Genomic DNA, 139,253 nt, shown 5'->3' on the forward strand with positions numbered 1-139,253 from the left:
TTTTTTTACTAAAATGACAAAAAGTAAAAAAAAAAAAAAACAAGGACAAAGAGAAAGGCAGCGAGTCCCTGCCTCCGGAGGGCCGCGGCGGCAGGCGAGGTTGCATGCCCTGACCGCCACAAGTCCACCTCACGTCCGCCTGCCTGCTCGCCCGTCGTGGATACATTTTAACGCTTCTGTTCCATTGACCCCGCCCCAGGCTGGGATCTCAGTACATAACAAAAAACGGAACACCTATAACAGCAAAAGCCACGCGGTCCCCGTGGGAGGGGCTTCTCCAGAGACGAGGACCGGAAAGCAATACCTCTCCTTAGCCTTCCTCTTTTGCACTCGGACACACAGACGTCACGGAAGCGGACGCGCCCCACCCCGTGTACCCCCATCAAGTAACTGTGAGCAACTTAGTTCCAAACAATAAATTCCTTCCGTAAAGTCACCCACGCCAGTCTCCGTGCGGGCGGGCGGGATGTGGGACGGCCTGGGACCCAGGCAGCAGGCGTGAAGGCGCGACGTCTGCCTGGCCGCGGGGGCGGGGCCGGGCGGCACGCTGCTGGGCACGGGCACCGGGCGAGCGCGCCCCCGCCCGGCCACTGCGGCTCTGCTGCCCCCTCGAGACCAGCACCCCGAGGCCGCACCCGGGCCCTTCCAGGACGATGACCTTCCTTTCCAGCCCTCCTCCGGGAAGAGGCAGAGGGGCGTGTGGCCCAGCCCTGGAGTGACGGGCCGAGGCGGTTGGGCACCCCTGTGACAGCTGGCTGGCAGGGCAGCGTGGTCCCCGCCAGGGGTGGACCCGCCCCCGCCCCCGCCGCGTCGCTGCAACGCCAAGGACAGGCCAGACCCTAGGGCCGCGGGCCACCCAGCCCCATGTCTCGAGGGCAGCACCCGGGAGTCACCATGCGGCCTGAGGAGGGACGCAGAGCAGCCCCTGACCGGGGTTCCAGGGGGGAGCCCGAGGCCCGCGGAGCCGCCTCCCGGCGTGTGGAGGGGACTCTGCACCCGGCCATCCGCACCAACACAGTGCGACCGGCCTGGGGGCTGGGCGGCCCTCTCGCCCGTGGTGGGGGCGGCGCCATCCCTGGCCCGCAGCCGCCCGACCGGCTGTTCCGAGGTGCTGCCGTCTGGCCCTGGGGCGGGCAGATCCGGCCTAGGGTTCACGCGCTCCCCTCTCGGCCCACGTGCTGGAGGCGCCGGGCTTCCGGGGCCGTAGCTCTGAGCCTGGGGGCTTGGGGGCTCCGCTGCAGCGGCGCGCGCCCCGGACTCACGAGAGTCTGCGGCCGGGGGTCGACGCTGGAAACCGCCCAACCGCTGAGGAGGTCGGCGCCCAGAGGCCGCTCTGGGCCCAGGTTCTGCTGTGGCCCCTGCACTGCGTGGTGTCCCGTTCACTTCAGCTTAAGAACCAGGTGGAGGGAGGGGGTTGGCTTGCTACATCCTGGCAAGGCGCGTGGCCGTCTGGCTCTTCACCGGCCGCCAGAGAGGTTCACTTGACCCGACGGTTCTGCGAGTCTTCACTGAAAGCAGCTGACTCGCCACAGGCCGCCTCAGCTCTCCCCTTGGCCCTCTTAGAGTCTGCGCTCTGACGAGTCGGCCTCAGTGGGCGCGACTGGCATCCCCCGAAGAGGACACCGCAGTCAACACCAGCGACCCTCAGCCTCCCATGGGAGCCCACCAGCGCACTCCCTCAGGGGGAGCGCCCTTTCCCGCAGTCCCGCTTCTACACCAAGCTCTCTCTCGGTGGTAAATAAAAGAAACCGAAGCAAGCTAAGCCTAAAACTGCTGCTGCTACTGTTCACTCCTGTAACTACATCCGTGTGTGCCAGACAGGTGCCTTCGGAGCACTTTAAACTGAGCACTATGTCTGTGAAGTAGAGACTCTAATGCGCCCTTGCAGAAAACAAAAAGGATCAGAGGATGACGTCGCAGGCCTGGTGACCCACCAACCGGTGTGGGTGCTGCCCCCCAGGGAAACCCTGGGCGGGGGCGCTGCGCGCTGCTGGGGGCAGAGCCGGTGGGCGGCGCACCCAGCCGTGGCTGCAGCCGCCGCCCAGCCCTCCCTGAGCCCCGCCCGGCGCCCACCCCGACAGTGGCGCCCGCGCTGGGAGAGGCGCGTCCCGGCGCTGGCAGGCCCCCCGCTCTCCCCGGCCGGCCTCCGGGGGCGCTGCGGAGCAGAGAGCTGGCCGCGGGAGGGGCCTGGCCCGCCCCCCGCCGCCCGCGGATCCGCGCCCACTCCTGGCTCACCTCGGCCACCAGGTCCAGCCCACACCTCCCCCCTCCCGGGCCCGCCCCCACCCCACCCCCACCCCCAGCAGCCCAGTCTCCCGGTGTGGCTTGGCAAGGGTGGAGGTGGCAGGGCGCAGAGATGGTGGCCAGGGCGGGGAGGAGAGAGAAGTGGTGTGAACGTCAAAGCTGGGGTGTCTGCGTAGGCGGGGGCACCCCAGGGCGCAGGTGGGACTGCAGAGGCTATGCTGCGGGCAGGCCTGTCCGCGGGGTCCAGGCCCTGGGTGCAGTGCCTTCGTGGACCCTCTCAGGCTCTTGATGACCCTCTAAGAGTTCCATAGCCCGTCTTACACATGGTGCTGGTATAACGTGTTACCAAAAACCTAGGGGCTTAAACCATACAAGTACTGCATTTCAGACTCTTGTTGACCATGATGGCCACTCCATTTCTTCTAAGGGATTCCTGCCCACAGTAGTAGATATAATGATCATCTGAGTTAAATTCAACCATTCCAGTCCATTTTAATTCACTGATTTATAGAATGTCGACATTCACTCTTGCCATCTCCTGTTTGACCACTTCCAATTTGCCTTGATTCATGGACCTGACTTTCCAGGTTCCTATGCAATATTGCTCTTTATAGCATCGGACCTTGCTTCCATCACCAGTCACATCCACAACTGGGTATTGTTTTTGCTCTGGCTCCAACCCTTCATTCTTTCTGGAGTTATTTCTCCACTGATCTCCAGCAGCATATTGGGCACCTACTGACCTGGGGAGTTCCTCTTTCAGAATCCTATCATTTTGCCTTTTCATACTGTTCATGGGGTTCTCAAGGCAAGAATACTGAAGTGGTTTGCCATTCCCTTCTCCAGTGGACCACATTCCACTGAGTCTGAAATGCAGTACTTGGATGCAATCTCAAAAACGACGGAATGATCTCTGTTCATTTCCAAAGCAAACCATTCAATATCACGGTAATCCAAGCCTATGCCCCAACTAGTAACACTGAAGAAGCTGAAGTTGAACGGTTTTATGAAGACCTACAAGAGCTTTTAGAACACCCAAAAAAGATGTCCTTTTCATTATAGGGGACTGGAATGCAAAAGTAGGAAGTCAAGAAACACCTGGAGTAACAGGCAAATTTGGCCTTGGAGTATGGAATGAAGCAGGGCAAAGGCTAATAGAGTTTTGCCAAGAGAACGCACTGGTCATAGCAAACACCCTCTTCCAACAACACAAGAGAAGACTCTACACATGGACATTACCAGATGGTCAACACCAAAATCAGACTGATTATATTCTTTGCAGCCAAAGATGGAGAAGCTCTATACAGTCAGCAAAAACAAGACCGGGAGCTGACTGTGGCTCAGATCATGAACTCCTTATTGCCAAATTCAGACTTAAATTGAAGAAAGTAGGGAAAACCGCTACACCATTCAGGTATGACCTAAACCAAATCCCTTATGATTATACAGTGGAAGTGAGAAATAGATTTAAGGGCCTAGATCTGATAGATAGAGTGCCTGATGAACTATGGACTGAGGTTCATGACATTGTAAAGGAGACAGGGATCAAGACCATCCCCATGGAAAAGAAATGCAAAAAAGCAAAATGGCTGTCTGGGGAGGCCTTACAAATAGCTGTGAAAAGAAGAGAAGCGAAAGCAAAGGAGAAAAGGAAAGATATTCCCATCTGAATGCAGAGTTCCAAAGAACAGCAAGGAGAGATAAGAAAGCCTTTCTCAGCGATCAAAGCAAAGAAATAGAGGAAAACAACAGAATGGGAAAGACTTAAGATCTCTTCAAGAAAATAAGAGATACCAAGGGACATTTCATGCAAAGATGGGCTCGATAAAGGACAGAAATGGTATGGACCTAACAGAAGCAGAAGATATTAAGAAGAGGTGGTAAGAATACACAGAAGAACTGTACAAAAAAGATCTTCACGACCCAGATAATCACGATGGTGTGATCACTCATCTAGAGCCAGACATCCTGGAATGTGAAGTCAAGTGGGCCTTAGAAAGCATCACTACGAACAAAGCTAGTGGAGGTGATGGAATTCCAGTTGAGCTATTTCAAATTCTGAAAGATGATGCTGTCAAAGTGCTGCACTCAATATGCCAACAAATTTGGAAAACTCAGCAGTGGCCACAGGACTGGAAAAAGTCAGTTTTCATTCCAATACCAAAGAAAGGCAATGCCAAAGAATGCTCAAACTACCACACAATTGCACTCATCTCACGTGCTGGTAAAGTAATGCTCAAAACTCTCCAAGCCAGGCTTCAGCAATACGTGAACCGTGAACGTCCAGATGTTCAAGCTGGTTTTAGAAAAGGCAGAGGAACCAGAGATCAAATTGCCAACATCCGATGGATCATCGAAAAAGCAAGAGAGTTCTAGAAAAACATCTATTTCTGCTTTATTGACTATGCCAAAGCCTTTGTGTGGATCACAATAAACTGTAGAAAATTCTGAAAGAGATGGAAATACCAGACCACCTGACCTGCCTCTTGAGAAACCTGCATGCAGGTCAGGAAGCAACAGTTAGAACTGGACGAGGAAGAACAAACTTGTTCCAAATAGGAAAAGGAGTACGTCAAGGCTGTATATTGTCACCCTGCTTATTTAACATATATGCAGAGTACATCATGAGAAACGCTGGGCTGGAAGAAGCACAAGCTGGAATCAAGATTGCCGGGAGAAATATCAATAACCTCAGATATGCAGATGACACCACCCTTATGGCAGAAAGGGAAGAGGAACTAAAAAGCCTGTTGATGAAAGTGAAAGAGGAGAGTGAAAAAGTTGGCTTAAAGCTCAACATTCAGAAAACGAAGATCATGGCATCCAGTCCCATCACTTCTTGGAAAATAGATGGGGAAACAGTGGAAACAGTGCCAGACTATTTTTTTGGGCTCCAAAATCACTGCAGATGGTGATTGCAGCCATGAAATTAAAAGACGCTTACTCCTTGGAAGGAAAGTTATGACCAACCTAGATAGCATATTCAAAAGCAGGGACATTACTTTGCCAATGGAGATCCGTCCAGTCAAGGCTATGGTTTTTCCTGTGGTCATGTATGGATGTGAGAGTTGGACTGTGAAGAAGGCTGAGCACTGAACAATTGATGCTTTTGAACTGTGGTGTTGGAGAAGACTCTTGAGAGTCCCTTGGACTGCAGGGAGATCCAACCAGTCCATTCTGAAGATCAACCCTGGGATTTCTTTGGAAGGAATGATGCTAAAGCTGAAGCTCCAGTACTATGGCCACCTCATGCGAAGGGTTGACTCACTGGAAAAGACCCTGATGCTGGGAGGGATTTGGGGGCAGGAGGAGAAGGGGACGACAGAGGATGAGATGGCTGGATGGCATCACTGACTGGATGGATGTGAGTCTGAGTGAACTCTGGGAGTTGGTGATGGACAGGGAGGCCTGGCGTGCTGCGATTCATGGGGTCGCAGAGTTGGACATGACTGAGCGACTGAACTGAACTGAAATGAAACCATAGAAACGTGCCTTCTTAAGTTCTGAAGTTCAGGAATGGGGCCTCACTGAAATGGCCTCACTTCTGATGACCGTGGGGAGGGCCCATTTCCTTCTGCAGCTGTTTTTTTTTTAGCCTTTGTTGGTTTACCCTTGGGCGCCCTAGTCTCTGTCATCAGGGCGCGCAGGCTCTTTAGTCGAGGCCTGTGGGCGCCATCATCCTACAGCACGGGGGGCCAAGGACTGAACTACCCTGCAGTGAAAGCCGATTCTTAACCACTGGGCCACCAGGGACGTCTCCTCAGTCAGCTTCTGGAGGCCCCTGCATTCCTGGCGCCAGGAGCACAGGCCAGCCCTTCTTACGCTGCGTCGCCCTGGTTCTCCCTCCTCCGTCTGAAGGAGCCCCGTGACCACACTCAGCCCGGTCTCCCCCCTCAAGTCCAGCTGGTGAGCAAGCTTCACTCCCTCTGCAGCTGCCCCCCTCTGCTGGGGAAGGTAACAGGCTGACAGGTTCCAGGCACGTGGGGGTGGGCTCTTTTCTGGGGGAGGGTGTGTGACTCCGCCCACTGCAGACTGCTCCCTAGCAAGTTCCACATCCACCTCATGTGTAAAACACACCCCTTTCCTGAAGTCTCAACCCACTACAGGGTCAAGTCAAACCCCAAACCTCACCTAAACCACCTGAAGCAGCTAATAGCAGACATGGAATATGAACTGTCCCTTTCCCCACGGCTGTTTGAAACTAGAAGTCATCTACTTCCAAACGAGAACAGTAGAGATGGTACAAGAGGCCAGGCACGGGAGTTTCCATCCGAAAAGGGAGAAAATGAAGGAGGTGGATTTCAAAGTCCAGCGCGGCACAGCCCGTGAGGCCAGTGCGCAGCAAGGCCCGGCAGTTGCCCTCCGTGGTTGCGGGCTCCACCCGCAGGACCCTCTGCCCCCTTCAGCCCTTCATTTTAGAGAAAAGGAGCCAGCGTCCTCAGCCGAGGTTCCATCAGCCTGCATCTTGCCCAGAGAGCTGTGAGTCCAACAGCCTCCCACTCGACCCTCTGCCCCTTCGGTCCAAGCTGGCCGTGTTTCTGACGGGATGAAGTTCTCAGGAACCATGGCGCTATCGAGGTACGGCGCGGGGGTTCAGTCCCTAAGACAAGAGGCTCCTTCAGATCCTCCCGAGATCCTTCCCGTTTCTGGCTTCCGCTGGGCCGACTGACGTCTGTTCCAAGACTCTGACGGAATCTCTGCCCTGGTTCATGTCCTACATTTCCAGCAAAAGGAGGCCCAGTGACCCTTGGCTTTTTCTCTAGGCTGCGTTTCCCGACAGGCAATCTCCTCAGTCCAGTGTCTTTCTGCAGTCGGGCTTGGCTGAGACCTCAGACCATCAAGTGTTTTGATCCCTTTTCTTACTAGCTCTGTCTCAGGCTCTCAATGTGTATTTTACTATAAGCAGCAGAGAAAGCAGGCTGCACCTTTGACACTTTGGCTGGAGTCTCCTCAGCTAAACATCCAAGCTGCTTGCTCACGAGTCTGCTGCACGGACATTTGGGGACCCAGCAGGCCGGCTCCCTTCCGCCCCCTCCGGCTTCCCCCAGAGGGTCCTCCCTGGGCACCAGGTCAGCCATGGTCCAGTTCCCCTGCGTCCCCTACTTCAGAGATCCATACCTAGACGAGGAGGGGGACACCTCATGTGGCCTGCAGACCAAGGGCTCACAGCGAGCCGGAAGGCAGAGGGGTGGTGCGCGGGGTGGGTGGCCTGGGAGGGGCCGTGGCCTCCCAGAGGCGCAGGGCTCTTGGCAGTGTGTGTGTGGGTGCAGCGTGGTCAGCCAGGAGCCTGTCCTTCCGGGAGGCGGAGGGAGCAGGTGGCCCCGCTAGGCCTGGGGGCTGGTGGCATGCCAGGGCGGCAGAGGAAGGGTCTGCTGGCCACGACTGAGTTTGAGGTCAGCTGAGCGTCAGGAGGGCAGAAAATTCAGGACCGAGGAGGGCACAGGCTGGCGGGGAGAGTATAAGAGCCCCAGTAGCTGAGAGTCAGACCAGGGCCCAGGGTCCCATTACTGCCACTCAGGGTTGGCAGGGGATCGGGGTGGGGCACGTGACAACAATCAACACCCAGAGAAGGCACAGGGCCCTGCGGGAGCCCCGCGTCTCTGCCCACAGAGGGCTGGACCAGCTCCAAGGCTGTTCACACCACCCCCCAGCTATCCTACACCCAGCCAAGGGATGCTGCCCAGTCCAGAGGGGGCCCTGCAGCAGAGCCTCTGTGCCGGCTGGCCAGGACGCCCACCTCTGGCCGACTGTGGCCCCACTGCAGGGTCCCTGCTGCCAGTGTGGAGAGGGCACACCACAGGAAGACTGGGGGTCCAGAACCCCTGGGGACTTGACCCACAGAACACAGCCCTGCCCACAGCTCCTGGCAACTCGTGGACACGTGCAGCAGGGTAGTCCGGGGTGAGCCCCGGCAGAGACGCAGCACCTGCTCTCGGCCAGCACACCAGAACACGGGGCACCGAGACGCTGAGGACACACACAGGGGCTGACCTGAGAGAAGGCTCTTTATTACACCCGCCCAGGGAGGCCAGGCGCTCCTGCCCCCCGCCGCGGTCCGCACAGGCCGAGCCCCGGGGCACCGCAGCCCGGAGCCTGGCCAGCCCCGCTCCCCTCCTGGGCAGTGAGGGCAGTGGAGGGAGACGCTGCAGCTCGCGGAGCTCCGGCCTCCCGGCCTCCCCGCCCCTCCAGCCGGTCCCGGGCCAGAGTCCAGACCGCGCGGGGGGAGGAGAAAGGCGGGCCGGGGTCTCTAAAAGCCACTCCAGCCCGAGCCAAGACAAAGGGCGGCAGAAGCGAAGCCTGCGGGCCCCGCCCCGCTGCGTGTCTCCCCGGAGGTCAAGGCCGAGCCGGGGGCGGGGCGGGCGCGGAAGACCCGGAGGGGCAGACCCCAGAGGGAGACGCGGACGGGCGGCCCCGGAGGCGTCGGCCACGGACGAGCGGAGTCCAAGGTTCTCGGGGCCGACGGCAGAGAGTCCGGGCGCCCAGCGTCCGTGCGCGCACAGACACGGACGCGCGCGGCGCGCCGCCGCTCCCTCGGCGCGGGCGCCGCCGGGCTCACCTCTCCTTGACGTGGTTCTGTGCGCCCGCCGCCCCGCCCGGCCCGTCCCCGCCGCCCCCGCCGCACAGCGCCTCCGTCAGGTCGTCCATGACCGCCGTCTCTTTGGGGTCGAGCAGGTTGAACTCGCGGGCGAAGAGGATGAAGTGCACGTAGAGCGTGTTCAAGTGTCCGTGGAGCTCGAGCGCCAGCGTCTCCTTGAAGTGCGCCGAGTAGATGTGCGCCAGCACGTGGAACAGGTACCTGCAGATCTTCCGCACCAGCGCCTCGAAGGAGCTGGGGAACTCGCGGCCTGCGACCCCGGGGCGGCCGGGTCACCACCGCGGCCCGGCCCCGGGGCGGGCTCTGCCCCCCTCCCCCCGCCGCAGGCCTCCCTGCGCGCCCGCCTGCGGCGCCACCGACTGGGACCCGGGGCCCGCGAGGAGGGGCCGGGGCGATGGTACCGCCCGCGGGCCACGCGCTGCCCTGGCGGTCAGGGCGCAGAGCCTGGAGGGGGCGGGGCGGGGCGGGGACACGCACCGTATTTCGTGGGGAACACGTCCTCGTCGGTCACCAGCTTCTGCACGGAGCTCATGACGAAGTCCACGTACTGGGGGGCCGTGCACTTCACCTTCTTGCCCCGCTCGTCGTACCAGTAGTACTGTCTGTGGGGACAGGCGCGCGGTGACGGGCGGCCGGGACAGCTGGCCGCGCTCACCCTTTGCGCTTCACGGGACCTCCCCCTGCGTTAACGGCGACAGACAGCTTTCCCATCTTTCCCCGGAGGCCCTGCCTTGACTTGTCAGGATCCGGGGCTTCCCTGGTGGCTCAGAGAGTAAAGCATCTGCCTGCAGTGCGGGAGATCTGGGTTAGACCCCAGGGTCGGGAAGATCCCCCGGAGAAGAGACTGGCACCCCCGTCCTGTACTCGCCTGGAGAATCCCATGGACAGAGGAGCCTGGCGGGCTACAGTCCACCGGCAGCAGAGAGTCAGCCGTGACCGAGCGCGCAACACGCTCACTCGTCCCACAGGCGGCTTCCTGCTGACCCCAGTATGGGCCAAGCCTGCGCCCTGGGCCGCCTGGGGTGGGGGCCTCTGTCCCTGGTTACCTCAGGCTTCCCCGGCAGGTGGGGGTGGGTCAGGGCGGCAGGAGTTGCGGACACGCGGCCCAGCCCTGAGACCAGGCGCATCTCCCAGTTCACGAAACGCTGCTGTTCTGCCATCCTCCAGGCACGGGCCCCTGCAGCCACCACGTCCCTCTCTCCCCTCCCGCCCCAGGGTGGGCTCCAGTCTTCCCAGCAGGGGGCCCTGTGCCTGCAGGCGGGCTGGTGGAGCACGGCCCCGAGCCGCTGGCGGGGAGAGGGGAACTGCAGGCTGCCTGGGTCAGTGAGCGATGACCAGGGCGCCCCTTCTACGGCCTAGGCACCAACCCTGCCCCAGCAGACCTCCGCCAGCACCCCGCCCCCTCTCGCTGTCTTTACTGGGCTTCAGAACTGACAGCTCTCCCCAGCACCATCCCACTTTATCGCAGGCCAGGACCCCAGGCTGGCCCTGAGCACCCTGCCCTGACTTCCTGAGCTCACTAAGCACCCCTGGGTGACAGCCACAGGGCACCCCCGCACTCCCAACACCTGGTCAGACCTGCTGGCAAGACAGCAGGCTCTCCATTTCATGGCCGAAAGAAGACACAGCCCAGGGGACCTCAGAACAGCCCTGCTGCCCACCCCTACTCCTCTAGCAGGAACCAGGGCTCTTCTCACCCCCTTCGCCTGTGAGTTCATCTGTGCCCCCGGTCGGGCTGGGGTCAGGCTGCAAGACGGGAACACAGCCCACAACAAATGGGCAGGCCACCAGGAAAATGGCCGCCCCTCTCTGGACAAGGGAACACAGCCCTGACTGCCACTGGGTACCAGGCCCCGGCCTCCCCACTGCAGAAGGCAGATGACACCTGCCAGCCACTTCCACCTCGGCGAGGCCTCCCTGCCACGCCTGCGCCCAGGCTGCCCCAGCACTGCGGGCCCCGCAGAGCCCAGCACCCGCACGCCCCCCAAGGCCCCGGAGTGGGTCAGACAAAGCCCTGAGAAGCTGGCCGAGCTTCCTGAGGGGCCCCAGGAAGCAGACACCCAGCAAGGATCCAGAGCCCTCCCCAACACAGGGTGGCCCTGCTGACCGTCTGTCCCCTGCCCAGGCCCCTGCCCTGCCTGAGGACGCGCTGAGAGAGGACAGATGACGCCCCCCTCCCCTCACAGCGGCCCCTGGGGTCCTGGGGCTGGTGCAGGGAGGGGTGCAGCACCACCCCAGCGACTCCCCCGCCCTGCTTGGTGCTGATGCCCCTGGCCACCAGTGCCAGAGTCGGAAAAACCACTGCAGCTTGAAACCAGGAGGCCTTCCCACGAGGTCCAGACCCAGAGAGACCCACTCCTCGGGGCCTGCTGCGGCCCTGCCCATGCAGCCGGGACCCTCCGCGTTCAGCATTCTTCTCCGGCCTCGTTTTATTTCTGCACCGTCTCACAGTAAAGCTGACTCGCTTTGGCGTGCAGCCTGACGGGTTTTAACCCCAACAGCTCCCAGCCCGGCCCCTGGCCTGCTGTCAGCCCCCCGCACATTAGCGATGCGTCATCAGGCACCCCAGGTGGCGTCTGGAGCCTGGCTCTGCCGTCCGCCCTGCCTTTCTCGTCACTGAGACGGACTCCTGTGGGGATGCACTAGTCCATCACACATCTGGGTGGCCTGCAGTTTGGGCAATTATGGGTCAGGCTGCTAAAACCCTCCTGGGCAGGCGTCTCTATGAGCTCCAGTTCCCATTTCTCTCACGTGGATGCTCGGGAGCAGGACAGCCAGGTCCACAGCAGGAACACCACCGAGATGTCCCCGGAGTGGCCGCTCCACCGGCATCCCCTCCACCCGTGCGGGCATGTGGCGAGGAGGTGACAGACGCCCCCCAGCAGCGTCTGAATCCGTGCTCTCCGCCTGCTCCTGGTGTTCCTCTGCCCGTGGGTGCACGGGGTCCTCCCCGTGGCCGGTCTGCGTCCTCTGCCCAGTCATAACCAGGTTTCTCACTGTGAGCTGTGAGGGTTCTTCATCCCTTCCAGGCACTAGTCCTCCCTTGGATATGGGATTCGTCTGTGGTTTGTCTCTTTCTCTCAACAGTGTCTTTCTCAGAACAAAAGTTCTGAATTTCGGTGAAGTCCACCTTACTGACTCTCCATGGATGGACTGTCTCTCGCGCCATGACCAAGGACTCTCAGCCCAGTGCTACCTCACGAAGGCTGCTCCGGTGTTCTCTTCTGAAAGTGGTATGGTTCATATTTAGAGTTAGCATTTACTTCAAGTCAACTCTGGCAGAAGGAGACATTTGGATGACTGGTTTTTCTAACAGCATTAGTTGAAAAGACTGTCCTTTCTCCACTGAATTCTTCTCATTCCTGTCAAACATCAAGGGCCCACGTCTGTGCGGGTGCGTTTCTGGATCCTGCTCTGTCGCACGGACCTCTGTGTCTCTTCACCAACACCACAGTGTTGATTACCACAGTTTTATAGTAACTCAGCACAGCACTGTTGGACTCTACTGATTTGACTTTTTTTCAAAATCACTGTAGCTATTCTAGGGATTCTGCTGCTCCATGTACATTCTATAATCAGCTTATTTATGGGTGAAAGCTCTGCTGGGAGTCTGACTGAAGTTGCGTTGAGTGAATCTACACTTCTGGTGCGCTGTCTCCCGTCTCTCCATCTGCGCTGGTTCATTCATCAGCGTTTTGTAGCTTCGTGCATGCACATGTCTCCCCAAGTCTACATCTAAGTATTTCACTGTTTTTGGAGCTACTGTAAATGATGTAACTTTATCAACTCTGTGCTCCAGTTGCACACTGCTAGTGTACAGACTACGGTTGATTGTTTGTGTGTGCTGAGCTGGCTAGATTGATTGACTCAACTTTTTCCTGGAGCTCTCGGGCTTGTCTACAGACAATCATGCTGTATGCAAATGCAGGTTTATTTTCTTCTCCAATTTAAATGACTTTATCCCTTTTTCTTGCCTCACTGCATTACCTATCTTGGGTCAATTGTGGTATTTTGTGCTTTCCAAGGAACTAGTTCATTTAATCTAAATTGTTAAATTTACGTAAGCAGAGATTTTTCTGATGCTTCCTTATTACCCTCTTAATTTCTGCTGGGTTTACAGTTATTTCCTCTTTTATTCCTTATATTGATTATCTGTATCTTTTCTCTTTTTACCTTTGTTAGTTTTACTAGAGGTTTCTCAATTTTACTTCTCTTTTCAAGGAACTGGCTTCTGGTTTCATTTGTTTTCGGAAATCCACGTCAGTGAGCTCTGTGCCTATTTTATCATTTCCTTTCTTCTGCTCAATTTAGGGTTGTGTTTTTTGCTTTTTTTTCTGGGATTCCCCAGTGGCTCAGTGGTGAAGAATCTGCAATGCAGGAAGACACAGGAGATGCAGGTTCGATCTCTGGATCAGGAAGATCCCCTGGAGGAGGGCATGGCAACCCACTCCAGCATTCTTGCCTGGAAAATCCCATGGACAGAGCCTGGCAGGCTATAGCTGCAAAGAGCTGGACGAGACAACACAGACATGTATGCACGCACATGCTTTTTTTTCCAGTTTCTTAATATGGAAGCTTAGGTTGAATTAAGGTCTTTCTTCTTCTGAAACAAGCATTTAATCCTCTGAACATTCCTCTAAACCTTGCTTTAGCTGCATCTCAAATGCAGTTTAAATCTGCTGCATTCTCGTTTCAGTTTATAAGTTTCTCATTTCCCTGGAGACTCCCTCTCTGACCCATGGATTATTTGAAAGTGTGTTAATTTCTTGGGATGTCCCTGGCATTCCAGTGGTGAAGACTGTGTGCCCCACGTAGGGGACACATCCGACCTGCCTGGATCAGGGAACCAAGAGTCCCCATGCCACACAGCATGGGAAGAGAAAACAAGTACACTGATTTCTAAACGGCTGGAAGTTTTTCTGTTACTCGTTTCAAACGTAACTAATTTTGGTCGGATAACTTACCCTGCACCTCTGATTAGTTTGCTAAGGTCTGTTTTGTGAGCCAGGACGCGACCTCCTGTGGTGAGTCACCCCAGTGCACCTGAAAGGAATGTGGATTTTGCTACGGAGGGTGGAGTAAAGGTCAGTTCAGTCCAGCCGGCTGATGGTGCTATTTAGTTCCGGGTCCCTGCTGGCTCTCTACCCGCTAGCCCATATGTTACCAAGAGAGGGACGTTGAGACCCGAGACCACAGGATCTGTCCCTTCGGTTCTGTCCGTCTGCTCCGTGTGAAAGCTCTATTTGGCACAGATGCGCTCGAGGTCAGTACTTCTCGACTTGAAGTCTGCTTTGTCTGGTATGAGCGCAGCCACTTTAGTTTTCTTCTGACTTATGTTTTGTTGGCCTTTCTTTTTCCATTTTTTCATTTTCAACCTGCCAGTGTCACTGCATTTAAAGTGACTTTCTCATATTCCCTGTACAGCTGGTTCATTTTAAAACCCCAGACCTACAGCCTCTGTCTTGTCACCCGCACGATCACAGCACGACAGTAACCGCGATGGCGGGCCTGTCTGAATCTAAGTCCACAACCACTTCTTCCCCTCGTTTTCACTCCCTGTATTTCCCGCCTTCTTCCGCACTACCTCCTTTTAATTTGTCTAGCATGATCTATGTCCCTTATGCAACTTTTTTAGAGGTTGCTCAAAGGATTACAAAGCACATCCTGACCTTTCCACCCTCTACCTGGCGCCCAGGACCTCCTCTACGTCTGGAGTCAGAACGCTGACCGCACACAGGGCTCTCCACCCGCCCCCAGGGCACCACTGTCTCAGCGTGCAGACACACACTGGAGGCCCGTCAGACAGCTATGGCTTTTGCTCACCTACCAGACACGCTTCAAAGAGCTGAAGAGAAGGGGCGGTCATTGCGTCTGCCCGTGTCCTCTGGCCCGCGGCCCGCCTAGCCCTGCTCCCTTCACTGCACGGCAAGTGAGCTCTCTGAGTGTCCCCTCGCTGACAGCGGTCCCCATCTTACTTTCATGCTTGAAGGACATTATGTGGAACTCCCGGGAGACTGCTATTTCCATTCAGCACCTTAGCCGTGTTGTGGGGCCTCCTCCTGGCCCCCGATGGGTAAGGATGGCCACAGCCACCCCACCACATCCCTGCAGGGGCTCTGCTGCTGGCTCTGCTGGCTGTGACAGCGTTCTCTTCAGCAGTTTGATTACGTGCCTGTGGTGGATTCATCAGGTTTATCCTATTTCAAACTCATTAGGCTTCCTGAATCTGTAGGTTTGTGTCTTGGCCAAATTTGGAAGTTTTCAGCTGTTAGGTCTTCAAATGTGTTCTGGGCACAAGCCTCCTTCTCTTCTCTTGGGACTCCAAACTCCCCTTTGGTTCCAGTCCTTCAGGCATCAGCAGGGTGGAGAAGGGTGTCCGGCCTGGGCTGCAGCCCCACTCTGGGCCCTGGGTGGACCTGATGGCCCTGTGACAGACGGCACACGGCTCTGTGGACCTCTGACAAACCTCCCGTTTCCTTTTAAACTAACTCATGTGAGTTTCCATTCCTTGGTCTTGAACGATTCCTAGAAAGGCGTTTGCTCCTTGGAAGAGAAACTATGACAAACCTAGACAGCGTGTTAGCCTTGTGTGACTCAATGAAACTATGAGCCATACCATGTAGGGCCACCCAAGACACATGGGTCATGGTGGAGATTTCCGACAAAACGTGGTCCACTAGAGAAAGGACTGGCAAACCACTTCAGTGTTCTTGTCCTGAGAGCCCCATGAACAGCATGAAAAGACAGACAGATGCAGTGCAGAAAGGCGAGCTCCCCCAGCTGGTAGGGGCCCGTATGCCACTGGAGAAAAGCGGAGAGAGCGCTCCAGAAAGAACGAAGAGACGGAGCAAAAAGGAAAACACCACCCAGCTGTGGATGTGCCTGATGATGGAGGCAAGGTCCGATGCTGTAAAGAGCAGTACTGCACAGGAACCTGGAAAGTCAGGTCCATGAATCAAGGCAAATTGGAAGTGGTCCAACAGCAGATGGCAAGAGTGAACGTCGATATTTTACGAATCAGCGAACTAAGATGGACCGGAAAGGGAGAGTTTAATTCAGATGACCATTATTATATCTACTACTGTGGGCAGGAATCCCTTAGAAGAAATGGAGTAGCCCTCATAGTCCACAAAAGGGTCCAAGCTGAAGTACTTGAGTGCAGTCTCAGAAACGACAGAATGATCTCTGCTTGCTTCCAAGGCAAACCATTCAATGTCACAGTAACCTAAGTCTATGCCCCAACCAGCAATGGTGAAGAAGCTGAAGCTGAACAGTTCTCTGAAGACCTACAAGACCTTCTAGAACTAACACCAAAAAAAGATGTCCTTTTCATCATAGGGGGACTGGAATGCAAAAATAGGAAGTCAAAAGACACCTGGAGTAACAGGCAAATCTGGCCTTGGAGTACAAAATGAAGCAGGGCACAGGCTAACAGAGCTCTGCCGAGAGAACGCACTGGTCACAGCAAACACCCTCTCCCAACAGCACAAGAGACAAGTCTACACATGGACATCACCAGACAGTCAACGCCAAAATCAGACTGATTTGCAACCAAAGATGGAGAAGCTCTATACAGTCGGCAGAAACAGGACTGGGAGCTGACTGTGCCTCAGATCATGAACTCCTTATTGCAAACTTCAGACTTAAACTGAAGAAAGTAGGGAACACCACTGGGCCATTCAGGTACGACCTAAGTGGAGTCCCTTACAATTACACAGTGAACTGACAAATAGATTCAAGGGATTAGATCTGATCGACAGAGCGCCTGAAGAACTATGGACGGAGGTTTGTGACAGGAGGAGTGATCCAGACCATCCCCAAGAAGTGCAGTTCAGTCCCTCAGTCATGTCCGACTCCTTGCAACCCTGTGGACTGCAGCACACCAGGCCTCCCTGTCCTTCACCAACTCCTAGCACTTGCTCAAACTTATGTCCATCAAGTGGGTGATGCCATCCAACCATCTCATCCTCTGTCATCCCCTCTTCCTCCTGCCTTCAGTCTTTCCCAGCATCAGGGTTTTTTCCAATGAGTCAGTTCTTTGCATTGGGTGGCCAAAGTATTGGAGCTTTAGCTTCAGCATCAGTCCTTCCAATGAATATTCAGGACTGATTTCCTTTAGGATGGAATGGTTGGATCTCCTTGCAGTCCAAGACACTCTCAAGAGTCTTCTCCAACACCACAGTTCAAAAACATCAATTCTTCGGTGCTCAGCTTGCTTTATGGTTCAACTCTCACATCCATACTTGACTACTGGGAAAACCATAGCCTTGACTAAATGGACCTTTGTTGGCAAAGCAATGTCTCTGCTTTTTAATATGCTGTCTAGGTTGGTCATAGCTTTTCTTTCAAGGAGCAAGCGTCTTCTCATTTCACGGCTGCAGTCACCCTCTGCAGTGATTTTGGAGCCCAAGAAAATAGTCTGTCAGTGTTTCCACTGTTTCCCCATCTATTTGCCATGAAGTGATGGGACTGGATGCTATGATCTTAGTTTTTTGACTGCTGAATTTTAAGCCAGCTTTTTCACTCTCCTCTTTCACTTTCATCAAGAGGCTCTTCAGATCCTCTTCCCTTTCTGCCATAAGGGTGGTGTCATCTGCATATCTGAGGTTACTGATATTTCTCCCTGCAGTTGTGATTCCAGCTTGTGCTTCATCCAGCCTGGCATTTTGCATGATGTACTCGGCATATAAGTTAAATAAGCAGGCTGACAATATACAGCCTTGACGCACTCTTTTCCCAATTATGAAACAGTCCATTGTTCCATGTTCAGTTCTAAATGTTGCTTCTTGACCAGCATATAGGTTTCTCAGGAGGCAGGTCAGGTGGTCTGGTATTCCCATCTCTTTTAGAATTTTTCAGTTTGTTGTGATCCACACAGTCGAAGTCTTTGTTGTAGTCAATAAAGCAGAAGCAGATGTTTCTCTGGAACTCTCTTGCTTTTTCTATGATCCCCAAGAAAAAGAAACGCAAAAAGGCAAAACAGTTATCTGAGGAGGCCTTACAAATAGCTGAGAAAAGAAGAAAAGTGAAAGCAAAGGAGAAAAGGAAAGATATATCCAGAGCTCTAAAGAATAGCAAAGAGAGATAAGAAAGCCTTCTTCACTGATCAATGCAAAGAAATAGAAGAAAACAATAGAATGGGAAATACTAGAGATCTCTTCAAGAAAATTAGAGATACCAAGGAACATTTCATGCAAAGATGAGCACAATAAAGGACAGAAATGGTACGGACCTAATAGAAGCAGAAAATATTAAGAGGTGGTAAAAATACACAGAAGAACCATATAAAAGAGATCTTAATGACCCAGATAACCACGATGGTGTGACCACTCACCTAGAGCCAGACATCCTGGAATGCGAAGTCAAGTGGCCCTTAGGAAGCATCACTAAAAACAAAGCTAGTGGAGGTAGTGGAATTCCAGCTGAACTATCTCAAGTCCTTAAAATGACGCTATTAAAGTGCTGCACTCAATATGCCAGCAAATTTGGAAACTCAGCAGTGGCCACAGGACTGGAAAAGGTCAGTTTTCATTTCAATCCCAAAGAAAGGCAATGCCAAAGAGTGCTTGAACTACTGCACAATTGCACTCAGCTCAGGCTAGCAAAGTAATGCTCAAAATTCTCCAAGCCAGGATTCAACAGTACATGAACCAAGAACTTCCAGATGTTCAAACTGGATTTAGAAAAGGCAGCGGAACTAGAGATCAAACAGCCAACATCCACTGAATCATCGAAAAAGCAAGAGAATTTCAGAGAAACATCTATTTCTGCTTTATTGACTACTCCAAAGCCTTTGACTGTGTGCATCACAGCAAACTTTGGAAAATTCTGAGATGGGAATACCAGACCACCTGATCTGCCTCTTGAGAAATCTGTATGCAGGCCAAGAAGCAACAGTTAGAACTGGGCATGGAAAAATGGAGTGGTTCAAAACCGGCTGGGAAAGGAGTACGTCAAGGCTGTATATTGTCACCCTGCTTATTTAACTTATGTGCAGAGTACATCATGAGAAACGCTGGGCTGGATGAAGCACAAGCTGGAATCATGATTGCAGGAAGAAATATCAATTATCTCAGATATGCAGATGACACCACCCTTATGGCAGAAAGTGAAGAGGAACTAAAGAGCCTCTTGATGAAGCTGAAAAAGGAGAGTGAAAAAGCTGGCTTAAAACTCAACATCCAAAAGCTATTTTCTTGGGCTCCAAAATCACTGCAGATGGTGACTGCAGCCATGAAATGAAAAGATGCTTGCTCCTTGAAGGAAAAGCTATAACTAACCTAGACAGCATATTGAAAAGCAGAGACATCAGTTTGCCACCAATGGTCCACCTAGTCAAAGCTGTGGTTTTTCCAGTAGTCACGTATGGACGTGAGAGTTGGACCATAAAGCAAGCTGAGCACCGAAGAATCGATGCTTTTGAACTGTGGTGTTAGGAAAGACTCTTGAGAATCCCTTGGACTGCATGGAGATCCAACCATTCCATCCGAAAGGAAATCAGTCCTGAATATTCACTGGAAGGACTGATGCTGAAGCTGAAGCTCCAATACTTTGGCCACCTGATGCGAAGAACTGACTCACTGGAAAAGATGCTGATGCTGGGAAAGATTGAAGGCCGGAGGAGAAGAGGACGATAGAAGATGAGATGGTTGGATGGCGTCACCGAATCAATGGACCTGAGTCTGAGCAAGCTCCAGGAGATGGTGAAGGACAGGGAAGCCTGGTGTGCTGCAGTCCATGGGGTCACAGAGAGTCACGCATTACTGGATGAAGGGACAGTAACCACTGATATAACCCTACAAAAGCCTATAAAGCAGGGTACAGGTAGCAAGACTGACCAGCACAAGTCTGAAGATCTCCAGATCTCCAGATCTCCAAGTTTGACGTGGCAGAGCCAACATCTAGACACACGTCTGCCCGACACCAAATCCTGTGCCCCTTCAAGGAGCCTCTTCTCAAGCACTCTGGTGCCTAAAGGGTGACCGGCAGTGCATCAGAAGGGCCCTGGCTTCCGCATCTGCCAGCCCGCGGGCCCCCTGACATCTCCTGGTCAGGTACCTCCTGCGAGCGTGCTGTAGGCAGGTGATGCAGCACTGCCCTTGCCCCCTTCCGGCTGCCCAGCCACGTCTGCAGTAGAGGCTACCGCCTCACACTGAGGAGCCCAGGCTCACTTCGCGCATGCGCCCAGCACTGCCACACCCTCTGAGGGCCAGGCCGGGCTGCGGCTCTCTGGGGACACAGTGACACCCAAGCATGCCATCAGCAGCTCTCGCCGGGTGAGTAAGGAGTGGAGAGCAGCCGTCTTCTGCACTCACACCCTCTGTGGGGCTGGGCTTTCAGGGGTCTCAGCGAGAGCAGGGCCCCTTGTCCGGGTCTGAGTCGGGCTGCCTCGGCAGCACAGCACACCCACTAGCAGGCCGGCTGCTAGCACACGCTCGTGTCAGCCCGGCACGCAGGCCGTGACCCTGACGGGCTGTCAGAGAGGAGCTTCCGTGCCTCCCCCTTGGCCCACATTGCCCCCTGCCCACGGCCGCTTCCGTGGCTTCTGTCCCCTGGGCTAGGGGTGAGCCCAGGTCCACGTGGTGGCTCTCCTACCCACGCAGCTTCAAGAGCTGCCGCAGAGACGGGGTGTCCTGGAGTCCTCGGGGTGCCCATTTCCAGAAGACACAGCCCCGCCAGGCCCAAGGAAGGGCACCACGCAGCGGGCACCAAAGCACCCCAGCCCCATGGGCCAGCAGCGCCTTCTCCATGCAGAGTGTGAGCTCCGGGTTGGCCCTCAGCCGGCGGGACCAGCGCCGGGAAGCGTCTCTGGCTGCACACACCCCACAGTCTCAGGGTGCATGGCGGGCACGTCCTGTGGAAACGCCTCTGCCCCAGGACACAGCCCGTCAGGGCCCAGCTGGCTCCTGGCACCCGTGCCCAGGGGGACCCACGCTGCCCGGGTCCCCCCTCTGCTGGGCTCTGCTTCCTGTTTCCCCACCAGGCTGGGGCCTCTGGGGACAGGGAAGCAGCCCTGGTGAGCCTCCAACAAGGACGCCGTGGGAGCGGGGTGGCAGGGGCGGACGGGGTGCCGGGCAGGCCCAGCAGGCGAGCACTCACGTGTTGCACACGGCCATGGTCTGGCATGCCTCCCCCGTGCAGAACTCCGAGATGGTGCTGTACTGCAGGTTCACATGGTGAAAGAATGTCGTGGCTGCGAAGGGAAAGCGGGGCCGGAGCCTCTCCTCAGGCCCTGGGCACGGCAGCTGGCGCTGACCAGGCCAGAGGCCGCAGCCTCAGCACAGCACCACCTTCGGGGGTGGGCGGCACGGGCCACGGTGCTGAGCTGGGCAGAGTGCCCCGGCCAGTGTGACCCAGTGCCCTCCACAAAGGCCTGGGCAGAACACCTCCCACCCCGGCTCTTACCATCCCCAGCTGCTCGGAGACACCACTAACATGGCCGGCAGCACCGGCAGCACTCTCCTCTGAGGAGAGCCGGCACACGGCCCTGCGGAGGGTGTTCTGTGAGCCGAGTGCCGAGCCTGGCTGGCAGGTGTGGGCGAGCCGCCCCCCAGGCTGCGGCCCTCCCCACCCTGGCCCTGCCGCCACGCTCGCGTCCTGCAGCCTCCCCCGGCCCTGGTGTCCTGCACCGAGTCGCCCTCTCTGAGTTGGCCGTCCCGTGCCTCAGCTTCAGTCAGCTTGTGTGTGCGGACGCTGGGCACCAGCTCCAGGGGTCCCCGGGGCAACGAGAGGCCGCCCCGCCCGCCCGCCCCGCCCCGCCCCCACGCACTGTTGCTGGCCAGCCACTCATTGAGGTCGATCTCCCGGGGCAGCACCACCAGCTCCTTGAACCCGAAGTCCGTGATCCTCGACTTGGCATACTCTGGCTCCAGGTACACCTTCTTCTCCTCGGCGGCGGCGGGCTTCTTCCCATTGGGCTTGGCTTTGGACTTCCTGCGAAGAGAAGAGAGGCAGGGGTCACGGCGGAGGCAGGCGTGGAGGCCGCAGGCCCAGCTCCGGGGGGCACCTCGGGGGCTGCAGCTCCTGCGGCCCAGGTGTGGGCGGAAGCCGCCCTGTGCCTCTGCCCTCCCTGCCCTGTCAGGGCCCAAGCCTGGAACCAGAGGCAACAGGGGGCTTGCAGCCCACCCGAGGACGGGAGAGAGGCTATACGAGCCGGCTCCCCCCAACCCCTGTGACACCACGGCCCCGCAGCCCCACAGGGTCCTGCCTGACGTCCTCCCACACAGGGGGGCCAGCAGCCCGCCCTGCTGAGGCCCTGCCGTGCGCCGGCGCCCCGGGCCGCCCCGAGGCCTGCTGTCCCCACAGGCCCCCGCTCCCCGCCGCCAGCTAAGCGGCCCCGCGTGGTTCCAGGCACAGACAGACGTCGCCGCCAGCGCATGTCACAGAGATTTGACGAAACGGCCACTTCTCACTAACGTTTTTCTTATCCGTTAAGAGTCTGCTGCCGTGTAACAAGACACACGGCTTTGAGGTGTTCTCTGGACATTGAGCGCCAAGACCCAGCGCTCCTGGGACTGAGGGAGCCCCAGCCCCACCTCGGTGGGGACGGCAGTGGCCCCACAGCCGGCCTCCCCCCTGGCCCCGAGGCCCGAGACAGAGGGGATGGCACATCCCCCGGGGAGGAAACCGCCCGACGGAGCGGCCAAAGCCGCGGCCGGGACGCCAGCCCGGGCCGGGTTAGACCCGAGTCCCCGTGTCTTCTGCAGGTTGGGGCAGAGGGAGCCAGCATGTGCCGTGTGCAGAGCAGGGCCCCCGGGCCGACATGGGGTCACACTGCTCCCACCCACCACGTTTCAAGACCGGTCAGGCTCTCGCGGAGCGTAAGGGAGGTTCCTAAGAACAGGGACTCTTCTTCCTTCACTTGAATGCCTGGGATCTCCAGCGCAACATCCCGACTCTGAGCAAATACACGGCCGGTCCATCAGCCTGTCCTGAGTCCACCGACCAGAAAAGGCTGCCCTCAGCTGCGGACTCTTGAGGAAGGGCCATCTGGGATGGGGGTGGGGGGCATCCGAGGGCATAAATGCTCGGTGAGGCCCCCACCCGAGGGGCAGCCACAGGCCTGGGGGACGTAGCCTGGCTGGGGGGCGGGGCCGGTCTCAGGGCAGTGGGAAGACGGAGGACCCGGGTGCCTGGGGGAGACCCACTGTGGGCCCTGCACGGGGCGCCAACTAGACACTGTGTGTGGCCCCCCTCCAGCCCCACCGAGGCACAGGGGTCAGGGGGTCACACAGGATGGAAGGTCTGCAGCTCCTGGCCTTGCCCTTTTCGTTCTCCTGTTTTGGAAAGTTGCTAGTGGTTTATTTAAGAGAAACAGGAAGGAAAAATGCTCTCTGAATGCCAGGGAAATGTTTTCCCCTCAGCGTCGCACAGCAGATCTTTGCCTTAAAAGGCAGCGTGTGCTTGGCCTCTGGGTGCGGCGCAGCAGGGCCAGCACTGGGTTGGGGCCATGAGGTCCTGCGCTGGGCCCAGGCGCAGACACGGCACACATACGGGCACACGCGGGGGCACCTCAGGAGTTCTGGGGGGTGTGGGTCACAGGAGGCAAGTGTGGACATGGACCTCTGGGGGCCCCGCAGCTCCCCCGGGGGCACAGAAGGGACCAAGCCCCAGAGGGGCTGCGGACACCGGTGGGTGGAGCGAGTTCTGGAGCCTGGGTCTGAGCCCGGAGCTGCCGCCGCCCAGCGGGAAGCCTGCACTTGCCTGGACGGTGCTGTGCCCACAGCCCCGGTCTCCCAGGGCCAGCCTGCAGAGTGCACCTCCCACCCCGAGTGGCCCTCTGCTCTGCCCATCCCCGAGCGTCTGCCCATGGGCGACTGTCCGCTGTGCGCCCGGCCCCGCTGACCCCCTTGACCTGACCCCCTTGCCTCTGCTCCAGGTGGCGCACCTGGCTGGGGCCAGACACCCCGAGTCAGTGGCGGCGGGTGGAAGGTGCCGCCATCACCCGCGAGGGCTGAGGCGAGGGGGCCCAGGCCGGAAGCCCCCAATGGCCCCGCCCCCGTGCCCTGCGCTCCGTGCAGCAGCCTCCCCCTGGGGGTCTTCACATGGGCAGCTGGGCCAAGAGGCAGAGGAAGTGGGCCTGGAGTCGGCGGTGAGAGCCCTCAGGCACAGGCTTCCGGCGACACGCAGTGACCCTGGAGCCGGGTTCTCCCCACTGGCTCAGGCACTGGACGCCCCTCCAGCTGATGCCCCCCAGGTGCCAAGCGCCGCTGCCGCCAGCTCCGTTCATCAACTCCTTCCAAAGGCACCGTGGCCAGCTTGGCCCCAGGCAAGGCCGCCCCAGGCGCCACCACAAGGACCCCTGTGTCGAGGTCCTGACATCCGGGAGCGGCGGGCAGTCCAGGTCTTCCCACAAGCCACCCCTCCAGGCGCCGGTGCTGGGCGAGGGGCTGGGGCCTCCAGGCACAGAGCCGGCAAGATGGCCCTGGACTGGGGGTGCGGACACGGGGGACGGCACCCCTCTCCCCTCAGAGCCCAGCCGGCCCGCCGCCTTCCCCTGATACCAACGATACCAGAGCAGCCAGCGCCTTCCCCGGGGGGGTGGTCCAGGCGGCCTGGGCCGGGGGCCGCGGGAGCTGACATAGGCGGGCGGCCTGGCACGGCCTCACGGCTGGAGGGGAGCTGGGTTACGAGCCTCCTACAGACGCGAGGACGTGCACTCCAAGTAAAACCCGGGTGCTGCGTGGGCCCCACAGGGGAGCCCGGGGCGGTGCGAGGAAAGAGGCGCCCAGGGAGAGAGCTCACCTTCCCAAGACCCCACGTTCTGACGAGCGGGCCTGGGGCACCTGCACTCTTGACACCTGGAGACCAGACTGCCCCTGGCCATGTTCTCGCGGGTCCTCACGGGCCCTGGCGACCAGCCCCTTCCTAGAGCAGGGTCGTGGGGGCAGAAGACTGGGAAGACCCCCACGAGCTGCAGCGGCCAGACGCTGTGGGGAGACAGATGAAGTCGTTTCTCTTCTAGGTTAGAGGCCGGGCGGTCAGCACCCCAAACAGAGCAGGCTTTCACAAGCTGTGCGTCCCCACCAAACAAGAGACCAGCTGAGAGGAAAGGCACCGGGCAGGCCGAGGGCAGCGGAGACCCCCGAGACCAGTCCTCGCGCATCGGGTGCTCGTGGCGTGGCCCCACCCAGCACCGCAGCCTCCAGGGGCCACCACGCGCTGAGCCCGCATGCTTGGGACTTCTCTCCCGGGAGGTAAGCTGCTCTTCTGACTCCTGGCTGAATCACCACCTTTGTGTGAAGTCCTCCTGGTCCCTGGGGCAGGCCTTGGCCTCTCTCTCCCAGACGGCTCAGAGGGCTGGCCCTGCCCTTGTCCTCCTTGGCACCCACTCCGGGTCTGGGGCCCCCCGCCACGCTGGGCGCACACGGCAGCCCCTGACACTGTTGGGGGTGTCACCGCTCCTAATCAGAGCCAACAGCCCAGAGGGATGCCCACACCCTACCAGCGTGCCCACACCCCACACCTCTACACAGCAGCTCACTCTGGGCTTCTGCTTATGACCCCGCAGAGTCCTCCATGGTGGGGGGCGGCTGGGGGCGGCCCTGTGGGGAGGAGGGTGGCAACCACAGAACCCCGGGGACACGGGTCACGGAGCCCGCCGGTGGCCCCTCCCCCAGGGACCGCAGCAGCACAGCTGGGCCTCCCCCAGACGCCTGCGCAGCCTGGTTACCGTCAAAGAATCAGGGGAGCAAAAGGCAGTTTTCCTCGAGAGCTGTGATGCCCCCGAACCACAAGCAAACACGTGGCGCACACGCGGAGGCCGAGCTCGGCCGGGTCGCGTCTGAACTGCCAGCAGCGTGTCCGGGGGCCCCTCACCGCGGGGCTGAGCCGGGCTCCCAGAGCACGCAGCACGGGATGGGCGCCCCGCCTCGGAGGGCTGCTCCCCAGCACCGCCCCCCGCGCCTTCCCGAATGCCGACCGAGACGCTTCCACCCTGATGCAGAAGAGGCCCTGGAGAGGCTCCAGCCTCTCACGTGGGACACTGGAGGCTCTGTGGAGCAGCTGAGGGAGGTGAGGAAAGAGGCCCCACAGCAGACACAACCAGGGCAGGCTCTGGACAAGGTCGCTCGTCACAGACTCCGGTCACCCTGCCCAGGGACCGGGGGTGGCGAAGGTGTGGCCCAGGGGGGTCGGGAGGGCATGACACGGGTCTGCTGCAGGCACGGCTCACTGCAGGCAGACGCCAGTCTCAGGAGCCCCCTGTTCTCACCCAGACCCTCTGGGCTGGACACCCGCTTTGGGAGCTCCCTGCCTCCCACAGACAGCAGGAAGGGCTGAAGTCTAGGGAGAACCTCACTCCAAAGTTCTGAGCACGCCCAGCTGCTCCCGCCCCAGGCCCATCCGCTCCTCAGCCCAGGCGGGGTCTGCACAACACGGAGACCTGACCAGGGGGAGGGCCACGCCTCCCCAGACAGCCTGGGGCCGGACGAGGGACTCTCCGACGCCCGCGGCCCTGCCACGCTCACCTGAGCACTTTGCCAACTGCCTGAAGCACTGTCTTGCAGCTGAGCCCGGCCTTGGGGGGCGGGCTGAGCAGAGCTCGGTCTGTGGGGAGACCACTGTGGTCTCCGAGCATGGTGGGCAGCATAGAAGCGAGCCGGGAAAGCAGGCGCCCCGGCCCCGACGCTCCCTGCCTTCCTCGCAGCCCTGGCTGGGGGCCAGCCACACCGGCCAATGAGGCAAGCGGGCGGGAGGGCGGCCGGGCCCCGGCTGGGCAGGGACAGCAGCTGCTCCTTTTACAGGCAGGGCCGGCCAAGCCCAGTTACTTGAGGGGACGCCTCAGTCGCCTTTCAAAGTGGCGCCGCTCAGGCGCTGTGTGGGGCGAGGTCACTGCTGCGGGGTTGGTGTGGCCCCAGAGAGGACCTGTTGGAGGGCCCTTCTGACGCGGCCGGGGACGCTCTGGGCAGGCAGGGCTGCGGGGAGAGGCGGGCTGTGCACCTGCAGAGCATGGAGGCAGGCAGGCAGCGTCTCCATCCAAATGCTCTTGGGAAGACAAGCTGCCAAGTGGGCACCAGGCAGAGGGCGGCAGACCCCGTGGACACTGCCAGAGGCCTCCCGAGGGGGCACAAGAGGGGTGTGACCGAGGTCTTCGTCACGCGGGCCCCATACAGGACCGTCAAGGACTAGAAAAGCAACCGTCTGACAGGACGACCCCGGCTGGACTCCAGCCTCTGACTGGCCACAGGCCCAGCTCGATATCAGCGCGGCGCTGGCCTGCACTCAGCAGCAGCCCCATCCAGCAGGAGCGTGGCCCCGGAGCGGCCAGGCCCCCACACCGCGGCCTCAGCTGGACTCTGCCCCACGGCCGCATCCCACAGAGCCAACCACTCACCCAGGCTCAAGCTAGCTCTGCTCTGTGGCAAAGCCCCCAGGAGGACCACCCCACACGTGTGGAGCAGGCTGGCTGCCCGGCCACACGTGAGGACCAGGACAGGACCCAGGCACTGTACTCACCTGGGGAGCGTGAGCCTCCCTGAGTGGGGAGGACGCGGCCTGCCAGGCAGCTGGTGCAACTGAGCAGAGGGTGCCTCCAACTCCCCGCCACGGGATGAGAACTGGCACTTCCTCAAGGGGCCCTGGGCCCCCCTATCGGAGCAGATAGAAGGCCGAGACTGACCCAGCCACCCTGCCGCCGGGGAGTCCCCTTCCCGGGCGCTCTGGGCTGGCAGAGCAAGGGCACGGGTGTGTACACCCACCTCGACAGCTACGTCCCTGCCCAGCGGACACGGCATCCATGTGGAGCTGGGCGTGCGTGCACCCTGATGCCTCCGCCTCTGGTCCGCCCCTGGGGACCATGCCCACCTCCTCCCCGCCTGTCTGGAACCCTCCCACTCACGGCGCCCCAGCTGTGAGGGCAGCAGAGCCCAGAACCCTGGTTGAAGGTGCAGGAACATGTGGTTCACGTAAAAGCAAGTGGGCAAAACTTCAAGGCTAAGTCCAACGAAAATGGAAAAGAACAAGGAAGAGTGATAATCACAACAGTCCAGGAAAACACACATAAGACAGATGAAACCCATGCCTCAAAAAATTAAATTTGGAAACGTCAGAAATAAAGCGAATTAAAGAAAGGACTGAAGTGGCAGACAAAAAGGCCAATAAGAGCGAGAAATGGGAGCTCCCAAATGAAGTCTAGATGAGGGGAGACACCACGGCAGGGGAGACACGAGGGGGAGGGCTTCTTGCTTTTAATGGAAAGGGAATGAAGACCTTTTTCCACTGGGAGTAACCGATGCTGGACTTGCCCTCCACCATCAACAACCTCACACTGGATACAACATAAGCAGCAACTGGTTTCAGACGCTGGAGGACGTGGGGGATGGTGCCCTGGACGGCAAAGGCCTGGGGAGGGCTGCGACGGCCCGCTGGAGGGCCCAGGGTCTCGGCCACGGCGGACACAAGAACAGAAGCTGGGGCTGCGGACACGCGGGGCAGAGAAGCAGAGGGGACGGGGCTTCCCAGGGCAGGGCCGCGTGGATGGACAGAGGGCCACGAAGCCTTCGGCCGACTCCCGGGCTGAGGAAGCTTTACTGCGGTGCTCACGGGGGGCACTGCGCCGAGCCCTGCCTTTCTGCTGGGGTCCTGTCTTGTCTCCTCCTTGAGGTGTCTCCTCCTCCGGGCTCCTTGGTGGGGAGGTGACCAGCGAGGGCCTGTGGTGGTGCCCGGCTCCTGCCTGCAAGGACCTGCTCGGCGGGGAGGGGACCCCTCTGAGGGGCCCCAGCAGCGAGTCTGGGAGGCCAGACGGGCAGAGGTCACGGGCAGCGCACCGGGGGGACGGGATGCTGAGCGCTGTGCTGCGGGCCCTCGGGTCCCTGGCTGAGCCCGTCTGGACACTCGCTCCAGCAGCAGCTATGGGAGGACACCCCACCCAGGAGGATGGGTGCGGCCCACCTCAAGGCTCGCATGGGCCTACAGCGAGTTCCTTCCCCCCAGCTGGAGGACAGGTGGAGAACTCCAGAGGTCAGTGGCGAGAAAAGCCGGCCAGATACGAGATCGCGCCACAACCCCAGCAACACAGAACACGAGGCTGAGAGCCAGTCGTTTCCAACCTGAGTCCAGGCAGCTCACAGACAGAGAGGCATCCAGGAGCAGACGGGCCAAAGACCCTGACGCCGGGAAGGGTCGGGGGCACCAGGGGAAGCGGGCGGCCGAGGGCCAGACGGCTGGGTGGCATCACTGACTCGGCGGACACGAGCTTCCGCAAACTCCGGGAGATGGTGCAGGACAGAGGAGTCTGGTGTGCTACGGTCCACGGGGTCACAGGGTCACAGAGTCAGACACGACTCGGCGAGTGAACAGCAAAGGCGAACACCGCCCGAGGCACAGCTCCCGAGGTTCGTGTCCAGCCGGAGCTCACCAACCTCAGGAAAGGGGAGCAGCGCATCAGTGAGAGGGACGTCGCTCAGTCGCGTCCGACTCTTTGCGACCCCGTGGACTGTAGCCCACCAGCTCCTCCATCCATGGGATTTTCCAGGCAAGAATGTCAGAGTGGGTTGCCATTTCCTTCTTCAGGAGATCTTCCCTGACCCAGGGATTCAACCTGGGTCTCCCGCATTGTAGGCAGATGCTTTACCGTCTGAGCCACAGTTCAGTTCAGTTCAGTTCAGTTCAGTTCAGTGGCTCAGTTGTGTCCGACTCTGGACCCCATGAATCACAGCTCGCCAGGCCTCCCTGTCCATCACCAACTCCCGGAGTTCACCCAAACTCAGGTCCATCGAGTTGGTGATGCCATCCAACCATCTCATCCTCTGTCGTCCCCTCCTCCTCCTGCCCCCGAATCCCTCCCAGCATTAGAGTCTTTTCCCAATGAGTCAACTCTTCGGCATGAGGTGGCCAAAGTATTGGAGTTTCAGCTTTAGCATCATTCCTTCCAAAGAACACCCAGGACTGATCTCCTTTAGGATGGACTGGTTGGATCTCCTTGCAGTCCAAGGGGCTCTCAAGAGTCTTCTGCAACACCACAGTTCAAAAGCATCAATTCTTTGGCGCTCAGCTTTCTTCACAGTCCAACTCTCACATCTATACATGACCACTGGGAAAACCACAGCCTTGAATAGATGGACCTTTGTTGGCAAAGTAATATCTCTACTTTTCAATATGCTATCTAGGTTGGTCATAACTTTCCTTCCAAGGAGTAGGTGTCTTTTAATTTCATGGCTGCAATCGCCATCTGCGGTGATTTTGGAGCCCCCCCCCAAAAGTCAGCCAGTGTTTCCACTGTTTCCCCACCTATTTCCCATGAAGTGATGGGACCGGATGCCATGATCTTCGTTTTCTCAATGTTGAGCTTTAAGCCCACTTTTTCGCTCTCCTCTCTCACTTCCATCTTAGCTCGTCTTCCCTTTCTGCCGTAAGGGTGGTGTCATGTGCATATCTGAGGTTACTGAGCAATCTTGACTCCAGCTTGTGCTTCCTCCAGCCCAGCGTTTCTCATGATGTACTCCGCATTGAAGTTAAATAAGCAGGGTGACAATATACAGCCTTGACGTACTCCTTTTCCTATTTGGAACCAGTCTGTTGTTCCATGTCCAGTTCTAACTGTTGCTTCCTGACCTGCATACAGGTTTCTCAAGAAGCAGGTCAGGTGGTCTGGTATTCCCATCTCTTTCGGAATTTTCCACGGTTTACTGAGATCCATACGGTCAAAGGCTTTGGCACAGCCACGCTAGGAATCGAATCAACTGATCAAAAAGGCCTGAGAGGGCTCAGGGCTCAGCGAGGAGACAGCGGCGTCAGGGTCACCGCGGCTGCGTCCCGCCTGCTCCAGAGACGAGAGAAACACTGGACACGTTCCAAGGAGATTTTAAAAAATGTGTTTTTTGAAGATCCCAGTTGAACTTGCAGAAACTGAAATATCTGAGACAGAAAGTTCCCTGGATGGAGGCCGAACGCCGCGACACAGCGGTGACGACAGAAGGCGGGCAGCAGGAGCTCGAGGGGAGGGCCACGTCCGCCTCCTGGGAAGACCCAGCTCCTCCTGCGTCTCAACAGCGAAGCCGCACAGGACACAGGGACAAGGGCTGAAGGTGCCTGCAGGCAGAGCAGAGGGGCCAGTGTGAGGGCCACGCGGCCGCCAGGCTGGGCACGAGCGGCACCCGCCCTCAGGCTGCAGCCAGCGAGCGAGCAAGGGCGGGCGGGCCCCGGGGGAAGGCGGCCAGCATCCTCAGACCCCAGCAAGCAATCCGCCAGGTCACAAACTGGAAACAACCCTAGCGGCCACCGGCAACAGGCGAACAGGCCTCCGAGGCACCAGCCAGCCGAGTGAAGCCCAGAATGCCCGGGGAAGAAACCCCGCCCCCTGCCAGATGGTGCTGCGGGTGGGCCTCTGCCTGGGCACTCGTGCCCTGGAGCACAAGCCGCCCTAGTCAGGTGCCACGCGTTCAGGACACTCGGGCGTCTGCACCCCCATACCCAGGCCCCCGCCAGGAGCCCAGAGCTCTGAGCCCAGCCCCGAGGGCAGCTGCTCCCAAGGAGAGGGCCTTTCAGGACACAAACAACACCCTGGGCCTTGCTCCCACGGGCCCCCGAGTCCTTCACCATCAACAACTAGGGGCTGGGCCCAGGCCCCACTGCCAGAAGGGCACCCGTGAGCACACAGAACGTGCGCACTTGGCCCAAGTGCCCTGGGGGCGGACAGACCCAGGCTGATGAAGGAGGGCCTCAGGGCCCCTGACGAATCACCCTGCCCGCTTCCTTGATAAGACTGCAGGCAAGACGCCACCATGACTTCAAGGTCCCCAGCCCCGCGGGCGGACTTTCAGGAGAACAGAGAGCAGCCTGCTGTGCTAGAAGGTGAGTCTGGAGAGCTCAGGCCTCCGCCGGGGCCAGGAGGCAGGGGGGTGGCAGAGCTGGACTGGAGGCGCCTCTGCGCCAGAATCCTGTGCAGTGAGGGCCCTGCACTCGGGGTCCAGACAGTGCTCCCAACTGCCGAGCTCCTCTCAGATCATCGCACACCAGGAAACAAACCCCTAACCACGCTGTGCAGGGCGAATGTCATGTGCGTCTACTTAAAGATACCTAAACATGCCTCCCGCTGAGTGGGCAAAGAAGTTCTCCAGGCCGGAAGCCACCCGCCTGATTACTTTCGAGACAACCATCTGCACGGCCCAGCCTCCGGGCTCCTCCACGGCTGCAGAGGTGGAGCACGTGTGTCTGCACGGGGAGGCGCTGTGCGTGCGTGGGGGTGTGATGCAGCTTCTGGGCAGCCATGCCCTCCCTCCCCACACCCGGCCCAGGCTTCCCCAGTGCGGCCCCGCCACCCTGCTGGCCCTCGAGGGCGCTGTGGACTGCACAGTGACGGAGCTGCCGCCCCCCGGGACCGCAGGCCCTCCTCCACAGGCCTGTGGCTGGTATCAGGGTGCGTCTCTCCTCGCCCGCCACCTCCCTGAGCTCCGGTAAGCTTAGCTCAGTCGCGTCCCACTCTTTGTGACCCTGTGGGCTGCAGCACGGCAGGCTTCCCTGTCCATCACCTCCCGGAGCTTGCTCACACTCATGTCCATCGAGTCAGTGAGCTCCAGTAAAGCACGCAGAGAGAGTCAGGTGCCTATGTCCACCCAGACACCCTGCCTGCCTGCCCTTGACCCCTTCAGGAGGCTGGCCCCAGGCGTGCAGAAAGGGGCATGCACCAAACTGGGCACCCTCTCCAGAAGCAGCAGGAACCGACGCTCAGTCCTCGCACATAACAGAGCAGCCGCCAGGGCCCGGTCCCTGGACAGTGATGAGGAGCTGGACACGAGCCACAGCAAGGGCTTTTCCACCTCAAGAGACCCCGTGAGAGAATGAAAACATAAGCATCGTGTGCTGACCCAGGACTTCCCTCCCAACAGACAGAGCGCTCTCAAAATGCAACGGAAAACAGGCAGGACACGGTGACAGACATTCCCCCAGAGAAGCTGCACCCACACCCACCAGGACGGTCAGAACCCGGCCACGGAGGCTGACAGGGCCAGAGAGCACACGCAGACACAGACCCGAGCCTCCACAGGCCACACGTGCCTCCCTGGGCACCCAGCCACCTGCTCCCCTCGGCGGGAGGACGAAGGCGCTGGGCACAAGGAGACAGTGTGGGCGCTCACGGCGGCGCGATCCTGGTCTGAACACGCAGGAAGGATGGAGCCAGCCGGGCCCTCTCTGTGGGAGGCTGCGCCTCATGAGAGGACAGAGGACAGCTCTCCACAGCGGCGGGCGAGCCTCCCCGCAGCAGGCTCCAAGGGCAGAACCCACACACCGGACACTCGAGGGTCCCCTCTAGGGTTGGAATCGGAGGCCTGCGGCAGCTCAGTGGGTGCTAAGCCCCGAGGGTGTGGCGAGGGCCGTCCAAGGTTCTGGATCAGCCTGGTGGGAGGTCAGAGACTACGCATACCTGTCAACATTCAACAAAGCTTACGCTTCAGACTCAGTGGAATGTAAATTACACCTCTGCAAGCTGACCAGAGGCAAACACCCACATGCCCACAGCGAAGCAGGGAGTCCCACAGGGCCCCTGCCGAGGACTCCAGGCACAGGGCGCCCAAGGGCAAGAGGCGCCAAAGGCCGGGGGGGGGGGGGGGGGGACCAGAGGGCCGGGCGCCAGCTCCTTTTCAGTTCCACGACTCGGGAGGGGCGCGGGGCTCTAACCCGAAACCCACACACCTGTGCGCTTGGAGCTGCCGTGCTTTCTCTTCGTGCGTTCTGTTGCAACAGAGCTATCCACGTATCGCAGGAAAGAGAGAGGGGACGATTGCGCCGGAGCCTCTTCTTTCTAGGCTGGATGTGGCTTCAAGCTCTGTCGCCACTTTCTCCAGTCCCTTCTCTCTGCCTGATCTATTTCACAATAACAAAGAGCTTCATCTAGGTTTCCAAAGACAGAAGGGAGTAGGCAAAGGTTTGGGGGCCTGGAGTGGCCACACAGAGGCTCTCTCCTCCCAGGCCCGCCCTGTTTGTCCTCAGAGCCCCGAGAGCACCTGCCCTCCCTCCCCACAGGCCCCCGGGCACCCCACACAGCAGCCACACCACTGGGGCCACATCCAGAGGCGCCAGCAGCCTGGTGAGCTTGAGGCTGGGCGGGTGGATCGAGTCCCTGTTCAAGGCCCTGTGAGTGAAACAGGGGCTTCTGCGGTTTCAATCAGAAGGGCTGGGACGCCTCGCTAAATGTCGCAGCCGATGCTACCAGTGGTGGCAGTGGTGGGGGGGCGGTGGTCACCACGCTGGCTCTCAGAGGGGAAAGCTAGAGATCCACTCAAAGAAACCAGCTTGGAGCCAAGGAGATGCGCACACCAGGAGAGGTGGAGGTGGAAGGCGGGCGGGTGGGGGTCCTCTGCAGTGACTGCCTCGCGGCCAGCACAGAAGCAGCCTCCTGAGACCAGAGGCCCCCAGGGGGCAGGAGGCAGGAGCAGAAGCTCCAGTGGCGTCTCCTCACTGCCCGGCCTGCTCTGGACCTGCTCCGCCCGAAGCCAGCTGGAACCTGGATGGCCGGGAGCCCCGGGGCACTAGCTCCCGGGCCTCCACTGCCCAGGGTGACACCCTCGTGCCAGCCCCAGGCCTGGGCCACCCCCTGCCCCATTCCAGCGCTCCCCTCTCCAGGCCCACTCACCTGACCCGACGCCCCATCTCATAGTGCAGGAGGCGGAGGCAGAGCCGAGACAAGGTCCACATGTGACCCCACCGCCGCTGGCTCCGGGGCACTCGCACCTCCAGGAGGGCAGGCCCGGGACCAAGGGACGTGAATTTCTACTCCTGGCAAGAGCGCGGCTGCCCTGGGCAGGGAGAGGTGGGCCTCACAAGCAGCCCTGCGGCTGCTCAGGCGGCAGGTGAGTCACTGGGAAGTGCAAGGGCCACACCCCGCCTCCCTCCCAGCCCTGCGCTGCTTCTCTAGAGGAAGAGGAAGCCCCAGGCCACCAGGGCTCCTGGGAAGCTGCCCAGCTCCTCACACTAACGGGGAGAAGGACAGCCCCCCACCTCATGCAGCCCGGGCAAACAGGAGCCCTGCTAGTCTCGCCCGCCCGAGGCTGAGTGCTGGGTTCCCTCCGCATCCATCCCGTGTCGGCCCACCACCCCCGGACCGCCCACCAAGGAGGGCAGAGAAGACATGCGGGTGGGGCGGAGTGGCCCCCTGGGCCTGGCTGCCAGGGGGAGCTCGGAAATGCCCGGGCACTTGAGCAGGGGGCAGCCAGGCAGGAAGAGCACCTGGACGGGTGCGGGAGGCAGGCTGCACCCCACAGGCTAGGGGATGGGAGCAGGCCGTCAGCTTCGTGTGAGGTTCCAGCCAAGCCAACTGCCCCCTCGCGAGAGGCTGGTGAAGCCCAGCGAGTGGCCCCTGGGTCGCCGCTGACTACGGGGCACCCAGGTCACGCAGCCGCCACTCCTGACCTCCCAAAGCGCTGGCCCGGACACAGGGACTGTCGCGTCCCCCCATGAGCCTTCCCAAGCCCAGCAGGCACAGAGCCCAGGCTGCCTAAGAAAAGGCTGAGGTGGGTCCTGCCAAGTCACCCCGCCCTCCCCGCTGGTATAAAAACATCGGAGGCAACATTTAGCCCAGGCGCTGAAGAAGGAAATGGCAACCCACTCCAGTTTCTTGCCTGGAGAATCCCAGGGACGGGAGAGCCTGGTGGGCTGCCGTCTATGGGGTCGCACAGTCGGCCACGACTGAAGCGGCTCAGCAGCAGCGCACCGGAAGGAGGCTGGGGGAGCCGCCTCCCTGCCCAGGGCCCGACCCCAACAGGCGCTCGAGCACAGCTACTGGGGCTCCTCTGAATCTGAAATGCTAGAATCCAATCAAGAAACAGACATCCCGGAGGAAAATGTCAGAGAGATGGACGAGGCGCACTGCTCACGCAGGGCTGTAGGGAAGCTTCCCAAGAGGAAGGGATCCCGAGAGAAGACAGGCTGGGAGCTCGGCGGGGACGGAGGGTGACACCCCTCCCACGGTGAGCGCCCCAGGCTGGCCCCCACCACCTCCAGGGACACCCCGTCGAGTGTCCAGGAGAGCCCCGTCACGTCCAGGGAGATGTCCCCGTGACCCAGGGGTGCCTGAAGCGCGCCAGGCTGGTGGAGCAGCTTCCTGTCGTGGACACAGGGCAAGCGGGTGGACCCGGCGGCACCTGCCTCCCTGCCGGGCTGCTGTCCCGCGTGGCCGTCAGGCCCAGGGCAGGCCTGTCCCTGGGGGCGTTCGCAGGGCTCTGTGTGCGACAGTCTGGCCCCCGTAGAGGCTGCTGTGCGAGTTCTGGGCATGTCTGAAGCAGGTGAGGTCAGAGGCACTGAATGCCTTTTCAGCTTTCCATATTTTCAGCTTACGACAGCTTTGGTGGGAGGGTGAGTTGAGGGAGATCTGAGTAAGGACGGGCCCCCAACAAGGGTCAGACTCCTCGGACAGAACCTGCAGCCGCCGCGATGCTCCCCGCACCGCGGGGAGCCCAGGAGGACAGTCTCGGCCCCTTTCGCCCCCAGCCGCCTGCTAGGCTGCGCCGCCTCCCAAGGACCCCCTTCCTCTCCCTTTGGCGCTGGGCCTCCTCAGCAGTTAGTTTCCCGAAAGAAGGTGGAGAAGAAGTGCTACTTTTTCCAGAATTTGCAAGTGGAAAAAGTTTTATTCTGTTTTTGCATTGGATTAATAGTTCGGCTGGCGTGAAATGACTTCCACTTTGGAAGTCCTTGTTTTTTAGTTTCCGGGTTGAATTTTGTTCAGATTCCTGGTTAGTTTTGCTCTGTTCCCCTCTGAAGGTTTCTGAAATCCTTCCCTTATCCCATGCTCTGAAGGTCCCACTCGTGTTTCCTGGTGGGAGCGGGGAAGCTTTCACTCTGTGGGGCACGGGGTGAGCCTACTCAGTCTCAACTCGCTTCCTGTGATTCTAGAAATTTTCTAAGTTGCTTTAAAGCCCCTCTTCTGGAACCCCGCCGTGGCTCAGAGGCCCCTGCACCGACGCGCCGACATCTTCACCACCGCCGACCTGGTGCCATACCTGACGTTGTGGCCCTGCTGGGAAATACCCCCAACCCACCGCCTCTTCTTTACCAGGACCTCACCCTGCCATCACACCTCCAGCCTCTGAGCGCTCCTGTCAATTCTCCGGGCATTCCTCTTCTCTACTGGTCGGTTCTCACTTGCCGGGGGCTCCTCTGGGCCCTGCAGGCCTCTCAGGAGACTGACGGCAGTACCAGCCCCTCTGTGTATTCCGTCGGCTCTCTCTTTTTCTACTGGTGTTGGTCTCTGCCTTCCTGTTCCCACAGTCCATGAGACACGGGGTGCTTCCTGGCCATCCCCTCATATTTAACGGTGGGCACTGAGGAGCTCACCGACAGTTTCATGTGGGGGGCTGAGGGGACAGGGCTGGTTCAGGCCGCACGCAGGGGGCACACCCACCCCCCCACTGTCCGGTGTCTGGAGGGCTCTTCTCCCGGGTGGGTCAGACGCCACCCTTCCGCCCGGGGAGTGGACGGCAGGCGCCGGCGCCCTGGACACAGGCTGGGCTGGGAGCTGTGTCCATGGCTCTGCACGGCGGAGGCCCTGGCGCGGTCCCGGGACGCGCGCTCTCGGGACAGCGACACTGGGGTTCAAGGCGAGCAGGAGGGAGCAGGCTGTCCAGCTGCTCCCACGCACCTCCAGACCGCCAACCAGCCCCTCGGAGGTCCCGAGGTCCCCGCCAGGCCCCTCAGACTTCCCCTTCCTCGCGCCTGCGTTCCACCTGATCGCCAGCTCCCCGACTGCTGACTGCTGTCTCCCCGCTTTGTTCCATCGGTCTCTGCCTTTCCAGAGCCCTCAGCTCTCACTCCAGCGGGGCTGGAGAGGGAGCAGACTCAACACACAAATGCAAAGTCCGCTCTCTTCAAGCGAAGGGGCCAACGCGACGGGACACTGGCGGGCGGCCCCTGCTCCCCTCCAATGGGGCCCCTGGGCTCTCCCCCTTCTGACAGCCCCCCCCCCCAAGCTGCCACTCACCTGAGGGGTGCTTCCAGACAGGGGGTGCTCACAAGCTGCCCACACCCCTCCTCCGCCCACCTGTGGGCAAGGCTTCCCACCCAGTTCAGGCAGATTCACGGACGTGGGCCTACCCTGCCTATGGACCCGGTGGGCTTCAGAGAAAACTCATCTTAACAGTGTCCCCGCACAGCTCAGCCTTGCCCGACTCCCCTCCTTCCATTCCTCATCCTCAAATACCAGTCAGAGAACCCTGGGACCCAGCCCTGAGGGTCAGTGGGCTACCCGCATCCTGTCCAAGGCCGTGGGCTAAACCCAAGGCTTCCAAATGGACGCCTGTGTCTTCACGGAGACGTGCCCAGAGGCCAGCACAGAGTACAGGTCCGCCACCCTCTGGACTCTCTGGCCGGAGCCAGGCCGGGGCTGGGAACCCAGGTTCCTGCCTGCACAGGAAAGGCAGACCATGTGGGCAGCAGGCGCGCCCACATCCGCCCAGAAAGAGGCCCTGGGGAGCCTCCTGCTCGCGGCCCCTCAGCCACCCTGCCTTCACAGGACCACACCGCCACCAGCCACCGCCCCCCTCGGAATTCCGAAACCACGTGGAGGAGGGTTCTGTGGCTCAGGGAGGTCCCCGCCCCCTCTGCTGAGGCCACAGGCGGAGTCCCTGACGCTGGATGACCTGCCCCAGGTCTCAGACCACCGTGGCAGAATGGGTACAGCGGACACTGCGCTCTGCCGGGGGTTGCTGCTTTCATGAGGATTCTAGGAAGTATTGACAAAAACTTCACTGAAGGTCAGCGAGTGGCGAAACGCAGACCCTGGCCTTGGCGGCCCTTAGCTGCTCAAACACGGGCAGTCACTGAAGCCAGCCCCCCGTGGTGGCCAGGGCTCCCTAGGGCACGGGGCACGGGATGGACACGTGCCCCTGAGGGCCATCACCTGAGGGGTGCTTCCAGGCAGGAGGTGCTCACGAGCTGCCAGCAAGGTACAGTGAAGGAGGCCAGCAGTAGGGCCATCGAAGGCAGAACAGCTGCTTCCCCGTTCAGACACTCACACTGAGACACTGATGCTGCCGGGAGCCCCCCTCCCCAGGCCCTGCCCCCGCCCCACGCAGGTGGGACCCGGAACCTGAGGCTCCCACCTTCCCACCAAACCCACCCGTGCCACGCCCACCCAGTAGAGCGGCAGCGCCGCGCAGCCCGCGTGGACGCGGGGCCCACTCCCCACTCCGCCGGCCCGCGCTGCGGTCGGAAGCCCGGCCCCGGGGCTCCGGGCTCCGGCATCCTGCGTGTCCGGCGCGCCCTCTGGTGGACGCAGGGGCCACAGGCGGCGCTTTCAGCCTGCAGAGCCTCCCGCCTCCCATCCCCGCCCCTGCCCGGAGAACCGCGAGGCGGGTCAGACCGCCTCCTGGGTGCCCCTAGACCAGCCCAGAGGCCTGCAGAGCGGGCTGGGTGGGCTGGGGCAGAGAGCGGCCAGCACTTCCCAGTGCGCCCCCTCCCCATGGGATAGCTGCGGGAAAGTCCAGCCAACTCCCGGCTGGCAGAGCTTCTGCACCGCCTGGGCCCCCAGGATACAAGACGTGGGGGAGCATTTTCCACAGGAGCTGAACGCAGGTGGCGAAGGCAAGGACAGTGATCCGGCAAGCGTGGCTGTGGGAAGGAAAGGAAATCTTCCCACTGTGCAAACAAGGCGCCGAGCACCAGCTGCTTCCAAGCTCTTGCTCCACCTGACTGGGACACGCGGCTTCTGCCTCCTGGAGGAGATCCCTCAGCATGATGAGTGTGGCTGAAGGAAGGGGCAAGCAAAACCCTTTCCCCACAGTGAGCACGTGGACCCCAAGAGCACCCCAAGACCCTGCCGAAGGCTCATGATAAAAGGTAATGAAGACGTCGAAGCAGGCTCAGCCCCACTGACAAGAAACACCGTGCCGGGAGAGATGCTCCCCTCAGCAGACAGGGCCGGAGAAGACGGTGGGGGGGCGGCAGCCAGGGCAGGGCCCGGCCGCCAGCCACCCGGCCGGGGAGGGAAGGCGCGGGAGCCCGTGTCCCAGCCGCGGGTCCCGAAGACAAGCAGCAAGGAGAACGGTGTTCGTGACAGCACCAGGGAGCAACCGCCCCAGACGGGGTGGCACGGCTGTCGGGGGTGCGGAGCCAGAACAGACCCACCCTCCTGAGCTCACCCGTCTCCTCCACGGCCTCCATGCCTCCGCGTCCTGGGCCGGGCCCCACAGCCCCTGCCATCGGCGTGGGGCCACCAGGACCCGCGGGCCGGACAGCCCCACACAGCAGCCCCCCGAGACCCCGCAGCTCTTGGCCGGCGCCACTGAGGCTCAGGGGAAGGCTCGGCCCGAGGAGGGACGCAGGACGGGACTTCTATTTGGGAAAAGCCTCCCCTCGCGCACTGACACGCCTCACCGCTGTGGGTTCCGGGAGTGGAGGATGTGAAAGGCAAGGGTCCCGAGCTCAGCGGTGAGCTCTGAGGGGCTTTGGGAAGCCACAGCCAGGCAGGGGTGGGGCTCGGAGAGAGGAAGGGGTGGAGAGGGGAGGAGAGGCCAGGGGGAGGGACTGCCCCAGAGCTGCAGGGGGCCCCGTGCCGCCCCCTTCACTGTGGACAGCGGCTGCCAGAGACTATGGAGGACCAGCCAGGGCCCGGCGCCTTGGGGGCCCAGCGCGCAGGGACCCCCAGGTGGAGCTGTGCTCGGCCCAGGCCCATCCCAACAGCAGTGGCCCCAAGGCCGGGTCAGGCTGCGGCTCAGCCCCGCCCGACACTGCACGCAGCGGGCACACAGACCACATGCGCGCACACGCAGCACGCCCTAGGCCACGTGACAGGATGCACTTACCAGCGGTCATGACCACAGCTGGACGGAGGCCTCCAGAACAGGCGGCTGCGGCCTCTGGCCCTCCGTCTGCGGTGGTCCGCACAGGGCCTGGGCCCCGCCGGCCAAGGGCATCCGCTGGGGGTCCTTTCTGTACACGCAGGGGGCACACGAGAGCCCAGTGCAGAAGCGCAGCGGGCACCGGGGCCTGCGACAGTGCTGAGGTGGCCGTCGTTAGAAAAGCCGAGCTGTGCCTGAAGACAGCCAAGGGGAAGCGCCCTCCAAGCGCGCGGCCCTCAAGTGTGTCCAATGGATCCGTGTTTCTACAGGCTGGCTGCGAACTTCAAATGAAGGCTGCTATTTTTAGAGCTGCTTTTCAAGTTCTACTCCAGACAATTATTCAAAGTGTCCACTTAATGAATAAATGCCCTTCCCAAACACGTCTTACAGAACTGTCACACCAACACCCCGCACCGCTGCCCAGCTCACCACCCCGGCCCCGTGGCTCCCTTCCTGTGTCCGTCCCAGGCTCCAGCATGGCACTGGGCCTGCACTTTCCAGGCCTGCAATTCTCCAGATCCAGTGGGTTTGGTGGTTTGAGTCAAGACAGGTCGATGAGAAAAACATCGAGCTGGAGAGCGGGCCCACCCGGGGCCTTTCTGCTGCACCTGGTTCCCTCCTGTCTTTCCCTCCAGCCTCGGCTCAGCTTCGAGCCCGGCGCTGGCCGCTCTGCACCCTGGCACCTAGACGTGGAGCTGGGGCAGCGGCTCCCTGCTCTGGGTCAGGCTCCCCACTCTGGGTCTCCCTGGAGCCCTTCAGAGGCCCGACCCCAGCCTCTCACCCAAGGAGACCCTGCCTGTCCCACACAGACGATCAAACTCCTGCTGCCCCGGACCCAGGGCCCGCAGCGGGTCAGGCAGCTTTGTGACCACGGCTGCCCCGGGCAGAGCAGGCAGGTGGGAAACGAGACTGCTGCCACGTGGAGAAAGAGGAGCTGAGAGATGAGGGGACAGCAGGGGGCACCTGTGTGGCTCTGGGGGCAGCAGCCCCCACGCGACTCCCTCCATGGGTAGAGAAGCTGCCCGGTGTCCCTGCTGACGTTCTCACAGAGGGCTCTCAACACGTGCGGTGGCAACCACAGGAAACATCTCGGCGCGTCAAGCACATGATGGGGCAGCACGGTGCGTGGAGAGAGCCAGGAGGGCAAGGGGCTTTGCGAACGCCAGGGAGCCCACCACCAAAGACACGTGCCCGGGAAGCAAGGAGGCGCCCAGCACAGGGGCGTCTGGGCTCAGGCGGGCCCCGCGTGGCGAGGTCTGCCGGTGTGGACAGGCCAGCCCGGGCCAACCCACACAGCTCCTTTCTGGGGGGAGCCTGGATGGGGAGGCAGCCCAGCCCAATTGTGACACTTCAGACAGCAGAAGTGGGACCTCTAGAGCGCAAAGCTGAAGAGGCCAGCGCTCCACCCAGCGCACACAGGCACACACACAAGACTCGCTCTGTTTAAAAAGAGATCGAAAGAAAGGGTGACGGGTGGAGTCTGATGCAAAGTTACTAAAAAACAGAGGATGGCACAGAGGATAAAGCCCCACCTGCCAACGCAGGGCACACAGGTCTGATTCCTGACTCAGGAAGACCTCAGATGCTGAGGGGCGACCACGCCCGTCTGTCAACTACTGAGCCTGCGCTCTGGAGCCTGGGGGCCACGGAGCCCAGGAGGCCCGCACGCCAACAGCCTGTGCTCTGCCACAGGAGACGCCACGGCGACGAGAGGCCTGCCCACAGCGACGAGAGGCCTGCCCAAGGCGATGAGAGCCCTGCCCACGGTGACGAGAGCCCTGCCCACGGCAACCAGAGCGGCCACACTCACCACAGCCAGACCAAGCCCGGACACAGCGACAAGGACCCAGCGCAGTCCGAGACGAGCTCAGAGGGGAGTAAATGATGTGTTTTTTAAAGCGGAGCTCTCTTTCAATAAGGACACACAGAGAATGAATACGTAAGAATCAGAATAGCCTCTATACCAGGACTGCATGCCAGAAAGATCTACTCCTGAAAATAAACACTACTACCTATAATTCCAAAATTGTTTTAAAAATTAGGAAAAATTAAAAAGCCAGGACAGAACCACCATAATCATGAATCAGAATTACAAAGACTCAGACCGACAGCAGAGAACCATTGTCTCTCGGCACATAATCGGTTAGCAGCACATCCTCCTGGAGAGAAGCCCACCTCAGAGACAACGGAAAGCCCAGACAGGACTGAGGGCCGCCGGGAAGCCCGCTGCTCCAGCCCCGCTGTTAGCAGCGCGTTGCGCTGGCAGGAGAGGCCCCTGTCCAGACAAGGGGGAGTCGCGGGCTCGGCCAGCAGGCGACAGCCCCTGGCCCCTCAGCACGGTGAGGCACAGCCACAGAACGGGCCAGGTCTCCCACGGAAGCCCTGGGCCCTGCAGTGGGATGGGGAGGGCCAGCGCGACTCCAGGCCACCTTCAGTCTTTCCACACGTTGTCTGTTCCCCCGGAAGTCCCAGAGACGATGACCATCCCAAAGCAGTGGGCGCCCCTGGCACCGGGAACGTGGTCTCCAAGAGCCATTCCCACCACAAGAAACCAGGGCTCCCCGGAGGAAAGGCAGGCTGCAGCCGGGGCTTCACAGTCACAGCAGAGAGCGGGGTCACTCTCCGAAGCCCCGAGAGTCACTGTCACAACGCTGGGAACCAGCTTGAATAAGCGCCCAGAGGCCACGGACGGGGCAGACTGACCATCAGGGAGGATCGGAACTGCAGCAGCCTCCAAGACGGAGACTGCTTCAGTCCATCAATTCTTCGTGAGACGCACACTTCACACCTTCTTGGTTACTTGGAGAAGGCGTTACAGAATCAACACTTAATTCCGAGAGCTGGTAAGTAGAGGCAAGGAATCAAGCCTTTATCCAGCCTCGTGTATAGTGATGTGGGGTCACTAAAGGGCTGACAGGACAAAGCGTCTCCTCAGAGGCGTCACGGCCAGAGCGCCTGTGCTCCAGGCTGGCCTGCGGCCTTCGTCACCGTGTCCACACCCCAGAAAGGTGAAGGCTCACGCCTGCTCTCTCCCCCTCAACGCATGAGGAGAGAACAAGACGACAGTGAACAGAAGTGTGCGCCCGAGGCCGACTTGGGCAGCGAGACCCTGAGTTCCAGAAGGGAGTGCCCCGGCCGGCTCTCAGCGAGGCCACGTCGGGCTCTGCAGAGCGCGCTCGTCCTGCGTGTGGCCGCTGCGGGAGGCCAGCACCACCTCTCGCTGGCTCCTCTGAGTGCGGAGGACAGGCCCCGGGCCACCACGGCCCAGGAGGACACTCCTCCGGGGCCTGGGGACACCCGGAACGAGAGGCGGCGCCTCGCTCAGCTGTCTGTCGGCTCCCAGGAGGCCGAAGGCGTGCTTCCCTCTCCCCAGGTCCCTGGTCACCCAGGGCGGCTGAGCGGGGGAGGCCGCAAGCTGCCCCATCTGAGCCGCCCTGGAGCCCAGCACTGGCTCTGTCCCCATCACAGAGGGGCCGCTGTCACACCTCAGACCCCAGCGGCTCACAGGGAGCTCTGCAGGGCGCAGTCCCTGCTCACATCACAGGGACCCACCAAAGGGACAGCTTCGGCTCCCCTCCAAGGCAGAGGGCCAGGCAGACCTGTCTCAGCAGAGGCCCTGACCGAGGGCAGGCTGCTGTGTGGGGATGCCGGCGTGGGGCCAGGGGTGGCAGAGGGGGGCGCAGTGCATGCTGCAGTGGGCACCGCACCAGGCCGGCCCCAGAGGCCGGCGCACAGACGTGAGCCCTCCCTGCCTGCCTCCAGAGGGACGGCTGGAGGGGCCCGATGCGGCAGGAGCGCGGGGACGGCGACGCCGGCGGGGCCTTTCTGGGCACGGCTGGCCACTGGGTGAAGCAACAGGGAAGAGCGAGAGGCTGAACGGGGTGGGAGGAGGAGCTACCCTGGGCCCAGCAGGCTCTGGGGACCTGTGAGGGGGGCGCCACGGGGACAGCCGGGCCCCCCAGCACACACGTCAGGTCTCTACTGGGAGGGTCGCCAGGGGGTCACGTGAGGCCTGCTGGGACAGGAAGCACGCTGGAGCAAAGCCTACCCAGAAACCCCAGTGGGCACTGGCCCCCTGACCTCACAATCAGATCCAGGGGCTCCAATGCCACCAGCCAGTGACCCAGAGCAGAGGCAGGGCCTGCAGACAGGAGCGCGGGGGCGGCCTTCACTCGCGAACAGCTTCAACCTAAACACTCCAGAATCAGCAGAGACAAGAAGGAAGGATCTTACCGATTTTCATCAACAGAGGCTGCTTTCAAAATCCTTCAGTAAGAAACAGGCTGAGTCGCTCACGCAGCCGATGTCTACATGGCGACCCATCTCGCTGGAGAAGGGCCAGGCTACCCACTCCGGTATTCCTGGGCTTCCCTGGTGGCTCAGTTGGTAAAGGACCTGCCCGCAAGGCAGGAGACCTGGGTTCCAACCCTGGGTTGGGAAGATCCCCTGGAGAAGGGAAAGGCTACCCACTCCAGTATTCTGGCCTGGAGAATTCCAGGGACGGTCCACGGGGTCGCAAAGAGTCAGACACGGCCGAGCGCCCTTCACCTCCCGGCAGCCTCTCGTCCCTGTTTCGTCCACACTGCCCTGCGCCTCAACCTGAGTAGGGCTTTGGCCCGCTTCTCGGGAAGGTGGTGCCTGCACACGTGCACGCTAAGGGTAAAGGGAGTTTGCCTTTACCCTCGGGGTATCTCCGTGCGTGTGCCTGCCCACTTACGTAAGGCCAGCAGAGATGGGCGGTCTTGCGTCGTGGACAGCCCCTCGACTACAGCCACCAGCAGCGCGGCCAGGCTCTCCCCAGGGGCCTGGGGCACATCCTCCCTGCCCCTTCCTCTATTCTCTGATGGGGTCTGGACGTGCCTTCTGCCAGGGCCGCGTGCACCACGCCTCCCCAGGCAGCTGGCCTTTCCCCTCCTTAGGGGTCTCTGCGCACATGCGTGGGCCACGTTTTCCCCATCCGTTCGCCCACCAATCGACACTGAAGACACTTCCGTATCTTGGCAACTGCGACTAGCGCTGCAGCGGACGTAGAGACGTCTACACGGACGTAGAGAACTCTCTTCAAGAAAGCGACTTCCTTCAGATACACTCCCAACAGCAGGCTGCTGCGCCAGGCGCCAGTTCCATTCTGTTCCCTGAGGCCCCTCCACGCTGTTCTCCATGGTGGCTGTGCCAGCTGACATTCCCAACCCTGCACAAAGCCTTCCCTTTCTCTACATCCGCACCAAGTCTCGAGACCTCTCGTCTTCTTTCTGATACCATTCTGACAGGAGTGAGGTGCTATCTCAGTGTGGTTTTGACGCGCGCTTTCCTGATTAGTGATGCTGAGCATCTTTTCGTGCGCCTGTCGGCCTCTGTGTGCTTGCTTTGGGAAGTGTCTGTCTAGGTCTTCTGTGCGCCTCAGCTCACGGTGTGTTTTGGGTCTGAAGCCCGTGTCAGACGGGCGGCTTGCTGCCCTTCTCTCCCACCCCCAGGCTGCCTCTGCCTCTGGTGGCGGCCCCCGCGGCTGCGCAGGCTCTCGTAACGTTGCTCCACCGATTTCTGCTGTTGTTGCCTTTCCTTCTGGAGTCAAATGCAAAAAAAAATCATCACCAAGACCAATGTCAACATACTGCCTGTTTTCTTCTGCAAGTTTTAAGATTTCACGTGTTAGGTTCAAACACTTAATCCACTTTAAGCTCATTTTTGTGTGCGGCGAAAGACAACGGCCCAGCTTCATTCTTCCGCACGTGCATTTACTAGGGAGACCACCCCCTGCCCGTTGTATAGTCTTGGCTCCTTTGTTGTAAATTTACCAGCCCCGCACACGGCTGTCCCCCCGCCCCCACCCCCGGGGCTGTGAACTCTGTTCAATTGATCTTCACCAGCGTTTAGGCCAGTGCCACACTGTTTTGATTAGCGCAGCTTTCTAACACGGTTTCAGATCACTGCATGTGATGCCTCCAACTCTGCTCTTTCTCACAATTGGTTTGGGGTCTTCTGTTTTTCCTTACAAATTCTACAATCATTTTTTATGTTTCTGTGAAAAGTGCCATTGGAATTTTGACAGTGATTACACTGAATCTCTAGGCTGCTTTGGATAGTGTGGACATTTTAACCGTTAGTAGTTTTTCCAATCCATGAACACAGAATATCTTTTATGCCTTCAATTTAATTAATTGGTGTCATAGTTTTCAATATACAAAATTTTCACCTCCTTAGTTTATTCATAAATATTTTATTCTTTTCAATGTCATTGGAAATGGGATCATTTTCTTAATTTTTTTTTCTGGCCATGCCACGTAGCATGCAGGCTCTTGGTTCCTCAGCCAGGGCCTGGCCCCACGCTCCTTCAGTGGAACCCCAGAGTCCAGGCACTGGACTGCCAGGCAAGGCCCCTTCATTTCTCTAACGGATAGGGCAAGCGCCTTTAAGAAGATGGCTGGGAAGCTCAATCCTTGCCCTCATTTGCGTCTGGGCCCTGAAGCTGGAGGTCAAATATTCTAAACGCTGTGACCAGAAAGCCTCACAGGAGTTGGGCGGGCAGGCGGGAGGTTCTCCAAGCCGAGGAGCACAGGCAGGGCTTTCGGCGTCAGAGGCTCAGTGCAGGGGCACCCACGGGTGCGGGTGGGGACGGAGGGAGATGAGGACCCCCAGCCCTCAGACAAGGGCGTCCAGAAGGCCTTCTGGGCAGGAGCACGACCCGGTCAATACTCTGCTAGTTTGCGGAAGATGCGGACCAAAGATAAAGACATGAGCTCCCCAATCCCACCCATGGGTGCCTGGGTCTAGGAGGGCCTGAGGCCCTGGAGCTGGATTAGCCCATGGAACCGTGGGCCCACCCGGAGGGAGCCCAGGAAGTCGTGGCCCTGGTGTCATCACACCGCCCACAGGTGACTCCTGGGTCAGGTCCCGCGGGCAGGGCCGTGGGCCGTGCAAGCAGTCAGGCCCTGCCTGCTCCAGCACAGGCTTGCAAAGGCCAGGGTGCAGCCTCTAGCCCAGGCCCTCCAAACCTCACTCGAGGGTCATGTTATTGTTTCCACTGGAAGCCAAGTGACCCGCACTTCTGAGAAAAACACTGAGAAAACCGCAGTCTGCCTGCGAGCCGCTCCCGGTGGGGGGCGGGGGCGGGGGCGGGGGCGCAGGCGGGCCCGTGATCGCCGCTGCTCTCCCATCTGCTGTGCTGCCGGAGGACCCTGTGGCCCTGACTGCAGCCCATCAGCAGAAGGCTGGGGACGCCCGCAGGCCCAGGGTCCTGATGGCACTGACGCCGTAAGGCCCATGGACGCCGGACAAACACAGCTGCGCACCCAGCCCCGCTCTCCCACCCCTGCTGGGCAGGCGCGGGGCAAGGGCACTGTGGAGACGTGCTCACCACACCCTCGCAGCAGAGCCTGCTCCTACAATGCAGCCACCACTGCAGGCATGACAGGAAGAGACGTGAGGACGTGGCCCCCTACCCGCGAGGAGCCGTGGCCCCCTACCCGCGAGGAGCCACGGCCCCCAGGGGGAGGCGGCAGGGCCAGACTAAGGCCTGGAGACCCGAGAGAGCAGCCGCGGCCACCCGGCTGGCAGCAGACAAAGGGCCTCTGAGCACCACGTGCAGGGCCGGCCATGCTGGCCCCCGGTCAGCCCTGTGCCCGCAGGTCCTGGCTGTGCAGACAGGACCAGGCTGATGGGAGACCCCATCAGGCCCCTGCTGCTCCGTCCTGAAAGGGTCCACGCTGGCCCCACAAGCACGCCTGCACCCCACGGGGGCTCCAGCTGGGAGGGCAGCTGGACCTGCCTCAGTCCCCAAGCAGGAGCCGAGCGGGGGGCGGGGGCCCTGGGCTGGCCTGTGGACGGCCATGCGGGCCCGGAGGGCCCCAGCTCGATGGCTGGGCGGGGCCCAGGACGGCGCGTGAGCAGATATGAGCTCCACGAGCTCCACGGCAGGTGGCGGGCTGCGCCTTACATGGCGCCACCTCACAAGAGAGTGGCCGTCTGCTGTGAACCGGGGCCCGCTGTCCTCCTGGCGACAGCTCAGACTCAGGGCCCGCAAACCACCAACGCTCCCACCTACACCCACACGTCCAGTGAGGAGGCAACGCACGAGGAGAAAGGACACAGAGCACCCAACACCACGGCCGCGTACGAGCCAGGGTTCACGGGTCCTTCCTGCCTGGTAGGGCTGACCATCGCACATTAAACCCGGCTACACGCGGCTGGCCTGGAAGGAAGTGCACAAAAGCCAGCAAGGTCACAACAAGAGGACACGTGTATTTTTGTACAAATTATAAACGCCAGAGCTCTCAGAACTCAGCTGAGCCCAGCACTTCTTCAGCCAAAAAGGTAGGAGGCCTTCCCGCAGGAACAAGAGAATGTGCTCAAAAACAAGGGCTTCCATCACAAAGCATTTCCAACCCCTGCTGCAGGCCCACGTCCGGAGAAGCGCCTGGGCCTCCGCCACAACAGCACAGAGCCGTGCGGGGCACTCTGCAGACAGCACCCCCAGACCCGGGCCTCTGCACAGGGCCGCGCGGACCCAGCCCAACGTCCTGCTTCCAGGAGGCGGGAGCAGGCCGGGCAGCGGGGGCGGGGACAACCTGTAATGACAGGCAGGACCCACAGGACCTCCGCCGCGTGCCCCAGCACTTTCAGCGCTCAGTGGGCGTGAGCATGTCCACATCTGTGAAGCTAGTGAACATGACCGCGGCCACGAGAACACCTCCACACAGCAGGCGCCTCGCAGAGAACTCCTCCCAGCCAGAACCAGTCTGCAGGGCTGGGGCTGGAGCCTCCCCATCGGGTGCCAGGGCTCAGGGAGCAGCCGTGAGTGACCCCGAGCTGACCTGACCTGTGGACGGCATGGGTGGGGGGTGGGAGCGAGCCCTGCTCCTGGCGCCTCTCCTGGGACCAGAGGCCATGGGCCCAAAGCCCCGAGGCCAGCTGCCCAGTGCCCGCCTGCTGCTGGGCTGTGGGAGTGAGGCTCCTGTGCCCTGGGAGAGAAGAGCACCCAGAAGGGAGCTCACACGCTCCCCCGGCCACCGGAGGCACACCTCCTCTCAGGGGAGGGACGGAGCCCTGTCCTGGGAAAAGCCGCGGCCCCCCCTCTCCGCGCACACCCCATGCCGAGGATGCTCAGGAACATGGGCAGCCCCAGCCCTGAGCGCCCCCGGACAACACGCTGCCAGCTGGACAAGGGAGGATGTTCACGACGCCAACCGCCCCAACCGCCCCACACTCCCAGCAAGAAGGCCCTCCGAGAGAACAAGGTCCTCCCAGAGAGTCATCCCGCGCCCGGGGCAGCAACCGAGATGGGGGAGAGGCAGGGCCGCCTGGGGCAGCCACAGCCTGCGCTTTCTTCTGTGGAGTCCTTCTCTGTTCACTCGCCACCTTCAACAGCTAAGAGACCAACGGACAGAGGACCAGACGCGGGCAGCGGGGTGTCCACAGTCTCTCCCTCGGGACAGCTCAGCCCTGCCTCCCGCCGTTGCTCCCAACACCCAGGAGGGGCCGGGCACTGCACGAGCTCACCTGGAGGACCGCACTGGCCCAGGCTCTCCGTGCGCCCCGCCCCTGCCGTCTTCCCCACGGCCCCCGGGCCCACGTGCACCTGGACTGGGAGCCACACTCTGTGAGGGCAGTGAGAACGGAATTCCTTTCCCAACAGAATCAACTAAATGGCATGCACAGTCCCAACACAGAGAGAGAGAGAGTGTGTGTGTGTGTGTGTGTGTGTGTGTGTGTGTGTGTGTGTCTGTGTGTCTGTCTGTATGTCTGTATGTCTGACTGTGTGTGTGTACACATGGGCACACAGCCAGGAAGGGGAGGGCAGGGACATGAGCTCTGGTCCATCCCCAGGCCCTGCCAGGGCTGCAGCCCACAGACGCACACCCGGCCCCCGGCTCCCTCGGCCTGGACACACGCACAGGCAGCTGCGCCTTGGGTGCGCTGCTCGGGCTTCCGCACCGCCACAGCCCCTCTCGGCAGGAGAGCCTGCGCCCAGGGGAGACACAGAGTTGGGCGCGCCGGGGAGACAGCGCCCTGAGCTGGGAGCCAGCACCTCCCAGTTCCTGTCTCTGCTCCTCCCTGTCTCTTTAAGAATAAGTCCTATTCATCCTGACACTTGGGATCAGATCCCCTTACAACGCTGGGCTGGCCAGAAGGACGGCGTTTCTGTGATGTCCAGGTAGAACCTGTTATGGCTCGGCTGGGGAGTTCCGGTTCATCTCCGCATCCGTCAGACACTGCACCTTCAGATTTCCCTTTATTTGGTTGTTAAAAACTCTGCAAATGGAAAACATTCAATTCCCTGGCAGACTGTGAAAAGGCACGCGCAACAGTTCTTTGCTCAAAAAGATACAGAAGGTTTAGAAAGATGAAATCGGGAAGTCATCTTGCTCCACTACCTTGAAAACGGTTCAATGAAGTTCTGGATGAAAATTAAAACCTCTGTTTTCTTTTTCGTATTTAAAAACTGAAGGAACTTTTTGGCCAACATAATAGCAAGGATTCACCTCAGTCATAAGCAGCCAGACGGCTCTGCAAAGAGCAGGCCCGCGAGTGACTACAGAGACCCCGTGCCCAGCCCAGCCCAGCCAGGGACGGTCTTGCTGCCACCTCCTGGCCGACGCAGGCCAACCAGCACCTTCCCCACCTGCGCAGAGCGGCACCCCAGCAGGGCACAGCCCCAGGCCCTGCCCAGATGGACAGTGAGATGGCTCCAGGCTGAGCCCCGCTGGCAGGCAGCCCGCTCCTGGGGCTGCGGCAAGGCCAACGCAAGGATCCCTCACCTGACCCAGGGCCCAGGCCCTGCGGAGCCAAAAACGGGCTGAAGTCAGCGCTGACCCCACAGGAAAGAACCTGAAACTCAGCAGGTCAAGTCCCTCTCTGAGAGACTCAGAGGCTCCATTTCCAGAGGGCTGACAATGCCCCCAAGAGAGCGCTCCGGTCCTAACCAGCACCTGGCACACGAGGACCAAGAAGGATGCCAGCCTCTCCAGGCCTCCTGGGCTGGCCCTGTACCAGGGGCCTCTGGGCTGTGTGGAACCACACCCTCCACCCAGCACAACAAGGAAACTGCCTCCCTCCCGTTTCCACGGGTGGGAGGGGGAATGAAGGGTTTTATGAGGGTCATGCTGTGCAGACAAGCCTAGACAGTGTGTTAAAGAGCAGAGACGTCACGTTGCTGACAGAGGTCTATACAGTCAGAGCTACGGCTTTTCCAGTGGTCACGTACGGATGTGAGAGCTGGACCATAGGGGAGGCTGAGTGCTGAAGGACTGATGCTTTGAACTGTGGTATTGGAAAAGACTCTTGAGAGCCCCCTGGACAGCAAGATCAAGGCAGTCAATCCTAAAGTAAGTCAACCCTCAATATTTACTGGAAGGATTGATGCTGAAGCTTCGGTCCTCTGGCCACCTGATGTGAAGAGCCAACTCAATGGAAAAGATTCTGATGCTGGAAAGACTGAGGGCAGGAAGAGAGGCGGGACACAGAGGATGAGATGGTTGACTGACTCAAAGGACATGAATTTAAGCAAACTCGGGAAGACAGTCAAGGAGATGAAAGCCTGGTGTACTGGAGTCATGGGGTCACAGAAAGTCAGACATGACTTAGCGAGCGAACAACAATAAAGGCCACAGCCCCTGGCCCCCCGCCCAGCTCCCCACTCTCCACGCCCCGCCCCTGGCCCCCCGCCCAGCTCCCCACGCCCCGCCCCTGGCCCCCCACCCAGCTCCCCACTCTCCACGCCCCGCCCCTGGCCCCCCACCCAGCTCCCCACTCTCCACGCCCCGCCCCTGGCCCCCCGCCCAGCTCCCCACGCCCCGCCCCTGGCCCCCCACCCAGCTCCCCACTCTCCACGCCCCGCCCCTGGCCCCCCACCCAGCTCCCCACTCTCCACGCCCCGCCCCTGGCCCCCCGCCCAGCTCCCCACTCTCCACGCCCTGCCCCTGGCAGCTGTTAGGCCTGACGAGGGGAGCTCACCCAAACCACTGAAAAGCATGAAGGTCTCTGAGCAGGCGTGGATCAGGGCTCTGGAGACCCAGCAAGCCCTGTCCAGAGGGAGCAGGCCAGCCACTCGGAAGCCCCTCTCTGGTTTCCATATTTTCCTTCCACTCCGAGGCGTGGCTGCCGAGCCCAGCGTGCACACCCACCAACCAAGGCAGCGGGGGGCCGGGAGGGGTGTGTGCCCCACGCCCTCAGACACCTTCCTCCCAGAGGGGGTCCATCCCATGGCCACATGGAGGACCTCCGGGTGACACCACCGAGTCAGCCCAGAAGTGGGAACAGAAGAGGTCACAGTCAGCTGGAGAAGCGGGGAGGACCGTCCCCTGCAGCCCCAGCTGGGGGACAGGGTCCAGCAGAGGCGCCCCTCCAGGAAAGGCCCTGTGCTGGGGTCGCACGGTCAGCCCACAGGCTGGCAGGAAGAGGGAGGCACCCCCCCCCCCCCGGAATGGAGACTGCCACTGCCCAGAGGCCTGTTTGTTTTGGAAGCGCCTCACTAAACGGCTTCCCAGGTGGCTCAGCGGTAACACGCCTGCAGAAGAGGTGAGAGACTCAGGTGGGATCCCTGGGTGGGGAAGGTGCCCTGCAGGAGGGGACGGCAACCCATTCCAGTACTCTTGAAGGCTTCCCTGGTGGCTCAGACGGTGAAGAATCTGCTGCAATGCAGGAGACCCGGGTTCGATCCCTGAGTCAGGAAGATCCCTGAGTCAGGAAGATCCCTGGGAGAAGGGAATGGCCGTGCTAAGTTGCTTCAGTCATGTCTGACTCTGCAACCCCATGGATGGTAGCCTGCCATGCTCCTCTGTCCATGAGATCCTCCAGGCATGAATACTGGAGTGGGTTGCTATTTCCTTCAGGAAGATCCCTGGGAGAAGGGAACGGTTACCCACTCCCGAACTCTAGCCTGTGGAATCCGATGGACAGACCAAGGGGTCGCAAAGAGCTGGACACACCTGAGCAACTAACACTTCCACTTTCACCGGCAGGCAGCTGGGACAGTGGTAACCACTTCCTCTGCCCTCCCTCCGAGACGCCCCCAGGAACTTGGGGGACGGACCAAAGGGGCCAGTCACGACCACAAGCTAGACCACACTGACGGGGGAGCTAAGCCTGGGTCCCAAGTGGGCTGGTGTGATGACAGAGCCAGCAGAAAGTGCTGCTGCAGGCGGCCCCACAGCCCCAGCACGCGCCCCCGGGCGACCCAGGACGCCTCTCAGCGTGGAAGGCGCGGACCCGCGGACACGCCGCCACAGCAACTTCACCTTCCGTGCCCAGCACCGCCACCTGGGGGGAGAGGAGACCCAAGGGATGGCCAGGCAACTCCCACAGCACCTGAGGGGCAGGAGCAGGACAGCGCTGGAGCGGCACTCGGCGCTGGCAGGGGCAGCTGGGCGGGAGGGTCACGGATGGAGGGCGTGGTCGGCAGGGGCTGGCATCAGGCACCTGCAGAGCACAGAGCCCCTGGACTCTCCCTCCCGCCTGAGTCGCCCCGAGAGCCGGGCCTGCTGCAGAAGGGGGCTGCGTGCCCCGGGACCCGGCGGCCACTCGCCCCAGCAGCACAGCAGGGTGGGCCGCAGTGGCGCTGGCAGGGGCTAGGGGCCTGGCGAGCAGAGCCCTCACCCGCACTCTACACACAGGCACTGCCGAGGGCACGCAGGGCCTTCTCCACGTGGACGCAGAACTCCTTCCCACCACCCGCTGGGAAGGTTACTGTTCATCCTCCGCCCATTTCACAGAGGATGAAACTGAGGCTCGCAAAAGTGAGACAGGACATCCTGTGACGCTGCAGTCGGGATTCAAACCCCAAACCATCCGGGCCCTGAGCCCCATTCACATCTCCGAGCTCTTAGCTCAAACAGAAACTTTTCAAAGACCCCCCCCCCCCTCAGAATCCCCACTAAACGGCTCTCGTGTAACCCCCCACAGGACCCCACCCCACTTCCCAGCATTGCACCCACCCTCTGGGGGAGCCCGCCAGCAGCAGCAGGGGGACATCAGGCTCGGCCACTGCAGGCAAGCACGCACAGCCGCACTTCCCACCAGCAAGGAGACTTCTTCAAAGAGAAAAAAAACAAGCGATGCGGAGAACGTGGCTGCGGCCCAAAGGCACGTGGCTCCAGGCAAGGAAAGCCGCGCAGCCCAGCCCGCACCAGCCCCTACTCACCCTAAGTGTCCACAGTCTACCCGTGGGTTCCAGCTGTTCCTAGCCCCCGTCCCCAGGCTCCACTCCAGGGCAGAGCCCTGCACACGGCCCAGGGTGTCCCGGGCTGGGAGAAGTGCTGGGCAGAAAGGAAAAATAACCGGAGGGAGACAAACAAGGGCCGGCCCTCCAGCCAGGCCAGCTGGGAGCAGGCACGGGGGCGCGTGCAGAAGTCACCATCGGGTGCCGAGACCGGCGCGCAGGGCCGACGCGCTCCACACAGGCGCAGAGGGTGCCCCGCCGAGCACACTGCGCCCAGGCCAGGCCTCCCTCTCGGACCCCGCAAACCCCTCCCCGACAAAACCACATGGGCCTGGGTACAGCCGAGTTTCCAGGACACACCAAGGGCAGTGTGGAAAGGCTGGTGCAGGCAGATCGTCAACAGAGGCATCCGCAGAGGCGGCCGCCAGCACCCGCCCGAGCAGGCGCCGCCCAGGCCAGCACGAGCGCTGGACGAGTCCAGCTGGTGCCACCCAGCTGTCCAGCACCCTGAGATGAGGCATTGGTGAGCCCAGCGGGCAGTGACACCAGGGCAGGGGTGAGAAGCAAGGCCAACAGCTGGGACGGGACGCTGCGGCTACCCCAGGAGCGTCTGCCAGGCGGAAGGTGGGCGCTGCCCAGCACCCACCGGGCTCCCTGTGGCTCTACGGGGTTCCCGTCTGCCAGTCTCTCACCAGCAGCACAGCCCTGGGGACGCTTCGTGCGAGCGTTCCCTGCAGACCCTCCAAGCAGGAGGACAAGTGAGAAACGACGTGTCACCATCAAACGTGCAGACACATGGGGCTCGTTCCAAGAGGATCCCGCATGGACCTCCCTGGTGGTCCGGGGGTTGAGACTCCGCCTGCCAATGCGGGGACACGGTTCAATCCCTGGTTAGGGAAGACCCCACAGGCCGCAGGGCAACTAAGCCCCCGCGTGCAACGAGAGAAAGCCCGTGTGCAGCAACAGAGACCCAGTGCCATGCTCCATGTGACCATGGCTCCCCTTGAAGGGGTCGGTACACCCGCCCAGGCCCACCTGTCGCACGCCCAGCCGCTGCTCCTGCCTCGGTGCCTTTGCACGGGCCATCCTCCTCCCAGGGACATGACCGTCCCTCTTCTACTTGGAAAGCACCTATGCACCCTCCCAAGCCACCTGCCTGGCCCTCGGCGCCCCCAGCACCAGCCTGTTGCAGTACAGACTATCCTCTCCGTCTCATCCTGGGCTCAGGGCCCGGCCCATGCCAGACTGCGAACGCAGCAGGGCCTGGAGGTCTCCTGGCGAGAAGCGTCCGGCGCACGGCTGGCTGAGATAGGCTGGGTCACAGCAACATCTCTCAGGACCAGCGAAAAGCAGGAAAAGTCCAGGTGTCCATGAAGAGGCAATACACACGAATCTCCACACCATGGATTCTCACTTGGCAACAAAAGGACAGCTGAGACCAGCGACAGCACGGAGGACTTCCACGGCAGAGCTGAGCGAGTGGGTCAAGGAAGACCACACGCTCCGTTCCCTCTACAAAAACGGCCCAGCAGGCAGGTGGGCAGACGTGGGCCCTAAAGGGCCAGCGCCCAGGGCTGGGATGGGGACAGGGAGCCACCGAGAGCCAGGCTTCTTTTGGGGTGACCACAGTGCTCTCAAACTAAACTGTGGTGACGGTCACGCTTCTCTGTAATTTTACTAAAAATTAGTTAATTGCACACCGGATGCAAGTAAACTTTATGGTATGTAACTTACAGCTCCATGAGGCTGTTAAAGTTCAGCCTGGGTGTTCTCATGATCGGATTTGACAGCCAGCCACCGCGACATCCTCCCCAGAGGCAAACTGCCAAGGGACAGTCATCAACACCCAGTTCAGACACCCACAGGGGTGGCAACCACAGCCCTGGGTCCCCTTCACTCGAGAACATGAGGCCTGCGGGCAGAGCCACTGGGCCTGAGAGGCCTCATCTGCACAGCAAACCCTAGGCACAGCCCAAAAGTGCCAAGCCCGTTGCCCTCTGGAGTAAGTGACCTGTCCAGGAGCCGATCTTCTTCGGCCAGGAGAGCCAGGAAGCCCTACCCTGCACCTCTCCCGCCTCCTCTGCCTCCAGGGAGGAACAGGAGGCGCCGACGTCCAGGCTGGGAGCCGCCCCAGTCAGGGGCTGGCGGGGTGCACGGGCCCCGCCCTGGCGGGCAGGTCCCTGCAAACTTCACCCGGTGGGCCCCACCAGGCAGAAGCGAAGGGAGTGCCTTTCCTCTCTTGCATTCCCAGATGCTGCCGGGAAGCTTCTGGAGTGGCTTTGTCGGGCAAAACATAAACCGCGCTGCTATCAACCACTCCCAGATGCCACTGCCAGCGAAGGACGGATGAAAAGGCGCCCCAGCCACCACGCTCTGTGGGGTGGGTCCCTCGCTGGCCCAGCTCACGCAGGTTCTGCTCTGGGCGAGGAGGGTGCCAGCCTGTAAGCCGCTGTCCAGAAAGGAGAGAGCCAAGGACCAGAGACGTGATCACACGAGAAGTTACGGCCCATTTCAAGTTAGAAATTACTTTTGTAAAAGGAGAGGGACAAAGCTACCACGCACCGACTTCAATGGCCGGCTCAACGCCAAGCAGAGGAAACGCACAGGAAGACGGCGGATGTGAGCTGCCTGGCACAAGGCTCTCCTGCAAGTGAGCCCAGCAAAGCCCAGCAGCAAGTCGTAACATGCTGGCTTCATTTCCAGCTCCCCGAGCAGGTTTCCTGCAGGCCTCGCTTTCCTCACCCACGACAGGGAGAGCTGAAGATAAGGCTGCCAGCGTTGCTCAGCAAGGCCCTGCAGCGATGGGGAAGATGCAAGCTCACAGAACCGTCTGTCAGCCGCTCCTGTGGTCAGGACGGCGAGCAGGAGAGGGGGAGGGCGCCCCACTCGCCACTGCACTTGCGGCCACACTTTGTCACTCAAGACGAATGAAGGCAAAGAAAGTCCTTCTTTTGGAAAGAACAAAAAACATGGAAAACATGAAATCTCTATTCCAAACAGCCTGGTTGACAGCGGATGGTATAAATTAACAAAAATATCAAGAAATAGTAAAACACACACACTCTTCCTCAATTCTTCCAGGCTGCAACCTGGCCAACTGCAGTCCCAGCACTGAGCATGTAAAAGGCATCAGCAGGAGCCAGGCCCCTCACCTGCCTCTGGCCAGCTCTCCTCAGAGGCACCAGGTGGACCAGGGCAGGCGGTCCGGGGTCTGCACCGGTCACGTCCCCTGTGGCTGTGAGGTCCGGGCCTCGGCAGCCCCCTACCTCACAGCAGATGCTTGATAAACTCGGGGGATGGACAAGGGGACACCCCGGCGCTCCCAGCTCGTGTCCCAGGACACCCACCCTGGAAACATGTTCTCAAGATCAGAACGTGACGACTGAGATTATTCCGCCTTCTTTTTAAGGAGCAGGGGGTTCATCGTTAAGGAGATATGAAAGAATTCATGATTCACCAAATCCAACACGCAGTCCACCGAGTTTAAAAAGACACACACACACAGATGAGCAAACTCCATCCTAACCTCTCTCTTGAGAGCTCAAGTCACTTTAGAGCTGCCTACTTTATAGCCAGGCGGCAGCGAGGGCTCCTTCCCTCCGCAGGGACCACAGAGGCAGCAACTCCAAGACGGTCCCTTTTAAAGCTGTCTTCCTCCAGCACGGGCACCGGCCACTGAGCACGAGAAAGTCACTGCTCTGCTGACCTTGCCCAGATGACCACCTGGGTGCATAGTCTTGACAAGGGCCTCAAGAACAGCTGTGGTAAATTTCTGGTTGTTCACAATGATAACAATAAAGTCCATAAGGCACAGACCTTAGGCAGTTAGAGAAAACAGCCAGCCGGTCAGCTTCCAGGGACAGAGCAGCAGACACGAGCACAGAATGATCACAGAAGAACACGATCAGCTGCCTCCTCGGCAACCCCGCTCACCAGGCTGGTCCCCCTGATTCGGAGGCCTGCGAATCCAACTCGGCCATTCGTCTACTCTTCTGAAACCAACCTGCAGGAGGCCAAGTGGCCTCCAACACCGTCTCTCCTGATAAAGGCAGAAAGCAAGCACCCACCATTCAAAATAACACCGCTGCCTGCCCTCCAGTCTCGGTGCCTGTGAGCGACAAAGGCCTCCCACGAGCGCCTCCACCTACGCCACCAACGCCAGGCGCCACACACCGAGCTCTGCCACCTCAGCGCGCCCCGCCACAGTGTGGTCCTTGTCACCCGGCTCCCACGTTAAGGATGACTGTTTAAAAGCGGGTCTGGAGAAGAAGCGACCACCTAGAGTCACACAGCTATTGAGCAGCAAGGCTGGGATGGGAGTCCCGCCTCTGCAAGAAACCAGGTGAGCTGCCTCGCCCCACAGCACCATGCCCTCCTGGTCCCTGCGCTCTGGCTCCAGATCCTCCCCGGCACACTCAGCACCTGTCTTTGGCCTTCTGACTCCTCCCTCACGCTGTCTGGTCTCCCCCTTCACTAGACTGCAGCCGACCTGCCAGCAGGGAAGGGTCTCATTGGTCTCATGCTGACTGTCCTGCCAGCACTCTCCACTGTCTATGCCAGCAACAGCCTGATCAGACAGTGACATGAAACGTACATGGGACCTTTCACCTCCCTTCCAGGTCTTCGGTGTCCAGACAAGCCTTCCACCTACCCCAGCCAGGCAAGCGCTCCCTCACTCCCACCCCAAGGCCCTAGAGTAACTACCCAGACTCCAGAGGAGCGCTGTGCACGTTAGAGCCAGGCTAACGAAGGACCGCCCAACTGGGTGAGTGAGAAGTGCCTGCCCTGCTCCATCCTCAAAAAGTTAAAAGAAAAAAAAAAAAAAAAAGAACAGAAAGGAAGGACCGAAGCAGGTAGAATCACTTGTGGAGGACGACGTGACGTCCCGCACGTTGATCTAACCTCCAGCAAGCCCAACACACGCCGAGGGAGGGAGAGCCCGGCCCGGGCCCGGTGCTGGTGCTTCCTTCCTACCCCGCCCTGCGGCGGCCGCCCGCGGAAGCGCCGAGCGCACCCTGCCCGCCGACCTCGCCCGGCGGACGCCGGCAGAGTTGGGTTGTTTTGCTCTTTTTCCCTCCTTTTAAAGGGACTGTCCTCGGCCGGCATCAATGTTATTTCTTGCAAAAGCAAGTTCCCCGCGCTGACCGGCGAGCAGCCCGGGTCCGACCTCTCCCGCCGCCCGACAACCAGCGGCGAGGTGTGGCCACCGGCCCCGGTCCGGCTCCCGGGACGCGGCGCTCCGCGCGAGCGCTCGACCGCAGGCCGGACGCGGGCCCGCTCCCGGCCCGGCCCCGAACCCGCTCCCGGGAGCCCCGGCCCTGGCCCGGCCCGGGGTCGCCCCTCGCCCGGCCGGTAGGATGTCCTTGGCCGGTGCCGCCCGCGGCGCGCCCCGCGGCCCGGCCCGCCCGCCCCGCCGCCGGACTCACCCCATGAGCCAGTCCATGGCGGCGCGGGGCCCGCCGCGCCCGCCGCGCCACTCACTCGGCCCTCAGCCCGCGGCGGCGGCGGCCGGAAGTAAACACTCTCTGACTCACTCCCACACGCGCGCCGCGGGCGCTGCCGGAAGTGACGCTAGCGCGACGCCTGCTGGGAAAGGTAGTCCCGGCTGCTACTGCGGCCCCGCCCCCACCCCCGGCCCCCGGGTCCGCAGGAGCAGGCGCAGGAATTTTCCCTTACGCTCCGGGATGTCCCTTCACACCCCGCTTGTCCCCTCACACCTCGGATGTCTCCTCACACCCCCGGGTGTCCCCTCCCACACCCCCGGATGTCCCCTCACACCCCCGGATGTCCCCTCACACCCTGGATGTCCCCTCACACTCCAGATGTCCCCTCACACCTCGGATGTCTCCTCACACCCGTGGATGTCCCCTCACACCCTGGATGTCCCTTTACACCCCGCTTGTCCCCTCATATCCCCGGATGTCCCCTCACACCCCCGGATGTCCCCTCACACCCCCGGATGTCCCCTCACACCTCGGATGTCTCCTCACACCCGTGGATGTCCCCTCACACCCTGGATGTCCCCTCACACTCCAGATGTCCCCTCACACCTCGGATGTCCCCTCACACTCCAGATGTCCCCTCACACCCGCGGATGTCCCCTCACACCCCCGGATGTCCCCTCCCACACTCCCGGATGTCTCCTCATATCCCCAGATGTCCCCTCACACCCCCGGATGTCCCCTCCTATCCCCGGATGTCCCCTCACACCATGGATGTCCCCTCACACCATGGATGTCCCCTCACGCCCTGGATGTCCCCTCACACTCACTGTCCCGTCACACCCCCGGGTGTCCCCTCCCACACCCCCGGATGTCCCCTCACACCCCCGGATGTCCCCTCACACTCTGGATGTCCCCTCATACCATGGATGTCCCCTCACACCATGGATGTCTCCTCACACCCGCGGATGTCCCCTCACACCCCCGGATGTCCCCTCACACTCTGGATGTCCCCTCATACCATGGATGTCCCCTCACACCATGGATGTCTCCTCACACTCCAGATGTCCCCTCACACCTCGGATGTCTCCTCACACCCGCGGATGTCCCCTCACACCCTGGATGTCCCTTTACACCCCGCTTGTCCCCTCATATCCCCGGATGTCCCCTCACACCCCCGGATGTCCCCTCACACCCCCGGATGTCCCCTCACACCTCGGATGTCCCCTCACACTCCAGATGTCCCCTCACACCCGCGGATGTCCCCTCACACCCCCGGATGTCCCCTCCCACACTCCCGGATGTCTCCTCATATCCCCAGATGTCCCCTCACACCCCCGGATGTCCCCTCATATCCCCGGATGTCCCCTCACACCATGGATGTCCCCTCACACCATGGATGTCCCCTCACACCTCGGATGTCTCCTCACACCCGCGGATGTCCCCTCACACCCCTGGATGTCCCCTCACACCCTGGATGTCCCCTCACACTCACTGTCCCGTCACACTCCGGAATGTCCCCTACACCCCCGGATGCCCCCTCACACTCACTGTCTCATCACACCCCGGGTGTCCCCTCACACACACCCGGATGTCCCTCACACACCCGAATGCGCCCTCACACCCGCTGTCCCCTCACAACCCGGATGTCCCCTCACACCCACTCTCTCCTTACACCCCCAGAAGTCCCCTGGGTTGAGAAGATCCCCCGGAGGAGGAAATGGCACCCCACTCCAGCATTCTTGCCTGGAAAATCCTGTGGCCAGAGGAGCCTGGTGGGCTACAGCTCATGAGGGCACAGAGTCGGACACGACTGAGCAGGCACACAGTGAGCTCAGCACACTCAGTGAGCTCTGGTCGGAGACGATGTTGCCTGCCCAATGCCATACCCTTCTCTCCTTCCCTATCTCCTGTTCCTTCATTCTCCTCCTTCTCCTCTACCCCAGCTTCCCATGTAGGCAGAGTGGCCAATGAGATGCAGGTGGAAGTTGCTAGGGGGCTTGCAGGGTATCCTTTTTATCTTTCCATCCCACCCAACCCCGGCCCAGCCTCCCGGTTCCTGTCAATAATGGGAAGACAATGGCTAGAACTTCTGCAGCCATCTTGGACCATGAGGCATGCTATTAATGGCAGAGCAGAGAGATGGGAAGGATTTGAGTTTACTGCTGAGACTTTGAGACCTCCACAGCAGCCTTGCACTCCTTACTACTGGACTTTTTTCCCCACACACACTGTGTGGTTTGCAGGGTTTTAGTTACCCTCCAGGAATTGAACCCAGGCCCTTGGCAATGAAAGCATGTAATCCTAACCACTGGACCAGCAGGGAATTCCCTGGACTTCTTTTTATTGAAAAGATCTTATGTTGCTGTGCTTTCCAGTTTAGACAATTGCCTGATTGATATCCCATCAAAATGTGTGTGCTCTTCTAGCGTTGAGGTGCTCGGGTGTAAAAACTTGTCCTTCACATTGGAGGGGACGTCTTGGTACTTCCAGATAACTGATCTCCCCCAAAGGTGCAGTCACCTAGGTGTGGCAAGTTCCTAAATTTTCATGAGATCTATCCCTTCGGCATGCATATATGTTATTTTAGATCTAGAATGTCCCCAGTCCTGGGCTCTGCAGTCTATCAAGGGGACATCATCCGTGCGATGGCACGGTGAGGCTTCCTGCGATAATCAGACTCTGCATGGACCAGACCATGGTGAGGGGCAGCAGAGCTGGAGTGGCCCTTCCGGGAGGTGGCGGAGGTGAACCCCTAACACTGGCAGATGGGGTCTTTGCCAATGAAATTAGTTAAGATAAGGTTGCGAGTGTGGGCCCTAATTCAGCATGACCAGTGTCCTTATAAACAAGGGATATTTGGGCACACTCAGGCACACAGGAGAATGTCATGTGAACGTGAAGGCAGAGATCAGCACTCTCAGCGCCAGGCCCTTGCTGGGCAGTGGGGGCAGAGGCAGACCCCCGACGAAGGAGGACAAGCGTGAACGGCTGCTCAGGAAAGGAGGGATTTGAGTGAGGCCCTGCACCCAGGTGGAGAAGGGAAGGGCAACCCACTCCGTGTTCTTGCCTGGAGAATTCCTTGGATGGAGGAGGCTGGCCGGCATACAGTCCATGGGGTCGCACAGAGCTGGACGCCACTGAACTGACTTAGCGCACAATTGCATCTGAGATTAGGGGAGCCACGGATAAACATGGAGCACACGGCACCAGCGGCACCAGAGCAGGGGCACCTTCCAGGAAGAGAGGGGCAGTGGCTGGCGGAGGAGGGTGCTTGCAGGCAGCTCAGTGGAGGTGGGAGGTGAGGGAGCCCACGGAGGAGGCCTGGTCGTGGCGACCCCATCCAGATGAGAGGGGCAGGGGCTGGCACAGTTCATGCTGCTTACTGGAGGGCAGCGGAGTGAGGGGAGGGAAGGAGGGGGGAGGGTGGGCAAGGGGAAAGGAAAGGAGCCAAGGTGCCAGCTACACTGTAGGTGGCACCTGGCAGCTTGTCCTTTCTGGGTCTGAAGGCCGAGGATGAAATCTGGCTGGAGACACAGCTGTGGCCGTTAACAGCAGATGTGACCCTGAGCCCTGGGGTGTGGCAGTGGGCCAGAGGCCCGCAGCAGGGGGATGCTGTGGGCAGTCGGGGCTGCAGATGGGCCAAGGGGAGGGTCTCGGAGGAGGATGCGGGAAGCTGCCGGGAGGCTGGAGACCGCTGAAGACCCGGACTCCCAGGCCACACTTCCTCCCAGCCTGCAGGGCCCTCGGGGGTCCGGCCCGCGCGGACCGGCCGCCCCGTCCAGGGCGCGGGCAGCAGGTGGCGCTGCCGGGCTGCTCGCCTGGATCGGGAAGAGCTGGGGGGGAGCTGAAGGCCGGCCAGGAGCACAAGGAGGGGCGCCCGTGTCTAGTTCTCGCCCGGCAGGTGTTTGCGCACCTGGGGCCTGGGGCGGGGGCACCGTGCCCTCGGGCTTGGCGCGCAGCAGGTCCTCACCATGCCCCCCTACGCTCCGGGCCCGGGGCCCGCGAGAGGGCGCGGAGGCGGGGGAACAAAGGGGCAGCGGCGCTTGGAGGGCCAAGGGCGCCGCGGCGGGCCAGGTCCGACCCCGCGCGAGCTCAGCGCCCGCGGGCGGCGCACCCACCGCGCCTGGCCTCCGGGCCCTGGCTGTGCGGGGCGGTAGGGCGGGATCTGCGCTCCCAGAAGGAGGACCCCAGGGCGGGGAGTGTTACGGCGACGTGTCCTGAAGCAGACTCCCTGGGAACCCCTACACTGTGTTGACGTCACCGCCCAGCCGGCCAGCCCTACCCTCGCCCGTGGGGGCGGCCGCGCCCACGCCCCCCACTGGCGGGGCAGCCACACCCTTCCGCTGCTGGACCCCGGGGAGGGCCAGGGCACCAGCCACCAGCGGGGAGAGCTGAGGCCCCCCCGCTTTACCCTCACCCGTCCTAGGGCCCCCGATCCAGTCCCTGCCGGCGCTTCCTGTTAGGGCGGACTCAAGGGGAAGGGCCTCACAGCTGCTCCCCACCACCCCTCCTCCTAGATCTGCTCTAGCACCTGGCGCCCGCCCCCCACAGCTGACCACCAGCAGGGGCCAGGGGCAGAGGCTGGCTCCTAGGCGCAGGAACCTCGGAAACAGTGATGGCCCGTGGGGACCAGGGCTGAGATCAGCCGGGAGCGGGGTGTAGAGACTCCGGGAAGGAGCTCTGAGGATCTCTCTTCTTCCCCCTCTGGGCCCACGGGGGGTCTCAGTCCTGCAGGCCTCTAGTTGCCCAATTTTGGCCTTGATGTCCACAGCCCGAGATACATGGGACCCCCATCAGCCCAGTATCCTGGGGAGGTGGGTGGTGCCACTGAGGCTCTGGTAGAGGAAGCAGGTAAAGGTGCGGTGAGCCGAGCCTGCTTCCCGCCAGGCCTAGCTCCCCCGGATCCGGGCCCTTGCGGAGTAGGGGCCCTGGTGGGGGGGGGGGTGTGTGGCTCTAGGGCCAGGGGCTTGGCCAGGGAAGGGGCAGAGACAGGAGGCACTGGGGCGAGGGGCTGCTCTGCTCTCAGGCCCCTGGGAGCCGCCGGCCCAGAGCCAGGCGGGAGGCGTGGACGGCCCTGGTCGCCATCCTGTCCTACACGCCGGCCCCCAACTCCGGGCACCGGACTGGCTGGACTTCACTGCTTCTCCAAATGTTTCCAGATGTGAACTCCCACTGGACAGGTGCGGTGGGCTGGGGCGCTCCAGAGGGGGCTTTGTTTCCTACCCGGTGTCAGCACCCAGGCCCTCTCTCCTGCCTGCCTCCCTCCGGGACTCCGGCCCCCTCCCAGCCCCTCCTCCCTTCCCCCACTTCTATTTCAAACTCTCCTTGGCTTTTTATAGCTACGTCCACCAATTGTGTCAGGCTGAGGCTGGCTTCTGCCGGCCCGATGCCCGTGGTGCCAACTCTCCTCTCCTGGGCGGATCTGCTCTGGTGGGTCTGGGCAGAGTCTCCAGGTGTCCGTGTTGGCGGAGCCCTAGGGGTGTTTGTACGGCCAGGAGGCGGGGTGCTCCACTTAATTCAAGGGGGAGATGGGGCAAGAGGCAGCTTTCCCTGTTCCCGAATTGCCCTTGGCTGCCCTGGTCTCCCAAGTGGTGTTTGCTCAGAGATGGAGAGAACCAGGTCTGCCCCGGTTCTCCCCAGCCCCTCCCCTGCCGTTCCTCTGGCCTGGGGCGCTAGAAGGCTGGCTCGGTTTTGAAAGGCTGGAGGGAGCTCCCCCAGGGACCTGCCTAGAGCTGGCCAAGCCTGGCCCTGGCGTCGCCCTGCCCCGCAGCCTTTGTGCGTTTGGGGTGGAGGCAGGGAGGGAGTTCTCGTGTCCTCCTCCTTCGTGCCCCGCCCCTCCTCCTGGCTCTGGGAACGGCCCCTGTCGCAGCCTTTTCCCTCCCTTCTGCCCAAGACTAGCTTTGGTTCCATCCTCAGGCCCCGAGGGCACCACCCCCCTCGTCTTGCTCCCGGCCAGTTCTCCTTTCCTAAAGCCACGCCGCATCCTCAGGGTCTGGCCTCTCCTTCAGAAGGACCCTGTGTCTGGAGACTCCCCAACCCCAGGGCCAGGAGCAGGCCCGGAGCTGCCTTACCAGTCTAGAAACCCCTGCCAGAGGCTTCTCTGGGGTCTCGGCCTAGTGAGCCCCCACTGCCTAGTGCCCATGAGAAGCCTACTGGCAGTCAGCTGCCCCCCAGCTTGTGTGGCCAGCACCCAGCCCCTCTTCCTGGAAGAGTAGCACGCCAGTTCCCCTTGTCCCCTCTTCAGGCCCTCGGAGGTTCTGTGGCTTCTCCCCTTCTCAGGACAGAGCACTTTCTGCAGAAGAGGTGAAGCCCCACGCTGCCTCCCAGAGCCGCAGAGGGCTGTGTCTCCCTCCTGCTTCCTGACCAGAGGCACTTGGCTCCTGCACGGCCCTAGTGGGCACAGCCCCGCCTCTGCCCTCTGCCTGCGTGCATCCCAGCCTCTGCACGTGCAGCCTGGCCTTCAGAGGCCGAACCACCACCTGCAGCCTTCCTGAGAGCCAGCCCTCTTGGCTCTTGGCACGCTCTGAGCCTCAGAAACACCTAGACTGACCCACTCACAGAAGCAGGGTCTGAGCTGCAAGGGGCCCGAGGGGCCATTGAGGCTGACTCTGACCCTCTGGGCTGTTGGGGAAGCTGGGTCCCCTCCTGGGACCTTGGAGAGGGTTGACTGGGCCTCTACAGTGGTGCCCAACTCCAGGGCGGGTAGTTTGTGGTTGTCATTGAAACTTCACTAAGCACCTTCCTTACCCGAGGACAGGACGCCTATTGTCCAGCTGGAGGGTGGATGGAAACGCACAGGTGGTGCTGGGGGAAAGAACCCACCTGCCAATGCAGACAGACTTAGACGCGGGTTCGATCCCTGGGCCAGGAAGGTACTGTGGAGGAGGGCACGGCAACCCACTCCAGCATTCTTGCTCAGAGAATCCCATGGACAGAGGAGCCTGGTGGGCTACAGTCCGCGGGGTTGCAGAGTCAGACGTGACTGAAGCGACTGAGCAGGCAGGCACACCAGCTGCACAGCGGGAGTCAGGCCATCCTAACCACGAGGGTCCCCCCTGTGGAAAGCCCTGGTGACCTAGATAACTGTCCCCTTCCCTTAATTCCCGCTCATATCTTAATTCACCAATGAAGAGTGAAACTGCAAAACCCGAGGCACCCCACACTTGACCCCAATAAGAGTACACCCCAGGCCTGCACTCTTCCTCTCTCCTTGTGGCCTCTTTGTATGACCCCAGGCGGAATGGCAGCCCACTCCAGCATTCTTGCCTAGAGAATCCCATGGACAGCGGAGACTGGCAGGCCGCAGTCCATGGGGCCGCAAGAAGTCGGACACGACTGAGCGACGAACACAGCATACTGTGTACTTCAGGGCCTGTAACAAGCCTTGTTTTTTCAAAGTTCCCTGATGGTGGTTGCTGAGATGTGCGGTGGAAAAGTGTTTGTGGGGGTGTCTGCAAGTAGCACTGGCCCAGGTGAGGGCCACGGGCATCCCAGCCCACAGCATCTCGGTCAGCAGGCTGAGGCCAACTGCAAACAACCCCAATGCGCCCATCTGTCCCCCATCCCAAGCCCGTCAGGTGCCTAGAGCTCCTGGTCTTGGGGTGCGGGGTGGCGGGGGAGGTGTGGAAACATAAGCAGAGGGCCCAGACCCAGGTGACCTGGTGTGGCCGGGACCAGACCGTGGTCAGGAGCAGGTGGAGGCCAGCCCCCGAGGTCCAGATCCGGCCGCCCTGCCTGCCTCATTCAGTCCTGGGGCCGGCTGACCCCTGGGAGCTGGGGGGTTTGGAGTCTTGCCCTGGCCCCAGGGCCCCTGCTGGTCTCCCATCCTACAGAGTTGGGGTGGGGAAGCGCCACTGCGCTGCTCCAAACAACCATCAGCTTTTTCCCCCGCCCTCCTCTTTATTGACTCCACGGGGCTGCCAGAGCTATAAATAGATGTTCTTGAGCTAAAAATAGCTTTGCCAGAGGACAGCCAATGCTTCTAGATTTTGGCCTCTTTGAGGACTCCTGAGGATGCAGGATTCAAGGACCCTCCCTCCTCCCGAAGCCACGGAGGAGGGGCCCGCCTAGCTCTCTGCTGCTGCCTGAAACACACACACACACCACTCAAGTTTCTGTGCTGACTCCCATGCACGTATGCTCATGTGTGCACGCGTGTGTGCTCACACACACTTGCACAGACACAGGTCTGGCTGGTGTCACTGGTTTAGGCTACCTGCCTGCTCAGAAAGGAGGGTCCCCAGGATAGGCAGGTCAAACCACCAAGAGGGGTCAGGGCCCCCAGTGGAGATCTTGAGCCACATTAGCCAGAGGACGGTGGGGCAGAGGGCACGCATCTGCTGGGGACGCTGCCCGGAGACTCCAGAGCTGAGGTTTCCCAGGAAACTCAGGGAGTGGTGCCCGGCACATCACAGGCACTCAGTACAGTGGAGCCGTTGTTATGGTAACGGCTGGGCAAGCTTTGGAGGGAGCCAGGGGAGTCAGGTCCAGAATGTGTCCCAGGAGACACCGTGGGGATGCTCAGAGCTGCAGCGTGGGCGAGGACGCTCGGCAGCCGGGGAGACGCTGACTGCAGCCCAGCCACCCGAGCGGGGAGGGAAGGAGGCCTGCAGGGGGCGCTGGCTCCAGGGAGAGGAGCCCGAGCCCGGTGGGCGGAGACGCACAGGGCGCTCCCCGCATGGATGCCCCTGCTCTGGGCCGTGCACGTTCCGTAAGGGCGTAAACGGCGCCCTCAATCTGGTTGCAGACGCTCTGTAGAGCTGGACCCCCATTGCTGGTGAAAAGGAAGAGCTGTTGTGTGGAAGGCACATGCGTGTACTCACACACTGCTCACGCGTGCGCACACATGGAGGTCTGTAGGGAGGTGTGGAACTGCTCCCAGCAGTTATTTCTGAAGAGGGGGGTGGGGGGAGCTGAAGGCCTAAACTGAGATTCCCTTTTATACAGTTCTGCTGCTGCTGCTGCTGCTGCTAAGTCGCTTCAGTTGTGTCCGACTCTGTGCAACCCCATAGACGGCAGCCCACCAGGCTCCCCCGTACCTGGGATTCTCTAGGCAAGAACACTGGAGTGGGTTGCCATTTCTACGTTATTTAAATTCTCAGTAGAGAATTTTAAAAAAAAAAGGCTGTTCTACATCCTACATCTGCCCCTCCCCCTTCCACCCCTGCCCCCCGGGTTTGGGGTTCTGGGTTCAGAGCCACGAGTTGGGGACAGTCTGGCTTTGCAGGTCCCATACCCCCCACCTCCTGGCCCCAGGAAGCCCCTCCACACCACCTCCCACCGGCCTGAATAAAGAGGCAGCCAGACGCACGGAGAAAACACCCATCTCAGGATTTATTACAACACGTTGTTTCCAAATACAAAAGAAGGGGACAGGACAGGGAGCAGAGAGCGGCCGCGATGGGGAAGGGGGCGGCAAGGAGGGGCGGGCAGGTGGGTGGGCAGCCCAGTCCAGAGGGACCAGGAGCCGGGCGGGCGGACCTGCCACCTCTCCTCCGCTGGACTTTCCAGCAAATAATAGGAGGGGGCCAGGTCCATTCTGGGGACCCCATGCCAGGGCACTGGGCCGGCAGGAGGGGGGAGGGCCCTGGGGCCCCACTCCACCCAACCCAGGGAGTGGGTGGGACTCACCAGGGAGGGGCTCTTGCTGGGCGCCTGGTGCCCCCAGCATGGGGACAGGCATGGGCTGGGGGGCTGAGACAGGGACTTCTCCCGTCACGACTCACTTCAGCCAGTGTCTCAAGAGCAAAAGCCCCCATGTGCCCCGGGCCAGAAGCCACAGGGCACCAGCAGCCCTGGAGAAGGGTGGAGGGAGGGGAACGGGCCGTGGGACCTGCCCCCAGGGCTGTGGGGCTCAACCAGTAGCCCCCACCGCTGTCTCCTGGACAGCACAGGTGTGGGGCGCGGAGAGGGGACCAGTGCATCGTCCACACCCAGGGTCACCTCAGAAACCCAACGCGATAGACAGACAGGAGGCAAATTTACATAATCAATAATAATAATAATAATTAACCAATAATAATAAATACTTAAACCTCTAATCCATAGATTGCAAATACAACAATGATAGCTTATTTTCTTGGGGGAACGGGGTGGGGACAGAGGGAACAGGAACAGGACTTTCTCTCAAAGGAGGTTTGACGGGACAGGAGCTGGGGTCAAAAGAACAGACAGAATAAACAGCTGGGGGCAGGCAACCCCCTCCCACCTGCCCAAGCACTCAGTCCTGCCCAGGCCGCCCCTCCAGCCAGGCCTTGGCCTCTTCCCAAGGTGACCAGCATCCACTCTTGGATGCTCCAGGACATCTGAAGGTCGAGGGACACCCACTCCTGGTGCCAAAAGCCTTGGGTGCCCCCTGACCCCAGATGGTGGGGGGTGAGGATAGCTGGGGCTTTTCTCCTGCCCTCACCCCTAGGCTGGCCCACCTGGGCCAAAAAGCTATCGGGGGTTGGGGACTGGCATGTCACCTTGAAGATACCAGGGACACTTGGGAGGGGAGCGCTCCACAGGAGAGGGGTGTACGGGGTTTTTCTCCTCCGAGGGCCCTGTGGGGGCTGGCAGACATGGGGGAACACCTCCAGCATCTGCTCACACGAGGGGCCTTTAGCTGGAGGGGGCTCTCCCAAGCGAAGGAAGGCCTCCACACTCCACCCCACCGCCACCCAGAGGCATGAGGTGCCTCCTCTGAGGGTCACCTCCACCCGCAGAACAAGACCCCGAATCTATCTGCCCTCTGACCAGTGGAGCCAGCACGGCTGGCCCAGCTATTCCCACTGCCCCCCAGGGGCTAAGCTCCCCCTCTGCCAGCTCCCCACTTGGCAGCTGGTGCTGGAGGGGGTGCTCACAAAGTGGAGGAGAGGGTAGCAGCCTCCTCGGAACTGCTGGAGCTCGTGCAGCTGGACCCAGGCTCAGATGGGAGTGGGGGTGTTCCACCTCCACCCTGCCCTGGGGACTCACGTCTCCTCACACTCAGAGCCCCCTTCTCTACACTGCTACCCTCTTCCGGACCCCACCCTGGCCCCCCAGCACCTGGCAGGCAACAGGCTGGGGGGATGGGTGGCAGGGACGCCCTCGGTGGCACTGGAGCTGGCAGGGGCATGTGAGCGCCTCCTGGGGGCTCCCCGGCTCCGGGACACCCCCTCCCACCTATGGCTTTGGTGAGGAGCAGAGAAGGGAGGGGCAGGAGAGGACGCAGCGGGAGGGCAGGGGGGCTCTGCGGCTCAGTCTGCGGCAAAGGTTTTTTATCCTTTTTTCCCCTTTTCTTATGTAAAAAGTGCACGAAAGCTCAGCAGCCTCTTTACAATGGTCAGCAGTGTTTCCTGGGGGAGGGGGCAGGGGAACCCCAGGCCTGGCACCCCAGCTTGCAACTGAAGGTGGCCTCATATTGCTTAGAAACGTGGGTTTCATTTTAAATACCAGACAGTAAAAATAGAGCTCCGAGGACCGCCCGCACTGTTGCCAAATCATTGCCAGAATGAACAGCTTAAATAAATAAAAAATTGAAATATTTACTTCTCGATAAAAATCGCAGTAAAACCATTTACCTTTCTTTGCATTATATATAATATATATTTAGAGCGGGCCCAGCCGAGGGCAGCCAAGGGCTCGGGGCGCCGCATCCCCGCGGAGAGGCCGCTCCGGCCGCGGTCAGGACACCTCGATGACCTCCACGCTGCCCGAGAAGCTGGCCTGCTTGCCCAGTGCGGCCAGCTCCTCGCCGCGCGCGCGCCCCTCCACCATGCCCTCCTCGAACTCCATTTGGCAGCTCCGGCGCTTAAACTGCGTCTCGGGAGCCGGCTCGTCGGGCCAGCCGGTCCTCGCGTCCCGGGCCTCGGGCCTCGCCGCCTCCCGCCGCCGCAGGTCGCCGCCGCCCGCGCCCGGCCCCCCGGCCCGGCCGAAGGGTGCGAACCGCGCGCCGCCCGCGCCCTGCGCGCCCTCGGGGCTGCAGCACCAAGGCCCGTCGGGGGAGGGCGTGCCCGGGGAGTCGAGCGGCGGCGCCCAGCCCCCGGGGCCGGCCGGCTGGCCAGGGCCGGGCAGCCCGGGTGCCGACAGGGCCGAGAGGCCGTGCCGCGGAGTCTGCCGGGTGGCGTCGCCGAAGTTCAGGCCGAGGCCGTGCGCCGGGGAGCGCGCCGGGGAGCCGGCTGGGGGCCGGGGCCGCCGGCGTAGCCGGGGGCGCGGCTCGGGCGCCACGTCCGGGCTGTCGGGGCTTGGGGAAGGCAGGCCCAACGTGCCCCCGGACGGGCTGTCCAGTTTGCAGAGCTTGGGAGCCTCCCCGGGGTCCGGGGGCCCGGGGTCGTCAGGTCGCCGGCTCGGGGTGTAGGCCGACTTTATGTCCAGCGAGAAGGAGCGCTTGAGGCGGTTGGTGTCCTGGAGGCGGTCGGAGGAGAGGTGCAGGCCGCGGAGGCCCTGCTGCAGTGCGCTGGTGGCCGGGGCGGGGCCGGGGGCCTCCGCACCCCCCGTCGGTGCAGCCTCCCTGGAGGCGGCGTTCGCGGCACTCTCTGAGGTAGGTGGTGGCGGCGGCGGCGGCAGTGGGGCGGCAGGGCCAGGCAGGGGCTCCGGGGTCCCGGGGTGGGACGCCCCGTCGCCTTGCAGGGCGGCCAGAAGCTTCAGGCTGCGCTCGTACTCCAGCAGCTGGCCCAGGAAATTGAAGTTGGGCGAGATGGACGGGCGCCGGTCCTTCACGAACCTGTGGGAGAGCCGCGGGATGCGGGCAGGGCTCCGGCCGGGCCAGGCAGCTCCCCAGGCTCGCTCCCGCCCCCAGTGCCCACTCGGGGGCACCTAGCCGCTGGGCAGACCCCGGTGGGCCAGGGCTGGGCTCAGGCCCCCTCCCTGGCCCAGAACGGTGGCTCCGCGGGCGAGCAGGTGGAGGGGGCGGGGCGAGCGGTGGAGGGGGCGGGGCTACCTGTAGGCGTCGTCCGAGGACATCCCCATTGTCTTCATGATGTAGGCGATGGCGATGGTGGCAGAGCGGGAGATGCCGGCCAGACAGTGGACGATGACTTGGCAGCTGGACAACTTGGCTTTATCTGGGGGCAGGGGTCCACGTGAGGGCTGGGGCTGCACAGCCCTTCCCTTCCCCCAGGTTTCTCCCGCCTTCTCCCGCCCCCGCCTTCCAGCCCTCCCCGGGCCTGGGCGAGAGGGTGCCGGCCACCTCACCGATGAACTCGATGGACTTGTCCAGCCAGGGCAGCAGCTTTTCACAGTAGTTGTCATTGATGGGAATGCGCAGGAAACGGCTCTCGCAGATGAAGTCGGGCTTGGGGCAGGAGTTGCTGGCGTTGAGGACGTAGCTTATTCCGTTTTGGGTCATCAGATCCTGGGAGGGTAGGGAACAGGGTGGAAGCGGGTGCAGCCGGCTGAAAACTGGGATGCCCTGAAGGCGTGGCCCGGCTCCTGGGGCCTTGGAATCTGGTTCCGGGAGCCGCCGCCTCCCCCCCACCCCGCCCCAATGCAGAGCCTGCAAGCCCCTCGCTAGGTGGAGGGGTGGGGGGCCGCTCCTGCAAGACCCGCCTACAGCCTGCTTCCCGCTCCCAGGAATTTTAAGCCTGCGCTGCCTGGGCGGTGGCTTTACCCTCTTTCCGCATCACCATTTTTAAAACACGGGGTTCTTTCAGGGCTGGCCAGGGGCCCAGTGACATCAGCAGTCTGGCATGTAGGCTGCAGAGCCAAAGGGGCAGGGAGCCGCCTCTCTGCCCAGTCCTGCCAGGCCCTGCCCCCGCCCTGCCCTGGTCCTGCCGGGACCTCTGGGGTCCTGTGAAGCCACAGGCAGGCTCATACCCAGGCATATCTGCCCCCACATCGACGGTCAGCTCCCCCACCCCCGTACCCGTGCCACCCCCCGCAGACCAGCCCAGGAGCGGCTCCAGCTCCGGCTGCACACGCACCTTGTTCAGGACATCCTTCTGAGAGCCCAGGTAGAGGTGAGGCAGGATGCGGGTCAAGCCCACGCTGGGCACAGGGAGGCAGGGCTGGGAGAGGCTCATGGGAAGCAGGGCAGCAGGCTTGCCTTCGCAGAGGCCGGGGAAGCAGGAGGAGAAGGTGGCAAATCCCCCTGTGGGCGGGTGGATGAGACGCGTGTCAGGGGGTGGGCTGGCTGGGGAAGGAGAGCGGCCGCCCAGCCTCCCCCTGCACAGACCCCCAGCCCAGTCTGCCGGCAAGCCCCCGGCTGGAGCACCTGGTCTCCGTGCTGGTCCTGGAGAGCTCCAGGTTGTCACGCTCCCATCACCTGCCCCTAAGCCCACATCCCTCCTCATGCCAATCAGGGGCTGGCCTCCCTCAGGACGCTGCTGTGATGCCCATAAAAGTGGAGGCCGCACAAATGACCAGCCAGCACGCAGCACGTGCAGCACCCAGGCACGAGCGTGTTCAGAGGCCACAGGGGTCTTCACGCTGTGGCGTGGGGCCAGGCTGGGCCTGCCCGCCTCTCCCTCAGGGCTGATGCAATCCCTCCAGTTGGCCGGGAGCCCCGGGCCAGGCTCGGATGCCAGGACAGAGAGGCAAGGGCTTCTGAGGGCCACTCCCCCCCTGCCCCGGGCATGACATCACTCTCTGGAGCTGGCACAGCACACAGGGGCGTGTGCGCTCGGGTTACAGCTCCATTCCACCCAGCAGGGGACGACGGAGGAGCGGAGGCTGGGCTGAGAAAGGAGCGCTGGGGACCAGGGCACGCGGGCCACACGCTCTACACGTGGCCGGCGTGTGGCCGGTCTCCTTGCCCGCGCGTGTGCACTGGACTGCACGTGGGCAGAAGGAGCCCCTCCGCTGGTCAGGAAGGGGCTGCGGGGGACCCATGGGCACACATCTGACTCAGCGAGTGACCTCGGGCTTTGGCGTCCTGGTCCTGCCTGCCCCAAACATTGTGCTGAGGTCCACGGAAGTGGACAAGCAAACAGCCAGGCCACGGCCGACCGTGTCCCCAGGAGGCGGCAGAGGGGCGAGGCGGGGGCCCGCAGTCGCAGCTGGGGCCACACCTGGCTGATTCCTGAGGACAGAGATGCCTGGCGACCTCGCTCCTCACCCCTGACTCTGTTCAGCGAAACCAGAGTGCCTGCCTCGTGCCCTCCCGGGGCCCCTAACCAAGGCTGGACTTTGGGGGACCACGACCTCCAGGCTAGGGGCATGGAGCTACCAGCCTTGGAGGGGAGCCTTGCTGGCTGGACAGGGAGAAGCAGGTGACGGTGGCACCAGCACGGCTCCTCAGGTCCCCTGAGGGGAGGCTGGCTGGGCCCCAGCTCACTGTGCAGAGCCAGGGGCCCCTGGCTGCTGGGACTGGGGGCCAGTCCCCCCAGGGCAGGGGTGGGGCCTGCACAGTCTCTCTGAAGACCCTTCTCTGCCAGTCCCTTTCGTCTGCTTTCTCAGCAGCAAAGACAGGCAAGTGTGTGGGGGTGGAGAATTCCACCAGGAACCCCCTCTTCCTAAGGAGAGCCTCTAGGAGGGGCAGAGATCTGCCAGCCTTTGCTGCAATTTCTGGAGCCCCCAAGAACGCCCTCCAGGCACAGCCAGGCAGCTTGGAGTGCTCCCTATAGACTCCAGTCCTCCCGTGATTTCCGGACACCCCAGGGCCTGGGAATGAGTGACATGGGAGGGCAGCACCCGTGCCAGCAGCCCTGGGCCGTCTGTCCCCCACTCCCTGGGCGCCGCCCTCTCAGGGCCTGGGGAGGTGTCCAGACCCCCTAAGGCTCTCCAGGGCACCCTCCTTCGGTAGGGTAACCGCCCTCCCCCCCCACCCCCCCGCCCCCAACCATGCCTTGCAGGTCAGGGAAAAATGCGTGGCGTGTCCCGGGAGGCACTCCCGGCCCCACCCGCCTGTCTCACTGCGTGCTCCAGTGCGGATGCGGCCCGGCCGGCCGGGATTGGGGGACACGCCCCGGAGACCCCGCTGCCTGCCGGAGTCCGGGCTGGGGCAGCACCCGCCTTCGGCGCAGGGGCCGCAAGCGCCGCAGTGGTCTCTGGCCGGTCCAAGGGTGGCGTGCAGGGGCTGGCTGGCCCGCGGCGACCACACTGGCCCGCATTTCGCGCACCCCTTAAAGCGCCAGGCGCGTGTTCCCATCCCCGCCGGCCGTCATGGCGAGCAGCCGTGCGGGAGGGGTGCGGCGTGGTCTGGGCACCGGCTCGGGCGGGACCCCGGCGCACCCCACTTCCACCGCCCGCTCCCGCAAAGCGCCCCACCCTGGAGTTCCCTTCTCCCTGGCTGTGCCGGGCGTCTCCCTGGCGCCCCTCCGCACACCCACGGAGGGGTCTGTCCTTCCCGCGGGCGTCTGCCCAGCCCGCTGCGTGTGCCTAGCTCGCTGGGCCATGATGGCCTGCGTCTAACCCCTCGGCCCTGCCCTTCTCCAGGGTTCAGGTGGGCGCTGCCCCGAGCCTGGTCCCTCCTCACAGGGTCATGACCGCTTCCTGTCTTGCTCCTCAGAGAAACGGGGCAAACCCTCTCACCCTGGGGCGGGGCGCCGCCAGGTTGCAGGGGACTTCCCACCTAGCTCACCCGGGTCAGACCAGCAGGGGCTCTGGCCAGCCCAGGGGTAAGGGGGGCGCTGCTCCGGGACCCTCTTCTCAAACGTCCGGGAGGGCCTCTGGTGTCACTTGTAGCAAGGGCACACACGCGCTTGTGCGTGCACATACACAGGGGCTCCCCGGGGGACTGCGGGCAGAGCAGGACACCTGTGACGCCCCCTCCGCTCGGCCCACACAGCCCCAGGGCACATCAGCTGTGTCAGCTCCGCAGCTCTGTGGCTTCTGGCTCCCAGAGCTCACACACGCACGCACATACACACACTCACTCACACACACACACACACCCCATCCACACACGGAGAGCACAGCACACGCTCACGGGACCCGTCCTCTGAGGGGTCTGCCCGGAGCCCCGGCCCCCCGCAGGTGCAGGCGCAGTCTGCAGCCCCTCCCCTCACACGAGGGCCGGCCTGGCGCCCCCGCACCCGTCACGCTCAGCAGGTGCTCAGGGCGGGTGTCGGAATGAAGAGCAGCACCCTAGCAGCCGTGTGATGCCGGGGTGATGCCGGTGTGGGCCCTCCCCCACCCCTCCTGCCGTAGCCCAGGGCACCCAGGCAGGGAGGCCACACATCCCGGGGGACAGGCCCTGGGCCACCTGGGGAGGGGGCTGGCCAGCCTGATCTGGGAGAATGGAAGCCCCACGGGGACCTCCGCTGGCCGGGCAGATAGCAGTGGTGATCAAGTAGGCAGTTGCTAGGCTCCCTGTGCCAGCTGGAGCATTCAGAGGACCCCCCCAGTGGGGGATCAATTCCCGCTCAGACTGGGTTTCCCCAGGGTGGGGCCTATGCCTCCTCCCTCAGACCACGTGCGCGTGTGTGTGTGCATGTGTGCACATGTGTGGGTGGCGGGGTAGCTTCCAAGGCACACCCGGCCTTTGCCCAGATCCCCCCATCTCCCCTGCCTCAGGCCTATGTTGGAGTTTCCACTGTCCATGTCTCACCTGCTGGGGGTGGGCCTGGGCCCTCGCTGGAGAGGGGACCTGAAGTGTGGGGCCCGAGGGAGGGGCTCGGTGGAGTCCCTGAGAACTCAGAGCTCCTGAGCTTCGCCCCCACTGGGCCCCCACTGCCCCAGCAGACGCTGGGCTCTGGGCTTAGAGAGGAGAGCAGAGGCCGATCCGGAACGTGGCCCTTTGGACAGCGCCCCCCGCCCTGTCCCCGCCCTGCCACCAGCCGGGGAGAGAGGTCTCAGGAAGGCACCTGTGAGGATGGCCACGCTGTCGAAGCAGCCGTCAAGCTTGCTGAGCAGGATGGACAGGAAGCTGTCTGCAGCCAGCACGCTGGCGTCCCGGGTGCTCTGGTCGTACACCACCACGTCCTGAGGCTCCGTGGCCTCCATCTGGGCAAAGGGCAGAGGTCAGGGGGGCCAGGCGCCCGCCAGTCGCCACATCCCCTGCCGCCTCCGCTGCTGCTTGTCAGGCGGTGGAAAGGGGGGCCTGTCCCTGTGGTGCCCCGAAGGCAGGGAGGGCAGCGGCCAGCTGCGGTGAACACCTGGACAGCTGTGAACATGCAGCCACAGGGCAGCCCCCCGGAGCAGGGAGGGTCGGGGGACACCCCCCCGCCCCGAGGTAGCCATGCTCCCACGTACGGTTAACAGACACCGGGGGCCCGGCCCCTGCAGAAGAGACGCAGGGCAGGCGTGAGTTCCCAGGAGGCGCATGCGGGCGCCCTGACCTCCGGGGCACAGGGATGCCTGGCTGGCTCCCAGGGAGGCCGAGGGCCCCAGGAGGCACATGTCAGGGATTCTGAAGGCTGGGTGGGGGAACCTCTGGGTCTGGGGTCTCCTTCCGTCCCTGGCCAGTGATGGGGCCTCCGGGGGCTGCAGCAGGCCCTCCTTGCCCCCAGCCATCCCAGCGGCAGCAGTGGGAAGCTGGTGCCCACTGGCCTCCCCCCTCCGCTGCCGGCCAGGGGTCCAGATGTGAGCCACTGGGCTCGGAGCAGCTGGTGGCCCGCCCCCAGCTCGCTCACCCCTTAAGCCCACTGAGCTGCCAGCCCTGGGCCGATGATGTCACTGGCAGCCAATGGGAAAGCATTCTGGCCCAGCGCTTGCTGGGGGTTATTCATCACCGGATTCCCCTCACTGGAGGCCGCAGGGGACTCCCGTCTGGCTCCTCTCACATCCCAGCTCTGCCCCAAGCAGGGCCGGTGACCAAGACCCCTCCCTGAGCCTCTGGGCTGGCTGGCGAGCCAAATCTCCCCCACGAGGGCTCCCCGGGTCACAGTCCAATGTGGGCTCGATGCCCCTGGGCAGCAGAAACAACTGTTGGCTGCAGGTGACCAGAGATGGTCTTGTGGGCCTCAGAGAGAGTTCCTGGTCCTCAGGACTCCAGCGGGGAAGACCGGGGGCTGGATGGCCCTGCGCCTGTGTCAGCCCCCCAGCCACCTGTCTGGTCCTCTTCTGAGTCCTCAGGGCGGTCAGAGTGGGCCTGGCCGCCCCGCTCGCTGCCTGTCTCTCTCCCGTGTCCCCCACCCCCATCCATGGCCCGTGCACAGCCACGCCACATGGCTGGGCCCTTCATGGCGGCCTCTGTGTGGGGCCGAGTGGCGACCTGGTGGGCTCAGTGGCTCTGTAGGGAGGGCAGGAAGCCTGTAGGAGGGTGTTGAGTCTGTCGGTGGAGGGTCACCCTGGGAGGAGGGCTCTTGTAGTCCTAAGGTGGACAAGGGCGCTGCCTGCCAATGGCTTGGAATCTGACCCCGAGGCGCACAGGGCAGCTTCAAGGGCAGAAAAAGGGAAGGCTGCCCCAGCCCTGGTTCCTGGGGGAGCCAGAGAGACGGGCGGGCCGCGTACCTGGCTGCGGGCGGCAGGCTGGATCAGCTCAGCAATGGTCACCTTGCCCTGCTGTAGCCGCCGCTTCACCAGCTTCGAGCAGCAGATGTTGACGGAGCTGAGCACGTGCCAGCTGTTGTACTCCACGAAGGAGCGGCTGTCGATGACCAGCGGCCCCCCAGGCCCGCCCCGCAGCAGGCTGGCCAGCCTCTTGGCGTCCATCACCTTCCGTGGGAGCCGGTCCCCGGCCATGGCGCGGCAGTGGGCAGTGGGGAGGGGCGACCCCGGGAGTGGGCAGGGGCAGCTCCAATGGCCTGGACGTGGCCTAGGGTTTGGAGTGCCCAGGCATGGTGCCAGACCTGTGGGGAGAGGTGGATGGTCAGTGGTGCCGCTAGCCCCTGGGCCTCGGACGGGCTGGCGAGGGGACTGGCCCAAGGGCAGCAGAGGGTCTGGGGCTGACACGTGCCGGTGGGGAGGGCTCTCGCTCCCTCTGGCTCCTTCATGGAGGTTGGGCTCCCTTAGCCCGCTGCTCTCCTGCTGGGGTCTGTGACCCTGGGAAGGGTGCTCGGGAGGGGGCCAGTCCTATTTGAGCCCTCCAGGTCACAGCGCCAGCCTCTCAGCAGGATGTGGCAAGGCGAGTGGGGACCGCAGCAGGCAGGGCCGCGGGACTCAGGCAGGACAAGGCCCGAAGGTCCCTCCCCGGGCCTAGCACCCCCAGACGCTCACCCTCCCAGAGCACCCCCTTCTGTCCCCGCATCGCCTGTCCTGTCTTGGGGACGCAGGTCTCTCCCTGCCCGCCCCTTTCTGGACGGCGTGGCCTGCTGGCTCCATAAGCCGATCATCTGGATGGGGTGGAGGGCGGGGCGCTGACCGGGCTGGGAGCTCCGTGTCCCAGTTCTGTGGGCCAGGGTTCAGGCACATGGGGGGCCAGCCTCCTCCTCCTCCTGCAGGGCTGGGTCACACACTTACGGAATGGGGGAGACAGTACGACGGGCACCACAAACAGCAGTGCCCTGGGGTCGAGGAGGCCCCTTTGGGGGCCTGGTGGGTGCAAGGATTGCAGTGCGGTGGGGGGCACCCAAGGATAGTGGTCAGCGGTTAGTGTGGGTGACTGTGTGTAGGACCCTTGGGCTCAGGGGTGCCTGGAGGGAGTAGGAGGTAGGTGGGACGTGAGGCTCTGGAGTCTGGGCGGAAGCCCCCTCTGATTTGGTGCCAAGCCTCTGCCACCTGCCAGGACTAGCCTTTCTCAACGCCCCCCCACCCAGGCCTCACAGTGCCCAGGGAGGCATGCATCTTCAGGATGACGAGTTTGCTCAAAAGCCGGGGAAACTGAGGCTCGGGGGAGGGGTGGAATCAACCCAAGGTCACATCAAGGACACTGGACCGAACCGGGCCCGTGGCAGCCCTGTTCACCCGGGGTCTTGCCTCTGCCAGCTTGGGGGCGGGGAGGCTGAGAGAAGGACTCCCCCGCAGAGCCAGCGAGGGAATTCCCTGGGTAAGCCCCCAGCCGGCAGCCACAGAGGGTGCTGGGGTGCAGCGCTTGGGGACGCACCTCACCTTTCAGTCAGCACTGATGGCCCTGGGGACAGCGGCCACTGTCTCTGCGCCAACCCTTGGGGTGAGCTCCCAGGCTGCCGAGCAGGTTCCAGGGGTCACAGAGGAGCAGGTGCGAGGCAGGCAGGGACTGGCCCGCCTGGCATGGGGAGCCCAGGGCTGGGCCACCGGAGCGGGTGCAAGGGAGGCCCTGGACAGTGCTGGGCCTCGGGTTCCTGCCCACAGATGCTGCTCCTCAGGCACCCGGGCGCCCTGACGGTGGGGGCAGGGCTTGGGGTGCAGACGGGGCCCTGCCCTCCCCAGGGCCACAGCAAGACAGTGGGTCTGCCTGCTGAGGGGCCCGGCCTGCTCTGAGGCCTCTGTCTGTGTGCCCAGGGGTCCCCAACTTGACTCCTGATCGAGTGGTTTTGAGAGGCTTTTTGGAGTTCTTGCCTGACTCCCGTCAAGGCTGGGACAGGCCCTGCCTCCAGGCCCCCCCTCCCCCCGCCCGACCCACCTGGGCAGAGCCTCCTACCAGGGGGTGAGGGATCTGAGTCCAGTCCAGAGGCCCAGGACCCCGACAAGGAGGCTGTCTTGGGGTGGGGACACCACGGGCAGAGCATCCTCCCATGGGTTAAGATTAGGGTTAGGGGCAAGGCGGGGGAGGAGGCCTTTGCTGCCCCCGCGGCCAGCCTGCTGGCCCCTGCTCTCCGGTCCTTACACGGCCGGAGGGGCGTGAAGGGGTGCCCACTGCATGGAGGGGAAAGGAGGCTGGCAGGGGGCAGGGAGGCAAGGGCGGAGACCCACAGAGGAGGGGGTGCCGGGGCTGGAGGGGTGGACGGCTGGCTTGTGGACCCACCTGGTACCTGGTCCCCACCCCCGGATCCTGAGGAGCCTCCAGCTTGGCCCTATTAACCACTGTAGTATTGTTATTCGCAGCTGAGGGGGACTCATCAGCAAGTTGGCACCTCCATTGTTGCCATGGCAACAGCAGGGGTGCCAGGCAACCGCTGCTCCTGCGGCAGCAGGCGGAGCTGCAGAGCCAGGTCCGGTCCTCGCCCGCTCCCCGCACCCGCCCTCAGGTGCCCAGCAGCTGGGCGGGACCACCCCAGCCCAGCCGCCCCCTGCCGCCCCACCAGGTCCTAGCCCTCCGGTCACACCTCCCACAGGCACCGGCTCACTCTCCCATCCTGGGGAGCCCTGCCCTTTCTGGGCAGGACCCCCTGCATCGTGCTGGCCCCCCGGGCGGGCACTTGGCCCCCAGGCCCTCCTTGGGCAGACCCTTCACCTCCCCAGCTGCGACACTCAGACCAGGGCGAAAAGCCGGGCAGAGAAGGGAGGGGCGGGGATGCTGCAGTAGGCCAGGCGGGCGCAGAGGAAGCGGATGTGGAAGGGGCTCGGGCCTCCCAGCCTTTAAGGGCCCCTGCAGGCTCAGCTGAGACCCCTCCCCTGGGGAGGCAGCACCCAGAGCCTAGGTCAGCTGGGAGCCTGGGTCAGCCCCACCAGAGAGCAGCGGCCGAGGAGACGGCGGGTGCCGGGCCAGAAGCAGGAGGAGCCCCGTCCCTCCCCTCCTGCCACTGGGCCAGGCCTGGGAGGCCACAGGCACCGCCTCCCCGCTTTCCTGGGGGAGGCCGGGTACACGGCGCCGCCTGGCCCTCATGTGAAATGCAGGCTGGACACAGCCCTTTGCACACTGGCCACACTCATGGCATAGTACTTACCCCGTTCCCACAACCCATCCCAGCCCTGTGTGCCATGATTCACGTGGTCGCTGCACGGATGTGTCCTCACTGTCTGCACGCGAGTGCCCAAGATCCCAGCATGCCCCAGCCCCAGATGCAGCCACAGCCTCTCCTCACTGGTTCCCATGGCCTCCAAGAGGGACATCTGTGTCCCTCAGCATGTGTACGACCAGAAAACTCGCAACTAGGGGCATCCTCACCACAGCACTTTGTGCTCAGCATCGGGGGAACGCGGGACCCCCAGAGACAGGCGGACAGAGACCGAGGCCACCACTCAGCGTGGCTCCGGCCTGGCGGAGCCCGGTCACAAAGCCAGGCCTCAGGCAGAGCTGACGGCGGACAGACCCTGGGTGCTGGGTGTCTGGCTCACTCTGACCCTGGGCAGGCTTGGAGGCGGAAGCCAGGAGAGAGGCTGGCAGGGGGTGGCCTCTCACAGGCAGGGCCCCACGTGCTCACCAGGCTTGCTCTCTGCACCGCCCCCCCCAGCTCTCTGAGATGACTGGTACAGGACCCAAGCTGCGTCCACTCTGTCCTGACTGCTCTTGGCAAGGCCAGGCAGAGCCAGCCTGACCTGGGGAGGCTACGGACTTGGGAGACAGTGGGGTGGGGCTCTACCCTCAGTGTCCAGGAGTTGGGGCTGAACTGGGACCGGAGGGCTTGGCACAAGGGTCCTCAGGGGCGCAGGCTCAGGACGCACCAGTCTTGGCCTCCTCTGCTCCTGCCTGGCTGGTTTTAGCCCCGCTGATCTGCAGGACTTCTCCTGGGCACCCCTCCCCCATGCTACCTGCCTGGGCTGGCACCTGCCAGTCACCGTCTGAGGGTTCAGGAAGAGGGGGCCTGTGTGGTCTGACGGTCACAGCCCGAGCCTCATCACCCTTGCTGTGGGCTCACCCCTTCCTCTCCTCTCCCTGGGAGCTGCACATCTAGGAGACAGGCAGACGGCCTCCGCTTCCTCCACCCCCGGCCTAAGGCCCCCAGAGCTCTCTGTCTGGTTGCAGCTTCTGGGCCTCAAGGTCAGCCTCAGCCTAGAGGAGAGGTGATGCTGGGAAGGGTCCTGGTGCATAAAGGAGCTTCAAACATCTTTCTGCATCTCTGTGCCTAAAACCTGTCCTTTCCAGAGGCAGCCTCTGGGACCCAGGAAGCTTCCGGAGGGCAGCAGGGGACTAGAACCTGCCTAGAAACTCCCTCAGGGCCCTAGGCTGACTACAGCAGGAGGTATTTCAGTTAGACTTCAGGACGAACTCCCAGTCCCCGGTCACATGACCTGGCCACCTTTGGCAGATGCTTATCAACCATCTGAGTAGCAAGGGCCAGGGACACCTAGCCTCCTGGGGCAGGACAGGGGTGCTGGATGCCACCCGCGTTCCCTGGGCTGCTGTGGAGCAAGAAGGACTCGGGGAGACGCTGGGAACGGACAGTCCCTCAGACCTCCACAGATCCCCAGGAGCAGAGGGCACAAGGCAGGAAGAACCCCCTCCCCTTCACCAAGCTGCGCAAGAAAACTGCAGACCGCACACTGCACGCGCCGCCTTTCTCCCTCATCCTACGGAGGCCACCCACCCCCACCCCATCACTGCGTGCCCAGGCCCCAACGCTCCCCCTTGCAAAGTCAGTACATTTTTTGCAGCAGGAAATTAGAAGGTAAATTCTCCCAGAAGGGATGACCTCGTGCGGACTGGGCCCATTTCTGCCCCTTCCCCTCCAGGCCAGACTAGTACATACCCTTTACCCCAAGGTGGGTGCACAGGCTGAAGGAAGCTGGTTGCACTCAGCCTGGCAGTGCCAGCCCCTCCCCCAGCACCCGCCGCGTCTGCAGCAGGCTGGCGGCTGGCCTTTATTCCGCAGAGGCCAGCTGAGCTCCCTGAGGTGGGGGTGCCCATCGCAGCCTCGCAAGACAGGGGAGAAGGCCAGACATGGAGCGAACCTCTCCTGAGGCTGCCACCCGCCAAACGCCCTGAGCTTCTACGGCTCAGGCCGCCGCATCTCCGCGCCCGGCCCTGGAAAGGACGATCCTTTTCAATCCTGGTCCCTGTGGGGGGGCTTTTCGGGGGGCACATGGGGCTCGGATAGATCCATGCTCGATCTTAATGGTTGTCCTCGTCCTTAATTCATGCCCCTCCCCCACCAAAATAAGAAAGAATCGCGCGTAGAAAGGCGGCGAATCGGTGGCCGGGTGTGTGCCGGGCCGGGGTCCGCGGGGCGCCGCGGGAGGCGGGGGAAGGACTTCTCGGTCGGGTCCGCGGCGCTCCTGAGGGCCGGTGGGGGCCGCTCATCTTCAGGCCCTCTCCTCCTCCCCGTGCCCGCCCCACGCAGCCCCCCGAGCGCTCCCGATGCAGCGCCCAACCGGCCGAGCCGGGCGCTCGGGCAGCGCGCCGGTGAGCCCCCAGCCCCTCGGCGCCCCGCACGCACCCCCAGCCCCCCGGCGCCTCGCGCGTCGCCCCCAGGCCTCCGGCGCCCCGCGAGCCCCCGCCCACCCCGCCGGCGCCCCGCGCGCCCCCCCCCGGCCCCGCCGGCGCCCCGCGCGCCCCCCGGCCCCGCCGGCGCCCCGCTCACCTCGCTCTCGCTCGCCTCAGGGCGGCACCCGGGACCCGCGCTGCGCTCAGCGCGCCCGCTCCGCCGCGCAGCCCATGGGCCCGGCGGGGGCCCGCGCAGCCGGGGCCGGGGAAGCGCGCGGGTCGCCGCCGTCGCCGCCGCCGCGGGGAGCGCTCGCACGGGCCCGAGCGCGCGCACTGCGGGCGGGCACGCGCGCATCCCACCCCTCGGCTCGGCGGGCGCGGCCGGGGCTGCTCCGGCTCGGGCTCGGGCTCCGGGTCCGGCGTCCGGCGGGGCGGGGGGCGGGGGCCGCGGAGCCGGCTTGGCCGCCGCGCTCGGCCGCGAGTGACAGGCCCGGGGCGGAGGGCGGGGCCGCCGGTGGGGATGAGGTCATGCCGAGCGAAAAAAGCCCCTGACGTCACCTGCAGCCAATCAGCGCACGCGGCTCGGGGGCAGGTGACGTCAGCCAGCGCCCCGGCTCCGGGTGCAGATTAGAGGCGGCGGCCGTGGGGGGCGGGGGCCGGGCTCCGCGCGGTCGCCCGGCGCCCTCTGCCCTCCCCTCTCGCCCGGGCCCCGGCTCTTAAAGGGGCCGCGCGGCCTCCGATCCCGCGCCTGGAACCCCACCTCCAGGAAGCCCTCCGGGCCCCAGCGCTCCGCCCCACCTGGAGACCCCCAGTTTCATCTGACACCCGCGGAGGGTCCAGTCGTCTGGGTCCCGAGCGCGAGCTTCCTCTCTCCACCGCCCTGGCAGGAGCTGCCCCCCACCCCACCCCACCCCCGGCAGTCTTTGTTCGTGCGGGGGCCTGCCGCGGGCAGCAGCTTCTCTAGCCCGGGGCGGGCGCGAGCGCACCCCGCGAGCCCGGCCCAGGCGGCGCTTTACCTTAGGCATCGGCGCGCCCCTCTCCACGAGCCCTGGCGGTGGGAGCCTGGGTCTGCGTTTTACGGGGTAGGGGGTGGAGGGGAAGCTCAGAGGCGAGAAGGTGTGCCTCTGGTCACACATCTGAACTCTGGTGGGACGTGGCGGCCCCCTGGGCAGCACTGTACCCCCAGCCCCACCGATGACCTCCAGCCTTTGTCACTTCCAATTAGAAGTCCACCTTAAGCGGTGCTCTCGGGACCCGCCCTCGCAGGGTGCCCCCAGCCCGGTAAAGGTAGTTGAGGGTCGGCCCCAGCAGACCGCTGTTGGAACACAAGCCCTCGGCCGCTTGGACGCTGGTTGTCCAGAGCGGGAGCAAACATAGGTAATTACACCTCGGGCGGTGTCTGGCGGAAACACCCCGGGGCGGGGAGGGGAGCGTCCGGGAGGTCACCCCAGGATGGACAGACAGCGACTGGAGGCCGCGGAGGCGCAAGGACCACCGCAGGCTGCGAAGACCCGGTCCTTCCGCAGGCTCGGGGCAGCCGCGGGGCGGGGGGGGGGGGGGGGGGAGGGGGGAGGGGGGGCATGTTTCGGGCATCTGTGTTGCGCCAGGTGTGTACTGAGCACTTGTGCCAGGCCCTGGGGGCCTCGCTCTGAGGAAGCGGAAAAAGACTTCTGCCCAGGGGGCCAAGGAGCCCTGGGAGCTTTTGAAAGTGATAATTTTGGGGGGGATGTTGTGACCAGACGACCCAAACATTCCTTAACGCCCGTCCCCACGGCTGCCCAGTGGAGAGTGCGGGCGGGGCCTCCTCTAGCCCGTGGGGGCATCTCAGGGCTCTGAGAGGCTTCGGCCCCCCGGAGAGCACAGCTCTTTCGCCTGGAGGGGGTGATCTGAGAGGCCCCCTCAGCCGCGGCTGTTTGAATGGAGGGTCACAAAAATCCTTGCAGGAGACTGCTTTCTATACTCTCCTGGGACAGGTGGGCACTCGGGACCCTAGAGCTGCGAGTGCAGCTGGGGAAGGTCGTGATGGCCAGGGCCTCGGCTGGGCCCTCTCTTTCCCACTCTCAATTTTCCTGACCTCTGGCCTCAGAGCTTCATCCACAGTAGTTGCTTAGTAAGTGCTTGGGGCCTCTCCCTTGCTAGCCTGAACACTAAGGTGTGAGTATTTGTGTGCGTGTGTGTGTGTGTGTGTGTGGAGGAGAGTGTGTTCTTGGCTCCGAGCCAGCACTTAGGATAACAAACATAGTGGGGTGGGGTGGGGCTGTCCCGGAAGGAAGCACTGGCTAACTCCAGGGCTATCTGGGGCTGGGGCTGGGTTGAGGTCCTTCCTCTTTCCCTGCCCGAGGTGGAACTGAAGGAGTAAGGTGTTGCTGAGCAGAGAAGCCCTGGCTGGAGGTGGACCCTGAACTCAGCGAGGTGCCCAGCCCAGTTGCACGGCCAGGTCAGGTCCGGAAGGAGTGTAGGGTGTGGCGGGGAGCTTGTTGCATTTGGGCTCATTCCATGTCTGAAAAGTGGGGGAGGCTTGCTCCTGGGAGAGGGTAGGAAGGTTCAGGCTGAGCCCCCCAGCTGGCCGGGTCGCCTGAGCCCATATCAGAGGCCCTTGGGGAAGCATGGACAGAACCCAAAGGGGCCTGGGGCCCTCAGGAGTGGGGGACAGGAGAACTGTCAGCTGGGCTGGGGGGACTCCTCGCTCTCTTGCCCCCTAGGCCAGATCCAGGATGAGCCCAGTAGAGAAGGCAAGGGAGGACCATCCAAGTGGCTCCTCTTCTGCCCAGCCCAGGCGTGGTCTGCGCCTGCGTGTGGCCAAGGGCAGCTCCTGGCTCTGTCCTTGAGCAGGCGGCAGTAAACTGAGGGGAGGGGTTGGTGTCCTGGTGCCCCCTCTGGGAGGGGGGCGGTGGTGTGCAGTTTCGCCGGCTGCGTCTGGCTGGGGGAGCGTGTTTGGGCCAGGGTTATTTTATTTTTTGGCCTCACCTGGCTACTTGAGGGATCTTAGTTGCCGCCACTAGGGACTGAACCCACGGCCTGGGCAGTGAGGGCAATAATCTTAATCGCTGGACCGCGGGGGAATTTCCAGTTCAGGATTATTTTATCATCCAAGGAGTCATTTCTCGTGTAAAACCTGGGGTTCTGCAAGGAGGGTGCATTTGGGTAGGGCGGCACCCACTCTGGGGAGGACAGCGACCTCCAAGGTCACCAGGATGCTTAGCAGCATTCTTGGTTCTCTGCAGTTGGGAGCGAGACCACCCTCCCCTCAAGCACCACCCGCGGAGGGCCAGAGGTCTAGGTGCGTTGCCTGGTGGGTGGCCCTTGCCGCTCAAGCCCGCAGACCCTGCAGGCTCAGGGAGGGGCGGCCAGCATCTCGGCGGGCGCGCAGCTTCGAAGGGGCAGGAGCGGCTTGGGAAGCTGGCTGCGGGCTGAAGGGGCTCCTCGCGTGGGTTACAGCTCCCCAGCTGGCCCTCGGGATGGGGCGGCAGTGCCAGGCGGTCAGTGTCCAAGTCGGGCAGGGCAGGTGATCGCGGCCGTGCCAGCCCGCACGTGCAGATGGCCGCCTGGGGGTCCCCAGGGTGGAGCAGAGTCCTGCGAGGGCCCCGGGAGGCGCCGTGGCCCCTAGGGGGCGGGTCGAGCCGGTCCGGCCCGGCGCGCTCACAGGCCCCCGCCCTAGAGGGACCCGCGCCCGCGGCGGGCAGGTGCGAGCGCGGTCGCTGCGGCCCGTGCGCTCCCCCTTCCGGCCGCCCTGAAAACCCGCTTTCGGCGCCAAAGGAAACGGAGCTCACCCGTCAGTGTTTCAGCTGATGACCCGTAGTAAACCTGTACCCGTGGCGTTACGGTTCCCACAACCTTTTTAAGTCAAGGTAGGGTTAGTACGACGCCCATCTCGGGTGTTCCAACAGCGGCTTTTGGCAGCTGCGCTGACCGCCCGGAACTAGTCCTAAAAATCCCCGGGGCGACCCTTCCCAGTCTCCCCTCACTTTCTGACCCATCCCGTCAGTGCTGCGGTTCTTGAATTTCGTACACGCGCGGGCAAGCGGTGTGCGTTCTTTCGTGTCTGACTTTTTTTTTTTTTTTCACGCAACAAAGTACTTTGGAAGCTCGTCGCATCCCCGCTCCCACCGCCTGGTTGTAACTGTGCAGTTGTCTGTTGTGGGTGTGCGCGGATGCTTCAACCAACTCTCCGTTTGCATGCGCGGGATCCTTTCCGTATCTTGGCTATTAAAAGCTGTGCAGTGAAGTGGCCTCCGGGTGCGCGCTGTTTCTCTTTGGCCGTGCTGGCTCTCGGGCGGCTGCTTGGGCCTTTCTCTGGTTGCAGCGAATCGGGGCAGCTCTCCAGTCGCAATGTGCGGGCGTCTTACTGCGGCGGCTTCTCTTGTTGCAGGGCGCGGATTCTAGGTGCTGCGGCCTCAGTAGTTGCATCTCGAAAGCCCAGTGAGTGTGCTGCACGCAGGGGCTCAGTTGCTCCTGGGCATGTGAAATCTTCCTGGACCTGGGACTGAACCTGTGTCCCCGGCATTGATTGGCAGGGGATTCCTAACCCCTGGACCACCAGAGAAGCCCCTTCTATTTGCTTTTAATCTCAGATTATTCACATTTCAGGCTATCTCCTTTCCTAGTATGTTATGACATTTTTGTAGTATGGTATAACAAACACCTAGCTGCGGGACCCAAGCATGTCAACCTTTTCTCCCATTTCGCTTCCGGTTGTAACACCGCAGTGCAGACCCAGCGGGCTCTCTGAACCTCTCCCACCCCTCTGTCCGGAGGCAGCGCCACTCCAGAAGGTCGGTGTCTTCCTGGCTCTGCTTTTCTCACTTGGCTGCACGTGTCAGGCCCATGTACACCACGTGGTGTTATCTGTGCTGTAAAATATTCATGTGTGGAATCATCGCAGCCGCCTTCCTGCAGATTCCCTTCTCCCCGCACTGCCTCCGTGCGTCTCTGTTGATGCGGGCGAGCCTGGCCCCTCCATTGCGGCTGCGGTGCAGGTCTCCGCTGGTGAACACATTTCTTCTGCTGCTGGTTCTAGTATAGCAGTGCCGCCAGGAATATTCCAGCGGGGACCTCCTAGCGCCAGGTGGGGTAATCTTCCAGACCAGCTGTGTCAGCGGCGCTGGCGAGTCTGTTAGAAACACACACTCTTTAGCTGTGTAGATTCTGAGGATTAGAATGTGAGCATGTCTGGGTGTCCATTACTCTGTCTACCACCGTTGGCATGCTATCTTAAGTATCTGGAGGTATTCACTCTTTTTTTAAAAAACTGTTTTATTTACTTGGCTGTGTCGGATTGTAGCCGTGGTATGTGCGATCTAGCTCCCTGCCTAGGGATCAAACCCAGGCCCCCTGCATTGGAAGTGCAGAGTCTTAGCCACTCGACCATCTGGGAAGTCCCTGAAGATATTCACTCTTGAAGACACTGGCCTTCTGCTGTCTTCCTGGAAAGGTTTTCAGTTACAGATTCAATTTCTTTAACACCTATAGGACCGTTCACACTTCATTTCTTATCTCAGGTGTGATATAGTTGTGTTTTTCAGGACTTTGCTTATTTCATCTGAAATTTGAAATTGTTCAGGTAAGTTATGCTTGTACCTAGTCCTATTTTTCTTGTGTGCAGGGTATGTAGTGATGTACCTTTTCACTTCTGTTATTTGTAATGTATCTTTTCCTCTGGTTTGGATCAGTACTGCTGGTGGTTTGTAAATTTTGTTAATCTTTATGAAGACCAAACACTTGACTATGTTAATTTTCTCTGTTTTACATCTGATTTCAATTTCATTAATTTGTGCTCCCTTTTAGTATTTATTTTTATTTGATTTGTTTTATTATTTTCTTTCTTCTACCTTATTTCAGGTTCAATCCTCTTTCCAGTTTCTTGAAAGTTTAGATAGCTGATTTTCACTCTCCTTTTCTAACACATGTGTTTTGACCTATAGATTTTTCTCTGTTGTTCAGTCGCTAAGTCATGTCCAACTCTTTGCAACCCCATGGACTGCAGCACGCCACGCTCCCCTGCCATCACCATCTCCCAGAGTTGGTCAAAGCCATGTCCATTGAGTTGGTGATGCCATCTAACCATCTCATCCTCTGTCACTGCCTTCTGCTCCTGTCCTCAGTCTTTCTCAGCATCAGGGTTTTTTCCAATGAGTCAGCTGTTCACATGAGGTGGCCAAAGTATTGGAGCTTCAGCATCAGTCCTTCCAGTGAATATTCAGGGTTGATTTTCTTTAAGCATTGCTTAAGCTGTATCCAGCAGGTTTTGATGTCATATTTACATTATAAGGCAGTCCAAAATATCTTCCGATTTCCACTGTGATTTCTTAGGCTTATGGGTTATTTTGAAATCTAAGCCTTAGTTTTCAAACATTTGGGGATTTGAAGACAGATATCTTTCTCTTACTGAGTCTGTCTCAAAGCACACGCTCTGTCTCTCTATCAAAGCATAAACTCTGTATTATTTCAGTATATGTCAGTGAGGTCAACTTGGCTAATCACACTCAGATCTCCAGTACATCACGAGAAACGCTGGGCTGGAAGAAGCACAGGCTGGAATCAAGGTTGCCGGGAGAAATATCAATAACCTCAGATATGCAGATGACACCACCCTTATGGCAGAAAGTGAAGAGGAACTCAAAAGCCTCCTGATGAAAACTAAGATCATGGCATCTGGTCCCATCACTTCATAGCAAATAGATGGGGAAACAGTGGAAACAGTGTCAGACTTTATTTTGGGGGCTCCAAAATCACTGCAGATGGTGATTGCAGCCATGAAATTAAAAGATGCTTACTCCTTGGAAGGAAAGTTATGACCAACCTAGATAGAATATTGAAAAGCAGAGACATTACTTTGCCAACAAAGGTCCGTCTAGTCAAGGCTATGGTTTTTCCTGTGGTCATGTATGGATGTGAGAGTTGGACCGTGAAGAAAGCTGAGTGCCAAAGAATTGATGCTTTTGAACTGTGGTGTTGGAGAAGACTGTTGAGAGTCCCTTGGACTGCAAGGAGATCCAACCAGTCCATTCTAAAGGAGATCAGTCCTGGGTGTTCTTTGGAAGGACTGATGCTAAAGCTGAAACTCTAGTACTTTGGCCACCTCATGCGAAGAGTTGACTCATTGGAAAATACTCTGATGCTGGGAGGGATTGGGGGCAGGAGGAGAAGGGGACGACAGAGGATGAGATGGCAGGATGGCATCCCCGACTCGATGGACGTGAGTTTAAGTGAACTCCAGGAGATGGTGATGGACAGGGAGGGCTGGCGTGCTGCGATTCATGGGGTTGCAAAGAGTCGGACACGACTGAGCGACTGAACTGAACTGAACTGAACTGAACTCCCTACTGACTTATCTCCTCGTTCCATCAGTTACTGAGCTATATTGCAATAACAGTGAAAATTCTCAATTCTGTTTGTGGATTTGTATTTTCCTTCTTTTAGTTTTGTCAACATTTCTTTATATATTTTGAAGCTCTGTTATTTGGTTAATAGAAATTTAGGATTGTTTACTTTTTCCGTCTCATTGACTCTCTTAGCATCATGCAATGTGCTTTGTTCTTTCTCGTAAGAGTTTTGTCTTAAAGTCTACCTTGTCTGACACTAATACAGCTACACTAACTTTCTATAAAATTAGTGTTTGCATGATAGAGCCTTTTCCCATTTTTTTCTTTCTACCTTTCTGGGTTCCATTATTGAAAGTGTGTCTTTTGTAAATAGGATGCAGTTGAAAATTCTTTTAATTTTCTAATCTGACATTTGACTTTTATTGGAGTGTTTAGATTATTTGCACTGACTGTAACTTACTGATACTGTTGGGTTTAATTGCTGCTTTTATTTTCTATTTCTTTCATCTCTTGTTTTTTCGTTTATCTTGCCTTCTTTTGGATTCACCGAATTTTAATAATTCAGTTTATCTCTTCTATTAGCTTTTGAGTTATATGTTCACGTATTATGCTTTATTGACTATTCTGGAGATTAAATTTTACGTTCTTGAAGTCTCATGACTTCCTAAACAGGGAAAGAACTTCACAACTCTTTAATTCCATTTATCCTTCTACATTTTATTTCTGCAGATGTTAAAGGTCTCACAGGATGTTAGTGTATTGTTTAAAACAGTTATTTGTGTGTGTGTGCTTACCAACATTTTTACACTTGCCACTATCCTTTGCTCAATTCCCGATCCTCCATACTCTCATATGGAGTTATTTTTCTCCAGCCCGAAGAACTTCAGTATTTCTTGTGTTGTAGGTCTTCCAGTGACATCATCTTTCAGCTGAAAACAACTCTACTCCACTTACATTTTGGAGGATATTTTCATCAGGTATAAAACTCCAAGCCGGGAGGTTTTCTTTCTCTCAGCTCTGTGAAGTGTCATCCCTTATCTTCTGGATCCCATCACTGCTGTTTAAAGGTCAGCTCTCATTTCTATGATTGTTCCTTCAAAGATACTGTGTGCTTCTCCTGTTGCTTTGGCTGTTTTCTCTGTTTTCTCTTTCACCTTTATTTTTATTCGTGTGGCTGTGCCAGGTCTCAGCTGCCACCAGCCCTGCCGGCGTTTCTTTCCTGGTCGAGCTCCTCCTTCTGGCTTATGCCGATGACCGGCCCTCACCCGCAGCTGGCCAGTCACCTGAAGGAAGACACAGCGGCTGATGCTCGGTGTATCCGAGAAGAGCTTTGCCTCTCTGGAATCTATTTCATCTGGACCTCACTGCTTCCACAATTCTCTGATGTCGTGTATATATTAGTGTATGCATCCCACTTAGAAATGTAAGTGACTAAATTGCGGTAAAACACATAAGATTTACTAATGTCTTTTTAAGTCTTTTAATTTTTATTGTATATTAGAGTTGACTTGTGTTTGTGTTGGTCAGTCAGTCGTGTCCAACTCTCTGTGACCCCTTGGACTGTAGCCCACCAGGCTCCTCTGTCCATGGAATTCTCCAGGCAAGAACACCGCAGTGGGCCGCCATTCCCTTCTCCGTGGCTGATTCATGGTGTGGCGCTAATTTTAGTTGTACAGCATCTACATGGATCCCTTCTTTTCCAGATTCTTTTCCTGGATAGATCATTACACAGTATCGAGCAGACTTCCCTGTGCTTGGCAGCGAGTCCTTGTTAATTACCTATTTTGTATATAGCAGTGTATAGATGTTAATCACAACTCCTAATTTATCCCTTCCCCAGTCTTTTCCCTTTGGTAACCATACATTAAGGCAAAATGATAGGATACTGAAAGAGGAACTCCCCGGGTCAGTAGGTGCCCAATATGCTACTGGAGATCAGTGGAGAAATAACTCCAGAAAAAATGAAGGGATGGAGCCAAAGCAAAAACAATACCCAGCTGTGGATGTGACTGGTGATAGAGGCAAGGTCCGATGCTGTAAAGAGCAGTATTGCATAAGAACCTGGAATGTCAAGTCCGTGAATCAAGGCAAATTGGAAGTGATCAAACAGGAGATGGCAAGAGTGAACGTCGACATTCTAGGAATCAGCGAACAAAAATGGTCTGGAGTGGGTGAATTTAACTCAGATGACCATTATTTCTACTACTGTGGGCAAGAGTCCCTTAGAAGAAATGGAGTAGCCATCATGGTCAACAAAAGAGTCCGAAATGCAGTACTTGGATGCAATCTCAAAAATGACGGAATGATTTCTGTTCGTTTCCAAGGCAAACCATTCAATATCACAGTAATCTAAGCCTATGCCCCAACCAGTAACACTGAAGAAGCTGAAGTTGAACGGTTCTATGAAGACCTACAAGACCTTTTAGAACTAACACCCCCAAAAGATGTCCTTTTCATTATAGGGGACTGGAATGCAAAAGTAGGAAGTCAAGAAACACCTGGAGTAACAGGCAAATTTGGCCTTGGAATGCAGAATGAAGCAGGGCAAAGGCTAATAGAGTTTTGCCAAGAAAATGCACTGGTCATAGCAAACACCCTCTTCCAACAACACAAGAGAAGACTCTACACATGGACATCACCAGATGGTCAACACCAAAATCAGATTGATTATATTCTATGCAGCCAAAGATGGAGAAGCTCTATACAGTCAGCAAAAACAAGAACAGGAGCTGACTGTGGCTCAGATCATGAACTCCTTATTGCCAAATTCAGACTTAAATTGAAGAAAGTAGGGAAAACCACTAGACCATTCAGGTATGACCTAAATCAAATCCCTTATGATTATACAGTGGAAGTGAGAAATAGATTTAAGGGCCTAGATCTGATAGATAGAGTGCCTGTGAACTGTGGAATGAGGTTCATGACATTGTACGGAGACAGGGATCAAGACCATCCCCATGGAAAAGAAATGCAAAAAAGCAAAATGGCTGTCTGGGGAGGCCTTACAAATAGCTGTGAAAAGAAGAGAGGCGAAAAGCAAAGGAGAAAAGGAAAGATATAAGCATCTGAATGCAGAGTTCCAAAGAATAGCAAGAGGAGATAAGAAAGCCTTCTTCAGCGATCAATGCAAAGAAATAGAGGAAAACAGCAGAATGGGAAAGACTAGAGATCTCTTCAAGAAAATTAGAGATACCAAGGGAACATTTCATGCAAAGATGGGCTCCATAAAGGACAGAAATGGTATGGACCTAAAAGAAGCAGAAGATATTAAGAAGAGGTGGCAAGAATACACAGAAGAATTATACAAAAAAGATCTTCACGACCCAGATAATCACGAGGGTGTGATCACTCACCTAGAGCCAGACATCCTGGAATATGAAGTCAAGTGGGCCTTAGAAAGCATCACTACAAACAAAGCTAGTGGAGGTGATGGAATTCCAGATGAGCTGTTTTAAATCCTGAAAGATGATGCTGTGAAAGTGCTGCACTCAATATGCCAGAAAATCTGAAAAACTCAGCAGTGGCCACAGGACTGGAAAAGGTCAGTTTTCATTCCAATCCCCAAGAAAGGCAATGCCAAAGAATGCTCAAACTACCACACAATTGCACTCATCTCACATACTAGTAAAGTAATGCTCAAAATTCTCCAAGCCAGGCTTCAGCAATACGTGAACCATGAACTTCAGATGTTCAAGCTGGTTTTAGAAAAGGCAGAGGAACCAGAGATCAAATTGCCAACATCCCCTGGATCATCAAAAAAGCAAGAGAGTTCCAGAAAAGCATCTACTTCTGCTTTATTGACTATGCCAAAGCCTTTGACTGTGTGGATCACAATAAACTGTGGAAAATTCTGAAAGAGATTGGAATACCAGACCACCTGACCTGCCTCTTGAGAAACATATATGCAGGTCAGGAAGCAACAGTTAGAACTGGACATGGAACAACAGACTGGTTCCAAATAGGAAAAGGAGTACATCAAGGCTGTATATTGTCACCCTGCTTATTTAACTTCTATGCAGAGTACATCATGAGAAACGCTGGGCTGGAAGAAGCACAGGCTGGAATCAAGATTGCCGGGAGAAATATCAATCACCTTTGATATGCAGATGACACCACCCTTATGGCAGAAAGCAAAGAAGAACTAAAGAGTCTCTTGATGAAAGTGAAAGAGGAGAGTGAAAAAGTTGGCTTAAAGCTCAACATTCAGAAAACTAAAATCATGGCATCTGGTTCCATCACTTCATGGCAAATAGATGGGGAAACAGTGGAAACAGTGTCAGACTTTATTTTTTTGGGCTCCAAAATCACTGTAGATGGTGATTGCAGCCATGAAATTAAAAGACGCTTGCTCCTTGGAAGGAAAGTTATGACCAACCTAGATAGCATATTGAAATGCAGAGACATTACTTTGCCAACAAAGGTCCATCTAGTCAAGGCTATGGTTTTTCCAGGGGTCATGTATGGATGTGAGAGTTGGACTGTGAAGAAAGGAGGGCTGAAGAATTGATGCTTTTGAACTGTGGTGTTGGAGAATACTCTTGAGAGTGCCTTGGACAGCAAGGAGATCCAACCAGTCCATTCTAAAGGAGATCAGTCCTGGGTGTTCTTTGGAAGGAATGATGCTAAAGCTGAAACTCCAGTACTTTGGCCACCTCATGCAAAGAGTTGACTCATTGGAAAAGACTCTGATGCTGGGAGGGATTGGGGGCAGGAGGAGAAGAGGACGACAGAGGATGAAATGGCTGGATGGCATCACCGACTCGATGGACGTTGAGTTTGAGTGAACTCTGGGAGATGGTGATGGACAGGGAGGGCTGGCGTGCTGCGATTCATGGGGTTGCAAAGAGTCGGACAGGACTGAGCGACTGAACTGAACTGCACCGAACCATATATTTGCTTTCAAAGTCTGTGAGTCTGTTCCTGTTTTGTGAATAAGTGCATTTGTGTCATTTTGGGGGCTCCTACACATAAGTGAGACCGTGTGAGACTGTCTGAGCTGCTGTACTCAGTCTGATAATGTGCGGGTCCGTCCATGTTGCTGCGAACGGCATGATTCCAGTCTTCCTATATGGCTGAGTAACATTCCACTGTGCATGTGTGCTGCAATGGAATCTTGTATGTATGTACCATGGGCTTCCCAGGTGGCGCTAGTGGTAAAGAACCCAGCTGCAGGAGCCGTAAGAAGTGTGGGTTGGATCCCTGGGTCAGGAGGATCCCCAGAGGAGGGCATGGCAGCCGGCTCCAGTGTTCTTGCCTGGAGAATGCCATGGACAGAGGAGCCTGGCAGGCCGCAGTCCGTCGTCACAGAGATGGACACGACTGAGGCGGCGTAGCGTAGCATGCATGTCCCACATCTTCTGTGCCCGTCCTCGGCTGGTGGACATTTCGGCGGCTTCCATGTCATGGCTCTTGTGAATATTGCTACTGTGAGGACTGGGGGGTGTGTGTCTCTTTGAATTGCGGTTTTCTCACAACGTGCGCGCCGTGGGGGGATTGCTGGGTCATGTGGTAGCTCTATTTGTAGCTTTTGGAGGAACTTCCATTCTGCTCTCCATGATGGTCGTCTAAAACTTACTGATGTCTTTTGACTGACGGGTTTTGCAATTAATTTGGCCTTTTCCAGTTGCCGAAATGGGACTGTGGGCCTTCCGTATGTGTTACGTCCCTTCTGGAAGCAGAAGCTTTACTCTCTTTGTTTTTACACACCATCACAAGGCTTCACATTCCAGCGGGTAGGAGTGTGGGCTCAGCATCAGCCTTTGTGGCTCTCAGTCCTGACTGCACAGCTCTGTAAGTGGGGACACAGGGAAGGCGTCACTGGTTTGTGGCTGCCCTGTAGGAGGTGGGATGAACCGTCTGCCCCCAAAGTGGCTCGGAGATCAGCCCTGATGACAGCAAGAGGGCAGGACAGTGTTTATGACTCACAGCGTGAGGCTCTGGGTGAGCGGGTCTGGGATGGCTTGAGTGGAGGGAGGGTGTGGCTTTGGTTTTCCCCCTGATCAGGGATCGGGCACACTGGGGCTGCTGCGGGCATTCTGGAGGTGCCCAGTGCCAGACCCACACAGGAGGGGCTTTGCTTTGGTCTGGCTGCTTCAGTCAACGCACTACTCAGCTCAGCACTGAGCCCGGGGTGCGTGCGGAACTCAGCGCCGGCCGGCACAGCGTAGTCCCGCCTCATGCAGCTGCTTTACCATTCACGGAGCATATCCTGCGAGGAAGGTGCTGTCAGCAGCCCATCTTACTGGTGTGGACACTGAAGTCCAGGGAGGACAGGTGACTTGCTCAAGGCTGCTCAGCTAGCTGGCTTTGGAAAACACACACACGGCATTTGGGAGATGGGGATCAGATTGGCTGAGGACGCTATGGGCAACTCAGGCAGGTGGGCTGTCAGCAGGTCCAGGAATGAGCGTGGCCACAGGTGTAGTTCTGACACACACCCTGCCCACCCCAGCAGAGGGCTGTAGACAGACAAACAGCGCAAACAGCTATGGGTTCTGGGACGAGTGGCTTTATTAGGTTAAGGGACGGAGAGATCTGAGTGGCAGAGCAGAGAGAAGCCCGTGTCTGCTCAGATGTCCTCGTGGGAGCAGGTGCAGCTGGTCGGGGCTTGGCACTGGCCATTCACTGATGCAGGTGGCTGGGGTGGTCTCCAGATGCTGGGAATGAGGCTTTGGAAGTCATTGTTGGACATACACTCCCATCGCATTTGACCGGAGGTCAAAAAAATGTTCATGCTTGGAAAGGGAGGAGGATGGGTGGCTTCACTGGAGCCCAGGACTCCTGACCAGGGATGGTGCTGGGTCTGGTAAGAATCCCTGCAAAACCGAAAATCAAATCTTGCGCTGGCAGCACACGGGGACGCAGCAGCTGGACTGGGAGCAGCCACAGGAGCCGCAGCCCCCTTTAGACCCCCCACAGGAGCCGCAGCCCCCTTTGCTGCAGCTGGAGCAGGAGCAGGCTGGCACACAGCAGGACACGGGCACACAGCAGCTGGAGCCGCAGCCTCCACAGGAGCCGCAGCCCCCTTTAGACCCCCCACAGGAGCCGCAGCCCCCTTTGCTGCAGCTGGAGCAGGAGCAGGCTGGCACACAGCAGCACACGGGCACACAGCAGCTGGAGCCGCAGCCTCCACAGGAGCCACAGCCCCCCTTGGAGCCCCCACACGAGCCGCAGCCCCCCTTAGATCCCCCGCAGGAGCCGCAGCCCCCCTTAGACCCCCCGCAGGAGCCGCAGCCCCCCTTAGACCCCCCACACGAGCCGCAGCCCCCCTTGGAGCCCCCACAGCTGGAGCCGCAGCCCCCTTTGCCACAGCTGGAGCAGGAGCAGGCTGGCACACGGCAGCACACGGGCTTGCAGCAGCAGACAGGCACACAGCAGCTGGAGCCGCAGCCCCCACATGAGCCGCAGCCCCCACAGCTGGAGCCGCAGCCGCCACAGCTGGAGCTGCAGCCTCCGGAACAGCCAGAGCAGCCCATGGTTCTGGTGGGTTGAGGGTGGAGTAGGTCAGAGGAGCAGGTGGAGAGAGAGCAGGGGCTCAGTGTGGGGCCTCCGGGGCCGGAGCCTTTATATACCTGTGCAGGCCAGGTGAGAGCGGGGCACGTGCTCCCTTCCTGATTCCTGTTTGTGCCAAGTCTGGGACTTTTTTCTTGTTTCCCTCTGGATGTCAGCCCCTGAAGTAAGGTCCATTTATCATAAGCTGTTACTGGTCACTCATTGGATCCAGTTCCCCTTGTTGAATCTGTGTCCAGACTTGAGGGAGACCCCCGAAGGTCCAGCCCATTCCTGAGACTAGTTGATTAAAGATGATGTCTTTTAGCTCTACAGAGGGTATAGATAACCACACAGGTGATGGACATGGCTCTGTTTATCCACTGCTAAAGTTACAAGGAAGTGGAAGTGTTATTTGCTCAGTTGTGTCTGACTCTGCAACCTCATGGACTGTGGCCCGCCAGGCTGCTCCACTGACTTATCCCCTTTTACTAGTTATTGGACATTTTGTCTCTTTTTGTCGCTATTTCAAACAATACTGCACTTTTCTTGTCCAAAGCTCAGTGCGTGTTGGATTGAAAAAAGTGAAAGTGTTAGTTGCTCAGTCAGGTCTGACTCTTGGAGGATCCATGGACGGTAGCCCACCAGGCTCCTCTGTCCATGAAATTTTCCCAGCAAGAATACTGGAGTGGGCTGCCATTCCCTCTCCAGGGGATATTCCCCACCTAGGGATTGAACACAGGTCTCCTGCATTGCAGGCGACTTCTTTACCGTCTGAACCACCAGGGAAACCCAAGATGAGAGTTTTAGGAATCTACCTGGAATTAAATTTTGGACATTTTTTGAAGTCAGGGTTTCATTTTCTAATTTTTTCCAATACCAAGGTCTTCCCCGTAGGCTGCAATGTCCAATCGTCACATCAATTCGAGGAAATGCTTCTAACATTTCGCTGTTATATGAAATACTGGTTGTGAGTGTTTGGTGCAGATTTCTGACAGATTAAGGGATCTTTTTAGTCCGGCGATTTTCCGTTTGTCTTCAGTGGATGCCGAAGTTTGTTGAATATTTCTGCAGCTGTTGTAGTGGCTGGAAGTTTTCTCCTTTGATTAGCATGGTGAAGTTTAGGATTGATTTAAAATGTAAATAGTCCTTGCGTTCCTGAGCATGGTTACAGCTTTCATAGTCTGTTATTACTGGATTGGTTCTGCTCACGGAGTTTTTATGCCTAGTTCGTAAACAAGAGTGGTTTTCATTTTCCCAGACACCCCTGCCCCACTTCTGGTGTCGGGCTCACACCAGCCTGGGGGCAGGGGGGATGGGTGTGTCCCGCATCTTCTCCTGGCTGCAGAGGTCTGTTGCGTGAGGAGTTACTCATCGCTTGCTCGTTTGGTAGAACCTGTTTATGAAGTGGTGTGCGTCTCACGTGAGTGTCCGGAGGGTGACGTTTCACTCGTGTTTATGTGGCTGCGATATCCTTGGGTGTCTGTCTCTTCTTACGACAAGGTCGTCACAAATCCAAGCTTTTCTCATTTATTGGCAGGCGCTTTTGCATCGGCGTCTGCTGTTTGGTAACTGCTGGGTCTGTCGATGTGCTGTTCTGGGTCCTGCTTTATACACACTGCTGCTTTTTTAGTCCCTCCGTCGTGTCCAGTTCTTTGCGGCCCCGTGGACTGTAGCCCGCCAGCCTCCTCCGTCCATGGGATTTCCCAGGCAAGAATGCTGGAGTGGGCTGCCGTTTCCTGCCCCAGGGTCATGCACTGCTGCGCTTAGCTTATATTCCTGCTCCTGCCCTTCTCTTTCCCTGGTCAGTTTTGCCAGGAGTTGGTGAATTTCTTAGTCTTTGCAAAGACCAGTGTCTGGTATTGTTGATCTTTATTGTGTATTTAAAAATATTTTTTATTAAAATAATCAAGGACCTACTGTATAGCCCAGGGAACTATATTCAATATTTTGTAACAACCTATAAAGGAAAAGAATCTGAAAAAGCATAGATTATAACTGATTCAGTTTGCTCTCCACCTGAAGGTATCACAACACTGTAGATCAACCATGCTTCACTAGTAAAGAAAAACTAGATCCTGAAAGTATGTGTAATGCTGAAAGGCCTAGGATATGGCAAGTGTACAGTTAAGCGACGAAAGCAAGATTCTAAATTATATGTATCTGTGATGCCAACACACACACACACAGAGACACACACACAGACACACACACAGACACACACACAGAGACACACACACAGACACACACACAGACACACACACAGACACACACAGACACACACACACAGACACACACACAGACACACACACACAGACACACACACACAGACACACACAGACACACACACAGACACACACACACAGACACACACACACAGACACACAGACACACACACAGACATACACACACAGAGACACACACACAGACACACACACAGAGACACACACACAGAGACACACACACAGACACACACACAGACACACACACACAGACACACACACAGACACACACACAGACACACACACAGACACACACACAGACACACACACAGACACACACACACACAGACACACAGACACACACACAGACACACACACAGACACACACACACAGACACACACACAGATACACAGAGACACACACACACAGACACACACACACAGAGACACACACACAGACACACACACAGAGACACACACACAGAGACACACACACAGACACACACACAGACACACACACAGACACACACACAGACACACACACACAGACACACACACACAGACACACAGACACACACACAGACATACACACACAGACACACACAGACACACACACAGACACACAGAGACACACACAGAGACACACACAGACACACACACAGACATACACACACAGACACACACAGACACACACAGACACGCAGAGACACACACAGACACACACACACAGACACACACACAGACACACACACACAGAGACAGACACACACACAGACACACACACAGACACACACACACAGACACACACACAGACACACACACACAGACACACACACACAGACATATTCAGGCATAGATGCAGGGAGATGTTTAAAAATTAACATAATTGCTTTTTCCTTTTCTTAGAAAAGCCTACTGCTGTTTTGTATTGCTTTATGATAAATACGCGTTTATAAAGTTGAAAAAATTAACTAGTTTTGTTCTCGCCTTGGTTTCCTTCTGCTCTATTATTTTCTCTGCTGTTTCTCTGTCTATTTTCTGTTATAGACACTTTGCTCATTAATCCCTGGTCTTTTTTTTTCTGAGACAAGCATTTTGGATTAAACACTATTTTAAAATAAAGCTTTAGTTCCATAACCCCAAGTTTTGACACATACTATTTTCATTACTAGTCAGTTGTAACTGTTTTTATAATTGGCTTTTTGATTTTCTCTTTGGCCCCTGCATTGTCCAGAAATGGTGGAAGTGTTCCTAATGAGTAGGGTTTTGTGGCCGATCGCACAGCCTGATTTCTGCCCGAGGTGCGAGGAGGCCTGAGCACAGGGCCCGGCCGCCTGGTCTCTGTGGGCACGCCCCCGGCTGGCAGTTCCTAAGTGGCCCCGACGAGTTTAAGAGCCCTCTGTGTCCTCCAGGCTGAGTGAGCCTTCACTACAGCCTGTGGTGTTGTAGGCGCTCTGCGGCCTCACCAACTCTTTGCCTGTGTGATTATCAGAGACTAAAAGGAGGGTGTCCAGAACCTCCCACTTGGGACTCTCCTGGGGGTCCAGTGGCTGAGACTCCGTGCTCCCCGTGCAGGGGGCCTGGATTCGATTCCTGCTCAGGGAACTAAGATCCCACACGCCGCAGCCACGCCCTGGTACAGCCAAGGAAATGAAAAGAATCAATAAAAAAAGGAGACCTCCTGCTTGATCCGCATTGTCCTGACACTGGCTGGCGTGCCTGTTCCGGGCCAGGGTCTTTCAGCCTCCTCTGTGCTCGTGTTTTGGGGTTCTCTCCTGTGACTAGTGCAGAACCATCTGGAAAACCCCCGTGTTTGGGGGTTCTGCCCATTAACCCGTGAGCGGAACCCATGCGACTCAGTGTGGTCTCTGGTCCGCTTACTGATGCTCCTCCCCCTCGCTGCGTTTAGCTGGCCTCTTTCAGAGCTTTCCTTCCATTCCCCCTTGCAGATACGGGGTCTCGAAGCTTTTTTTTTTTTAACCTTGATTGACTTAGAAGCTATTTACTGTATTCCCTGTGTTACTAACAACCCTCTCCATTGCAGACATATTTTATTTTATTTATTTATGTTTATTTATTTGGCTGCCCTGCGTCTTAGCTGCAGCGTGTGGGACCTCGTCCTCTGACCAAGGATTGAACCTGGGCCCCCTGCACGGGGAGTACCAGAAAAAGAAAGTGTTGGTCACTCAGTTGTGTCTGACTCTTTGTGACCCCAGGGGCTGTAGCCCTCTGGGCTCCTCTGTCCATAGGATTCTCCAGGCAGGAATCCTGGAGTGGGTGGCCACTTCCTTTTCCAGGGGGTCTTTCCGACCCAGGGATCGAACCCGGGTATGCCGCATTGGCAGGCAGGTTCTTCACCGCTGAGCCACCAGGGAAGCCCCTGTCTCATACGTGTTTTAAATAAAGGTTGTCCAAGTGTGCAGGGCCCTCTGCCTGCCTCTGGGGAGCCCCGCCCCGCTCCGTCCTGTGTGGCTGTGTCTCTGGGGCCGGAGCGCCGCCTGTTCTGCTGCCCCGCGGCGTGCTCTTGTGTGTTTTCACAGCCAGTGTTCGCGTAAACGCACCCCGCGTCAGCTCTGCTGGCCCCCCTCTCACCCCTGAGTCCTCCTCCTCTCACCCTCCTGCTTCTCAGAGCCGTCCTCTGCAGCCCCCTCACCGAGCGCGTCGTAGCCGACTCTGTTTTCCGTGGGAGTGGGTGGCTCGCCCCCCTCGCTGCGGGCATTATTTTCCCTGAGGACGGAATTCCAGACGGGCGGCTGTTTTCCCCAGGGCTCTCTGTGCGCCCGGCTTTGCTGAGGTCCGGCCGTCTGCGCCTCCTCCCTGAGCGTCTGTCTTGTGTTCATTTCACGAGTTTGCTGAGGGTGCTTCGGGCCCCCGAGGGTGCCTAGTGTGTCGTGTGTGCAGTCGTGTGTGACTCTGTGCGACCCCCTGGACTGTAGCCCACCGGCTCCTCTGTCCATGGGATTCTCCAGGCAAGAATGCTGGAGTGGGTTGCCATTTCCTGCTGCAGGGGACCTTCCCGATCCAGGGATCGAACCAGTGTCTCCTGCTTTGCAGACAGATTCTCTACCCGCTGTGCCGCTGGGGAAGCCGGTGCTTTTCCTCGCTGTTTCGGGAGATTCTCTGTGGAAATGGCCTCTCCTCAGGGTGTCCATTCTCTAAATGGGCAGATGTCACGCTGCTCTGCCCATGGTTTTAGAAAAACCAGCTCTCCTGACAGAAGATTCACACATCGCACCGTTCATCCACTTAAAGCACACAGTGCAGGGAGCGCCTTGGCGGTCCAGCGGTCAGGGCGCGGTGCTTTCACTCAGAGGGGGCAGGCTCCCTCCCTGAGCGGGGAAACTAGGATCCCACAAGCTGCATGGCCAAAAGAAAAAAAAATACACAGCATCGTTCCGCGATGACCAAATTTAGAACATTTCAGCACCCCCAAAGAGACCCCGCAGCCGTCACTGTCACCCCCCTTCCTCCCCAACCCGCACCCCCGCCCCTCCCCCGTCCCAGGTTACCTTCTGTCTCTAGGTTTGCCTGTTCTGGACATTTCACATAACTGACAATACGTGAGACCTTTTGTGACTGGCTTCTTTCCTTCGGCATGTTGAATTTAAGGCTCATCCATGTTGTCAAAAGAATCTGCCTGTTCGATCCCTGGATTGGGAAAATCCCCTGGAGAAGGGACCCGCAACCCACTCCAGCATTCTTGCCTGGCAGATCCCATCGACAGAGGAGCGTGGTGGGCTGCAGTCCAGGGGGTTGCGAAAGGTTGGACACGACTGAGCGACTAACACTCTCACTTTCTTTTTTTTCACATATTGTCAACGCATCAATACGTCATTGCTACGTCACTCCTTCTCTCCTTGTCACCAAGTGTCATTCTGCCGTGTGGATGGTCCGCCTTGTGTTTACCCATCTACCTCTTGATGGATATTTGGATTGTTTCCAGCTTTTGGCTGTCTTGGGAAATGCCACTACACATTGGGATCCAAACTTTTGTGCTGACGTGTGTTTTCATGTCTCTTGAGTGGATGCCCGGGAGCAGAATCGTTGGTTGTGAGGTTGGGTCTTTGAGGACCTGCTGGCCTGGCCCCATGAATCGGAGGCGACTTTCTCAGGTTCTGCGTTCCATCTCCTGGGTGCCATTCTGAGTGTTTTCTCTGGATTCCGCTTTCTCTTTGGCCTTAGCTGATTGGAGGCTACTTTGAGTGTTAATTATCAGAAGTTCTACTTTGTCTTTTTCCAAAGATGCCTTTGCTCTTTTTTGGGGGGGCACGTGACATATAGGTCTTAGTTACCTGACCGGGGTTTGAGCCCATGCCCCCAGCATTGGAAGCACAGACTGTCAACCGCTGGGAGGAAGTCCAAGGAAGGAAGTCCCTGCCTGCTCTATTTCCACCTGTTTGATACCTTTCTAATTTTTATTGCTCAAATATTTGAAGTGTATTCTATTCACCCACTGAGTACATCTGTCTTTGAGGTTCCAGGTTCTAAATCTGCTGCTTGTTGTTTGGGCTGAGACAACATTCCTGGGTGGTTTGGCGTTTCCTGTGGTGGTTAATGTTGCATGGTGAGCTCACAGTTCATCTGTGCTTAACCTGTGGGAATCGTCCAGTGAAGCCGGGGCTGGGTTCTAGCTGCCTTGCTGGTGTTTGGGTTTTTTCTGGCCTACTTCTAACCTGTATTAAAAACAAAACTCAACTTCAACTACATTTTGGACATCTTATTTCCTTTATTCAGCACGCTGTGACTCAGGCAGCACCCCGTCCAGCAGACAGAAGAAACTCCAAGGAGCTGTGCGCAGGGAAGGCTCCTCCAGGCGGGAGGCAGTCGCAGTAGCCAGGAGTGGGCCGGGTGTGTGCAGGTCGGTCTCCCTGGGGCGCCAGGGGTCGGTCAGGTGGCGTCACCTGAGCTGACCAGGCCGTTCCTGATGGACTGGCTCAACATTCCACTCCTGGGAGAAGCTGAAACCGTCGTTAGCCCTGTCTCGGTTTGGTGACATAGGGTAGCAGAAGCACCTCGGTTTAAGCCCGTTGCCTTGCTTTTAACACCCTTGAGTCAAGGCCGGGGGTGTGTGCGGGGGCAGTCCCCCGCTTCTCTCAGCAGAAGCCGCCTGCTCACCTGTCTGCCCTCACGTCCGCCTGGGCTCTGACCTTGGAGAATGTCTCCTCCCCAAGCTGCTCCCCCTGGCGCCCGGGAGGAGAAGGGCGCGCCCAGTGGGGCGGGCGCCCGCCCTCCGGTGTCCCTGCTTGCCCTGCGCCCCCATTGTAGGCGGCAGGGGACTCCCCGGGGGCCGTGGAGGGCTGAGCTGGAGCGGAGATTTGGGGTGTCCAAGTCGGTCCCCTGCAGTGGTCGGGGGACCCCCCCGGCCCCAAGAGGAGGCCGATTGCCTGGTTGCCAGAGGAGATTTTGAAGGCGCTGTCGCTCAGAGCAGCCGCACACATCGAGCTGTTGGAGACTGGAGTCCAGCGAGGGGCTCTTCACAGATGAGGATACACCTGCAGGGCCTGGACCAGGGCCTGGTGACCAGAGTCCGGGTCCTCAAGGCGTTTCTGGTCGCGGTGGGGGCTGGGAAGATCAGAGGCGAATGCATGGGATGGCTGCATCCCCGTCCACTGAAAGCTTGCAGTAAACGTAACCCTCCGGAGCAACTGCAGACCCTCTGCGGAAGCCTGGCAGCGAGCCCAGCCCTGCTGTCCGCGGAGGACGGGAGGAGGGAAGCCCTTACCCTCTTGTAAAGAACGTGGTGGTTTAAATCACAGCCTCAAAGAGCCAGCAGGTGGCAAAGCCAAGTCCTGCTTTCAAGGTTTCAGATCAACCAACAAGAACAGAGGATTCCTTTTCACCGTAAATAGAGAATCCAGTGGAGAGTAAGCCATTATTTAAAATACCAACAAAATCTTAGGTATCTAAGGATTGATCTGTAAAGAATGCCCGAGACCCCTAAGGGCAAAGTGTAAAAATCTGCTCGGAATCTTAGCTGTTGGACCACCACGGCAATCCCTCTTTTATTTATTTATTTTTAAAAAGAACTCAGAGGAACTGAAAAATGGAGGCGTATACTGTTTGCCTGGCATCCCGACTCGATGGACATCAGTTTGAGCGAGCTCCGGGAGTTGGTGATGGACAGGGAAGCCTGGCGTTGCTGCAGTCCTCGGGGTGGCAAAGAGTCGGACACGACTGAGCGACTCAACTGAACTGATACTGTGTTTTGGGGTGGAAAGAATTAACATTATAAAATGCTAATTTCCCCATATGATGCTCCATATTCAATTCAGTTCCAATAGAAGTCCCAGAAGGATTTAATTTCGAAATTTCTGCATAGGTCTAAAACTTCTGTGTAAAGTTGATGAGTAACTGAGGCAGTTGTGAATAACGGGCAAGAGGGAGCCCTCTGGCAGATATTAAGGTGTTCTTCAACTCTCGGATGCTAAAAGTTTGCTGCCAGCGCCGAGACAGATAAATAGACGAAGGGACAGAGGAGGAGCCCAGAAAAGACCATGCGCTGGAAACCCTGATTTTTCAGAGTTGGACACTCGTGGACACTGATGTCTCCGCACAACTTATAGCTGTTGTAAACAGTGCTGCTGCGGACACTGGGATGCGTGTATCTTTTCAAGGTCGTGTCTTCTGTTTCTTTCCGATGCAGGCTCAGGCGTGGACGTGCTGGGTTGTAGGGTACTGTTTCCCACGGGCGCTGCACCAGCTTGCATTCCCCCCAGCAGTGTGCCAGCGCCCCTTTTCTCCACTTCCTCACCGCCTTGTGTTAGCTGTTTGCTCTTTGGTGGCCATGCTGGCCTGTGTGAGGTGATATCTCGCTGTGGTTGTGACTTCTGTCTCCCTGATCGTTGCTGACGGTGAGCATCTTTGCACGTGCTGGTTGCCCATCTGCATTTCCTCTTTGCAAAACTATCTATTCAGTTCTTCTGCCCTTTTAAAAAATTGGGTTACTTTTCTTTTTGATGTTGAGTTGTGTGACCTGATCATATGTGTTAGATGTTAACTCCTCATCTGCCATATCATTTGCAAATATGTTCGCGCGTTCAGCAAGTCGTCTTTTCAATTTGTTGATGGTTGCCTTCGAGGTGCAAGAGCCTTTAAGTCGAATTAGGTCCCGTTTGTTTATTTTGACTCTGATTGCCTTTACTGTAAGAGACAGATCCAGAAGGTATTGCTGTGATGAATGTCGAGGGCTCCGCTTGTGCTTTCCTCTAAGGGTTTTATAGTATCTGCTCTTATGTCTAGGCCTTTAATCCGCTTGAGTTTGTTTTTGTATGTGGCGTTAAAGGCTGCTCTAATTTCATTCTTATGCTGGTAGCTGTCCACTTTTTCCGGCAGCGCTTATTGAGGAGACTGTCTTTTCTCCACTGTATGCTCTTGCCCTCTTTGCCATAGAGTAATTGACTCTATGTGTGCGGCTTCATGGGGCTTCCCTGGCGGCTCACTGGTAAAGCATCTGCCTGAAATGTGGGAGACCTGGGTTCGACCCCTGGGTCGGAAGATGCCCTGGAGGAAGGCATGGCCACCCACTGCAGTACTCTTGCCTAGAGAATTTCATGGAGAGAGGAGCCTGGCGGGCTGCAGTCGATGGGGTCACAGAGTCGGACACGACGGAGCGCCTAAGAAGCAGCAGCATGGGTTTATTTCTGGGCTCTCTACCCTGGTTCATTGATCTGTGTGTCAGACTTTTGAAAATTGTAAAGCACTATAGAATTTGAAGGATTTTTCATTCAATAATTTATAAAAGGTGGGATGTGGCTTGCTGGTCAGGGGATCCTGGTGTTTTACACCTCCTCTCCCCGCCGTGGCTGGCCCTGAGGTCTTTCTGAGGACCAGCATCCCTGTCCTGGGACCTTGGAGGAGAAGGAAGTGGGAGGGTGGGTGCCTTTTACCCAACCGGGTACACCTACCACGCCCAGGACCGCTGCCCATCAGGGCCTCCTGGGTGGACAGCCCATTGCCTCTCCCCCAGGGCTGAGCCCTCTTGTCCTGGAGGCAGAGAGGGAGAGGCTATTTGGGGGCTGCTGGGAAGACAGAAACTAGCGCATGGTCTGTGAACATGTGGGCGTTCCGGCCTGGACCTCCCAGCACGATCCCCGGATCCCAGAGCACATTTACAAAGAAGCACCAATCATCACCACCCAAGAAACAGGGTGAAAGGAAGGCAATCACAGTCGGCGTCAGAGATGGGAGATGTTTATTAGAGGGAATTCAGTTGTTATTTTTATAAACAGAGGGAGCTGGAGGCAGCAGGAAGGAAGGAAGGAAGCTCTCGTAGGGAGCAGAGGGCACAGGGAAGGAGGGTCCTGAGCCATCACTCAGAACGTGGCCCTGGCCTTGCAGGGTCCCAGCTGGACCAGGAAGAGCAGAAGGTGACCCACACATGACTCAGAAGGGCCACCTGATTCTAAGCAGATGTGTCTCCTGTGACCAGAAATACACATCGCCCTGGAGAGGAGGGTGAGCACAGGCCCCAGTGCTGAACCTGGAGGGAGATGTGTACCTGAGCGAGGAGGAGGGGAGGCTGTGGGTAAATCAGGGAGGATGTGTGGAAAGGAGCTGATGCCAGAGAACATAAGACTATAAGATTCCAAACATGAGGAACCCAAGGTCTCGGGGCAGAGCCTCAGACCTTGCGCTGGCAGCACACGGGGCCACAGCAGCTGGACTGGGAGCCGCCACAGGGGCCACAGCCTGCTTTGCCACAGCTGGAGCAGGAGCAGGCTGGCACACAGCAGACGGGCACACAGCAGCTGGAGCCGCAGCCAGAGCCGCAGCCAGAGTCACAGCCCCCACAGGAGCCGCAGCCCCCCTTGGAGCCCCCACAGGAGCCGCAGGCCCCCTTAGACACCCCACAGGAGCCGCAGCACCCTTTGCCACAGCTGGAGCAGGAGCAGGCTGGCACACAGCAGCACACGGGTACACAGCAGCTGGAGCCGCAGCCAGAGCCACAGCCCCCACACGAGCCACAGCCCCCCTTAGACCCCCCACACGAGCCGCAGCCCCCCTTGCCACAGTTGGAGCAGGAGCAGGCTGGCAAACAGCAGCACACGGGCTTGCAGCAGCTGGAGCCGCAGCCTCCACATGAGCCGCAGCCCCCCTTGGAGCCCCCACAGGAGCCGCAGCCCCCCTTAGACCCCCCGCAGGAGCCGCAGCCCCCTTTGCCACAGCTGGAGCAGGAGCAGGCTGGCACACGGCAGCACACGGGCTTGCAGCAGCAGACGGGCACACAGCAGCTGGAGCCGCAGCCCCCACAGCTGGAGCCGCAGCCCCCACAGCTGGAGCCGCAGCCCCCGGAACAGCCAGAGCAGCCCATGGTTCTGGTGGGTTGAGAGTGGAGTAGGTCAGAGGAGCAGGTGGAGAGAGAGAAGCGGCTCAGTGTGGGGCCTCCGGGGCCGGGAGCCTCTATATACCTGTGCCAGGGTCAGGTGTGGTGCTGGACACATGCTCCCTTCCTTGTGACTGGTTTTGATTTCTCCAGCCCTGTTTTCCCTTTCGCTGCTGCCTTCCTCCTGGCTCAGGAGGAAGCATCCGCTTTCTTTGTCCCCTCTTTGTCCTCTTCCCCTTTCTTGGCCCCTGTACTTAGGACCTCAGGCTTCGGTGCTTCCCCGGGGCCTCCAGGGCACTGGTCCCCTGGCCTCTCTGCTGACCTCAGATGACCTACAGATGGCGGAGTCCACGCAGGTGCTGTTGCCTTCGCTGTGCTGGCGTCTCCACGACGGTGTCACTCTTACATGAGTAGAGTTTAAAGATCATTCTTGGTCTTTACTGGAAACAGTAAAAAAAAAAAAAAAAAAACCTAGAGAAGAAAGCAGGTTGCCCGTGAGCCTGTCACCTGAAGGTGGCTTCTGCTTGGCTCCTAGGCGTGAACGAGTATGTCGGCAGTTTTGCCTCTTTTTACTCAAGCCTCTGGCAGTTCTCTGGGGATGCCCTTTCCTTTAATATCCAGATAAGAAGGATCTAGCCCCAATCCCCTCATCTGGCTCATTGGTAAATGGACTGATGCTGGGGAAAACTGAGGGCACGAGGAGAAGGCGGTGACAGAGGAGAGATGGGTGGATGGCATCACTGACTCAATGGACGTGAGTTTGAACAAACTCAGGAAGACAGGGGACTCAGAAGGATAGGAAACTTGGGAGACGGGGAACTCGGAGGACGGGGAACTCGGGACAGGGAACTCAAAGACCTGGAACTCGGAAGGACGGGGAACTCAAGACAGGGCAGCCTGGTGTGCTGCAGTCCATGGGGTCACAGAGAGTCGGACATGACTGAGCGACTGAACAACCCCCACCCTGGTATTAGAAGGTAGCCCCTTTCCCTCCCTGAGTGCCTTTGCCCTCCCGGGGTCTCAGGTCCTGCTCTTCCCCTCTCTGCTCAAACCATCTCCCCCGAGGCTGCTGCTTTTGGCTGCTGGTCCTCCCCCCGAGCCTTGCTCCATGGGAGGAAGAGAGGTTCCCCTCTAGTCACTAAGCCACTGCTGATCCGAGGACACTGGCTGAAGGGATGGTTCTAGGCCCTGAAGAGGGCATAAGGGGATTACTCTGCTGAAAAGGAGGACTTAAGCCTACAGCTCAGGTGTCAGTGCTCCCGAACCCACTTGGGCACCAGCTCCTCCTCGCGCCCCCAGCCCAGCTGCCCTTGGCTGGGCATCCTCCCCTTTCATGAGGATTCCCTGCCCTCTTCTCCGCTTTTCTTTCAGTCTCCACCTCCGATTCTGGTCCTGAGAAGGAGCCCTGCAAATTACATGACGCTGTCGGTAAGGATGTACCTTTCTCCTCCTGAAGCTTGTCTTCTGCTTGACCTCGCAGTCTGCAGAACCCGTGTTCGGTTGCGCCCTTATCTCCGAGCTTCCTAGTATATAGTCAGATAGCAAGCTCCACATCTGTGGGTGTGACTGGATTTCCTGGTATTGAACCATCCTTGCACGCCTGGAATAAACCCACGTCGGTCATAGTTTAGTTTGATACAGTGTTCTATCCTATTGGTTAATATTTAGAAAATTTGCATCCCAGAAATAAAATTTGGAGGGGATTCTAGGAAGATGGCAGCTTAAATATGTAGCATGTCTCCTCTGTTGTCAACTCTGGTTCCAACCCATGTGTCTTTCAAGGGCAGTGGGCAGGGAGGTCGTGAATGGGGTTACGGATGAAGTTTCCGCTTTCTTCGAAACTCTGGACTTGAACAGAACTTGGAAAGAGTCCCGACCCTGGCCTGGGGAAATAGTGGGATGCGGTGGGTCTGGAGGGAGACTTGGATCCTTGCCGTATAGATGAGAGTTTGTTTCTAGGCTCTCAGTTCTGTTCCATTGGTCTGTGTGTCTGTCTGTATGTGACTCCAGAGGACCGCAGAGCACAGTGGGAGTCAGGTCAAGTGTCCTCATTTTCTGTGCCCAAGGAGGTAAGCAAAAAGGAAGCATGAGTCGTCTCTGCTTCTGGAAGAACAGTGGGAACACGGGGTAGCGGAGTGGGTTCCTCCCGACGCCCCGGTGGGGATCTGACCTTTGCCTTGTGCCGCCTAACGGGCCTCAGGGCCAGAGCCCAGCGTGCCTTCCACATCCTGCGAGAATGCAGCCGGCACAGGTGTCCTGTGGACGCAGCGGACTCCACGGGGCAGCAGGAGGTCTGAGATCACACTTAGGGGCGACAGGATTGGAGGGCTGGGCACCAGCCCCCGATAAAATGGAGCTCTTGCTGTGGAGGCGTGACGAGTGGGCAACAACAGAAATGAAGGGTAGCTAAGGGGAGTCCGGTGCACTCCCAAAGCTTTGAAACATTTAATAGGCTCTATTTTTCTGAAACAGTTTTAGGTTAACAGAAAAAATGGAGTAAAAAGTACAGAGGTTTTCCACACACACCCTTTATTTCTGCCCGTACGATTTCCCATTTTTTAAAAAACATTTTCCATTAGTGTGGTACATCAGTTGCGGTTGATCAGCCGATACTGATCTGTCATTGTTTAACCGAAGTCCACGTTTTATTTACTTGTTTGTGGGTGTGTCAGGTCTGAGTTGCAGCGTGGGGGCTCTCTAGTTGCGGCACACGAGCTTAGTTGCCCCTTAGCATGTGGAATCTTCGTTCCCCGAGCAGCTTTTGAACCCATGTCCCCTGCCTTGGAAGCTTGGAGTCCAGCCACTGGGCCAGCAGGGAGGGTCCCGTGGTCTACTTTAGAGTTCACTCTCCGTGTCGTGCCTTCTGTGGGTTTTGAGAAGAGTGTAAGGACACGTGTCCGTCATGGTTGTGTCATACAGAGTAACCGTTCCGCTGCCCTAAACATTCTCTGCCCTCCGTTTATTCATCTCAGCTCCTTACCGTCACCCATCCCCGCAAACCCTGATCCGTTTTCTGTCTGCAGAGCTTTGCCTTTCCCGGAACGTGGTGTGCTTGGAGCCATGCGGTGTGTAAACCTTCCAGACTGGCACCTTCATAAGCTTTTAAGGTTCCTCTCTGCCTTTTCCGGCCTTGACAGATCACTTCTTCTTCTTTTTTTTTTTTTTAGAGAAATCTCTGCTTTTATTGGCCAGCAGGTTACTTGAGGGGGATGAAGCGGGAGGAATGGGTGGCCCCGACACCGGGCCGGCCGTGCTTCACGGGCTTGTAGGTGAGGGAGAACTCGCCTGGGTAGTGGCCAGTCATCTCAGGCTTGATTTCCGCCTGGGTGAAGGTCTTGCCGGTGTAGACGCCAACCATGCTGCCCGCCGTCTCGGGCAGAAGGCCCATGTCGCGCAGGCGCGTCTTCAGCACCTCGGGCTTCTCCCTGGGCGGCGCATCCTTCTGGGCCTTGCGCAGCCGCTTCGGCACGAGCGCTGCCTCCCCCGCGGGCCGCGGTTCCGCCGCCGTCGCTGGCGCGCGCTGTACGGCTGCATCGGTTGCTCATAGGACACGTCCAGCAGCTGGGCGAGGCCGACGCCGCGGTAGGTGAACTTGCGGAAGGTCCGCTTCCCCTTTTGTTCCACTTCCGTCATCTTCCCGGTTCTTGAGAAAGGATCTTTCGTTCTCGATCGCTTCTCTTTCAGCACTGAATAATATTCCATTGTCTGGATGGACCACAGCTCATCTCTCTACTCACCTACTCAAGGGCATCTTGGTGACTTCCAGTTTTTGGTCGTTATTAGCAACACTGCTGTGAACGTCCATGTGCAAGTCTTTGTGTGGACACAAGTCTTCCACTCCTCTGGGTAAATCCCAAGGAAGGTGATGGTTGAACAGGAGGGTGCGAGCATGTTTAATTTCCTGAGACACTGCCAAGGCGGCTGCATCGCTTTGCATTCCTACCAGAGTGTCTCTGGCGGTGTCTCACTGCCGCTTAACTCTGCCGATCCGGGATGCTCTGCGGCGCGGGCTTGTTTCCACGCGCTTGTTTGTCATCTGACATCTCTTTGGGGATGTGGCCTTTCAGATCTTTTGCACGCTTTCAAATTGAGTTGTTCGTTTTCTTTCGTCAAGTTTAGGAATTCTTTGTGTAGTTTGGATGCCAGTCCTGTACTGAGATGGGCTTTGGGAAGATTTTAAACGTCTACCCCCGGCTGTGGCTTGTCTTTTCATTCTCTTAACAGTGCTTTTGCAGAGCAGGTATTTTTAATCTTAATGAAGTGCAGTTGATCATTTTTTATGGGTCACATTTTTGATGTGTCTAAGAAGTCCTCATGGAACCCAAGGTCGCCAGATTTTCTCCCACTCTCTCTTTAGAAAACGCATGTGTGTGTTTATTTTTGACTGCACTGGGCCTTTGTTGCTGTGCGTGGGCTTTATTTAGTTGCAGCGGATACTCTCTCGTGGCGGTGCCTGCGTTTCTCATTGCGGTGGGTTATCTTGGTTTTGGTTTAAGTTTCCCTGATAACTAATGATGCTGCAAACCTTTCACATGCTTGTTGCCCATTTCTAGATCTTCTTCAGATAAATATCTGTTGAGATCATTTGCCCACTTTTTCACTGGGTTATCTGTCTCTTTATTTTTGAGTTGTAAGAATTCTTAGTGTATTCTGGTTACTAGGCCCTTAACAGATATGTGATCTGTAAATATTATTCCCGTTCTGCTGGTTATCTTTTCACTTTTTTGGTCGTGTCCTTTGATGCACAGAATGTCGAAACTTCATTAAAGTGCTATCTATTCTTTTCTTTGGTTGCTTGTGTTATAGGGTCACACCCAAGAAGCCATTGCTAAATTCGAGGTCATGAAAATTTACCCCCATGTCTTCTAAGAGTGTGGAGGTCCAGTCTTCTCCACATCTTTTTTTTTTTTTTTTTCCTTTTTGGCTGTGCTGCCCAGCTTGTTGGATCTTAGTTCCCCAACCAGGGATTGAACCTGGGTCCTTGACAGTGAAGCACAGAGCCCCAACCACTGGACCTCCAGGGAAGCCCCTCAGCACCACTTGTTGAAGGACCATCCTTTCCTCGTTGATCCGGGCGCCCGTGTCAACAGTCACTGGTCACAGACGAGGGTTTGTTTCCAGGCTCTCGAGTCTATCCCATCGGTCTGTGTGTCTGCCCTCCTGCTAGTGCCACACTGTCTTGACGACAAAAGCTCTGTAGTGAGTGTTTGAATCAGGAAGTGTGAGTCTCTTTTCTAACTATGTTTTTAAATTATGGTTCTCTTTTCAAGGGCTGTTTTGCCTGTTTTGGGTCCCTTGAGTTTCCATATGCATGTTAAGATCAACTTGTCAGTTTCTTCAAAGAGGCCAGCTGGGATTTTGATGGAGGTTTCATTGAATCTGTAGAGCAGTTTGGGAAGTGTTGCCATCTCAATGTTGTTAAATCTTCTGATACGTGAATGTTGTATTTGTCAGCCTGAGCTGCCACAACAAAGTACCGTAGACTCATGGCTTAAACAAAAGAAATTTGTTTTCTCACAGTTCTGGAGGCTGGAGTCCAAATCACCATGCCAGCCGACTCAGCTTCTGGCGAGGGCTTTCCCTTTGGTTGCTGATGGCCGCCTTCTCACTGTGCTTTCCACACGGTCTTTCTTTACGATGTGTGTGCCTAGGCATGGGGGGAGGGAAAGAGAGCGACAGAAAGGGAAAGAGAGGAGGAGACAAACACAGAGAGACGGAGGGGCAGAGAGATGGAGAGACAGAGAGAGAGATGAGGGATGGAGAGACAGCTTGAGAGACAGAGATGGAGAGACAGAGAGAGAGGTAGGGAGGGTCTCTGCTCTCTCTTCTCATAAAGACCCTCCTCCTAGGAGTTCCCGTCCAGTGGTTAGGATTTGGCACTTTCACTGCCAAGAACCAAGAGATACGACCAAAAAAAAAAAAAAAAAAGAGCACTATTCGTACAGGATGAAGGCCCACCCGTGTGACCTCACTTAACCTTGATGACCTCCTTGCAGGCCCCACCTCCAAATATAGCCAAACTGGGGGTTAGGGCTTCAAGGTGGACTTTTAGAGGCACATAAACACAGCAAACACGTGATGTTTTTTGACTTACTTGGATCTTTAGTTTCTTCTTGTAATGTTTTGTCATCTGCAGAACATCAGTTTCACACTTCCTTTGTTAAATTTACTCTGAAGAATTTTATTCTTTGCAGGACTACGGAATTGCATTCTTAATTTGATTGTTCATTACAAGTGAACAGACGAGCAGTCAAGGTTTGCACGTTGACCTTGTAGCCTGAAAAGCTGCTGGGGTCATTTGCAGCTCTTAGACCTATAGTCATTAGCAGCTCTTAGACATTACCAGGCAGAATACAAGCAAATCCAGTTACAAATTCACAGGTAGAATACAAGCAATCCAGCAGAAAACACACAGTTATCTGAAGAGCAAACTGTGAGGTTCACTTGCGTCCAGCTCTTTGCGACCCCGTGGCCTGGAGCCCGCCAGGCGTCCCTGTCCTTCACCGTCTCCCAGAGTTTGCTCAGATTCGTGTCCATTGAATCGCTGAGGCCATCTAACCATTTTATCCTCTGCCGCCCCCAGTGAAAAGTAGATCAAATTCCTTGGTAGTCAGATAGAAGCAAATCAAAGTAAGAATGAGTTATTTTATGTCTACCAGTTGGGAAAAAATTAACAAGAATAATAACACCTATTTCTGGTGAATCTGAATAAGAGGGTGCCCTTATACGCTTTTTCTGGGAATATAAATTGTTGCAGTTTCCTTTTCTCGAAAACAACAACTAGAACAATTAGGTGATATCAAGACAATTTGCCTTGAAATTGCTAAAAATGAAAGCAAACATAAACACACACACGGATACTTTAGATTAGCATTGGCCAAAAAATACCACCCTGTTAGAAACCAGTAATAACGCCCTTTAGGAAGATTGGATGAGCCACGCCAGGGGGATGGGAGAAAGTTTCCTGAGGCATCGGTTAGTGATAAATGACTGTTGTTCAGTCAGTGATTCCGACTCTTTGTGGCCTCATGGGCTGCCGTTTGTCGGGCTTCCCTGTCCTTCACTGTCTCCCAGAGTTTGTTCAAACTCATGTCCACTGAGTCAGTGATGCCATCCAACCATCTCATCCTCTGTCGCCCCCTTCTCCTCCTGCCTTCAATCCTTCCCAGCATCAGGGTCTTTTCCAGTGAGTCGGCTCTTCACATCAGGTGGGCAAAGCACCGAAGCTTCAGCGTGTAGTTGCAGATGATGAGCAGAGTAGCGTCCTATTCTGTTACAGACAATGCAGAGTGTCTCCTGCATGCATTTCGGGTGTGTCCCCGAGGCTGGGGCAGCACGGTGGCTGGGCGGGGTCGGGGGGAGGTGGGAGGGCTGGCCAAGAAGACGACAGTAGAGAAGAGAGTCCAGCGTGGGAACTGTGCTTGTCTGGGCGTAAAGACATGAAGAGCTGTAAAAGTCAGACCTTCAGCCCCTTCCCAGGAAGGGTAGCCATGATAACACGTGCTCTTGGAACCAATCAAGTTGCTTACAAAGTAATGTGAGTAGTGTGGTTCTAGCTGGCTTATGCAGACGGCAGTTAGAGTGCGTGCACGGGTGTCTAGTTGCTAAGCCGGCCCAGCTCTGTGTGACGCCACGGACTGTAGCCCTCCAGGCTCCCCTGTTGGCGGGGCTTTTCAGGCAAGAATAACTGGTTGCCACTTCCTCTTCCAGGGATCTTCCTGATCCAGGGGTCGAACCCCGGGTCTCTTGCATCTCCTGCCTTGGCAGGCAGGTCCCCCACCACTGAGCCAGCTGCGTAGCCCATAAGTTAAAACGCAGCCACATCAACAACGTTTGATTTGAGAGCTTGCGTGTGCTTTTCTGTGGCTGTCCACGGGGTATTTTCCTATTTCAGAGTGGGTGCACCAACAAATCCCATTACAGGAGAGGCTTTCTCGTCAGGGGCTCGTGTCCTCTTAGGGCCAGGAGAGCGGCCCTAAGGCTCTGGATTTCATGGGTCTGTGAAGCTTTACAGAGCGGTCCTAGGGAACGACTTGTGGGCAGCTTTTCTTTCTGCCGTCGAGGATGTGGAAAAGCGCCCGCCACTGAGACCAGCGGCAGGTGTCACCTCGATCGTGAGCAGAGATAGAAACTCAGCGGCAAGGTCAGCCCTCTGCATGAGATTTCTTCTTCTTTTTGATCACTCAGCATGTGGGATCTTAGTTTCCTGATCAGGGATTGGATCCATCCCCCCACCCCCATTTTAAATTAATTTTAAATACTTATTAAAAAGAAAAGAAAATGGGCCCATGAAGACCACCCTGTCCTGGTGGCTGTCTGTCCGTGGTTCCAAAGTCAACCAGGGGCCTTTAGGACAGAGGATAGGGGATACACTGGGGTTTGCTTCCCACTGGCCCCCAAATACAGAGCGCGTCCACCAATCCGGCTTCCGGCTTTCGCCAGAACCCCGTCCCCTTCATGGGAAGTGTTGTCTCAGCCAGTGGGCCGCCAGGGAAGCCACTGCGCCGCACCACTCCAACCATGAAAAATGGGGTTTTTCCTCTTTTTTTTTTTTTGTGGGTGGGGAGAGTTTTGTCATAAACCAGAACCTTCCTGTCTCCTGCGGCCTTGGGAAGCATCACTGCTCTAGTCTGCGGGGGAGGAGGGCTGCCGGCCACGTCTGTGTCCCCAAGTGCCCGCAGGTCCTCTGTGTGGCATCTGGGCTCCGCAGCACGGTGCTTGCCCTGCCAGCCTTCCCTCCCATTTCCAGGGCGCCATCTCAGCGCCCAGCATAACCTACAGGCTGATCGTGCTCTTTCTGTCTGCTTCTGTTGATTGGACAGTCACGATCTCGAGAGCAGGTCCTTTACACTGCTTGCTGCTATTTCCTGAGTCAGAACAGGGCCTGGCACCCAGCAGGCGCTGCGTAAGTGCGCATGGAGCCCGTTGAGGGCTGGCAGCCTCTGAGAACCTGAGATGTTTCTCTTCTGAGAGGCCACGAGTTCCGGTGTCTAGAATGCCTTCCTGTAGGAATTATTTAGAAGATCTGGATCATTTCCTTCATCATTCATGTGTTATTTTAAACAATATCGTTGAATCAACAAGAAGTGAAATTAAAAGCCACTTGCTCCTTGGAAGAAAAGCTATGAAAACCCTGGATAGCATATTAAAAAGCAGAGACATGACTTTGCCAACAAAGGTCCATATAGTCAAGGCTATGGTTTTTCCAGCAGTCATGTATGGATGTGAGAGCTGGGCCATAAAGAAGGCTGAGCACTGAAGAATTGATTCTTTCAAACTGTGGTATTGGAGGAGACTCCTAAGAGTCCCTTGGACTGCAAGGAGATCAAACCAGTCAATCCTAAAGGAAATCGACCTTGAATATTCATTGGAAGGACTGATGCTGAAGTTAAAGCTCCAATACTCTGGCCACCTGATATGCGGAGCCGACCTATTGGAAAAAACCCTGATGCTGGGAAAGACTGAGGGCAGGAGGAGAAGGGGACGACAGAGGATGAGATGGTTGTCTGGCATCTCTGACTCAATGGATGTGAGTCTGAGCAAGCTCTGGGAGATAGCGAAGGACAGGGAACCCTGGTGCTCATGGGGTCACAAAGACTCGGACACGACTTAGTGGCTGAGCAACAACAAAATAAATGTGTAGTTTTAAAAGGCTCACGAGATAAGCTCAGAGTCCCATAAGAGGCTGGTCCCGACTGCGTCAGAGCAGAACAGAGCGCCAGCCAGCAGTGAAAGAGAAGCGCTACTAAGGCCCTGAGGGCGCAGGAGCTGGGGGCGGCCACGTCCCTCCCGACACCAGAGCCGTCCCTTCAGGTGGCAAGCGTGCACAGGTGTCCCTGCCCTCTGCCTGGTGCCCACCAGGGGGTGGGAAGCGTACACCACCGGGCCACACTCTCTGTGCTTGCAACACCGCCCAAGTTCTCGCTTCTGTGAATAATAATCTGACTTGTAGCCTTGTCACATGTTTCTGGGGAATCACTAGGAATTGTCCCTTAGGACACATTCTGAGAAAATGCATCTCTCAAAAAGGGAATTTGAGTTCAACATTTGTAAATGTCATGAAACTTCACCAGTTTTCACTCCCACTGGCGTTTCTACGGTGTTTCGTCTACAGAGCAAGTAAAAAAGAACCACAGTGAGCCCCAGCTGGTGCTGGAGAACGTGTTTATTTAGCGGTTCTTTGGGGTCTGGAGCAAACCTTGGTGGGCAGAGGACAGAGGGAGCAGGTGCTGGAGAGCAAGGTCCAGGGAGGAGGGGAGATGGGCTGGGGGTCCTGGGCAATCCCAGGATGGGGGAGCGTTAGCGACCTCCTGGGGGTCCTGAACCCGCAAAGCTCAGACGCTACGGGTGGTGAAGGGAGGTGATGGGGAGGTGGGCAGGTCTCTGGCAGTAACAGCACTAGCTGGTCCTTGGAGCCAGTGAGGAAAGTGGGGGTGTTTCTGGCTCAGACCCGGGTAAGAGGCAGACACTAGAGCAGAGGTGAGAACGACAAGCTGGGAGGGGGAGCGCGAAGCGGCCCTGCAGCGCCGCCAGGGGCCAGTCTCGGGGCGCCTTTCCTGATGGAGGTGCACGAGGCTCTGCATCCTGAGGACACCGGGCGTCTCACGGGTCACAGCCGTGGGAGCTCAGATCGGAGTCACTTAGGGGGAATTCAAGGTCACAGCTTCAGATCTTGCACTGGCAGCACACGGGGACGCAGCAGCTGGACTGGGAGCCGCCACAGGAGCCGCAGCCCCCTTTGCCACAGCTGGAGCAGGAGCAGGCTGGCACACAGCAGCACACGGGCACACAGCAGCTGGAGCCACAGCCCCCGGGGCAGCCAGAGCAGCCCATGGTTCTGGAGGGCTGAGGGTGGAGTAGGTCAGAGGAGCAGGTGGAGAGAGAGAAGGGGCTCAGTGTGGGGCCTCCGAGGCCGGAGCCTCTACATACCTGCCGGGGCAGGTGGATCATACGCTGACTTCCTATTATTACTTTCTGTTTGTGCCGTTTCTCCAGGGCACACGAGTGAGCGTGTGTGTGTGTGCGCACACACTGCCTGCCCCTGTGTGTGTGTGCACACACGCTGCCTGCCCCTGTGTGCACACACACTCCCTGCCCCTGTGTGTGTGTGTATGCGCACACTCTGCCTGCCGCTATGTGTGTGTGTGTGCACACTGCCTGCCGCTGTGTGTGTGTGTGCGCACACACACTCCCTGTCCCCGGCCTCTCCTTGGCTCTGCCTGCCATCTCCTTTCCCAGGTTTCTAAATTTGATCTCTTGCCATTTTGTTTTGCAGTTCTTAGTGGAAAGGACTTTCTGGAATGTGTAGCTTTTCTGGAATTTTCTAGAATGCAGTATCTGCCATTCATCGTTGTGTGCTGCTCTCCCTGTGGGGCCCCAAACAAAGCGCAGACCCCCACTTCCCTGCAGGTGCCTTTGTGCTCCTGCTGTCCCAAGAAGGCGTTAGTTACAGAACCAAACTTGAGCCCGCTTGCCCAGCACTCAGCAAAGCCAGTCTGCTGACAGTCTGCTGGAAAGAAGCGCCATGTCTATTGCAGGCACCAGGCAGGAGGACTGGCAGCTCCAGTTCCAAAGACCTGAACTCCCCCACGGCTTTCAGAGGAGGGCTTTTTTTTTTCTTCAAGTCACATTTATTTATGTATAGCCATGGCTTGCAGGATCTTAGTTCTCCAGCCGGCGATTGAACCCACGCCCTCAGCAGTGACAGCACGGAGTCCTCACCACCGGACTGTCGGAAGTTCCAGGGGGAAAGGTCTTTAAAGACAGCGTGAAGGAGAGGGTCCCAGGGCGGGCGACGAGCTCGCGCAGTTCTCAGAGAGGCAGTCGGGTGAAGTAACGGCGATGTCTCAGGAATCTCGGTCATCACCCTCAGGGCTCCAGCTGTGCTTGTGGGCAGCTGCAGTTAGCTTCTTCCACCTGCTGGGGTTTCAGTATCTGCAAAACGGCTCCAGGATGTGGTTCACGATACTATCTACAGCTAAGGAGGAAGGAAGTAGTTTATGGCTAAACAATTGCTACTGTGTCTTGCTTGACTCTTTGCCTTTGTGTCTGCTCTTTTCGCTTCTCTGATTTGCCGGTTGGAAGTCAAGGAAGACCTCAGAGGCTAGAACTTCTCTGCGAACAAGAGGTGGGGAACACGGGAGTTGTTGTTATTGATTATTTTGGATTTTCTGCACATATGATCCTGTCACCTGTGAGCAAGGACAGCTTCATTTCTTCCTTCCCAGCCTGTATGTCTTGTACTTCCTTTCTGTGTCTTAGTGCGTTAGCTAGGGCTTCTGGCGTGGTGCTGGAAAGCAGTGGCAGGAGAGGGGTGCACTTTCCCCTTGTTTCTGATCTCAGTGGCAAAGCTTTGAGCTTCTTACCATCAGGTGTGATGTTACCTGCAGGGTTTTTGCAGGTGTTCTATTGGGGGTTTCCTGGTGGCTCAGCTGGTAAAGAATCCACCTGCGATGTGGGAGACCTGGGTTCGATCCCTGGGTTGGGGAGATCCCCTGGAGAAGGAAAGGGCTGCCTACTCCAGTACTCTGGCCTGGAGAATCCCATGAACTGTACTGGGTTGCAAAGAGCGGGACACGGCTGGGCAACTTTCACTTCCACTTTATCAGTTTGGGGAAGTTTCTTTCTATCTCTAATTTCCTGAGAGCAAATCATTGGCAATCACCGTTAGAGTGAAGTTTGTATAGGTCACATAGGGGCCCATTTTAGACACGTAACTTGCAAACATTTTTTTTTTCCAATCTGTGTTGTCTTTTCGCTTCCGCAGTGATGCTCTTTGAAGCATGAATGTCTTTAATTTCGATGAAGCCCAATTGATGCGTTTCCCCCCGTTGCTTTGCTTTTGGTGTCACATCTAAGAATCCTTCGCCAAACCCAAGGTCGTGAAGACTTACACCTGTGTTTTCTTTTAAGGGTTCCATAGTCTTAGCACTTAAATGTGGGTCTGGGGTCTAATTTTGAGATCGGTTTGTTTGCTGATTGCCGCCTTGGGTCTCAGCTGCGGCGCGGGAGCTGCGCTCCCTGTCGGCGGGATGTGGAATTGTGGCTGCAGGGGCGGAGCCTTGGCGCCTTCCATTGCGCGGTGGACTCTTAACCCCTGGACGACCAGGAAAGTCCCTCGTGGGTCCAGCTCTAGTTAATTTTTGTGTATGGTGTGGAATAAGGCCGTGTGGGTCTCCAGCTGCCCCAGCGCCATGGTTGAAAAACTCTTTCCCCCTGTTAGACGGATCCCTCCCCACAAGGCGGGAATGTTTGGCTGATGGTGATCACCAGTGAATGATTCCGGGTGGTGGTCGTCAGCCTTGCCCCTGGAGCACACCAGTCCCATCTGCAGAGCCCCCAGACACCCACTGCCCTTTTGGTGATGGGCTGTGCAGTCTTTGTGTTTCCTGCCAGCGTTCTTGGCCTGGGCCTCTCTGGTACCAAGCCTTTGACTGTGTGGATCACAACAAACTGTGGAAAATTCTGAAAGAGATGGGAATACCAGACCACCTAACCTGCCTCTTGAGAAATCTGTATGCAGGTCAGGAAGCAACAGTTAGAACTGGACATGGAACAACAGACTGGTTCCAAATAGGAAAAGGAGTACGTCAAGGCTGTATATTGTCACCCTGCTTATTTAACTTATATGCAGAGTACATCATGAGAAACGCTGGACTGGAAGAAGCACAAGCTGGAATCAAGATTGCCAGGAGAAATATCAATAACCTCAGATATGCAGATGACACCACCCTTATGGCAGAAAGGGAAGAGGAACTAAAAAGCCTCTTGATGAGAGTGAAAGAGGAGAGTGAAAAAGTTGGCTTAAAGCTCAACATTCAGAGAATGAAGATCATGGCATCCGGTCCCATCACTTCATGGGAAGTAGATGGGGAAACAATAGAAACAGTGTCAGACTTTATTTTTTTGGGCTCCAAAATCACTGCAGATGGTGACTGCAGCCATGAAATTAAAAGACACTTACTCGTTGGAAGAAAAGTTATGACCAACCTAGATAGCATATTCAAAAGCAGAGGCATTACTTTGCCGACAAGGTCCGTCTAGTCAGGGCTATGGTTTTTCCTGTGGTCATGTATGGATGTGAGAGTTGGACTGTGAAGAAGGCTGAGCACCGAAGAATTGATGCATTTGAACTGTGGTGTTGGAGAAGACTCTTGAGGGTCCCTTGGACTGAGAGAAGATCCAACCAGTCCATTCTGAAGGAGGTCAGCCCTGGGATTTCTTTGGAAGGAATGATGCTAAAGCTGAAGCTCCAGTACTTTGGCCACCTGATGCAAAGAGTTGACTCATTGGAAAAGACACTGATGCGGGGAGGGATTGGGGGCAGGAGGAGAAGGGGACGACCCAGGATGAGTTGGCTGGATGGCATCATGGACTCGATGGACATGAGTCTGAGTGAACTCCGGGAGATGGTGATGGACAGGGAGGCCTGGCTTGCTGCGATTCATGGGGTCGCAGAGAGTCGGACACGACTGAGCGGCTGAACTGAACTGAGCTTATGGGAGACGAGTGACTCTGACAAAAGGTTTCAGGCTCTGTCCCAGCTCTTCTTGGTGTTGACAGTGCCAGCAGTTCTGCACGGGCAGCATAGTTGGAGAACTAAACGTACGGGCAAGCTCTGTCCTGAGGCCTGTGGTCCTGTATGTGGCAAAAAGAGGCAAGCGATTTCCCCCTGACATCCAACGCTGGACTTGATACGATCTGTTCTTTAAAAATTTTATCTTTAATTGGAGGATCACGCTTCACCGTGCTGTGTTGATTTCTGCCGTATCACATGACTCAGCCGCAGTTATGCTTGCGTCCCCTCCCCCTCGGCCTTCCCTCCCCCTAACCCCGCCCCGGCCCTCTCGGTTGTTGCAGAGCGCTGAGCTGGGCTCCCGGTGCTGTCAGCAGCTTCCCACCAGCTCCCCGTCTCACGTACGTAGTGTGTGTATTTCAACGCTGTTCTCTCCGTTCACCCGGCCTCTCCTTCCTCCACTGTACCCACAGGTCTGTTCTTTATGCCAGCGTCTCTGTTCCTGCCCTGCCGGGAGATTCATTCTCCAGTACCGTTTGTCTAGATCCCGTGTACATGTGTCGATAGACAGTATTTATTTCTCTTTCCGACTCACTTCACTCTGTATAGCAGGCTCTAGGTTCATCCGCCTCACCAGCACTGACTCAAAGCCATTCCTCTTTATAGCTGAGTAATACTCCACTGGATCCGTGTACCTCCACTTCTTTATTCATTCACCCATCCGTCAGTGGGCATCTAGGCTCCCTCCAGGTCTCGGCTGTTGTGAACAGCGCTGCAGCAAACCGTGGGGGTACATGTGTCCTTTTCAAGTTGTGGTTTTCTCAGGGTGTAGGTCTAGTCGTGGGGCTGCTGGGTCGTATGACAGCTTTCGTCACAGCTGTTGCAGAAATCTCCATACAGTTCTCCATAGTGGCCCTGACAGTTTACGTTCCCACCGGCAGTGCAAGGAGGTTCGATGTGACCTGTTGTTTAAATGGATATATATTTGGCTGCACCAGGTCTCAGCCGTGGCTGCACCAGGTCTCGGCCGTGTCTGCACCAGGTCTTGGCCGTGCCTGCACCAGGTCTCGGCCGTGGCTGCACCAGGTCTCGGCCGTGCCTGCACCAGGTCTTAGCACACCAGGGCTAAGCTGCAGAGTGTGGGATCTAGTTTCCTGACCAGGGGTCGAAGCTGGGATTGACCCTCTGCATTGGGACCACCAGGAAATCCTGATGTGATCTGTTTTCTTCATGTGACTTAAGAGCATCTGGACAGTGTATTCGCACTTCTGTGTTTTGCTTTTGGTTTGAGGTGGAAAAGTGTACCTGCCTTGAATGTTTACAGCTCCTTGAACTTTTGTTCCCATGTTACCACCACACGTGAGACTAAGGGGTGCTCACAGTGTCCCAAATCTGCATATTTTTAAAAAGTTTACTAATTTTTAAAATTAAAAATGAAATATTAAGAAAACATCAGCTCATCCAGCTCTTGGCCACACATGGTTTTGACCACATGCTTCTAATATTTTGTGTCCTGACTTTTTGTCATTACATAATAGCAAAACCACAGCCCCAAGTCACAGTGATCCCACAGGCGTTGGTACTGTCTGTCTGGATGGTGTCCCCTTACCATCCACCCAGAGACTCTATCATAAGCCGTATAAACAAGCGTCCACCGTTTGGTTTTACTGCTGGCTAATTCCATCCTCTGATAAATAATTTTGTGCTAGCCAGCTATTTCAACAAAATTTGTGAATTTACAGTATCCTTTCCTCCCAATAAATAATGAGAACTCAATGCACAGACTGAAAAGGTCTGCCTGTGGGACGTCCTTGGTGGTCCTGTGGTTAAGACTTCGCCTTCCAATGGAGGGGGCACGGGTTCGATGCCTGGCTGGGGAGATACCCCACACGCCTTGTGGCCAAAACCCCCCGAAACGTAAAACAGAGGCAGTATTGTAACAGGTGCAATAAAGACTTACCAAAAAAATGGTCCCCATTAAAGAAAACCTAAAAAAATGTTTTTAAAAAGAGAGAGAAAAGGTCTGCATGTAATACTGTAAATTTCAGCAAATATTGCCAACACACTCTGGTTTCCACTACCACTGATGGTATGACAGACATTTAGAAATGTTTCTTCTGAGAAAGGCTGTAAGAAAAGAATCATGGTAAGACAAGGTTTGTTGAAGACAGTCTGTTTATTTAGCGGCTTCAAAAGCCCAGAGTAGAATTTGCTAGACCGAGATCAGAAGGAGGTGGAGTCACAGAAGAGGGGAGGGTTATTTGGTGGATCAGGGCCCCAGGCCCTGGGAGGTCAGCACCAGCCCTGAGGTTATGTGAGAACCAGGGCGGGGCAGCAGGAAGCCAGGAAATGGTTGGAACAGCTCTGTGCCCATCAGAGGGTGAGGGGTGGGTTTTCTGTGGTTTAGCCCCTGAGCAGCCTGCAGGTGGAGGAGTTCAGCTGCCAAGGAGGGAGCTTCTCTTGGGTTGAAAGTGGCAGCGAATCCTCAGATGGCTCAGGCAGTACAAGAGGAGCCCCCTTCTCCATCAGGAAGTATGGAACAGGATCTCTGGTCCCAAAGATTTAGATTTCACTACCCTGGAGAGAATGGAGTGTGCCCTGGGGGTCTGGACGTGTCACTGCTCACAGTCAGGGAGCTGAGACTGGCTGGAACCACCTGAGGCCTGAGCTCAGCAGCTCAGATCTTGCGCTGGCAGCAAGCAGGGACGCAGCAGCTGGACTGGGAGCAGCAGGGTCTGCAGCAGCTGGACTGGGAGCAGCCACAGGAGCCGCAGCCCCCTTTGTCACAGCTGGAGCAGGAGCAGGCTGGCACACGGCAGCACACGGGCACACAGCAGCTGGAGCCGCAGCCCCCACAGGAGCCGCAGCCCCCCTTGGACCCCCCACAGGAGCCGCAGCCCCCCTTAGACCCCCCACAGGAGCCGCAGCCCCCTTTGCCACAGCTGGAGCAGGAGCAGGCTGGCACACAGCAGCACACGGGCACACAGCAGCTGGAGCCGCAGCCCCCACAGGAGCCGCAGCCCCCCTTGGACCCCCCACAGGAGCCGCAGCCCCCCTTAGACCCCCCACAGGAGCCGCAGCCCCCTTTGCCACAGCTGGAGCAGGAGCAGGCTGGCACACAGCAGCACACGGGCACACAGCAGCTGGAGCCGCAGCCCCCACAGGAGCTGCAGCCCCCCTTGGAGCCCCCACACGAGCCGCAGCCCCCCTTGGAGCCCCCACATGAGCCGCAGCCCCCTTTGCCGCAGCTGGAGCAGGAGCATGCTGGCACACAGCAGCACACAGGCTTGCAGCAGCAGACGGGCACACAGCTGCTGGAGCCGCAGCCCCCACAGCGGGAGCCGCAGCCCCCGGAGCAGCCAGAGCAGCCCATGGTTCTGGTGGGTTGAGGGTGGAGTAGGTCAGAGGAGCAGGTGGAGAGAGAGCAGGGGCTCAGTGTGGGGCCTCCGGGGCCGGGAGCCTCTATATACCTGCCTGGGCAGGTGTGACCTGGGCACGTGGTCCCTTCCTGGTTGCTGGCGGGGCCGCGTTTGCTTCCTCCTTGCCCCTGTGCTCTCACTGACTCGTGAGCACCCGTTTTCTCAGGTTCCTAAATGTGGTGTCTTCCCCCCTTTTGGCTCCTATAATTAGGGCCTGAGCTCTGCTTGCCCGTTCCTTCCCTGACATCCCTAGGAACTGGTCACCTGCCCTTTTGCCCATCACAACTGACCCTCGATGGGGTGGCCCGAGTCTGCACCCCAGCAGAGCCCCAGGGGCCTCCTTAGCGTCTGCCTGCACAGGAAGCGGCTCGCGGCGCCGAGCGTGTGGGCCCAGCTTACGCTCTGCACCCAAAGGCAATCCTCTCAGCTTGTCTAGGAGAATATTACCCTCCAGTTCGTCTTCACACTAAATTTTATTATTTACCATATAAAGATTAATTTTAATTGTTTAATCAAGGTGGTAGACATATAGTTTAAAATTTTTCATGAGGATTTACCCCAGGAATTTTCCTCCAATGAAAATAGATAAATAAATTAAAAAAAAGTCTGACAGACTAAGAGATGCGCATTACTAATGAAAGAATTATGTGCTTATGGCTAGATTAAATTGAAATAAAACTAAGAATCATATTATCAACAATAACCATGTTTTATTTTTAGACAATATAATACTAATACTACTCTCTCATACTATCATACTTAAAAAAAAAAAGGTTTCCTTAATATCTGAAAATGAATCAGTGCAGTTACCCATGTTAGACCACGTCTGACTGTGACTCCATGGACTGCGGCATGCCAAGCTTCCCTGTCCTGCAGAGTGGCAAAGACAGCATTCTTCTGTAAGACTGGGAACAAGGAAAGAATGTTCACTATTACCCCTTCTACTCAAAGTAAGTTTGTCAAATAATAAAAAAAAATTGCTAGGGTTTTAACTGAACACAGTAATCAATTTTTGGAAAATTGACATCTTTTCAACATCGAATCACAAGATCTGTGAACATGCGTAGCTTTCCATTTATTAAACCCTCCTTAATTTCCTTCAATAATGCTTTGTAATTTCACTTTAGAGAATTTGTACATCTTTGATAGGATTTCTGTTTCTAGGTTTATGCTTTTAGGGGATCAATTATAAATAATTTTTGTGTCTTAATAAACATATTTTAAAATTTCTAATTGCTGTTGTCAGTATCCTTGGAAAAGTTAGTTGATGTTAGTTGTTTCCCCGCTGGTCTTGCTAAATTTACTTGTAAACTGTGATGCTTTATTTGTAGATTATTTGGGTTTTTCTCTTGTGGTAATTCGCCTTTCACCTTCCAGGGTTTCCTTGGCAAATGCAGCCCGCCCTCACTGCTTCTCGCTGCTTCACGAGGAAACCAGGAGCATTCCTAGGGCCCGCCTCCGCCCGCTGACGTGAGCGCTGCTACTGTCCGGCTCACTCGTACACTCTTGCGAATCCCAGAAGTCACGTCCACTGTCGTTGCCTTAAACACTCAGTGTATGGATCTGCTTGGCTGCCCCGGCAAAGGACCACTTCCTGGGTGTCAGTCAGTAGGAGCTTCTTTTCTGACAATTCTGGAGGCCAGAAGTCCAAGGTGAAAGTTGATTCTGGGTGAGACCTCTCTTTCTGGCTTGTCTCCTTCCATGATCTCTGTCAGGAGAGCCGGGGGGACAGAGAGCTGATGTGTCTCCCCTTCCTATAAGGACAGAAATCCTCCTGGGTTAGAGGCCCGTCCTTACTACTCCATTCAGCCTTGATTCTGCCCTTACAAGGGCTTCCCTGAAGCCTCGGCTGGTGAAGAATCCCCCTGCAGTGCAGAAGACCCTGGTTCGATTCCTGGGTCGGGAAGATCCGCTGGAGAAGGGACAGGCTACCCGCTGCAGATTTCTTGGGCTGCCCTGGCGGCTCAGCTGGTAAAGAATCTGCCTGCAATGCGGGGGACCTGGGTTCCATCCCGGGGTTGGGAAGATCCCCTGGAGGAGGAAATGGCAACCCACTCCAGTACTCTTGCCTGGAGAATCCCATGGAAGGAGGAGCCTGGTGGGCTATAGTCCACGGGGTCACAGAAGAGTCAGACACAATTGAAGCGACTGAGCGACCGTTGCTCTTAACAGCCTCATCTCCAAATGTTACACGGGGGCTTCAACCTAAGAGTTTTGGGGGGGACACAGTTCAGCTCATTGTGGCCATTACTCTCTTGTATCTGTCTCCGTGGTCCCCCGCGTCGCAGGCAGACGTTGTAACCTCTGCACCACCAGGGAAGCCCTGCATATTACACTGTTGGCGCTGTTCACTCCTTCTGCAGATCTGTGTGTGTGCTTCACGGGACCATTTTCCTTCAGCCTGAAGGACATCTTCAGTATTTCTGGAAGTGTGAGCCTGCTTGTGAAGAATTTTCTTAGTTTTGTCTTTTTTCACTTCAGTTCAGTTCAGTCGCTCAGTTGCGTCCGACTCTTTGTGACGCCATAAATCACATCATGCCAGGCCTCCCTGTCCATCACCATCTCCCGGAGTTCACTCAGACTCACGTCCATCGAGTCGGTGATGCCATCCAGCCATCTCATCCTCGGTCATCCCCTTCTCCTCCTGCCCCCAATCCCTCCCAGCATCAGAGTCTTTTCCAATGAGTCAACTCTTCGCATGAGGTGGCCAAAGTATTGGAGTTTCAGCTTCAGCCTCAGTCCTTCCAATGAACACCCAGGACTGATCTCCTTTAGGATGGACTGGTTGGATCTCCTTGCAGTCCAAGGGACTCTCAAGAGTCTTCTCCAACACCAGATTTCAAAAGCATTAATTCTTCAGCGCTCAGCTTTCTTCACAGTCCAACTCTCACATCCATACATGACCACTGGAAAAACCATAGCCTTGACTAGACAGACCTTTGTTGGCAAAGTCTGCTTTTCAATATGCTATCTAGGTTGGTCATAATTTTTCTTCCAAGGAGTAAGTGTCTTTTAATTTCATGGCTGCAGTCACCATCTGCAGTGATTTTGGAGCCCAAAAAATAAAGTCTGACACCGTTTCCACTGTTTCCCCGTCTATGTCCCATGAAGTGATGGGACCAGATGCCATGATCTTCGTTTTCTGAATGTTGAGCTTTAAGCCAACTTTTTCACTCTCCTCTTTCACTTTCATCAAGAGGCTCTTTAGTTCCTCTTCACTTTCTGCCATAAGGGTGGTGTCATCTGCATATCTGAGGTTATTGCTATTTCTCCCGGCAATCTTGATTCCAGCTTGTGCTTCTTCCAGTCCAGCGTTTCTCATGATGTACTCTGCATATAAGTTGAATAAGCAGGGTGACAATATGCAGCCTTGATGTACTCCTTTTCCTATTTGGAACCAGTCTGTTGTTCCATGTCCAGTTGCCTCTCAAGAGGCAGGTCAGGTGGTCAGGTCTCTATTCCCATCTCTTTCAGAATTTTCCACAGTTTATTGTGATCCACACAGTCAAAGGCTTTGGCACAGTCTTTGTCTTTCTTAAATATCTTTATTTAAGCTTCATTTTTGCAGAACTTATTTTTTCAAAGTAGAGTCTCCAGTGCAGAGTTGTTCACAGGTTCCCTCTCTCGCTCCTTCATAGATGGCGCGCCGTTGTCCCCTGGCTTCCGTGGTTCTTCTGGAAAAGTCAGCTCTAAATGTCACTGTTGCTTCTTTGGGGACTGTGTGCCATATTCTTTGCTTTTGAGACCTTAAAATTTTTTTCTTTCAGAAGATGATCATTTTGTAGCTAGGGTTTTAAGAGTGTCTTCTTGAGTTTTGCTGAACTTCTTGAATCTATGGGTTGATATCTTCGGTTAAGTCTAAGATATTCTCAACCTCTGTCTTTTGAAATATTGCTTTTGCCCCATTTTCTATCTTATTTCCCTCTGATTTGCCAGTCACACTCCTGTTAGCCTCGCTGGCTCGTTCCCACACGCCTTTTACACTCATTTATTTTTTGCATTCTCATTTCTATCTGCTTCAGTTTGGATGTTTTTCCACGGACTTTTTTTAAAAATGGAATTCCCTAATTCTGGTTTGTTTTTTTTTTGCTATGTCCAGTCATCTGTTACAGTCATCTGATAAATCCTGAATTTTATATATTGTACTTTTCAGTTTTAGAATGTCCTTTTTATTATATTTGTAGGGACACTCTTTTGGCGGAATTTTTCCACCTTCTCGTCTAGTTTGTCCATATTTTCCCTATGTTGTCTTTAAGTCTTTGCTAACTAACAGTAAGGTCCGAATCATTTTTGAGTCTGCTTCTATTACATTCTCCCCTTGCAATTTTTTGCCACATCTTCCCATTTCTGGCTCTCTCTTTGGCCTCGCAGCTTTCAGGGTCTTAGTCCTCTGATCAGGGCCTGAACCCAGGGCCTGGCAGTGAAAGCACCAAGTCCGAACCGCTGAGCCGCCAGGAAGCTCCCTCCGGTTTCTTTTCTCGTCTGGTATTTTTTTTTACTGGGTACTGGCTACTTTTTATGGAAGAACCATAGAAGTTTGCATGGTATAGCGTTGCATCGTGGGAGAGCCCTCTTTTGGGGGGAAAGGCTTCTGCTATTAGGAATCCTGTCATCCAGTCCCTGTCACTTCCATATCCCCATTGTCTGCAGATAACCCTGTAATTTACCTGGCTTTATTTTAAAACGTATTTCGTTACTGTCTGTCTGTGCTGCGTTCTCACTGCTGTGCGGGCTTTCTTTAGCTGCAGAGAGCAGGACTCCTCTCTAGTCGTGGCATGAAAACTTCTCACGTGGTGTCGTCTCTTGCGGAGCACAGGCCCTGGGCCCCTGGGCTCAGCAGTCATACCACACGGGCTTCGTTGCCCCATGGCATGTGGAATCTTCCTGGACCAGGGGTCAAGCCTGTGTCCCCTGCACTGGCGAGCGGATCCTTATCCCCTGGACCACCAGGGGTCAAGCCTGTGCCCCCTGCACTGGCGAGCGGATCCGTATCCCCTGGACCACCAGGGGTCAAGCCTGTGCCCCCTGCACTGGCGAGCGGATCCTTATCCCCTGGACCACAGGGAAGCCCCTACTTTGCTGTGGTTGCTGTTTCGTCACTAAGTCACACCTGAGTCTCTGCGACCCCGCGGACTGCAGCGCGCCAGGCTTCCCTGTCCTCCGCTCTCTCCCGGAGTCCGCTCAAGTTCCTGCCCACTGAGTTGGTGTTGTTATCTGACCATCTCACGCTCTGCCGCCCTCTTCTCCTCAATCTTTCCCAGCATCAGGGTTTTCTTTTAGTTGCTGTAGTAGGAATTTTGGGCGGCCGCCACTTGCCCCATTTCCCATGGCGGCAGCAGCCCACCCCTCTCGGTCTGCAGTCTTCCTGCTTCGCGCTGACGGGGTCTGTCCGTGCACACTCTTGTTCTTCCTCCTCGGTGCCAAGTGTGTGCCTTTGATCCGAGGAACCTTCACGCGTCATTGCTCTGAGTATTGTTCTCCTGCCGTTTCTTCTGGTCTCTCCTTGTGGGACACGTGGCAGAGCTGTGATGGAGCCTCTGATCGCTCTTCCACGGTTCTTGGCTTCTATTTCGTGCCTGAGCCCTTTATGACTCTTGGAGTCTGGCTGGACTTCTCAGGGCTGTCTCCCCACCTTCTGACAGCTCGGAGGGGGAAGCTGTTCTCTGCTCTCTCCCAGGTCCCGGTCCAGGTTTGATGTTTGGCTTGTGGAAGCACCACCAGAGCTCCGCTTCGTCTTCTCCCCGTGTTCTCCCCGCGTGCGCGTCCGTCTATCCCTAAACGTCCCCTGTATATGAGGACCCCTGCCAGGCAGGGTTAGGAGCCCAGTCTGCTGCATTATGGCTGACGAGCGTGACACCTGTGGCTGGACAGTGGCTGTTGGTAATGTCCCGCGCAGAGGTCCACAACACCCTAACCTTCTGCATTTTTTTTCTTTTCTAAACACCGTGAGAAGATCAGTGCAGAGTGGCTGAGCCCGCTGCATCTCGAACCGCGGCTACAAGAGAGTCGGGAGAGTGCTGTCCAGCCTCTGTGACGTGAGAGGAGGGGCCTGGAGAGGGGGCTGGCCCCAACACAGCAAGTTTACTGCCCCCCCACCACCAAGGGAAAGCCCCACTGCTGGACAGTCACACATCCAGGACGCACACGCCACATCCTGACTCGGAGCCCAGGCCTCTCCGCCGCGCCCTGGAATGTCCCCTGGCCACAACATCGGTGGTGGAGTATGGTCGTGGCTGGAGGCAGACGGGACACCTGGCGGTAGGTGCAGTCAGGGCCTGGTCAGCTGGCATGGGCTTCCGGACACCCACTTCCAGTGAACCCCCTTGTTCATCAGTACATTGTACAGAGACTGCTATGAAGAGTTACCCTGGGAATGAATTTGGTTGGCGGTGACAGAGATAATTTTATTGACAGGGCATTTTATTGTATTTTAACAAACAAGTCTAGAAACCTGCTGTGAGGAAGGGAATCTTGCTGGACTGGGCTTCACTGGAGAAGGAAGCTTGGATGTGATCACAGTGGCATCTTTTCTTATTGAGAAGCCAGGAGCTGGATGTCCTTGACCAGACCCTTCACATGAGGGTCAGCGCCTGGTTGTGGCAGATGATGGCCCTTAGAAGAGTCAGGACAGGTGGTGGCCACTTGGTGTTTGGAGGACTGTTAGCATACGGCCTTCCTCTGCATAATGACATGCTAGAGGGATGGGGATAGCGCCGTGGCTCCTCATGTGAATGGTGCTTCCTATGCTGGAGTCAGGAAATGCAGGGAAGAGGTCCACAGAGCAAGATGTGTCCAGGAGAATGACAAGCCAGACAGCCTCACAGATGCCGCAGCTGGAAGAGGTTAGCTGAACGCTGGACTGACCGTTACATCCGATCTTGCGCTGGCAGCACACGGGGACGCAGCAGCTGGACTGGGAGCAGCCACAGGGGCCACAGCTGGAGCAGGAGCAGACGGGCACACAGCAGCTGGACTGGGAGCAGCCACACGAGCCGCAGCCCCCTTTGCCGCAGCTGGAGCAGGAACGGGCTGGCACACAGCAGCAGACGGGCACACAGCAGCTGGAGCCGCAGCCTCCACATGAGCCGCAGCCCCCCTTAGACCCCCCACAGGAGCCGCAGCCCCCCTTGGAGCCCCCACAGCTGGAGCCACAGCCCCCTTTGCCACAGCTGGAGCAAGAGCAGGCGGGCACACAGCCGCAGACGGGCACGCAGCAGCTGGAGCTGCAGCCAGAGCCACAGCCCCCGCACGAGCCGCAGCCCCCCTTAGACCCCCCGCAGGAGCCGCAGCCCCCTTTGCCACAGCTGGAGCAGGAGCAGGCTGGCACACAGCAGCACACAGGCTTGCAGCAGCAGACGGGCACACAGCAGCTGGAGCCGCAGCCCCCACATGAGCTACAGCCCCCCTTGGAGCCCCCACTCGAGCCGCAGCCCCCTTTGCCACAGCTGGAGCAGGAGCAGGCTGGCACATAGCAGCTGGAGCCGCAGCCCCCACAGCTGGAGCCGCAGCCCCCGGAGCAGCCAGAGCAGCCCATGGTTCTGGTGGGTTGAGGGTGGAGCAGGTCAGAGGAGCAGGTGGAGAGAGAGAAGGGGCTCAGTGTGGGGCCTCCGGGGCCGGAGGCTTTCTGTGCCTGCCGGGTGTTTACCAGGCTGCTGGTCACTTCCTCTTGAATGTTATTCCAGGGTCATGCTTTTGTTTGCCGTCTTTTTTCCCGTGAGTTCCTGTTGCCTGGGTCACTGACCACTTTCTTACGTCCCTAAATTTTTCCTCTTCCTCATTCATTCTGGATTTCAGTCTGTGCTTCCTAAGCGTCCCCGGTACTTGGTCACCTGCCTCTGGTTGGACTGTGTGTGACCTGTGAGGATGGCATTGGGTCCAGGCTCCTTCATCCCCGTTGGGAGTTTGCAGGTGTGATTAAGCGCAGCATCTTGAGATGAGAGACTGTCCCCGTGGGTGGTGATGGGTTAAGTGAGACCACATCCATCATTGTGAGAGAGGCAGGGGGAGGCCTGAGCACACCGAGAGGAGGAGAGGGTGTGCAGTGCAGCAGAGGGGATTTGCGGGTGCCGCTTTGAGCATCTGAGTGAGGTGGCCACCAGCCAGGGCGTCCTGGCAGCCGCCGGAAGGTCGTGGCGGTGAGAGGTGGGCCCTCCTTGCAGCCTTGCAGAGGGAGCACGGCCGCGCTGACGACTTGACTCACGTGGGACTTACAGGGCTCGAACCCGTGGGCCCCTGCACTGTCAGACAGATTCTTCTCCACTGAGCTGCCCGGAACCACTGTGATTGACCTTAACCCTCTAGCAGAACACAGTTGAGTTCTCGAACCATTTTCAGCTTTTAGTCTCATTGTCAGCAGATCGAATGTACAGAGGTCACTTGAGGAGCTTCTAAGGGCGTTATTAGCCAGAATAGGGGTCCCTGAGGCCGTGTGCAACGCCCCTGGGTCTCTGTTTCCCAGACTCTTAAGTGTTCCTTCAAGAAACCTGGGGATCTCTTTGGTATCTAGATATCCAGAACTCGAACAGAGAAAATGTGTAACTGGGAAAGGAATACCTCAAAATGGAGTGCTGACAGCCTCTTATTAGAAATGTTGAAGAAGCTGGGGCCACAGTGTTAGTATCTTGCGTGTTTGTCCTGGAGTTGGCGAGACACCCCCGGCTTCCGGCGACGCGGCCCCGGGTCCCAGGCGCGGTTTCTTGGGTCCGTCACCAGGGGGCGCCCAGGTTCCCGCCGCTTTCTGTGCGGGAGCAGAACTCGCTTGACTCCAAATTGGCCTCGTTTTGAGCTTAAAGGCTCGAGTTTAAGATCTGTATACGTTGTCTGACTTTGGAGGCCCAACCCAGAGAGGGTGTGCATGTATTAGAGTTAACCGAGTAAGAAAAGAAATAACAATAAATTACAGATTTAAAGAAATGACAGATACCACAAATACGACCAAACCTGAGAGGATAGGGGGTTTGCTTCCCTGGTGGTGCAGAGGTTAAAGCGTCTGCCTGCAATATGGGAGACCTGGGTTCGATCCCTGGGTCGGGAAGATCCCCTGGAGAAGGAAATGGCAACCCACTCCAATATTCTCGCCTGGAGAATCCCATGGACAGAGGAGCTTGTTGGGCTACTGTCCACGGGTTGCAAAGAGTCGGACACGACTGAGCGACTTCACTTCACAGTGGCTCAGCTGTAAAGAGTCCGCCTGCTGTGCAGAAGGCATGGGAGACATGCACGGGTTTGATCCCTGGGTCGGGAAGATCCCCTGGAGGAGGAAGTGGCCACCGCTCCAGCATTCTTGCTCGGACAGTCCCACGGACAGAGGAGCCCAGGGCCACAGAGAGGCGGACGTTAGGGAGCACAAAGGAGGGAAAACAAGCTTATTTTGCTGAATGAATCGCCCCAGCCTCTCTTCTCTACCCGGGCATCCTCCACTATGGTTTTCCTTTATTATTATTATTTTTTTTTTGCCACATGTCCTTCATCACTCAGTCATATGACAACAGTTTCAGAGTCTTACTTTCTAAAGTGAATACAGAGCTTTCCGTTTTTCCTTTATCGTGGCTGCTTGAGGGTTTTTTTTTTTTTTTAGTTGTTGACTTTGAACATTTGTTGTAGCCTCATGACACTGCCATGTAAGTATTTAGGTTTGCTATCAAATCTGGGGAAATATTAATCAAATGTCTTTGCATTTGTGCTCTAAAGCTGCAGGGGGTCAGCATTTTGTGTGGCGTTTAGTCTTATTGTTGTTCAGCTGATAAGCCGTGTCCGCCCTTTTCAATCCGCTCCCCCATCCTTCCCCCCCGCCGCCCGGCAACCATAACTGCAGCATGCCA

General features: G+C 58.1%; 3 protein-coding genes and 1 pseudogene across 4 annotated transcripts; 1 reads left to right on the forward strand and 3 right to left on the reverse strand.

The window, feature by feature from the left end:
• Positions 1-8,796: 8,796 nt before the first annotated feature.
• MOB2 (MOB kinase activator 2) lies at positions 8,797-60,245 on the reverse strand. Of its 2 annotated transcripts, none has more exons than XM_068978580.1 (5): positions 60,184-60,245; positions 21,609-21,772; positions 20,939-21,032; positions 9,317-9,441; positions 8,797-9,089 (listed from the first exon to the last, which is right to left on the reverse strand). In XM_068978580.1, exons 1-5 carry the CDS (start codon positions 60,198-60,200, stop codon positions 8,797-8,799), a joined length of 693 nt encoding a protein of 230 aa, XP_068834681.1. In that variant the 5' UTR covers positions 60,201-60,245. The 2 variants fall into 2 exon arrangements, with proteins under 2 accessions (XP_068834681.1, XP_068834680.1); XM_068978579.1 differs by lacking the exon at positions 60,184-60,245 and adding an exon at positions 26,308-26,463.
• Positions 60,246-71,070: 10,825 nt separating this feature from the next.
• On the reverse strand, positions 71,071-79,725 carry DUSP8 (dual specificity phosphatase 8). Its single transcript, XM_068978689.1, has 6 exons — positions 79,495-79,725; positions 77,907-78,045; positions 74,085-74,251; positions 73,357-73,516; positions 73,103-73,226; positions 71,071-72,886 (listed from the first exon to the last, which is right to left on the reverse strand). The coding sequence occupies exons 1-6, from the start codon at positions 79,723-79,725 to the stop codon at positions 71,848-71,850; spliced, it is 1,860 nt and encodes a 619-aa protein (XP_068834790.1). The 3' UTR covers positions 71,071-71,847.
• Positions 79,726-97,805: 18,080 nt separating this feature from the next.
• LOC138082824 (uncharacterized) lies at positions 97,806-111,502 on the forward strand. Its single transcript, XM_068976215.1, has 3 exons — positions 97,806-97,892; positions 99,316-99,948; positions 110,879-111,502. The coding sequence occupies exons 1-3, from the start codon at positions 97,806-97,808 to the stop codon at positions 111,500-111,502; spliced, it is 1,344 nt and encodes a 447-aa protein (XP_068832316.1).
• Positions 111,503-114,694: 3,192 nt separating this feature from the next.
• LOC138084349 (small ribosomal subunit protein uS19 pseudogene) lies at positions 114,695-115,131 on the reverse strand (annotated as a pseudogene).
• Between the last annotated feature and the right edge of the window lie 24,122 nt (positions 115,132-139,253).

This window comes from Capricornis sumatraensis, chromosome 8 (genome assembly GCF_032405125.1).
Source record: "Capricornis sumatraensis isolate serow.1 chromosome 8, serow.2, whole genome shotgun sequence".
In the NCBI taxonomy this organism is placed as follows: domain Eukaryota; kingdom Metazoa; phylum Chordata; class Mammalia; order Artiodactyla; family Bovidae; genus Capricornis; species Capricornis sumatraensis.

What these genes read in the sequence shown, in the direction of transcription:
- MOB2 (XM_068978579.1), bottom strand. Translation starts at nt 26,429, where the DNA reads ATGCTGCCCACCATGCTCGGAGACCACAGTGGTCTCCCCACAGACCGA. An exon ending in GCAGTTGGCAAAGTGCTCAG is followed by an intron (nt 21,773 to 26,307) that starts GTGAGCGTGGCA and finishes TTCTCTTCGCAG; the next exon opens with GAAGTCCAAAGCCAAGCCCA. An exon ending in CGTGTTCCCCACGAAATACG is followed by an intron (nt 9,090 to 9,316) that starts GTGCGTGTCCCC and finishes CCGGGGTCGCAG; the next exon opens with GCCGCGAGTTCCCCAGCTCC.
- DUSP8 (XM_068978689.1), bottom strand. Translation starts at nt 79,725, where the DNA reads ATGGCCGGGGACCGGCTCCCACGGAAGGTGATGGACGCCAAGAGGCTG. An exon ending in AGAAGGATGTCCTGAACAAG is followed by an intron (nt 73,517 to 74,084) that starts GTGCGTGTGCAG and finishes CTACCCTCCCAG; the next exon opens with GATCTGATGACCCAAAACGG. An exon ending in TCCTCGGACGACGCCTACAG is followed by an intron (nt 72,887 to 73,102) that starts GTAGCCCCGCCC and finishes GCTCTCCCACAG; the next exon opens with GTTCGTGAAGGACCGGCGCC.
- LOC138082824 (XM_068976215.1), top strand. Translation starts at nt 97,806, where the DNA reads ATGCATGTCCCACATCTTCTGTGCCCGTCCTCGGCTGGTGGACATTTC. An exon ending in CTCTTGTGAATATTGCTACT is followed by an intron (nt 97,893 to 99,315) that starts GTGAGGACTGGG and finishes TTGCGCTGGCAG; the next exon opens with CACACGGGGACGCAGCAGCT. An exon ending in CAGAGCAGCCCATGGTTCTG is followed by an intron (nt 99,949 to 110,878) that starts GTGGGTTGAGGG and finishes GCTTTGCCACAG; the next exon opens with CTGGAGCAGGAGCAGGCTGG.